Here is a 144,179-nt window from a genome sequence, read left to right on the forward strand (position 1 = left end):
GGGGAGAACCCGCCAACCACTCCCCTGGACTGGTGACTCAGAGACGTTTGCCAGCAACGTTAAGCTAACGTCGGGCGTTCAGGGGAGCTGACGGTGGGCCTGTTCCTCTGTGGCAGCTCTGGTGGGTCAGGTACATGATGTTCTATCCCCACACGTCACAATCATTCATCAATATTAATCAGATCTGCCTGCATCGGTCCGGATGACTCCGGCAGCGAGCTGACGCCGGGGTGATGCGGTGTCCAGGCGCCTGCCGGTGAATCAGAGGGAAGTGGATTCGAGGGCTTGATGGTTGGCTGGAAGGTCACAGCTTTAGAATCCTCTACAGCACAGATGATGTCACTGCAGTGGAGCATCCTACGCACCACTAGGGAGGCGGAGGAGGACCGGCGCTTGGCATCTAGCGTTGCTACGGCGACGCATCTGGCATGCAGCGTCTCTTAAGAGCCATTGAGCGGCCCAGGATGACTGACAGACACTCTCTCGAATGGGAGGGGGACGTCATCTTCGATGTAAACAAAACAACACCCAAAAAAGGCAGTGTGAGAAGGACCTGAAAGGAAACAGGAGTAAGAGGTGGTGGAGGAGGAACCGTTCTGTCGCTCGGAGTGCTCGAGCGCATTCATAAATGATGGCGTGGGGATAAAACCTGCTGACTTGCGTGATGCTCCATCTTATTATATAAGAGATAAGAGGTTCTGCAGAGACAGAGGGGGTTCTGAGGTTCTGTAAAAAGGAACAACCCGGGCAGATCTTTCACACGAAAGTTAACTCTTCATTGTTTAACAGGCTGCCAGGCTGGCAAGTGTAAGGTTTTGTCTTTTTTTGTACAACAGGGCTGCGCAGCTGCTGAATGGACCAGGAATCTCGTCCACATGAAGCAAATATCAATAGAGTAACATATAAAAATAGTTTTTTTTAATTAGCTATTTTACAATTGATTATTTATTCATAATGAATTTGAAAGGGATAATGCATTTGATTTATGTCATGTTAAGACCTCGGTGTTGCATTGTGACATTGTGAAAGAAAGTGACACTGCAGCACAGCACATGGTGACACAGCGAAATGTGTCCGCTGCTTTTAACCATCACCCTTGGTGAGCAGTGGGCAGCCATGACAGGGAGCAGTGTGTGGGGACGGTGCTTTGTTCAGTGGTACCTTGGTGACATTTTGGGTGAGTGAGTGTTCTTCTTGCAAGAACAAAACCACCAGCCAATCAAGAAAAAACAAGAGACATTTTATTAACATCCAGACAATACTGCTGAACAGGATCATTTACCTCTTCCACAGCATCTCCAGCCGTCCTCCAGACATTTATCCATCTATCCCCATTCCGCCATCCACCGATCCTTCTTTCTGTGTCTGTCTTCTGCTCCATTACTCACTGCTGCTTCTGTCAATGACATCAGTCCCTGGTTGACTCTCTCGCTAATTTCCTTCTCCTTTTCTTTGCCGTCCCATTAATCGTTCAGTTAGTTTATCGGGGGCCGCATGACAGAATCTGCCTAACATAATTTCTGTTTGGTTACTATGGTAGCAGCTCTTATGACAGTTTCCAAAATCCATGTTCCTTCTTAACTCCTGAAAATGCTGAATAAACTCTCTAAACGTACGGTTAAGCCCGTCCTAACTTTCACTGAGAGGATGTGAAGGAACCTAATGTTGAAGTGAAAGTGAAGTGATTGTCAGTGTGATACACTGCAGCACAGCACACGTTGACAACGAAATGTGTCCTCTGCTTTTAACCATCGCCCTTGGTGAGCAGGGGGCAGCCATGACAGGGGAGCTTTGCTCAGTGGCCAACTTGTACACTTTTCCTGTCTGTAATGAAGACATAAGATGTTACTGTAACGTGGCACCCTTTTATTCCCACCCTTCTTTCCTCTGTATTTATTCAGTCTATAGATAGATTATAGATTTGAATACCCCTCTGCCCCTTCTCTTTTTATCTTTTAGCTCCCACCCTGTTGGTCTCTGTCTCTCTCTCTTTCTCTCACTCACACACACACACACCTCCTCTGTGTAAGCATACAATTGGGTCGTCAAATCAATGCAAGCTTGGAGCAGAGTCAAATAAAAAAAAAAAAAAAAAAAACACCACTAATGCTTCGAGAGTCCAGCTGTCACGCCCGACACAAAAAGAGAGTGAGATGGAGAAAACAGGACAGGATACATCCCAGGCACACAAACACACACATATATATCCTGTATCATGTGCGTATATATATACACACACACACACACACACACACGTGACTTGCAGATGTCAATGAACCAGCATACAAATGCTCACTGTGTCCTCCGCAGTGAGACCTGCACTGCATTACACATCCATTAAAGAGCGCCCGCCTCAAGGGCCAACGATCATGCTATATTTAGCCAGGGTGTTTATTTCAGGAACAGTATGCAAGCTCACCCTCTCTCTATCACTTATACACACACACACACACACACACACACACACCCTGACAGAATTAAACAAATGTTTGCAGTATTCCCAGGTCCCAACAAAAAAATAAAAAAAACAAAAACCCACATTCCTTGCACACCCTCGATCACTGAGGCTGGAAGTGTGTGGCGAGGCTCTGAGCTCAAGATGCACGTATAGATTTTGGAAAGGAGCCCTGGCAGCTCCCCAGGGGCAGCTGGTCCCACCTCCTACTTCTCCACCCTTTCTCCTTCCCCCACTGCTGCAGTACTGTGGGACTCCGAGGCTCTCAAGGTGCTCCGCTCTAACTCTCCAGGATATAGTGACACCTTGCCAAATGTCTTACCTGGTTTTTAAATGTATCACATGGTTGAAGAGTGCCACTTCAGTAACACTACAGGTTTTGGGAGACGGGAGCCAAAAGACTTCCTAAAGTTGGGAAAGGAGCCTCACATATTAGGTTAAGTCAACTGCACGTCAGAACCTTTCTGATGTAACTCCAGTGCAATTACAGCAGACGAGCCATCAGAAACAACACAGTCTCAGCTGTGGGCTGGAAACGTGGACACACACACACACACACACACACACACACAATCCCTAATTTTAAAATTAAGCTGTATAAAATTTCCTGTATACATTTCCTCTGTATATTAAAGCTGTATAAAAATGAGGTTTTCCAAACTCATGTGAGGACAGGTTAGAACTTTGTAGAACAAGTGTGTCTCCATAGCTTCTTTTGGGTTAACTGGGTTAACATTTTTTGCAAATGTCAGTCTTTGGGGACAAAAATAAATAATTAGACACGGGAAGACATTTTAGAAAAGTTCATCACATGACCAGTTAGTCCTACTCAGATCCCATCCTGGGACATCCTGGGTGTGGCACCAGTCTATATAAAATTTTCAAGTTCAAGTTGCGTTACCCTGCGGTAACAGGTTCAAGACTTTGGCCCATGTTTTCCTGGGGTGAAATAAGACATGAGGTGTGTTCACTAACGCTGTCTAACCCAGGAGATACTTAAACATCTTAAATACGACCCTATGGGACTGTCAATATGACAGATTAGGTGAAAAGTAGCTTCAAATCATTCCAGTTTCTGAAGTGACTGTGCTGGCTAGTTGACTACGACTTGATTAATGAAATGAATAATGATTAAAACAACATTTATTGTGACTGTTCATAATATCTGAACACAACCAACTGATCATTACACTTGTTTAAATGGTGAAGTAGGGTGTGTAAGAGCTGTCATTCATTCATACAGATCTGAGTTAAGCTTCTGGGCAGGCAGTACTGTTTTTGTCCCTATCTGAAGACAGACTGATGTCTGATGCTGTCTGATGTCCAACCTCACTTCCCCTCTCATCCTCATCCTCCTCATGGTCATCTTATCATCTGACCACCATGGACACAGACCAACCTGACGGCAAGCGAACACCGACCATCCCAGCCAGCCACCGACTTATCCGAGCGAGGCATGAGTGGAGATGAAGGTCTGTCTCTCTCCCTACAATGTGGACTTTCTAATCTTGTTCTGCTGGAAGAAGAGTGGCCAGACACCGTCCTGGGGGCACGACTCCTGAGTTATGGAGGGATTATCACACACACACACACACACACACACACACACACACACACGGGCGACAAGCTTCAGCTGGAAATAAATGGCCCACTGTTCATTTGGTGATAAGAGTTTTCATTTCTCGCACTGGGGTCCTGAGCGCATGTCACTGGAAGGCCAGCTATGCTAAATACAGGTCCCTGGGTAAGAGGGGGCTGAGTGTCATTCTACAAAAGCCTCGACACACACACACACGCACCACAGCGTCTCACACAGCAGTCGCCGCCTGAGGCTTTATCCCGGCTGGTACATGAAAAGGCCCGGCTGCATTAGACATTCTGTCTGTCTCTTTCTGTCCAGCTGTGAGGGACGAATCCATTCTGTCTGAGCAAATTTAATGGACTGCAAATGCAAAGCCGTAATAGCAACACGGGATGAATAAAAGTGGGGAGCTCTATAGTCACACAAGCCTAAAACATGCACTCACTCACTCTCTCACACACACACACACACACACACACACACACACACACACACACACACAGACTTTCTAGGCTCTGGGTGAGTGTACCAGGTGCGGGTCTGACAGTGGTCAGTGCTGGTGACAGGCTGGAACGTTCTCCTGCGTCAGCACCAAAGCCGCTCCATTGTCACCTGAGCTGTCAGCAATTTGGACATCGGCCCGCCTGCCACCGGGCCCTGAATCAGCCGGACGAGGGGCGCGGCGATTTGAACACAGGCGCCGCTCTGCCAGGTGAATATCCAGTTCATCTTACAGCTCATTCACGCCAGTTCACATAACACTGCGCCCCACCCCCAAATCTATAATTAATACAAGTATTGGACCATAGACGGTCCAATCAGCAGCAGGACGGGACCTCAAATCAACGGGCCACCTACTGCAGGTACGGAAAGTCTGTAAACGGCGGTATTTGAAACACGCTTTTGCATCAATATCATTGTGAGGACCTAGATCAACATCAATTCCTGGAAAAACATTTCTTTTATAACCTTCATAAAAATATCTTTCTTCTCTGCATATTATTATTTACCAGAAGGGACATGTGAGAATAAATAAATATTATTACATTTACAGCATTTACCAGAGGCCCTTATCCAGATGGACTTACAGTCAGTAGTTACAGGGACAGTCCCCCCCTGGAGATACTCAGGGTTAAGTGTCTTGCTCAGGGACACAATGGCAGTAAGTGGGGTTTGAACCTGGGACATTGTGGTGAGTCGCTCTTGCTAAGGGCGTCTGATAAATGCCATAATGGTTCATAGGCAGGTGTGTTACACGCTAGGCCACTACCACCTAAAGAGTCCAGAAGATTCTGGATCAATGTGATGTTATATTCAGGACATTTCTAAACAACCCTGAACTGTTGAATGCTAGAACACACACTCACACACAAAATCACACCAACAAAGCAGCTCTCACGTTTGTGAGCAGCGGCGTGACGTAACAGGGAGGGTGGCAACTTGTCAGATGGGGCTGGCTGGGTGCAGTTCTATATATTTTTTTCTTGTTTGTTAATGACGCTGTCAGGAAACAGGAGAGCAGGATCAGGGATCATATGTGTTACATAACAGCCTGATCCTCTCCTGTGAGCACGTGATGCATCGCTCTCATGCACACAGGTACACACTCCTGCTGGCCCAACCCAACACTGCACTGCAGCTGAAAAAAAAAAAAAAAAAAAAAAAAAAAAAAAAACACTCTTCGTCATGGGACAGGTTGGATCTGATAACACTTTATTGGTCACAATCTGAATTTATCATTAAAAATGTCAACTGTATTGTCCAGTGAGCTCATTGTTAATTGTTTAGTGTGTTCAACCGCTGCTGTCATGGAAAAGAATCTCAGGATGTTACAGCAGGACTGAAAATATCAATTTTGGGACCTCGTCGAGGGGGCGCTGAAACCTTCTACACAGAAATCTGAAAACCACTCAAAATATCATGAAGATTATTAAAATAGTGCTACTTTACTGTTTTATTTTAACCTCAGAGACACATACTTCCATTTTCAATCATATGGTGTGGGTCAGTCAGCTCTTAACTACAATGTATAGTCAATAAAGCAGGATATGGTCACGGTATCAGCTCTACTGATTCTCAGCAAATCATATTAAAGGGATGGAATCATCTGAGTACATAGTGTTTAGACGTGACTTACTGGGTTACTTGCATTAACACAATGCAAATGTGATTCATTCTTGCCGGTCAGAGGCAGGGCCGGTCTGAGGCAGGTAGTGCTGGGGCAGTGGTGGCCTAGTGGTTAAGGAAGCGGCCCGGTTCGAATCCCGATCCGCCAAGGTGCCACTGAGGAAAGCACCGCACCCACACACTGCTCCTTGGACGCCTGCTCACTCAGGGTGATGGGTTAAATGCAGAGGACAAATTTCACTGTGTGCTGTGTATCACATGTGACAATCCCTTCACTTTCAGTGTAGTAATACTCGACCCTACCAACCACAAGTTACTGCTCTGAGATAACAGCTTCCGTATGAGGCCATTACCTTGTTGGCCTGTTGAAGAAAAATACACCAAGGTGGAAACCAGCACCCACACAAACCCCCCCCCCCCCCCCCCCCCAAAAAAAAACAAAAGAGGCATGAGCTTGCAGCTCAGTAACAAAAGTGTGAAGGACATAAGAGAAATAAGAAAAAGATCCAAGTGAAGAGGCATCAGATGTGGACCCAGATGGGGCAGAGAATAGTGAACCGGCTCCAAGGCTGCATTTCTGCTGCTCAGTGCAGCCATTGCATGGCAAGCGTGTTTTCCATACTTTAAAACCGGTACTGCGAACAGCAGTCCTCAAGGCAATATATTGAAATCCATTAAACAGGAGAGACTAATCCTTAGTGAAGTGATTGTCATTGTGAAAAACTGCAGCACAGCACACGGTGACACAACGAAATGTGTCCTCTGCTTTTAACAGTCACCCTTGGTGAGTAGTGGGAAGCAGGACAGGCGCCCGGGGAGCAGTGTGTGGGGACGGTACTTTGCCCGGTGGCACCTCAGTGGCACCTTGGCGGATCAGAATTCGAACCGGCAACCTTCTGATTACGGGGTAGCTTCCTTTCCATTAAAAGTCCCCACTGCTTTTAATGATGTTTGTGTGTGTTTGGCGTATTGACTGATTTATTAAAATAAATCCAGAATGAGGAATTGGGAGGAACCACATTAAAAAAAGTGGCAGTTAGGAGACAGAGATGATGATGATGATGATTCTTTCCTGTTTATGTATGTAATGGAGGACGCCTTACCTGGTGAACAAGCCTCACGCTATTTGTTTTTCCATTAAAAAAAAAAAAATACTCAGGTGTGAAAGTGAAAATTTATTACAACAAAAATGACAATAGACTGCAGATGAACGATGGTAATTTTTTGTTTTTACAAAACAAGATATATGTGACTTTAAAAATCAATGATTTACAAAAATAAAAGTGAAGGTAGCGAGGACACCAGAGAGAGTAAACAGCACTCAATACAAACGTGAAACTAGAGATGGAAATCAAACCAAATGCTGTCTCCATCCCCTCCACCTTCCCTGGTCCTGTGGGTCACTCGAGGTCGGAAAAGGACAGTTTTGAAGACAGGGAGATAATGACGTTGCCCTGGAACTGGTTTTACCAGGAGCTGAAGTCCCCGAACCCGGTTCTGCCTTTGGGCTTCTTGACAGCGGCTTCGCTGGTGGAGGGTTTGCTATCGTCATTCGCTGCAGAGCGCTTCCTGAAGGGGGAAACCGTTTTGACCGTAAACCAAGTGGACTAAGCGTAATGAGAACACGAGAGAGGCCAGGGAGAACAAACAGATGCAACTGGACAGAAGGTGAGAACATATACACTCCTTCACTGCCACAAGGAATGCAAAAACAAAAAAAACGATTTTATTAACATTTCTTTTTGCTTGTTCTTCTGTTCAGATAAATGTATAAGCGGTTTTATTATTATTTAGCTTTTTTTTATTATTACAAATGATAGCAGACAGAACACAAAAAAATAAGATTTTTTTTTTTTTAGGGACCAAAAAGGGACTTTTGAAAGTGCACACACACACACACACACACACACACACACACACACACACACACAAAGCTTCATACCCAGACACAACAAAATCGGTCACAAACATAGACACGCTCACACAGACAAGTCTCATTCTGAGGCAGCAGGTACGGTGTGGGAGCAGCTGTCAATACCGGTGCTCAATGGGGTCTCCTCAGCACTAATTAAGATGCCCCTGCCAGGCTCCTCAGGAGCCCCCACACTCTCCTGCCTCCAGGGCACTGTGTGAGGCTCTGCCCTAACCACAGCAGCCTATCTGCTTCACTTCTAAACCCATGATGCAAACTGGTCCTGCACTACTGTCTCACCTATATCTTGTCATGGTTGAGTCCGTTGGTCAGAAATAGTTCAGTTCTGAATGCCATAGTGTGTAATGTGGACTAAAGAGATCAAAGTTAAGACATTAACAGGTGCAGTGTGTAAAAAAAATCTCCACCTAAAGGATTCAGTATTTCAGAAAAACCCAATCGTGCAGTCTGTTCAGATCAGGTACAGAGTGCCAACCAGCTAGCCAGAGCTCAGCCTGTAATACCACTCTGTACCTCACAAGGCGATAGTGCTTAGCAACAGAATAACACGGTTCTGAGCTCAGACGTTTACGTAAAAGTAAACCCTGTCAGTACCGGATCTGCGCAAATTGCCCAACTAGGTATTGCTGAAATACTGTTAAAATGGCTGAAATAAGTTAAAATCCTCAAGGTTTTACACACGGCACCATTAAAATGTATCTATACAGTAAGGATTATTACTTTATTGAAGAACCTTACACTATTTTGTTTTCTAAATGCTTAATGGGAAGATCGTTTGTCAGAATCACTGCTGCAATTATTCAGAAGGTTGACAGAGCAAAAAGCAGCAACGCAAACAGTAACATCCTTACAAAAAACACAAGGAACTAAAATGACCAAACCGCATTGCGAAGGACTACGGTTGGGGAATTTTGTTCTGTGGCCTCTGCTCTGTTGCTCTGGCAGTATTTTTTTTTCTTTACAGTGTGAAGCAGAATCTTCATGCAGCCTATTTTATCCACGCAGTTCCATTCTGACCATACCCGCTCTCTCTGTTCTGCTCCATAAGAGAAATTGAGTTCCGAGAGTGGTTCAGCCAGTTGCCTTTTTTTAATTTCTGACTGATATAGTTTATTTGCATCATCATCCTTTTTTTTTAACATAGCTCCTGTTTAGCTCCTGTTTTTGAGCAACTCTGTAACAGTGTGGCTCTATTTGAAAATAATATATACCTGCAAGCAAAAGATGAATCATTAAAGTATACAAAGTGCATACACACACACACACACACACACACACACACACACACACACATATATATATATATATATATAAATTAAAAACTTTACCATGCTAACTTGACACTATATATAAATTACTGTGATCAGGAACAATCCTCCACATGGAAGAAACATCTCATAGTCACACAAGGTATTGTCCACTGTGTTTCTGGCAGACATTTCTCATACATCACAAGCAAGCGCTCGTAATTTTGCTCCAAGTGTTTCCAGGAGTAAATCTGGGAAATTTGGGAATTTCCCATTGAACTCAGGATGTAATGTGGCAGCAAAGTAATCAGTTTTAAGGTGTGGACCCTCTATTCATCTGTTCCAGTTCACCTCACACCTTCACCTATGACTCACTCACTTTTCCTTCCCAACACCATGGCTTTCCCTAGTCTAAACCCCAGATGGCCCACACAGCCAAGGTGAGGATGGTACGGAGAGGGAAAGGGAGTATGTAGGAGTGAACGAGGAAAGATGACTTACGTGGCGGCCATGTTGATATATTTGCCCACACCAGGTCTGAAGGTCTTGGGCTGTTGCTCAGCTTTTGGCTTCGTAACAGGGGCAAACAGAGCTTTCTCCTCCTCAAGCCTGCGGGTCTCCTTCTCCCTCTCTACTGCAATCTAAAGCACAAAGCACACACGATTCCATGCATTAAATCATTGTGGTAAATATACACTCATTGAAATAATATAAAAACTTTTAACCCTAGGTTTAGGGTTAAACCCAGTGGTCAAAAGTAAATAGCTTGTTTATTTTAACCACCACAAAAAACAGGAAAGTGCAAGAAAATGTGAACAATGTCACACACACACTCTTATATATTTTCCATATTCATGATATTAACTATTAAAATGCTAATTCTGAAACTTCATTTTAATAAATGTTTTTTTTCCTGACTGCAGCGTAGTGCACATATCCTCACGTTACTGAAACATCATGAATTCCTGTCTATATGAGAAGATCCCCCACCTAAACAAAGAATAAAAGACCCACTCTGCACAGAACAGGGCACTTTGACATCTTATATGATAAACATATATGTCAACATGACCAAAAAGTGTAAACAATAACTATGCCCAACAATGGTATCAGAGGCAGGATCGTCACGGCAACAGAGCTTTAGACTTACAAGGACAGCACTGCCATGTCTGTATGTGTCAGGAGAACTGCACAATAACGTATTTATAGTCCAGTCAAAACAAACCAGCGTAGCCTTATCTGTGCTAAACATCTGCACCAGCACACAGTTCACAGAGTGTGACCAGACCAGACTCGCACACACACGCACCAAATATGACCATGAAATGGAAAAATGTGTAACTACCTAAATGTAAAACTACTTGGGTTCATCACAGTGTCTTCTTAATAATAATAATTCATTACTTATCTTTCATTAAGCATTTTCCCTAGTGAGGATGAGTAAAACATCCACCCACACACACACTGACTGACCTGTGCATCGGCCTCTTCATACGGATCCACGAACACGCTGGCGGTGAGCAGCTTAATCTCGCTCTGGGATTGGATCAGAAAAGATGGGAGGACCAAGTAATCAGCGGCAGATTAAAACCACAGCCTTTGAGGAAATCATTATCTCTACCGAACAGAAAATTGCTGTTGATCGACTTCATTCATGCAATTTCTGCTGCTCCCTCTCCACTGCAGTAAAAGTATTTACAGCAAAACATGTACAAACTCCTCCCACCACAGCACTGATCCTCAGATGTATGCACGCTTACACCAGGTGAGGATTAAGGTATTCCCAATAATAAATTTTTTTTTTAAAAAATCATATTTATTGCCCCGAGTATATTATAGGTTCTATGGCCAAATAAATTTATGTTTCTTGTATATTCATTTTTCTCGGTTGTGTTTTGTCCATCGCAACCGTGATTTTATGAAACTGATTCAACAAAAAAGGAAAAGCTATTATTTTGTAATGTATGAGTTATTCATATATACCAATCTAAATCTGAGGGAATTAAAATATTTTCCTTTTGGCTACTGCAGCATTCCTTCTCAGTGGGTCAACATTCCTTCCCCAACCAGTCTAGCTTGTGACCAACCTGCCTGTGTTTGCATCTTTGGTGGAGGTGCAGTGTAAATTGAATGCAAAGCACCACTGTACATACTTCTCATTGTTAATTTGACTGGTCAGTGAGGGCACCCTGTACACGCCCACAAATAGTTGGTGGAATGTACACAACGAGGGGCGTGGCTCTGACGACCTAATACCTGTTCGGCCGGCAGTTTAAAAATACCTGTGAGGTGTAATAATATCACACGTCTGATGGGAATATTTGCAAACTGTGACAAACAAAGAGTGGCTGCAGATTTAACGCCATGGTACAGAGGAGCACCTTGGGACGGTCTGTTTTAGTATCACTCTCCACGTTCTCCATGGCTGTGAGAGCCTCAAATCCTCCAACCACTCTGTGAGGGAATTAAAAAAAAAAAAAAGAAGAAGAGAAGATGGGGAAAGAATTGTGACTAAAATTGGCATCAATTTCTCCAAACACACACACACACACACACACACACACACACCACCTTATTAAACGAGTAAAAGGTGTCACAATCTGAGGGAAGGAGAAACGCGCTCGCAGGATTCTCCGACAGCCTCCCCCTGAAGCCCGTCTGACTGTCCGATCCTACACACATTTTGCCACTTTTCTAGGCCAGCACACGGACATTAGCAGAAAGTCATGACAGCAGACAAGTGGCCAAATAAAACACACTTAGACACCCGAGAGGTAAAAATAACCCATCTGAACACAAAAACCCAGCTGCAGTTACACTGGCACAGGTTCATCTGAGCGGGGCTCTGAGAAATCAGATCACTGACAAAACGTCACTTTGTGAGATTATTTAACATTAATACGAGTTCATTCTGCTTCGCCGTTCACAGAGTGGCAGCTCAGACAGTCGGATCTGGAATTTGTCCCCTTATGTAGTCATAAAGGGATTAATTTTTTTCCTCGACAAACACAGACACAACTTCCTGTTTGCGCCAAACATTGTGGTTTGTGAATGGTGTTGATGACATAATTGCCGCGAAGCCCTGCTCAACTTCTATTGGCTCGTCATGCCTCGTCATGATATAAAATGATTAAATGATTTCCACAAGCAAGTCAGTAAAAATATGAAACCATATTTTAAATGTAATATATAATATAAATTTAAATATAAACTTAATTAATATTCCCTGTGTATGCAAGGTTGGAAACGCCTGTAAAATAATGAATTCACATATTCTCGGTTGAGATATTGTGTGACTAGTTTATTTTATATATAAATCATATATATTTTTCCCATTTAGAAGATAGCAACAACAAACCTACAGCAAAAAAAAAAAAAAAAAAAAAAAAAAAAAAAAAAAAAGAAGTTTTACCTTCCAAACACAGTGTGTTTCCGGTCCAGGTAGGTGCAGGAACGGAAGGTGATGAAGCTGAAAAAATGGGAGACGACAGTTTCTCTATATAACATTACAATGCACGGCATTAAAATTTCCTAATAAATCCAGTTCTTCTTGAAAACTATATTCTAGCGGTACCTGGTACCGTTAGTCATCATCGCTTAGTACCTAGCTTACTACCATGCAGCATTTAAATCTATCTGTGTGCCTGATAAAGGTAAAGTAAAGTAAAGTAAATCCAGTGGCCATCCCCCTGACACTTGACATGCCTGAATTCTACAGCCAATCAGTGTCAGTGTCAAAAACAACAAATCAATGAGTTGACATTAAACGCAGCTATCTGGGGTGTCCTAGTTTCCCGTGCGGCTGCAGCGGGTGTGGCAGACGCAGGGTGAGGCTCCCGTGTCCTCCTGACCCCGGCAGACCGACTCACCGCGTCTATGCTCATTCATGCGGAGGCAACAGAAAGTGGCTCCTTTCGCTCCGCTCCAAAAGACACAGGCGGAGGGAGACGAAGGCACTTACAGAAAATACATGGAAAAACATCTGGATGCAAAGAAAAAAGCAGGAGAGGAGAGGCACTGACAAAATGCTGCGATTGGTGGAGGACTCACAACTGGGACTTGTTGGTGTTGGGACCAGAGTTGGCCATGCTGAGGATCCCACGGCCCGTGTGGGACAGGTTTGGCCGGAACTCGTCTCTAAATGGTTTCCCCCAGAATGATTCCCCTCCTGGAAAAAAAAAAAAAAAGAGAGAACAATACACTTTATGCTGCATCTTGGATAGTCTCATGTCTCTTAAATACCGATGGGAAAAAGATAGTAACAGTGTCTTTAATATTTCTAATTTAATACGCACTTCCATTTCATAAACAACGCAGAAATGAAAGCACTTTTGTTGTAAAATGACAACAGTGACAATGAAGGAGGTCCTGATTTAATAAAGACATCCTTATTTTGGAGAATTGGAACTAATTCACCCAGACAATTGTGTTTGAGAGTAATTCACAGTTACAGCATTTACCAGGCACCCTTATCCAGAGAAACTTACAGCCCATAGTTATAGGGCCAGTCCCCCTGGAGACACTTCCAAAGGGTCAACGGTGAAGGGACTTGAACCCTTAGTCTGATCCAATGACTATCCATCCAAATTTTTTCTGACAAGCAGTGACTGACAGCTCATGCAGTCATGCCCCTACTTCCTGTAGTATATCAATACATGTGCCATAAACAAGTGGTATTTCATGGTACTCCAACAACAGAACTTTAGCAGAACTTTTACTCAAGAATTCTGATGAGTAAAATCTTACATTCATAAAAGCCCCTTATATAGCGCCATGAAGTTCAGAGAAACCCAGGCAAAGTCATTTAAAAGCATCTTTGCTGCCTCATTAAGCTGTTTCTACACCCTGAACAGAGTTTTAGCGCCACTCCCCGTAGAAGCCCCATCCCCGTAGAAGCCCCATCCCCGCTGGGCCGCTTTTACAACCCACCGCTCCTCCTGTTAAAAGTGGCACGTGGCAATAAACACCCTGAGGTGTGCCATTTCTGCATTATTTATGACCTTTGTGACATTTACGCTGTACAACTGCCTTGATTAAGGGGAAGGGGATGATTTTCTGCATGCTGAGCTAACAAACGACAAATCTCCATAAGAACAAACTGTAACATGACACTGGTCTGACAATCCAAAAAAAACACTTAAATAAAATATATACAAAAATAGTAAAAAAGGAAATGTTAGATAAAGATAAGTATTGTTATTATTATATTATTATATACCAGACCCAAAATGTTCCTAAAGTAACCATTTTGCAAGAGAAATTATTAAACCCTTTTCAAATGAGCAGGGACAGATCGGAGCCAAGAAACGACATCACAACTGATGATCCAGTTCACGTTCGGGTGGGAACTGGAAGGTTTTCCACGGAATATTGCAGCCCACGATCAGCAGTTCTGGTTATCTCCAAAGAACCATCAGTAGAACCAGGTTTCTGTTCTCAAAGCACAAAAGCCCCTGAGGATTAGACAAAAGACTTAAAGGCAGTAATAACTGGGTTGGGCCAGACGCTCCGATGAGCGCATGGTAAGTGCGGCGAGATCTTTACATGTAGAGCGCAGACGACCATCCAAATGAGCCGTAATTACAGAGCCGGCATTCCCCACGTCAAACAAACCGAGGTTAAAGCTGTGCGGTGGGCTGCCACTTCCAACAGGAGGCAATTACGCTCTCAGGCAGGGTTAATACACACACGCATCCTCTGAATGAACCCGAGAAAAGGTTCAGAATGCACTTTCACCAAGGCTTCACAGGACATTTCACTGGCCGCCAGGAAAAGCAGAGGCATCAGTAGTGATGTCAGCAGGGCTCTGTGGGACCACCCCCTGCATCATCATCGTGATCAACAGCAGCATCAAGGTGACCCGCACCAGCTGCCTGAGGAGGGGGCTACCTGCACAGGACCGTGACGCTCAAAGGCCGCACGTTCCCACGGACGCAGTGTCTCTGGTGAGAGGGGCGGGACGTTATCATGTTACAGCGCGACTCCAGCACTGAGAAGTGTGAAAATAGGAACGCCATAAGCGAGGCTTGTGTTTGGGAGTTAGGGGAATTTGAACGGGGAGTCATTTACATTGTGAATGATGTGGAAATGGACAGTGTATTAAAATATATATAATAGTTAAACACTTTTGCACGCTTTGTTGTGTAACAGCACAATGCTGTCAAGAGGTTTTCGAAATAAATTATGAATTCAGAACCATGGAGTCCATGGAAATTTCATTCATGACCAGTAAACCATATTTATTTATTCATTTGTCTGTTCCAAGCCGTATATACATGGTGTTATACAATAGAAAGCAGACTTGGTGGGTAGTTCGCTCATCCTCTCCTAGATTTAGATATTACTACAGATCTATACGTGCATACAACAAATGTGAGAAACTGTAGGACAATGGATGAAATAGACAAAAACATACAATCATTGCTACCTTTCTTTCACATATTCAAACACGTTTTTTCAAATCCTGCCCCATTCTTTGTGTGTTGGGCTCAAAACAGTCTTTACATTTCCTACAGTTTCCTTCATTTCTCAAGTGAGATTAACGGAACAGACGTTAAGACCAGGGACTCAATCCCATTAACTGCTGACCATCCAGCCGAGCACACAGACCTCCCTATTCACATTTACACTAGCACGGCTTATAGTTCTAATCTTTACGTTACGCAACCATCGGACAGTAGTCCTGTAGTTAAAAAGCATCTCATTAAACTCCTTACCTGTTCCTGTACCAGTGGGATCTCCCCCTTGGATCTGGAAAGAAGAGACAGCAGGATGCTGCGTTATACAGACTACAAACAGCAAAATTATACAGATTTCTAGTCATTTCTGCAGGCTGTTTGTTCATGGACATTTATTTCATGCTGTATGCATGACTGATGGGTTCTGTTAGAATCCACTGGATAAAATCTGGTCTGCACCCATTTAAAATAAATAAATATGCAAATTCCACACTTTCGTCAGACTTTTCAGACCTGTGCACGAGCCCTTCATATTCAAACACAAGTCTTATAACAGATACTGGAGCAGATAAAGTGCAGATTCCTTGCACACAGATGGGCACATAGGAGTTATAGGTGCTGCCCACAGGAGTGATGGGTAAAGGTTCTGGGTCCACAGAGTCAGACAACACCATAACTCAATTATTGATTTCTTCTTCTTTTTTTTAAATCCCCTGTTTGCACCTTGTAAAACTGAACACACTTGATTAAACTTGCTGTTTTTTCAGCCATAGCTAATGGCCATTATGTCTGTCCAATCCCATTTCATTAAACACACCTAACACCATGTGTTTCTGCAGAAACTAAAGCCCAGCTGTTGCCTTGAACAGTTATCTTAACACTTCAGCTATGGGTGGGGGGAGATAGTATGATAATGATATTGCAGTACAGATTGTATATTAAAGGATTTTTTGCAATAAAAAAAAAAAAAAAAAAAAAAAAGTCACTATAATTTCTGAATAAAAGCAAAAAAGATGCACTGTATAAAAGTGTTCACATCTCCATCAATACATAATATTGATAAAAAAAAAAAGAAAAAAAAAGTAAATTCTCATGGAAGAAACCTTTCTGTCCCATTCTGACCCAGTCCACCACCAAGAACGGTCCACCCTCTTAACATCTGGGCAAAAATCAAATAGATATGTGGCTAGAGAGCACAGCTGCAACATTAAATCATATTTCGCAAATACAGTTCCTATCAGCACCCTACAGATATCGCAGGGTAATGCAAGTGGGCTTTGAATCTGCAACTTTGTCAAATTAGTGTTTGTCAAAACTAATGTTTTAAACGCAGCAGTGTTTCTTTTCACATCCTATGAAGATCTGACCTGATAGGAATGACACAGACACCAAATTCATCCCAGCCAGAGATTATCCCTACATAAAGATTGAGAAGGACATCTGTCAGTCCCTGTCTGAGCCTCTGGTCTGAATATGCATTATAGCAAGTAGAGCTGTAAATTCTGGGCCCATGTTTATGAGCCCATTTTATTCAGGCTCAGCTCGGGTCCAGCTCACGCAGTAACCGAGCACTCAGCAAACATGAACTTCAGGTCTATTCTTTCCGTATAATTTGCTGCTTGTAAATTTCTTTCGTGGTTTACAAAAGTTTCTCATATGTTGTGAAATTAGTTTTACTAAATTTTTTAAATGAAATGTTTTTCATTTGATTTGCAATTCTCGACCACCATCGATTTCTTTTAATAATAAGAATCAGAATATCTTCATTGTCATTGTAACAAGTACAATGAAATTAGGTGCAGTCCCTGTGTAACAGAGATATCTACAAAATATATCTAATATATTTGAAAAATATACAAATAAGGAAGTATATAGTAATACCTATAATTTTATATTGGACGTTAAAAAGAAAAAAGTGCCCTAGTGGCAACAGGAACAGGTCAGCAGTTGGAACAGGTCATGAGTAGGGCGTGAAGGATCTTTTAAGATGTTTTCCGCTCTCCAGGCAGTGATAGCTGTGCAGTTTGTCCAGAGAAAGACATGCGAAAATGGATGCGGAAGAGGTGAAACGGAGTATAGCGCTCGTAGTGCGCACCAAGAAAGCAAGGCTTTTAAAAAGCTGTACTTGTCGGACTAATAGCAAGTTGACAAATATAAATGTTGACAAAAATCTGGACTGTCCCTTTAAGCCGGTGAAGCTCCTCTCACATTAGCGGAGTGAGACACCAGTCATATGCTTGGCTGCCCTGCACTCATATGGACAGTAATAACAATATCGTCGGCGGCAAAAAATGATCTACCACCACGGCATTTTACTTCCCGCTTCTGCAGGAACAGAAGCACCTGGTATAAATAAACGCTCACACCCACCTCGTGCCATTCTCATTACTGATCAGATCCCATAATTACACCTGCTCACGTGGGCCGGCCCGGTGGCATCTCTTCATGCACGGGCTGTGCCGGCGGTGCGGCAAGGTTGAGGACCGCACTGGCTGTAGTCTTTATAACACACTGGCTTGACATTTCATGGTTACACAATAGCGCACATGCACAAGTGTGAGGTAAGAATGTCCCCGTGGTCAGCGCTGGCTGGGTTTTTTAACCCTTCTGACAATTCCTTATCCAATGTTGAATATGAACACTGCTGCAAAAGGACGTGTAGTTCTCAAACCCGGACAAAAATGTACTGGCTTACCATGAAGTTCCGGATGGATCGATGGAAAATGGTCCCATCGTAATAACCCTTTTTGCAGAGCTTAAGAAAATTCTCTCCAGCCTTGGGGACCTGAGATGGAAAAAAAAAAAAAAAAACACATCAGAAGATGGGATAAAATAAACAAAATATTTGATTTTCATTTTTCATAAATTACAGACAGGGAAATGTTTGGCCTTGTATTCCTTAAATTTAGAACAATGATGAGGCCAGTTTAGGTGCTGTGATGTCAAACTGACTCAAAAATGCTGTCACCAGGCTTACCAAATCATTACTGAAAAAAAGAAAACTACAAGACTGGTGAAAGCACAATGCTTTGTGGTGATTTTGAGGTACACTTCAACAAAATGACACAGGATATATTTTTATTATGAGGTATTTCATACATTCAAGGCATTAACAATGGTTGCATGTATAGTCATGGCAATTTGCATATACTCCAGAATGTTATGAAGAGTGATCAGATGAATTTCAAAGTCCCTCTTGTTCATGAAAATGAACATAATACCCCATTTCCACTGCATTTCATACCTGCAGCAAAAGGACCTGCTGAGATCATTTCAGTGTTTCTCTCGTTAACACAAGGAGCACAAGGCTGAAAAATCATTCTGTCACGTTGATTGAGGTAGAAGGATATTGCTGATACTAAAAATGCACCTAAAACCAACCATTTATCAGATCATAAATGCAAAGAGAGATGTTCAAGTGTTGTGAAGAAGGCTTCAGAGCACCCAAGAAAGTACAGCAAGCGCCAGGACAGTCTCCTAAAGAGGATTCAGCTGCTGTATCGGGGTGCCACCAGTGCAGAGCTTGCTCGGGAATGGCAGCAGGCAGGTGTGCGGGCATCTGCATGCAGTGAGGAGAAGACTTTGGGAGGATGGCCTGGTGTCAAGAAGGGCAGCAAAGAAGCCTCTTCTCTCCAAGAAGGACAGACTGATCCTCTGCAAAAAGTACAGGGATTGGACTGCTGAGTCATTTTGCCTGATGAAGGCCCTTTCTGATTGTTTGGGGCATCTGGAAAAATGATCCAGAGAAAATGTCCAGAGAAGAAAACATGAATGCTACCATCAGTCCTGTCTTGTGCCAACAGTAAAGCATCCTGAGACCATTCATGTGTGAGGCTGCTTTTCATGCAAGGGAGTGGGCTCACCGAATTTTGCCAAAGAATACAGCCATGAAAAAAGAACGGTACCAAAACATCCTCCAACAGCAACTTCTCCCAACCATCAAAGAACAATTTGGTGAAGAACAATGCCTTTTGCAGCCTGATTGAGCAACGTGCCATAAGGCCCAAGTGATAACTTAGTGGCTCGGGGAACAACACATTGAAATTTTAATCCAAATGAGAACTTGTGGTCAATCCTCGAGAGGCGGGTGAACATACAAAAACTCACAAATTCTGACAAACTCCAAGCACTGATTATAAAGGAATGGGTTGCCATCAGTCAGGAGTCGGCCCAGAAGTTGATTGACAGCATGTCAGGGCGAATTGCAATATAAGCCCTTGAAACGTATAAAATGCTTCTACTTATAATTCAACACACCACAGAAACAACTAACACTGAAGCAGCAAACTCTCAAGGGTGCACTCAGCATCAAAATGCTGGCAAGGAGGAAAGAAGGTGGATCTGCCAATAATCTGTAATCAGTGAAGATACCTATATTGTATTATTTCAATTTAATTATGGAACGGATTGTAAATACACAATTTCTATAAAGAGCAACAAGTTCTTTGCCTGTGTATAAATATGTTTGAGAACGGGTACTGCTGAGATGTCATTTTCACAGGAATTAGATTGAAGTCAGCAAGAGGCAGTCAGAGTTAGAGAAGAGTTTACAGCTCTGGAACAGACCTATTGTACTTAATCTATTGGCCTTCGCACTGTCTGTACAGGACTGGTGACAAAACAGCGGTAAAAGGGTTGCTTTTAAACCAAATAGTTTAAAAAGTGTTCTTCAAGGAAGAGAAAGAGACAGACTTGCTTCCATAGGATCAATAGAACACTTTTGTGTTTGTGAACTTTGACAGAAAGGTCAGGTCAGATTTGGGATTTTGCTTTCAGTCCATACAAATTCGATAATAACTGTACAAAATGAATACAAAATGGGTGGTAGGAGTGACCGCTCCTTTGCGGCCTTAAAGGCTTCACTGTTTTCCAAAACACTGTCTGGCTTCAAAACACACTCCACACTGTGAACACAAAGCGCTTATGAAACTTGAGCACACAAGGACACACATTTGGGTGATCATGTTTAATGTGAGGCCAAGATAAGCAGGAAAAAAAAAGGGTGGAAAAAAAGGATTAACGGGAGAGGTGTTAAAAGAATTAAAAAATATTAAATACAAAATTATTAAATATTTACCAATATTATTATGCTTATTATTATGCTTCATTTTTTTTTTTTTTAAATAAAGCCCCATATCATGAAAATGGCACTTTATGAGATTATATAACATTCCCTAGCCTGTCCATGTCTTGCAGTGGCTACAAATGCCGATATGTATAAAGAGTGCCTTGGCCATTCAGCTTCACCAATCAGAGAGCAGCAGCTCAGATGGTCTGATCTGGAATTTGTCCCCTTGTAAGGGACATAAGGGGATTTATATTTTTTCTGGAAAAACACGGATGCGACATCCTGTCTATGACTAACATTGTGGTTGGTGAATGGTGTGGATGACGTCATTTCAGCAAATGCCCTCTCAACTTCTATAGGCCGCTCTCCTCCTCATCCCACCTCTCTCCTCATTAGCATGTACCACAGAATGTACAGACAGGTCTAGTCAAGCATTTTTTTTCCAAAATAGAAAAACAAAAAAAATGTCTAGCGTAGGTTGCAGTACAATTTTTATCACTGCAACACAAGTATTTTTTCTTCCAAAAATGTGTAGGACTGTTATTGTATATTCTGTTAAAAGGCATGGTTACACCTAAAATAAATGTATTTTCTATCAAACACAAAGCCACAATTTCCTCCCAGTGACAGCCAATGATTTGTCAAACATAGTTGAGAAATAAACTTCAGCTTATTTCTTCAACTTCAGCTTATGTGAAGTAGATGAGTTCCATCCTGCTAATGCTCTTTGTATCATCAGTCAGTCAGGGTGGTAGAAGACTAGTGGGTGACATTTGCCATTGAACCCAAATGACCACAAAGATCCATGTATGATCCAGTCATACTACCATACCATATTGTACCCTGAGACAATCTAGTCAAACTGACAAGATGGATGTGGGAGATAATTGTGGCATTATATTAAATCTCAACAAATGAATAACAAAATGTTGCAGCTAATGGTTAATTTATTTAATTTACATCACTGATAAGAACAATGATAAGATAACATGGTCACATTCAACTCAAACATTTAATACTAATTTTCGAATTCCCTGCACTCACAGTGACGTCAAATATGTTCAAGTGGAATTGCTCATTCAAGTGAAGCGGGATTTTGCCTCTCTATTAGCCCTGTGAAACATCTACCAGAACCCCGTGAGATCCATCACCAAGCCCCCACAAATCTCTGCTGCCCTCTGTGCGAAACACTAACAGAAACTGCGCCTCGTTCATTTTCACTTTCACTACATGCTGCTGGAACGCGCTGGGTTCCGTGCAACTGCGAAATAACAAATCATGAATTTGTAAACAGTGGGCCACGAATAGAAGTGTGCCGCTGAGAGAAGGGGGGGACGGGGGGCAATTTTCTTATCGCCGTGACTTCTTTATCCTGATTTGACAGACAGGCAGCCAATGGAAAGATGAAAACAGCACTCGGCTTCAGGGGCTGGCCATGGAGAACGCTGTCTCCAAGACTGAGGGGCAGCCTTTACATCACAACACACACACACACACACACACACACACACACACACACACACACACACACACACACATCTCCAGCATGGCCAAAGCATCATGAGGTTCTGTTTGCTTTTCTAAATCACAGAAGCAACTCGAAGCAGGGCAAGATGGAGGAACGTGCGAAAGAATGAGGGTGGAAAAGCAGACCTTGTTTTGACAGGAAGCAAGAGAACGGACCTTCTAATAGGCTATGGGTGAGATGGCCATAGCTCGCCTCCTCCAGACAGACAGACAGACCCCTGGCTGTCCCCTCCTCCACAAAAAAAAAAAAAAAAAAAAAAAGTTGCCATGGTCTACATGGTCATAAAAAGCTAGTGTTAGTGTCAAATGTGTCTGAAAGGGAGTCAAATTTAAATAACTTAAATTATCCAAAAAAAAATATATATATATATATATATATAAATATGCATGTTGTTCACGAAACTGTGCATTTTGTGAGACTCATTATGCTGCAGGACAGTTCTCTACTGTATGATCATGATGTGTACAACTGAAGTCCCCTAAAAGGCCCCTAAAGTATGATTTCTAGAAGTTCAAGCAAAATATTTCATAAAACAGTGTATTTTGTTCTTTAAAACACACTGTTCTGATTAAGTCTTTTAACAAATCACTGCTCTTGGATGAAACTGCTTTCACCTATAATAGTTTCACAGAATTAATTTAAGGCATATTGATAAAGTATCACAATTTATTGCCATATGGATTTCTGTCCCACCCCAAACAACCTGCTTAACATTCGAGAATGATGGTGCCTTTCCGAAAGACTATTTACCTGTTTGCACAGAATGTGTGTCCTTCTGAGCTCTTTAAAAAAAAAAAAAAAAGGTGTGAAGTTCCTACGAGGAATGCGAACGTTCATTTATTTTAGTACCAGTCTCGGGTAACAGGACGACAGCAACATCATAGGACTAAAATGAACATATTTATAACAATGTCAGCCGAAACCATGACATTCTGTGATTACAATAGCTGGATATCATGACACAGTTTGCCCAGAAGTTATTTAATACTCTCAAGGGGGATCACTTAGCCTGATATCATCTCTCCCTATATTTTCTGCCAGAGGTACAGTGATGATTGAGTCAGCATCGTAACTAAGGGGCGTGCAAAGAATAAGTAACTGTCCAGGGACCACATGAGTGGATGGCTACGCTAAATTAGAGCGTGGGCAGACTTACAAAGCGAGCCAGGGAGTGGCTGGGAAAAGGCAGCGGTGACCTGTGCAGTCAGGAGACACACCACCCCACTCCCAACAGTGAAATCACTTTCAAATGCTCCAAATCCTGTCTCCCAGGACACCTCACCATATTCCTTCTAGTCAAAAGAGGACAAAGAAGCCAACAACACAAAGACCACAGGGATACATTACAAGACACCCGGGTTCAGTGTTTGTGTGAAGGTGGGAACGAAGAGAAGGATGGAATAGATGAGAAGAGATATGGAGACAGGGTCCACCTAAATAGGTCAGCAACTCAAACCTGCGTACGTGCTGCAGAGAGAGGAGCTGGGATGAATTAAACATTGAGAGAGGAGAGCTTCTGACATCCCAAGGAGAACTCTAAAACAGCATTACGCCGTAACAACTTTCACCAAGAACATTTCTAATAAAAAATCTACGCTCAAAACATATGGAAGCTAGATCCTTGTTTAAATCTCCCTTTACATACTTTAAAATGGTTTATCACTTGCTCAGTCCAATGATGTTGATCCTGCTGACCCAAGACTGCGCAGCGCTGCACAGCTCCAACCACATCAAGTTCGCCAATGACATGACCGTGGAGGGTCTCATCAGAACGATGAGAAAGCGTACAGAGAGGATATAGGATGCCTTATTTTTGTGTTTTGAGCAGTGTATTCTAGCAGCATTTGCACATTTATTACTTGGCACCTTCATTATTCATTTTACTGGTGTTTAGTGCTGTCTGTCTTCTTTCTTGTCTACATGTTTCTGTTTGATTTAAATTATCTTTGCACGTTCTGTCCCGTGTTTGCACCGTATGTAGCCCAGTTTGTCTTTGTTGCACGTTTGGGGTAAGAGCGTCTGATAAATGCCATAAATGTAAATGTAAACAAGGTAATTTTGTGGTATTTTGTACCAAGCAGTCAGTAATACATCCTATAGATTGTGCCTCCACGGTCTGTACAGCTAAACTGGATTGAGTTCTGGAAAATTTGATTGAAACCCTCAATCTCATTTTTTCTCAAAAGCATTCTTGAACTGTTTTTACAGTGTGTCAGGGTGCCTTATCCTGCTGAAAGAGAGCAGGTGACAAACATGAGCCCAGCCATCCACATGGTTCATCAGACCAGGACACCTTGTAGCTGCCTAACATCTCCCACCCTCTCTCAGATGATAATCACTGTTATTCCCTGGTTAGAAATTACTTAAAGAAAAAAAATGCCTGCATATTCCAAACGTGAGCTAGCCTTGGGCTACCACAGAGGACAGAATTATGCGGGCTGTCAGGCCTGAGTTAGCACAGTGTGACCTGGGACACTGCAGAGGACACACACATGCACACACGCACGTACACACAGGCGCAAGTGCAAACATGCATGTATGCCGCTGCAACATAACACTCCGACTACATGTTCTCCCACAAAAATGTCCATAAAAATCTCACGAGGAACATTGCCAATAATAATTAGTATTTTCATAATTTATTTTTTTAAATGGACTGTAAAGCAGAAATGAATTATCAAATTGAGAACTGCCCCATAAAATATATTATTGATTCTCTAGAAATGTAATTGACATATCAGGACTTATACACGACATAGAGCTCGAGAGATGAGAACCAGGTGAACATAAAGAACATTTCTTCTTAATGTTGAAACTAAATGAGATCTGATTCATACACACATACTCATGAACACAAAAGTTCATACAAAATATGGCAGCAGTGTTCCATAACATGTAACAACAATACCATGGAATTTAATCCAAAATGACATCCCATAGTTCTGACAACTTGGTTTGGAGCATATTTGGCTTAACATTGTGTTTGTGTGTATATAATATAAAAACAGCAGCCTCAAACTGACGAGCCGGCAGTGGCCTTGATCGGTGCTCCGACGTAATAAATGGTGCCTGGTTGACAAAGGGTGTCGTATATTCAAAAAGACCCGTTTAAAGCTGAGCGGGAGCTCGATAAAACCCGCTGACTTTTACAGGCCTTGAGGTGACAACGTGGATGCGCCTGCAGAGGGACGATGGTGTAGGGAGAGGCCTTTAAATCATGTCCGGAGCCGATCTCAGCTCTACACTCCCAATGACGGGCTGGTTTATTAAAATGGCTGTAACCTCTGGGAGAGGAGAAAAATTAAAATGTTGAAATGAAAGGGTTGAACGGGGGGCTGTTCTGCACTTCCTGTACGCCATGTCCTAAATGTGTTTATTCTGTCAGAAACCTTCCTTCACAGTGTAGCAGGACAGAAAGCAGACTGCCAAGGCTTATTGCAAGAGAGACAGAAAAATATATATCTAAATTCCCTTTCTCAATCATTTATATTAAAACTTAAACAGAATTCAAGAATTAAGAGAGATATAAAAAGATTAGCCAATGAGAAAAAACAGACTGCATCTTGCAGAACAAACCCAAAATCTTAGTCCAGAATGATCTAATGTCATCAAATAAGGAAAAAAAAAAGAAAAAAAAAAGTGTATGTATTATTTTGGCAAGAAACAGTTTTAAGCAGTTTAATCCACTATGAGGTGTACATTTAAGGATTTTTAGCTCCATGGGTGGTTCCGCTAGTCCATTAACACACATGTCCTGTCATATATGTAAAGGGTTAAAGGTTACACAGGTCACTGTTTATTAGGGAAAGCAGTTATTGGCTAAAACAGTGCTGTACGGGGTTGACAGACGTAAAGCATATGCAAAGCAGAAGCTGCACGGGGTCGATTACAGGTGAAGGAAAGACCCCGGCACATGAAGGCTGATTTACAGGGCGTGTCAGCAGAACAGCTGACCGAGGATTTTATATCTGATTACATTAGTGACAGAGGCTCGGCCGTAGGGATTCTGGGTTGGGGTGGGGAAGCTATTGGGGAGATGAAGTGAAAAACAATAAAGATTATTAGCAAGAATGTGACCCATCTCCCTGCCAGACACTCACAAATGCAGTTACGTCATGATCAGAAACAGCATCATAATGTTATGCAAGAACATTTCTGTCCCGGACTGTGATCACAGTGATGATCACAGAGCACCACTCGGTTTACAATGATTATTTTCACTGTGTAATGATTCGCATATCTACTTTTGGGTATTAATTGATACAGCAATCATGGCTGGAATCACTCAAATCAAAAACTTATAAAAATCTACGAAACTGCCCTGCCATAAATGCTGGTCATGTGACGTTAACTATAGCACAATATATGATATATTATATTGTTGAACAACGAGACTGAATATGGCTTACAAGAATAATAAACTGTAATTTGAGAGGACACCAGAGTGTACGGCTGCCTGTGTGAGGCTGGATGGAATACCTTATCACAGTGCAGCTCCAAGTTCAGATCGCCTTTGTTGGTGTGCAGGCGCACATAGCCCTTCTTTTTCACGTACTGGTAGCGGACCGTGTCGTCAGCAATGGCATCTGCCCACCAAAAAAATAAAAAATAAATTGCTATTGGCAAAAGCATTTCAAAACAAAAACCAAAGTTGTGTGATGATTGTGTCTTGCTCAGGGACACAATGGTAGTAAGTGGGATTTGAACCTGGGTCTTCTGGTTCATAGGCAAGTGTGTTACTCACTAGGCTACTACCACCATCATCTTTCAAAATTTCTGCGGTACATGTGCATCATGTTGTAGATTGGTTTGAATTCCACTTGTTTGGGCAGGAGTGAAGGGAACTGCTCTTACCAGCTTCGTGTGTTGTGGCAGGAGCCATGGCTGTAGACGTGAAGGAGGCAGACACTCTGCCAGTAGAGTAATGAGCCTGAAAGAGAGAGAGAGATAAAGAACTATGAAGGTAATATCATAACAGTAACTTGGGCAACAATTATGATTTCATAAATATAGACAAACTCAAAGCTGAGAAATTCACTGAATTTATGAGTATTCCACAACTTCATCCATAATGACACCAGAGATATTGAAAACGAGCCTTGTTTATGGGGTTACTGAATTCCCGTATGCAGCACAGTGATGTTTATGCCAAACACCCTGAAGTGGTGGAACATTTTAATCAGAATGCTGGCCGCAGTTGACTGCAGATCTGGTACCCAGCAGTACCCTGGGTTCGAGTCCAGGTGCAGTGACTTTGCAACACTCACTGGCTGCCGGAGCCCATCCCAGGAGCCTGGGTACAAAAAATCTGTTCAGATACCACATACCAAAACTAGAACAACCTCTTTCCATAAAAAGGTACAATATTCCAACTATTATGGAAGGGCAGGACCCATATTTGTAGGAATATGAGGGATTTCTGGGAGGTGATTCAGAACATTCTAATTGGATTTATTTCCATTCCAAAGTGCAATTTTGGTGGAAAATACTGGTTAATTTAAAAAAAAAAAAAAAAAAAACAACAACAAAAACACACGTGTGTGTGTGTGTGTGTGTGAAAGAGGTAGGAAGGAAAGATTGTCTGTGGTCTTTGCTTGAACTTTTGGGGTTGAGGGGTTTCCTCCCTCCGTGCGTCTGCCCCCTGCATTTTTGGTCTTAACAGGCCTAAGGCCTCTTATCTGTGAACGTGTTGGCTCAGTCTGCACCCGCCCAACCAACACAGACCTGCGCCAGTACACACACACACACACACACACACACACACACTGCTCTGTTCCCACTGTGGTGGAATGCTTGCTTTCCCTTTCAGGCATGCTCTTTCAGTCCTTGCTATCACTTTACAGCGGTGCTGCCAGCCGGTCCCAGTCTTTCCTCCCTGCTCCATTGTTAATTGTCTTGCGTGGCCTCGGTGACCGTAGTGCTGCTGAAAGCCACTGTATGCGCAGATGGTGCGAGGTGGGCAGGAAGTGTGAATAGCGGGGAGTGGTGGCCGGGAACGAGAGAACAAGTGCTGCCGTGGGCTGAGGGCCGCTTTTACACTCCGGCCCCTGGAGAAGCCCTCAGTTCGCAGTTTACAGACTTACCATAGGTCTCCTCTCTCCCCATAGGTCTTACCATAGGATGGTAGTAACACAATCGCCTATGAACCAGAAGACCCAGGTTCAAAATCCACTTACTACAATTGTGTCCCTGAGCAAGACACTTAACCCTACGTTGCTCCAGGGGGGGGACTGTCCCTGTAATTACTGATTTTAAGTCTCTCTGGATAAGGGTGTCTGATAAATGCTGTAATTGTAAAAAAATGTTAGAACACCGCATGTTTGAATCCTTCTGGCCAAAACACACCAACTGGAAGAACCCCTTTCATCATTAGTCTATTAATCACGATTAGATCAACGATCAAACCAAGGCCTTGCATTCAATGAAAAGGATCTCTTTTCCCAATTATTACAGACTGTAATAAAACACAAGCAAATAAGAGAATTGTCCCTGAAATGTTCATCTCTATTACCCTGTTTACTGATATGCCAAGAAGAGCTGTGGTGCAATGAGAAGAACACACAACTAAAATATGACTCTAAAATGAGTGACGTGCCTGGGTTTGACTATTGGCTGTGAGTTTTGACTCTCAAATGTCAATAGCAATGGGGTTGGGGGAGGAAATGTAAAAATACCTTTTCACTGTACAAAGAAAAAACAAACACCATTCTGACACCACAGAAGTCTAGCACCCCTGATGGTTGGCTGCAGAACCCAGTGTGATTTCCCATGGCATAAAAAAATTTTAAAAATGACATTTCCATCCAGAGCATCAAACCATACTAAACCAATTCAGCAAAACTGAACAAGAAACAAGCAACAGCAGCTCCCGGAGCAAATTGCAACAAGTCAAGCCCACCACCCAGAAAAATCAACGGCTGCCGACTTCCCTGCTTTGACACCCTTTGTGAATCAGGTGCACAAACACGTGTGGGGAAAATAGCTGCTGATGTTCCAATTCACTCTACTTCACAATCTGGAAAATGCTACCAGCACACTGGAATACCGATAAAATTATCTGTTGTGTGCTCGAGTGATAGTGTTACATACATGTTCATCTATATACTGTATGCATGCATACAGACAGATGGAATATATATACCTGGGTCAGACCCACACAATCTATTCCTTGTACATTCCTTGCTGTTGGAGATAACAGCTGAGTCTGACTAATTATGAAAAATATGTGGGAGTTTGATGGAAAAAAGCACAGGAAGATAAAGGAAAGAGAGTAAAGAGGGGTGAAACAGTGTGGGTACTGATGGGGGTAATGACACAGGAATTAAACTGTATTGCACGGCAAACCTAGGCTTGAATGGAGAGCAGCGAGAAGAAAGTGGCGAAAATGAGACACTTGACACAAGGTGGAGAGATGTGGAGGCAGAGAGCTAAGAAACGAATGCAGACAGAAAACGATTGCGCTAGGAGAGGAGAAGTACGACTGGAAGACCCACAGCGTTGAGCTTGTCTGTTTTTTTGGCTTCTGGCTCCTTCATGGTGGAGGCGAGCAGCTCATCTCCTTTGTACTCTTTATAAAGCTCAGCCAGGGTCTCACGTGTCTCCAGATTTGTGGTCTTCAGGTGGTACCCTGGGTCCAGCTTGGCCTTCTCCTCATCTGCAAGAGCACAAGACATCATATAAAAACGAACCCATGTTTAACTGGTTCACTCAGCACACTGTTATAATCAAGTTTAATTTGATTCATCAGGTAAGTAGGTGCAGTGCTTATCCTGCCCAGTCCAATCACTGTACATAGTGCATCTAAAGCCCCCAACCAATGTAAGGACAGAAAAGACTCTAGGGTATGTATGCATGCATCTACTGTTTGTGTACGGTGAAATATTTTGATTGAATCTCTGCCCACTGCCAACTCCAACTCCGCATTAGGCGGGCAGGGTACGTCTGCATTTCTGCGGTTTGCAGAAACATCTGGCCACCAAATGAAAGCAGAGCAGGAACACACCTGGATCCAGGACTTTCAAATTGTTCTTCACGTGGAAGAAGTTGGACACATTAAACTTGTCCAGATGGGTAGGATCCTTAAAAAAGAGAGAGAAAGAAATAAAAATTAAATATTTGAAACTTAACAATCCAGTGGGTAATGGAACAATGCCACCGCTTGCTCTCTCTCTCACACACACACACACACACACACACACACAAATGTGGAGTATCACACAGAGTCGAGTACAGACAAGGGGTTGGGGGGGGGGGGGGGGGGGGGGGGGGGGGGGGATGGGGGATGGGGGGGCTTGGGCACGACTTCAACTCATCCCTCAGTCCTTGTGACCTGTGAAAGAAAGGAAGGCAGAACCTGATCCAAATGGGTCAGGCTCAGTAATGAGATCACAGGACCATCGGTCCCAACTCTCCCACCCCTGGCCCCAGCTCAACACTCTCCTCCCCAGCGTCTGGTCAAGAGTGACTCATGCACAGTCATTACGGTCATACGGCTAACATCTAGGGCTAGATGTGATAAGTGGCAGCAAAATGACATCACAACCAGACTAATTATGCACAAATTTGCAGAAAAATTGACTTTCTGTACAAATGCATTAGGTTATAGCAAGATATAATTTTCTTCATTTACAGTCTATTTAACATATATGTACATTTATCAACACATCTGTATGCAGGGTTCTGATGTCACTTTAACCTTCTGTACCTAATTTCTATGACCTTCTATGACACTCAAATTACTCAATTTTCATGACCATATGTTCTCTAAAATTTCTGTGCAAATGTGAGGGAAAAAAAAAAAAAAACTCTACAAAAGGTCACATTCACCAGAAAATTGTTAAACTAAACTTAGGACAACCCTGAAAAGCTTAACTTAAATGACAGTGTTTCTTCCTCCAAGTTCACAAAAGGCCAAACCTGAATAAAATGGACCCAACCTCATATGGACATAGATCCTCAACTGTAAAAAAAGTAAACCCACGGCTGCAGAGGTGCTGGAATATGGAAGTGACTCACGCAGGACCATTTGATGTGGTTCACTACGTAAAGCTAGCAAAGATACTATAGACCTGTGCCAATTGTAAATGTAGGAAAATGCTTCTCACAGTCTTATGGGAAGAGTCTTTACTTCATGTTATACATTCAATCAGATTTCAGTGACTTTTCCATGACTATTTATTTCGTGTTCTAAAACTTTTGAAGGCCAGGAAAAATCTCGGCAAATTCCATTACAGGTTTTTAATGACCATAGGAGCCCTAAGTAAGGCAGCTATTTAGGCAACTATTCAGTTTCTTACAATGATGTTTTGAGTTGAGAGGCCTTTTTATGAAATTTGACTTATGTCATTTTCCTAGCTGAGTATCAGACCTCTCAGCAAATATTACAGAACCAAGATATATTTATATTGCCCCCCTGTGGTCTCCAGTAGCCATTAATCCATACTGCAATTAAACAGATAGCCAACTTAACAGAGAAATGTAAATTTGACATTTTTATTATCTATCATCCCTAGATAAAAAGTAGAAATGCTTTAAAAACCATAGTAAGCATTAGAAATTATTATTGTTTGCTATTGTTGCAGCAGCTGGTAAATAGAAACAGCCCATAGATAGGCGTATAAGACTACTGAAGATTTTTGTGGGGAATGTTATTATATATTTGTTAATGAACACAAACAAAAATGCACCTTAAGTTCCAAAAAGAAGTATGTGCGCTGTCATTCAAGCACGTTGTACATTTTATCCTGTAAATGGTTTCCCAGAGGAAATGCACTATCAATCTTCCATGACATACCCTCATTCACCTCTTCCTCGCTCACACTCACACACAGACACACACCTGTAGAATGATGATGTCCTGACGGGTAAAGGGCTCATCAGTCAGCAGGTCATTGAAACTTTTGGTCTTGATGTTAAGCTGCTCCACCGCCTGAACAAAGTGGGTGCTCATTAGAACATAAGGCCTGTGTTTACATGGGATTATATAATCCTGCTTATAGGCACTTCAGCTTTCTCTGTAGTGGTTAAAAGGGCCATATAAAGCCCCTGTAATTCCACTGTTCTATGGTTTAGTCTCAGATCTAGGCCTTACCTCATAGGAAAATACATTTCCTGTGATCTTATTGGCCACAATGTGGGAGTTGTTGGTGAAGACAGTGTAAAGAACGGGACAGTGATATTTGCCTGTAAGAATAGGGATGCAGATTAGACTCATTGGTTCTACATACAGAATTTTACACAATTTTTCTTCCAGTATGAACACTGGAAATGCATGACAATACAAATCACGGTTACCTTCACTGTTTTTGCTGAAGTTCAGCTTGATGAGAGATTTTGCATCAAGTTTCTGAAAAAAAAAAAAAAAAAAAAAAAAAAATAATAATAATAATAATTAAGCAAACATCAAGCAAATCACCAGTGTGCTGCTAAATCAAACAGTCTTTTCACAAAGGGAGCTGAAATTTCTAAAGCCTCTTACTAAGCTCAGTCCCTCAGCTGCCCAAAGAGTTGGGCCAATGGCTCATTCATGAGGGCTGTTCTTACCAGCGCCAAAATTCCACAGAGGGTTTTACTCAATGTGACCAAAACCAACGGCCTGGAGATAAAAGCCAGATTACACTGCTGTACAGCGATCATTAATAGGTTCCTTTACACTGCAGCTTAACTGCTCCGGCCGAGCAACCAATGACTGCTTTTCCTTAAAGAGAACACACTCGCACACCTTTTCTCTCTCTCACTCACACGCGTATGCCTCTTATACTCTTTGTGTAATTACTTGCTTTGGATGCCCAGGATCTTATGTGGCCTTTCTCCACTGCATGGTAGTAGATGAAGCTTTTAGCACCAGGCACTTAAAAAAAATTTGAAAATATTTGAAGCCAAGCTTGGCAAATTGAGCCTGAAGCTTCATCCAGTAGAGAAAGGCAGGTGGTGAATGGGGATAAGCTTCATCAGCAATGCACAGTGTCTCGATCAAAAGCTACTAAACAGGGCTGGGTGATGCGCTCTATAAACGATCCTGTTATTTCTAGCCGTATTAATCACCATATCAGACACATTTCATTGGCTTTGTTATGCATATGATGAGTGAGACGACAATCGTTTTTAAACACTGTAAGATTTTCACTACATATTTATATTACATATTGAAGTGGAGCAATACCATACTTCTCAGTTTACTCAGTTATAACTGAAAGAGTCGTAAAGAGCTAAATAAATCAATGAAATCGCACTTCTCACCAGTCATGTTTATGTGGTTGCTAACATTGTCAGGACAGTGAAATGTTCCAGAGTAGCCACGTCCTGCACCATTAGCTGTTTAATGTTCCACTACAACGTTAACCAGAAAACACCTTGTAGAACCAGGAACAATTACGGCCTTTATTTCATTTACAGGCCAGACAGCTGCTGCGCGCTGGCGGACTCCACCTGTCCAATTCTTTAAAATGGACTTCGGGCTGCTAAAACCTGAGCTGCTGCAGAGTTAAAAACTCTGTGTGCGTGTGAGAGAGAACCGAGGTAAGCTGATCGGATGAAGAGACCCCCCGAACACAAGAAAAGCCAGGGCTAAAAGCTAACTTGCAACGGGACTGGCACAGCGAGGGACTTTCACGCTGTGCTAAGTGGTACCACACATACAACGAGCACAGAACACTTCACAGACACCACTGACCGGCATTTTGGTGTGTGTGTGTGTGTATACACACACACACACACACACACACTGTGGCAGTCAGGGCTCATGAAAACACACATACCCCATTTATCAGTAGCGCTGGACAAGCCCAGGCAAGATTCCTCTCTCTGTGCGTGTGTGTGTGGCCAGGGAAAATCAATCATGTATGTTTCAGACAAAAGCACACACACGTGGACCAGAGACTACAGAGCAAAACAAACTAGACACCTTCACAAACACCACCATGAAAGACAAAGTCTAGAAACGTTTGCCTTTAAATAAGAAACACACACACACTTACTCTCCAAATTCTTCCTCCAGGTTATTTTGTGTGGTATGTAATACGTAACCACATTGAACCAAGACTCTTCTGTTTTCGTGAGGACATCTGGTCCAGACATAGGTACACAAACACACCGTCTCACTCACACACATCCCACCTTGCACCAGAGATAAATAAAAAATGCTTTTAAAAAGCAGTGTTATCTGTGCTGTGTGGTGACTTTGCGGCGTTTTTTAGCAGCGGTGCTGAGCGTTCTCCAAGGATTCATCAAGCATGCCTGTGTGTGTTGATAAAAATATTCCTGAGAATCTCAATGTATTATACAGAATTCAATAAATTGCCATTATTTTTATGAAGCAAAACCTTGGTATAATATTGATTATAAGTTACTTGTCATAATATTATTAAATTTGACAGTAAATAATGTGGTAACAAAATTTTCCCCTCCCAAATATATGTATTCTGAAAAATAGGATTTAATATATGTTCACATCATAATATTTGCTCCCCTATAGCCACACACTACTACATTCATGGAAGTGGTTCACAAGAAAAAAAGAAACCTAGTACACAGGTGAATAGCTGCGGCCTGTAACTTACACCAGATGGTGTATTAGGTTCAATAAAAAAAACAAAAAAACAACTGTTCCAGCAGAGCAGTGGGAGTCGCAATTCAAATTTTAATTCAGCTTGTGGAATGGCAACAGAAAGGTACAGACTGACTGTTCTTTATTTAAATCGTGTGGATCACGGCATCCCACTACTGTATCGGGACTACCTGTTGGAAGCTATTTTAAACATGAGACACACAGAGATGTGTAGGTCTGAATGAATCAACCATGAATGTTTTGCATGGTTATATAATCCGCTGCCTAAATCCCGAGTGTTTTCAAAGATCCTCTGATTTAAAATGTGGTATACATCTCCCTCTGGTGGCCTGCCTTTTCAGAAAACGGCTCAAGATTAAATTTAATCAGGTTAATCTAGCTCAAACAGTTTCCATTTGAAAGGTCTTACTTTCTTACTGTCAGAAATTGGCCAACAAAGGGCCAGACAGTAGTTATTAGAAATCTCTAATGTCATTGTTTCTATACACATAATTACATAACACATAACACATAAACATAATTACCTCTCCAGAAATGGGATTTGTTCCAAACTTTTTAATCCATGGCACTATGCTCCTAAGGAAAGAACATAGCATCATTTTAAAGGAAAAGTCACAAATTAAGTCTGAGAATGCAAAATGAAGAATAGTCTGACAGTATATAGTGAAACTGAAATGGTCATCATTGTGATACACTGCAGCACAGCACACTGTGACACAATGAAATGTGTCCTCTGCATTTAACCATCACTCTTGTTGAGTCGTGAAAGGAGCCCTGGGAGGAGTGTGTGGGGACGGTACATTGCTCAGTGGTGATTACGGGTCCATTTCCTTACCCGCTAGGCCACCACTGCCACCATATAGAACAGATGAAGATCTGTTAGTGTAAAATTTGCAAAAAGTTGGTCAAACTGACACTCACATTAGATCAAAGACGATGCCTTCAGAAGTGCACATAGGATATTCGAACGGCTGAAGGGACAAACTGGTAAAGATACAGACACACAAGAATTAAGAAATACACTTCTTACACAAGATCTAACCATTTCCCTTAAATAATGCATTAGCAAGAATGCATTATGTTGCAACAAACCTGCAGTGATCAAATGGCAGCCGTCTGAAGTTTGCTTGGGGAATTTCTGTAAAAGCAAAACAATTCAGATAAAGCAGAAAAGTAACTGGAAAAAGAAACATTTTGTAAAGGGGTCAAGTTGACTAAGTGATTTTTGGGGAAAATTCTTTGATGTACAAGGATTTTATGGCTCATTTTTTTTACACGTGTACATTTTTGTACATGAAGCATGTGACAGGGTGCAAAAAGATTAACCCTTGTGCCCTCTCTTGTACATTTAAAAAGTAATAATAATTTGGTGATCATTCTGGATGTGCTAGAGCTTGTGGCATGAATTTCTCTAGGAAATCTTATTTTTAGCTAAATCTTTGATTTTTTTTTTTTTTTTTTAACTCTTAGATGTCATCCATACTCTGGGCATCCGTTATGTTATATAGAGTTGATTAAGTGCGACATATATATATATATATATATATATATATATATATATATATATATATATATATATATATATATATATATATATATACACATACACACACACACACACACACAGGGAGTGCAGAATTATTAGGAAAGTTGTATTTTTGAGGAATCATTTTATTATTGAACAGCAACCATGTTCTCAATGAACCCAAAAAACTCATTAATAGCAAAGCTGAATGTTTTTGGAAGTAGTTTTTAGTTTGTTTTTTAATTTTTAGCTATTTTAGGGGGATATCTGTGTGTGCAGGTGACTATTACTGTGCATAATTATTAGGCAACTTAACAAAAAACATATATACCCATTTCCATTATTTATTTTTACCAGTGAAAACAATATAACATCTCCACATTCACAAATATACATTTCTGACATTCAAAAACAAAACAAAAACAAATCAGCAACCAATATAGCCACCTTTCTTTGCAAGGACACTCAAAAGCCTGCCATCCATGGACTCTGTCAGTGTTTTGATCTGTTCACCATCAACATTGCGTGCAGCTTTCGAGCTTATACAGCTTGGAGTAAGACAACATGCACGAAAAGGATGATGTGGACAAAATACTCATTTGCCTAATAATTCTGCACTCCCTGTATATATTATTATCCCGCTATCCAGGGATTGCAGAATTATTAGGCAAATGAGTATTTTGTCCACATCATTCTCTTCATGCATGTTGTCTTACTCCAAGCTATATAGGCTTGAAAGCCTACTACCAATTAAGCATATTAGGTGATCTCTGTAATGAGAAGGGGTGTGGTCTAATGACATCAACACCCTATATCAGGTGTGCATAATTATTAGGCAACTTCCTTTCCTTTGGCAAAATGGGTCAAAAGAAGGACTTGACAGGCTCAGAAAAGTAAAAAATAGTGAGATATCTTGCAGAGGGATGCAGCACTCTTAAAATTGCGAAGCTTCTGCAAAGCATGATCATCGAACAATCAAGCGTTTCATTCAAAATAGTCAACAGGGTCGCAAGAAGCGTGTGGAAAAACCAAGGCGCAAAATAACTGCCCATGAACTGAGAAAAGTCAAGCGTGCAGCTGCCAAGATGCCACTTGCCACCAGATTGGCCATATTTCTGAGCTGCAACATCACTGGAGTGCCCAAAAGCACAAGGTGTGCAATACTCAGAGACATGGCCAAGGTAAGAAAGGCTGAAAGACGACCACCACTGAACAAGACACAAGCTGAAATGTCAAGACTGGGCCAAGAAATCTCAAGACTGATTTTTCTAAGGTTTTATGGACTGATGAAATGATGCGTGGTTCTGTAAAAATACGCACCTGCTCTTTTCCCGCCGTAGAAGTGTGTGTACTCCGAGCAGGTGATGTACCTACAAAGCATGAAGTTCGATAACATTTACCGCACATTTACCTCAATAACATTTACCGCACATTTACTTGCCGAACACAACTTTCATTGTTACGAACAGCTGCAACTACGTGAAACGGGGCGAAGATTTAAAGTTTATTTGCCTGTGTTTATAAATTACTTTATTCATATTTGGAACTATTCAGTAATAAGTCGCCCAGTCAGTTGTAACTAGCTCACCTGCTACAAACAGTAGGCTAGCTAGCACGGGATACAGACACAAAGAGCAGAAGAATAAACAAATTCGGACTTACATTTTATCTTTCTGGTGCTGTCGTTTCCCCATGTTTGTTTTCGGTCGCAGTTAACAAATTCAGAGGTAATTTAGCGTTGCAAACGCCTGAAGAGAAGCGCTTTTCAGACTACTTCCGGTTTTTATGCGCGTCCAAAAAATGGCCCGTCTAGAAGCGCAAACCATTCGTTCATAGTTCCGTAAAAATAGAAACAAATAACCTGTATATATTTACAGGTGCTGGTCATATAATTGGAATATCTTGAAAAAGTTGACTTGTTTCACAAATTCCATTCAAGAAGTGAAACGTGTATAATGTATACATTCATTCCAGATAGACTGATGTATTTCAAGTGTTGTTTTTTCATTTTGTTGATTATAACTCAGAAAATTTGAATATATTTCTTGGCCAACTAAAAAGTAGGGAAGTGAAAAGTATGAGCATGTACTGCACTCAATACTTTCGCCTGTATTACTGCAGCAATGCGGCAGGGCATGGAGTCGTGGCACTGCTCAGGTGTTTTAAGAACCCAGGTTGCTCTGATAGTGGCCTTCAGCTCCTCTGCATAGTTGTCTCTGGCATATCGCATCTATAGGGTTATAGTTTGCTGGTCAATTAAGAACAGGATCACCATGGTACTTAAACCAGGCACTGGTAGCTTTGGCACTGTGTGCAGGTGCCAAAAGTCCTGTTGGAAAATGTAATCTGCATCTCCATAAAGCCGGTCAGCAAGAGGAAGCATGAAGTGCTCTAAAACCTCCTGGTATACAGCGGTGTTGAGCTTGGACCTCAGAAAACGCAGTGGACCAACACCAGCAGATGACATGGCACCTCAAACCATCACTGGCTGTGAAAACCTTACACTGGACCCCAAGCAACGTGGATTCTGGGCCTCTCTTCTGTTCCTCCAGACTCTGGGACCCTGATTTCTAAAGGAAATGCAAAATGTACTTTCATCAGAGAACATAACATGTTTAAGAGTGGCTTGACACAAGGAATTCGACAGCTGAAACCCATGTCTTGCGTACGTCTGCGCGTAGTACTTCTTGAAGCACTGAGAAGCCTCTCTATTGGACACAGAGTTCTGTGTACAGCCGGCCTCTTTTGCAATGACCTTTTGTGTCTTCCCCTCCTTGTGCAAGGTGTCAATGGTCATCTTTTGGACAATTGTCAAATCAGTGGTTGTCCCTACAGAACTTGACTGAGAGACCAAAGGCTGTTGCAGGTTTTTGTGGCACCAGGTGTCTTCAATACTGGACACATTTCGTTGTGTCACTGTGTGCTGTGCTGCAGTGTTTCACAATGACAATCATTTCACTTTCACAACAACATACAGTTTATGTCAAACATAAATCACAAAAATACACTGGAGTCGTGCGAATAGAACTGCGAATGTAACGACTGGTATTCAGACTGTGAATATAATGACGAAACGTCAACAACACGCAGTTCTCCCCGCGGCCGCCAGGTGGCGGCGTCTCGGGAATAAGGCGCTGGCTCCGTCGGCAGCGAAGCCGTGTCTTCCGGTGGCGGCAGCGGCAGGATTTTACAACGTGCACATCTCAGCTTCTTTTTTTGGAAAAAAAAAAAAATCTCAAAACAAGAAGTCGCACATCGCAGCTTTTTTCCCTCCCTGTCGGCTGTAAACAGGATTTGTCGGTGTAGCCATGCGTGCTGGACGGGCGCTGCTGGCCGCGCTGGTGCTGTGCGCGGCGCTGCTGGGCGCCGAGTGTGGCCGGAGCAGGAAGGACTCCAGCAGCCAGAACAGCTTCAGGAGGGCGGCGAGCGGCTTCTACCAAGCCCTCAGCAGCGTCTTCGGAGAAGACAACATCCGGGCATTATATAAAGTGAGTAGGGCATTTTTTTTGTCGTTGTGGTCGCCTGTGTCCTGTAGGCCACTGCTGAAACCGAAGCCCCTTATCTGACCCGGAACTGTCGCTGTGAATCGTGTCGACGGAATGTTGTTTTTTTTTTTTCTGCAACAGGGACGTTAAATGACTTAATTGTCATTTGGTCTGTCAGTCACGTTCACGTTCCATCATCACAAGCCCGGCTGTCACCTTTGTGTCACCGTTCAACACCGCACTCATAACCCATAATGCACCTGGGCGTCCGTGCCGCCTCCTGAGCGAGCAGAAGTCTCAGAGCCCCTCAAAATTCTATTGACACTGTTCTTATGCGTCCTCTGCGCTTTTAAAAAAAAATCTCTCTCTGTCTTGTAGTTTTTCTCCAAGACTACGGAGCGCTTTGTGCATGGAGTCGACTCGCTCCTGGACACCGTCTGGAAGGTGTGGACCGATTTGCTGGACGTTTTGGGAATCGACGGTAAGCGGTTCAGGCTCGCAATGATTAGCACGTCATCCAGCATGTAATCCGCGTTCTCCTCACATTCCAGCGTCGAACCTGAGCCACTACTTCAGCCCCACGTCCCTGTCCAACTCTCCGGCCCGAGCGCTGCTTCTGGTGGCTGCTGTGCTGGTGGCTTACTGGTTCCTGTCCCTTTTCCTGGGCGGATTCTTCTACCTGCTGCACCTCATCTTCGGCAGGTTCTTCTGGCTGGCGCGGGTGGCGCTCTTCGCCCTCTCCTGCCTCTACATCCTGCAGAAGTTCGAGGGAGACCCGGAGCGCGCGGTGCTGCCGCTCTGCTTCGTCATGGCTGTGTACTTTATGACTGGGCCGGTTGGGGCGTACTGGCGCAGGGGTGGGAGCCCGAGCACCCTGGAGGAGAAGATCGACCACTTGGACACCCAGATCCGGCTACTGAACATCCGCCTCAGCAGGGTCATCGACAGCCTTGACCGATCCAGCGAGCAGTAGGGCGGTCTTGGCGTTGGGTGGGAGGTCTGTAGGGTTTTATGAGGCGGGGGGTTCTGGGTAATTTCAGTTTCAACACCAGGTGTATGCCCTTTTCTTAAACCGCCACTGCACACCTAGCCTGATGCATAATTTGTAGGCAGACCTTTCTATTTGGTCTTTGTATTTAAAAAAAAAAAAAAAAAAATGTTGAAGCCACGCCCGCTTGCATTATAAACCTTGAACACACCCATCTCTGTGTAGTCCAGGTATTGATGACAGGGATTAATAGCATGGGTGGATATTTTACTTTGTTGCAGTCTGACTCACCGGTCGAAACCAGGACCTACTTGTCTGCCATGGGCCAGTGTGAATGTGGTTTCCGTGTCCTCGTGTGAGTAAGGGCAGCAGTAGAAGATGCTCTTTGACATACTGGTTGGAATTTTATGGCTAATTTTACAGTAGTTGAAATGGTAATTTGTTGTCCGTGTGGTGGAAAAAATGTGTTGCTGCTTGTGGCGTACGTGTATGTGTGAGGTAGAATAGGGCATGAAGTAGTTCTGGGGACAATGAAACCTCAGGGATGGAACCCCGCTCTAGACGTTCACCCACTGAACATCACATTGGTTTATAGTGATTGTGATCAGAACTTTACGATATATCATGCAATATCTAAAATATTACGTGTATCTTTTGTTCATCATTTCTGCATTTGATTATTTTTTTTTGAATGTGTATTTGTGTATGCTAAGCAAATGTTCCAATACTCATTTATATTGAAAGCTCCTTTTTCTTCAAATTATATTATGGCAGGGAGCATTTATCTATCTCTGAAATAATAAATAGACAATATAATAGATAATACACTATTGAAGTATATGTGTTACAGTACACACGTTATAAAATGCCACATTTCACACATTTTAACAAAACCTAATCTTTTATTCAGGTTAGTGGTATGATATGCTGAACTAAATAGATTCTTTTGACTTTATAAAGATCGTTTTAATCTCTAGTATTAGTGTTGGGTAAAACAAGTTATCGATGGCGTGTTGGAAGCCTGTGCCGTGGTGTAGAAGCAAAAAATCTAAACACCATTTTAAGAATTTTGGACATTAATTAAGTTTAATTTTATTAACAGTATTGCAACCATCTACTTGTATTTTGTAAAATTGTATGTTGTATTTTTACAATGTGCAATTTTTATTATTATTATTATTATAATTTTTTTTGGTGCCGTTATTGAAATTTGTACCCAGCAGTATTTTAGTATTACACACTAAACGCAGCTCTATCAACTCGGCACCATTATTTGTTCGTAAATGGCTTTTAATATGATCAGCCTTAATGTTATTTTCAGTCACGATCTTCTTTCTTCCTGAATTGTGCTTTTTGTCGATGACTATGTTATTTTATTTAATTTTTTTTTTTTTTTTTTTTTATAGACGTTCACATTGTTTGCTTGTGCTACATACAAGAGTAGACATTTGTGTTTTGCCTTATTAGCTACATAAATGGCACATTCCTGAAGGTTTTAACACTGAATAGCGAGTGAAGTACTGTACCTTTTTCTAGGATTAAAACTGTTTCAACCTGCAAGTACCGTTAGTTGCTGGTTACGTTTGCTTGTAGTTTGTAGATGGTTTCGTTGCCAGTCATGTGAAGTGTGACTGAAAGGTTGAATTGTCTCAGAACGGTCCTTTCGTAGTTCATGCCTGATGCATTCATGCAAGCGCCAACCTTTATTAATTTAGCTAAGATAGTTATGCTTTGTGTAGTTATGCTTTGTGTAGTTAAACATTGTGTTTATGTAACATATGGCCATGACTTACTGTTTTCCTCTGGTGTGTGCAAAACCTTTTCAAGTGAAGGAATTGTCTGCATCCACTGAGAGATTTTGCCAAATCTGGCTTTCTATTCCATATTCCTACTATTAATACCTGCATTGAATTTACTTTTAATTTTTATTTATATATATATATATATATCTCAACATTGAGATTATATAATATAGCATGATCTGGATTTTAGTGCATTGGTAGAAATGTACGTACATAGGCAACTAAAGTATGTACTTGTGTAGCGACGTGCCATCCTGCTAGTTGGCTGTGTGTTTATTTCATGTATCATCTACTTATATAAATGTCTATGGAGTGTAGTAATGTATTGGAGAGCTTTTTGAGTAATATGGTAATATGGTGTCCCATAAATACACTAGGATAGATGGGAAATATTTATATATAGCGTTACCTGTAAAGGATCTATGACTACCAAGAGTGAAATCAGAAATCACCCTGAACAGAGTGAGAAGAGATATATGCCTGTCGGTGATTTCGCTGCATTTAGTGTTGGCCTGCGCGAACGAAGTGAAAAAATCAGGATTTTGTCACATGCAAATGTCGTTCATATTCCTAAATTCTGTCATGCAAATTTAGGACTGTGTGATTTAGAGCTTAATTAAGATAGCTGTACTGTATAGTGAATATAGACCTTTTTACATCAGCAGTCCCTGTTTGAAGCAGAATGGTAAATAATTCTAATTAAAAGTGTGTTGTATTTTAAAATGACAGGTCCATGCCGTCCATTCTTCTCCAGAACCCTTCACTGAATAGTGAGATTGCCAGTAATTCCTCTTTTTGTTTTATTTAAATGTTCACCCTGAACAGAATTTATCTTTTTTTTTAAAGAAATTATGGAAGTGTTTAATATTTGTTCACATGTTCACTTTTTTTCTCCCATTTTATGTGTTTGGGGGTATGTCTGAGGCCCCCCCAAATTATTATAATAAATGTACTTGTTTTTATGCTGGTGTTTTATGGAATGTTTTTGATTAAATTCTTTGTATACTCTGAAAGTGGCATTTTAAGGTTTGTTCCACGTCTTGCATAAGTATTGCATGAAGTGCGGGTGCGACATGATGCAACGCTTTTCGGACTGCGAGTGCTGTACGATGTGGCCCGATGTGGCCACAGTTATCAGCCATACAGACGATGACCTTGAGCGCTGCTGGATCGTTCGGGTTGGTCCTCCCTGACCACATCTTCTGTCCACTGATATTGGTGTGTGAGTTTTGGCACAATTGACGACGAAAGGGGGGGGAGGTTTCACGCCACCGAGTCACAGTGAACCAGGAGCTGTGCCAGGTTCTGCACTCCAAGGTCCTTATTTATGTTGTGACATTTCAAATTATAATAAGAATTATTTGTTTGTAGCTTCTATTCACCCTGTAAAATATTGAAAACGTAATAAAAATAAGTGTCCACCGCTGTAACATCACTGTCTTTTTAACAACAGCGGTTAGTTCTTTTTCAATTTGTATGATTCTAGCATAAGTTGAACAGATGGTCAATGTAAGTGCGTCACTCGAATAGACAGAGACAAATCGGAATGGAAGCAAAATATATCATTTGAAAAAATATATTTTGGTTACGGCTCTGGCAACGTTTTACGACAAAACGACAATTCGTCAGCACGGTCTGCCCTGTAAGTAAATACGAAGTGATTTTTCCAGAGGGACTTTCTGCTGATTTGACCCAATGTGCTCCTTCATGTAACCCGGTCTCTTGCATCACTGGTTGGAAAGCAGACGTCATGGAGAAAGTTCCATGAACATCCACCGTTCTGACACTGCAATTAATCACACAAGGTCAACATTTCAATTAAGTGAGTCTGAAAGACTGTACCAGGTCAGGACTAATGGGTTGGTAGTAGCCTAGTAGGTTAGATGCTTGAAAAGTCAAAGGTTCAAACTCCATTTACTACCATTGCGTCCCCGAGCAAGACATTTAACCCCGAGTGTCTCCAGTGGGGCTTTCCCTGTAACTACTGATTGTAAGTCGCTCTGGATAAGGTGACTGATAAATAAGACAAGATGAGTTGCCAACAGGTTTATTTGAATTTCTAAGAATAAATGGAACTGTGTGCATTTAAGAACGGAAGACTGTGAGCACAAAGTGTATTGATATTAGAACACCAGGAAAAAACCCCGCCGAAATCTGATTGGTCACACCCCTCGCACCTACGCCCGCCCCTCTTCTCCTATTGGGTAAGCCCCTCATCTCTCCTGCGAATGCACAACAGCGCTGTCAGTCCATGTGCTGCGGCCTGGGCGACTTCTCAGCCGATGTGAGACCAGCTCCGCGGCAGCCAATCAGATCTCAGCGGGAGGGGCGGCTGCGTGTCGCGTGGCCGCGTCGTTTAAAAAGGGGACGGTGAACTCTTTCACCTTCACAACGTCCCCAAAGCTTCACTTCATAAACAAGGTGTTTAAACTACCAGTCACTTGCTGCAGTTGAAAGGGAAATTCTTCAAATGGGACTTTATTGTATTTCCTACAATGTGTGACGTTCTGGATGCCAATAATACATTTTATTATGTCAAAAGTAGAACACTATGGCAACGTTGGTATAGATAAAGATGTGGAAAAAAAACATTTGAAAGTTGTTTGCGTAAAAAAAAAAAAAAACAACATAAAACCCGATCGCCTCTGCGGTCTATTTTGCCGAGCGGAAGTGCACGCCTACTGGCCGTGTTCATCGGCCAGGAGGGGAGGGGCGTGGCGAGCCGGGGTGGGCGGGGCCTTTCGTCAGACCGCCTCATTAGGTCCCCCCCTCAGAAGTAAGGAAGTATGACAGTGTCCATGCTGTCCTAGACCGACGTATCCTGCGGTAGACGCGCTCCCTCAGCCTGAGCAGAACTGTCCGCTATGTCCAAAGACACGGAAGGGAAGAGCGAGGAGATCATGGAGTCCAAGGTACTGTGGTACCCGGACTCGAAGAGGAACACCCAGATGGACCGGTTCAGGGCTCAGGTGAACCGAGATTTCGGACTTAATCTGGGTGAGTCGCTGATGCGCCTCCTGCTACGGGACACAATGGGTGTCATTCACTCACGTGCGCCGGTCCACGTAGACACCCGAACTCCCACGAGCGCAAAGCATGCTGATCGGTTATAATGACGTCACGAAAAGTGCGCGCTTTGTGGGAAATAGACCTTTACACAGTAATGCATATTTTCAATACTGCTTGCATAACCTAAATAACCAGCATGGTTGGTAAATGATAACTGCACGGTTTCTAATAGAAACAGAAATAAGTCTGTGATGAGGGGATATATATTTGATCTCATTGTCCTTGTGATTTTTACATATACGGCATTAATCAGACACCCCTTATCCAGAGCGACTTACAATCAGTAGTGACAGGGACAGTCCCCCCCTGGAGACACTCAGGGTTAAGTGTCTTGCTCAGGGACACAATGGTAGTAAGTGGGGTTTGAACCTGTGTCTTCTGGTTCATAGGCGAGTATGTTACCCACTATGCTACTACCACCCAGCAACAGCCGGTGATGTTGTCCATTATGTATGTCTGTATTTTAATTGCAGCCGACTACGACGACCTGTATCAGTGGTCCGTTGGGCGTTACTCCGACTTCTGGGCGCAGGTCTGGCAGTTCTGTGGGATTGCCGGCTCCAGGATGTACGAGGAGGTGAGTGACTTTTTATTGCTTTTTATTGCACACCCTTAACAGGAACAGGGATGTTTGCAGGAATGGGGCCATTTTTTTATGTTTCAAAAATGAACAGAAGCATCATAGCAACGTCAGATTTCGGAACGTGCCGAGAAAAAAGTGGGCCGTTTGTTTGTGTCTTCAGGTAAAATAGTAGAAGTGTGTGTAGGGGGCTTCTGTTAGATTCTCCTGGTAGGATTTATCTTTTCTTTAGCGCAAGTTACTGCCAATGCGTATGTCCCAATTTGGGTGGCAGATCCTTCAGGGGACGCCCCTTCGCGGACAAGCCTTATTAAAACAGATTGTCTGGCCAAGGCTTGCAGCATGTCGCTCCACCATCACAATATCGAGATATCTAGTCCAGTGCTGAAAACAAAAACCACAATTTGGAGATTATGTGAACTAAATTTATCTTCATTTCTATTTTTAAGCATTTGCATAGTGAGATAATCGAATGATCCTAGTGTTGAATATGCCTTCACCTGGCAAAGGCTGCGCCATATTCTGTAAAAATCCGAATTATGGGATAGGTGACTGATCCATTGGATGAGTTGTAACAGGACCCAGCTTGGTGGACCATGTGTGTTTCGAATCAGTCTTCCAAAGGATCTGATACCTCATTACCTCATCTACTCTACTACTTTTTTTTTTTTTCCTTCTTTTGCCAATGTGCCTATATTTGCGGTTTATAAGGTTTTACGATGACACACCTTCTAAACTGTGGCTAATGCATCGGTGCAGTGCCATTGTTCAAAAATAAAATAATCAATGAATCTCAGTCTTGCTCAGGGACACAATGGTAGTAAGTGGGGCTTGGACCTGTGACACGGTGATCTTCTGGTTTATAGGTGATTGTCTAACCCACTAGGCTACTACCACCCATTAAAACTCAGACCAGTGCATGTAATCTTGCGTGCTCTGTTCTTTGTGTTCCTGCAGGTGGTGGACACCACGAAGAAGATATCAGACGTGCCGGAGTGGTTTAAAGGAAGCCGTCTGAATTATGCAGAGAACCTTCTCAATCATAAGGACCAGGACAAAATCGCTCTTTATTCAGCAAGTATGTTGAACTGATCTTCATAGAAAGTTGAGATGTGCGTGTTAATCCATTCCTCCTTCAGCATTAGCCTCGACAGTGTATTTGCTGCTGATCAGTATATCAACACACACACACACACACATATATATATATATATGTAAGTGCACATTTCTAGGATTACAATTATTTCAGTGAGAACTATATTGTCAGTATCATATTGCACTATACTTATATATAAATAGATGCGCAGTTAACTTTTTGCAATTTCTGACCATTTCTATCCTGCGTTATCAAAATGAAATATTCATATAGAAATTCAGGCTTCCTGGATGGAAAAGTGAAATGAAATAACAGATTTGCTGTTAAGAGAACATTGCAGTCCAATAAATGGTTACTGAGTCGACCTTGTAGACGTCACCAACGCGCGCTCAGAAATAGCAGCGCTGGCCAGAGTACCATTTTTCCTGGAGGTGGAACCTGTCCTCTTTAGCGGAAAGGTAAATCAATTTTGCGGGGCTCTAATTTGATTTGCCGGCGCAGTGTTTGGACAGCCGCGCTCTGCGGGTTCTCATATCTTAATGGAAGGGAGAGGGAAGTGTTCTCTTCTCTCCCCCTCTCCCCGCTCTGTTCTCTTAATTAGGAGAGTGCCATTGATCATGGCGCAGATGGCCATCGGGCTGGGACCGAGTGAGATGTTTGCGCTGATCGTCCCTGAAACGCAGGCACTCAGGAGTGGAGGTCTGCGGAACTTGAGGAAAAAGACAAATACGCCATCCACTGCACAAATACGCCATCCACTGCACAAATACGCCATCCGCTGCACAAATACGCCATCCGCTGCACAAATACGCCATCCACTGCACAAATACGCCATCCGCTGCTTGTGAATGCGAGCTGTTCTGTTCCTGTTTCATCTGTTTCCTGTGCCCTCCTTTGAACCATTTGATTGGTTGCGCCCCATACACCTCTACATGTCTAGTACAAGTTCTATTTTATGTTGCTTACACAGTATTAAAAAAAAAAAAAAAAAATCAGTCTTAAGCAGTGTATACATATTTCCAAACTGTTTCTAAGTGCAGAATAAGGTCAAAGGTGTCCTCAGGATATACATAAACAGACAAAACTGTTATCTGGGAGGCGTCTCTATCTTGAAGAAGAGAAACTATCTACCGTTTTTATAAACCAAGGTTAAGATGGGAGCAGTCTGATGATTGACAGCTCAGAAAAAAATACTGTCATTCTGGATTATTTAAACCCAATACTTTACACGAGTCACATTGACATTAAACTATCGATCAAGCCACATGTGTAGTGCTGTGCTTTGTTTCATACTGAACATTTCATGGTATTTCGTAATGTTTCCTGATGAAATCCATCTATGCTGTTAACTAACCTTCTACACATTATACACATTCTCTCTATCTCTCTCTCTCACTCAGTGGAGGGTAAGGAGGAGATCACTAAAGTGTCATTTGGAGAGCTGCGCAGGGACGTCGCTCAGTTTGCAGCTGCGATGAGGAAGATGGGCGTGAAGACGGGAGACAGGGTGGTCGGTGAGTGATTGACAGTTCCAAGCCTTCAATCTCCCATGAGTCAGAGGGGCAGAAGCTGAGGGATGTGAGTGTGTGCAAGACTCTCCACTCACTTCCAGATTGTCATGGACGGAAAAGACACGTATCCAGCACTTATCTGAAATAAGAGTATGAATGCAAGGCTTTGTTGGAAGTGTTTGATCCCGACTAAAAGCAGTCACATGTTGTGTGTATGTAATTAATGTCATTTAGGAGGAACGTTTTAAATTGTACAAAACGAGTTAGGTGTCTTTAAATTTTTTTAAACAGCTATCTGTGCCCAGCCATGCCTTATTTAAAAAATAATAAAAATAGACTCTAGAATTAGCTGCTTTTAATTTTTGCTAATAAAGTTGAATCACTTTGTTCTATAAAAGTGTTTTTTCATGGGAAGGACGGTCCTGGCTTGTCTTGGGCTTCAGCGGAATAGAAGGTTGGGAACCACTGCCATAGAGGAACCAACTGTAGTCTTTTATCGAGGTCTGCAGGGTCTGAGTGACTTTCTGGTTTTCCCTGTTTTTTGCTGCTGTGTAGAGATGGTCACGATACTGATTCCACATCCTGTCTTGCCTAAGAAAAGGCACACATGCGTACGTCCGTGCGTAGTTCTCCGTTTCTCTTAGTGATGAGGATCCAGGTATTGGCCGCCATGAACCATGGGCCACTTTCGAGGGTTATACATTAATCGAGGCGGACCATTTCCATTTGGCATGACTCACAGCGAGCTGGAATGGTCCCTTTTATTGGGGCCGTGTCCCTGCATGAGACACCGAGGTTCGGCTCAGTGGCGGCTCCGGCTGCACCGCCTTTTCAGTCACCGCATTTTCAGTCTTTCAGACAGGAAAGGACCTATTAATTTCAAGCAAAAATGAAGCAGCATAACCCTGACTACGGAGGAACATGGCCGTAGAATATTATGATAATGCAATTAGCAGAAAACCACCGTAACAACCTTTCCGTTTAGTGCTTCTGCAACAACATTAAGACCAGCGCCGGACGAAGTGGATTATCACGCATCCAACAAGGTCTGGCTCCATTAGGCAGCGAATGAATGTACTAGAAATGGTGAACCAGTGACAGGCTGACGGCTGTGGGACACGTCGGTCAGATTCCACAGACGGGCTACTGTAGCGCGCTGCATGTAGGGCCACAGACAATTCAGGAATGACCTCCAGCTTTCCCAGATCGGCCGATCTACAGGACATCAGACAGGATCTCCAGCTGATCTTTTAGTGGTTCTTATTAAGCCATTGAAACAAAATCACCAAATTTTTAAAACCTCTGTGTGTGTGTGTGTGTGTGTGTGTGTGTGTGTGTGTGTGTATATATATATATATATATATATATATACACACACACACAATTTGAAATGAATATTGTTTTTAAATAATTTTGCAGTAAAAATATATTTGTGATGTCTCCCCAAATGTATAAGTGATTACAAAATCAGCACAATATTTCTATTTTCCTGCATTAATGATTAGTGGAAAATGTCTCGTTTTTGGTATAAAAAGACCACGAGACCCGCCAATCAGTTGATTTATGATATGAACTATAGATTGGTGTGTGTGTGTTAGTGAAATGAGATTGTCGGGGATTGTCTGATGGAGAGAATAAATAAGTGGAATTGGGATGTATTGGAGATGAGAGCCGCCCCGTGGCCTCGTCTCCACGCTTGATTAAATGCACGCCGTCACCGTAAAGTAGTTGAGAATTTACGGCCATGTTAAAATATCAGGCCGGTCTGGCTTTACAGCCGACGGCGAGCTGCTGTGTTGCCGCTATGTTCCTGGCAGCAGATTGGATTTTCTTTGCCTTTCTAATACAGATTTCTACAGTAATGCCGGGGCTAATTTCTTGCAGATCTCTCCTGGCCTGTGGGCTTTTCAAACTGTCAAATTCGCACAAAGTACAAAAGAAAGGAGACGTAATAATGACCTGGTTTTCAGCCAATCTCATTATTTTACTTATGCATATTCTTTTAATAATCTATCATAGTAACATTTACCTGAATGTAAAGCATTTTTACTGTCGTCATTGACAAAATATGCTTTTCAAGCAAAGTGAAATTATAAATAGGCAGTCAGTTGTGTGCGCACTTGCCGAAGGGTGTGTGTGTGTGTGTGTGTGTGTTTAGGACTGTTTGATTAGGAACAGTGTTGATCAGGAACTGCAGCACAAACAGACAAACCTCTACACCCAGCAGGAGGAGGTGGGTAGAACGTCAGGTCCTTGAAGGTGTGTGTCCCACTTTCTAGACACTGACCCCTCCCCCTTTCGTGGCTTTGTGTCCTGAACCGGTTATGAGATTACCAGATCACCAGGCCACACTGCTGAGTCGTGGCTGAGAATGCACATGTGTGTGTGTGTGTGTGTGTGTGTGGGGTGGGAAGGGGGTTCACGCATGCTCATCTGCCTTTGTCATGCACAATGTTTTGAGCTCACACAGCCAGAAATGCACGAATACGTACAACGTACACACACATGCACAGGCGCACACCCCGTACACACTCACCCCCCTTCCCAGTGTGTGTCTGAGAAGGCCGTGTGACTCCTGCTGTTGCTATTGATTGTTGGTTTGGAAGATGAAAGCAGCAAACAGTGAAGGCGACACGTCTTTGTCTGCTTTTACAACATGGAGGATTTGTTTAAAGTGCCTCTAAAGTCTCACACACAGGCACCAAAAATCCATTTTAGTAAACCCCCCGCTTTCTTTTTGCAGGGTACCTGCCCAACGGGATCCACGCGGTGGAGGCCATGCTAGCAGCAGCCAGCATCGGCGCCATCTGGAGCTCCACGTCCCCCGACTTCGGAGTAAACGTAAGGACGTTTCTGCCGAGCGCGCTCCTGTTCATAAACCCGCGCAGACGAAGCTGGATGCTTCACTTCCCTTCTGCACAAATGAATGACTGCGGTCACAAAAGCGTGCCCTCGGGCGGCCGGTGCTGCATCCAAAAATAGGCCAACCGACCTTTCTTAACTGGATCTGGACCAGCCAGCCATTACTCCACCCACTCAGGTGTATTACTGCCACCTACTGGCGGACTGCAGCTTGTCAACGGCGCTTATTACGGTTACTGTGACAGCACAGTACGGATTTATGAGAATATTTGGAATATTATTGTGATCAATGGGGTGGGGGGGTTGTGTGTATTTAATGGGTGGAGGTGCAGCATTAACGCATACCGCCTGGTAACAGGGTGTCCCTCACCAACACAACATTTACATTTACATTTACAGCATTTTATCAGACGCCCTTATCCAGAGCGACTTACAATCAGTAGTTACAGGGACAGCCCCCCCCCTGGAGCAACTTAGGGATAAGTGTCTTGCTCAGGGACACAATGGTAGTAAGTGGGATTTGAACCTGGGTCTTCCGGTTCATAGGCGAGTGTGTTACCCACTAGGCTACTACCACTACCACACAACATTGAATCATTGATTTTTTTTTTTAAGTTAAAGATTTAATTTAGCATTTTGCAAAATACCACTGAGCGCAGCCTATTTTGTTCATTTTTATTTTAGTGATAACTCTTTATTTTCATTACGTTTTTTTTTTTCTTTCTTCAGGGAGTTCTGGACCGCTTCTCTCAAATCCAGCCCAAACTCATCTTCTCTGTGGCTGCGGTGGTTTACAACGGCAAGCAGCATGACCACATGGAGAAACTTCAGAATGTGGTTAAAGGTCAGACCCGTCGGCGTTCGCTCCACTCCCTGAATCCAGCTTCCAGGGCGGCCGTCCGCCCATCACACACCAGTTCACTCACACCTCTGGCCAGTTTACAGCCACTGACCCATCTAGCAGCAAGAGAACCTGGGGAAGCCGTTCCAGCCAGATTTAAACTCACAATCTTGAAGGTGTGAGTCCTTGGTGTTGTCTGCCATGCCACCATGTGGCCCTATGTGTCATCTGCACCGATTAATTAACCGATTTAAAAGTGCTCACACACACACACACACACACACACACACACACACACACACACACTAGAACCACAAAGAAGCTCCCAAGGCAGCAGCACATTACTCAACTACTAATAAATCTTCTCTTTGTGCTGTCTGTAACCGTCAGGGCTCCCAGACCTGCAGAAGGTGGTCATCATCCCGTATGTTCTTCCCAAAGAAGAGACAGACCTGACTAGAATACCACACAGGTTGGTTATGATCAACACACTTAATTATGTTTCTTTTGAATGATATGAGCATGAAATTGATGTAGAATTCAAAGCATGTGTATCCAGAGCGCTCAGTAGTGATTGGGAGAGTCCCCCTGGAGAAATTCAGGGTTAAGTGTCTTGCTTAGGGTAGATATGGTAGTAAGTGGGGTTTGAACCTGGGACTTTGTGGCCGTCTGGTTCATAGGCGCATGTCTAACCCACTAGGCTGCTACTAACCCCAGTAGATTAAACAGTTTTTCCTCTTTCTCTCTGTCCCTGTCAGTGTTTTTCTCGAAGACTTCTTGGCCACAGGGAAGGAGGGTGGACAGGACCCACAGTTGGAGTTTGAGCAGCTGCCCTTCTGCCACCCGCTCTTCATCATGTACTCCTCAGGCACCACCGGCGCCCCCAAGTGTATGGTGCACTCTGCAGGGGTAAGCCTGCAGCCTCGGAGCATGGCCAAATGAGGCGGTCCAACCTACCGATTATTAGAGCACCTCCTACCTTGATTATTAGAGCACCGGTGCAGTGAATCATGGGATAGGCTGGGATTGAATGACCTCTTTGCAGCCTCAGAATAATAGGATGCGCATGTGGATCCTTTCTGAATTAGGGGCAGCCTTGTTCTGCTGTATTTGCTCTTAGATTTGCAGCCTCAGAAGGAAGCGGTCCACAATAAGTTGAGGCATACCCAGCGTGGCACGATGTACTGCTCCCCATTACAGCATATGGGATTCCCAAAACTGTTTAGTTCTTCTGTCAGAGACATGATTTTTCACCGAATTGTCTCTACGCATTCCAGCACTCACTACAAGCACCGATTTAGATTTAAAAAGCGGTGTAACATCTGGTGCAGACTCTGATCCCAAAAGAATTCAGCAGCAGTCCAAAACTCCCTTTGGAGTAGACCTGGCCCCGCCCCATACAACCTGTTGCTCCCCTTCTTCCCTTCAGGCCTGATGCAGTCATTGTCACGCCATGTGACATCGGAGTGATGGGCCCGGAGTGTTTTTAAGAAAAAACTGACGCCGTGAAGGGCATCAGTTTCCTTCCCCATCCTCACGGGGGGATGAAGCTGCGCTTCCCTCTCCGTCCACCAGATGGCATTATATATTTACATTTAGGGCCTTTATCAGACACCCTTTTCCAAAGTAACAGTAGTGACAGGGACAGTCCCCCTGCAGACACTCAGGGTTACGTGTCTTGCTCAGGGACACATTGATAGTAAGTGTGTGTGTGTGTGTATATATATTTGCACAATATATATTTGCACAAAACCACTTTGCACAAAATGACTCTACGCTTTTTACCTTACTTTTTTTTTTTTTTTTTTCTTTTATGGCTCTTTTTCTCTTTTCTTTAAACATTGTAAAAAAAAAAACAAAAAAAAAACTAACTCATTTGCACACCTTCACCCTACCAGTTACACATATTTTATGTTAAAGACGTAAAAGTGTAATATTTGGTTATGTTTGCAATATTTGCATATTGGTTCATTGTTTACTTGCAACATTTGCAATACTGGGGTCTGTAGCAGTCGCAAAAAACATTTCACTGCACATCATACCGTGTATGACTGTGTATGTGACAAATAAAATTTGAATGAATTTGAATTTGATATATAATATATATGGTGGTAGTAGCCTAGTGGGTAACATATTAATAATAAAAAGCTGTCCCGTCCAGACGGTGCTTTTTTTTTTTTTTTGCTGCAGTCCAGTTGTTTTTGTAAAGATGCCGGCTGATGAGTTGTTCCGTGCTGCAGCTCAGAAAGACGTTGTCCCCTGGTCACATGACTGCTGCAATGTAGTAGTGTCTCTGTGATGCTGCGCAGGGTCTTGGTGTGACTGTGTGTTGTTTTGGGGGAGGGCTTGTTGTATATGTTTTATATATGTGTGTGTGTGTATATTAATGTACAGATTTTCTTGTCAGCTTTCGAGCTGGAGGTCCTGATGATGCTGTCTCCTCAGGGATAATTAGGTGGTTCTGCTCGCCGGCTTGGAGCTGGTCAACTTCGGTAATTAAAGCCTCGTGTTCGCCACCTCGTTAGACTCGTGGTGGAGTGAGGAAACGGATACAAGGATATAACGGATATTTTTCCCTCCGCCCCCTTCTTCTTCTTCTTCTTTTTTTATTTAAACTGAAGGAGGCAGCTGACTTCCTCTCCTGTCCTCCATCTTGTAATTACCTCTCCGCAGAGGGGCCGGCGTATCCGCGCATCTCCACCGAATAAACACTCGCTGCTGAATAAGCGTCCCGCGCCGTCATTAGTGACATTAGCCGGAGTCCCCGCGAGCGGCGGTCTTCGGGAACACGCTCAGAGCGGAGAAGGAAGGATCTGAGGGGGTCAGGTGCAGCTTCGCGGTCCTCCGGCCCGACTCCTCGCGCTGGATGCCGGCGTGAAGGGTCTAATTAGTGCAGCACTCACTCACCTGTCTTCTTCTAACGAGCCCTCTGTCTGTCTCCCTGTCCCTCTCGGCGCTGCAGGGGACACTTATTCAGCACCTGAAGGAACATGTGCTCCATGGCAACATGTGCAGCGGTGATGTCATCATCTACTACACCACGGTACGCCGCCCTTTTTGCAGCTCTGTCGCTTCTTCTCCCCGCTTGTCTAAATCGTATTAAAATGAGTAAAGGTGGGACCCCTGTGCTCCTCAGACGGGCTGGATGATGTGGAACTGGCTGGTGTCGTCTCTGGCGGTCGGGGCGTCCGTGGTGCTGTACGACGGCTCGCCCCTCATCCCCACCCCCAACGTCCTCTGGGACCTGGTCGACCGGCTGGGGTAAGACATCACTGGACACGGTCCCCTTCAGCCTGACGGGGTTGTGTGTGGAGGTCACCCGGAGGTGACCTGTTCCGGCCCATTAGTGTGGCATTTGCAGTGTGAGGGTGACACATGCTATCGGTGGCATCGGCGGTGACATTTGCGCGAGTGACACCGAGTTGACGTGTAAACGAGATGCCTTGATTACCTGTAGCCATGGTGACCTGGGGTCTCCATTTGCATACTATAGATCCAAAAAGACACATATGAAAAAAGGAGCTACTACAGAGGTAGTTTTGCAAGAGACATACCGTGTGTGTGTGTGTGTGTGTGTGTGTGTGTGTGTGTGTGTTCCCCAGCAAGAAGAGGCAGCGTTCGTCACTCCACATTGTGTCCTCAGCGCAGCCTCTTTTTAAAAGCGGATGAAATAGAGAGACGCTGTTCTAGCCGATGGAGGCCGAGCACAAAGACGCTCATTTTTCAAGACGCCCCCCACCTCCGCCGCAGCCCCACCAGGTCCTCTAAAGGCTCAACATTTCTACCCATCGTCCCTTGTCCGCGCTAGTACCATCATCTTTGTTCACGGAGAGCGTTTCCATTCGCGATTGGTGCACTTTCCTGCTTACCCGTGCTTTACCATTTCCAGACAGGAATGTCAAAGAGAAGGGCGTTGCCATGGCTACATCAGTCAGCCATCAGAGGGAGTGGCGGGCGGTTGTTCGGGGTGTAACAAGACGTGTTTTGATGCCGCTTTGGCAGATGCCCTAGTGCGGTGACTGATGGGCCGACCACTTTTTGCTCGCCACCAAGCCACCGCCGCCGCGTTATTCTCGCTGCATTAATATGTAACGTAATATGTTTGCGAACCATTGTTGGTCGGGGAAAAAGTTGTGGCATGAATAAACCATGCACGTGGCCGCGGTTTCGGAATGTTTAATCCCAGTCCAGAGGCTTTTTATTTTTTATTTTTGCCGCTTGTGTCTCCGTTGTCTCAGGCCAACGTGATGAATTCGTGTTGCGTTTTAAAAATGGGATCGATACGCAATTGTGCTCCACTTGTAGTCAACATGCAGATAGGGAATTGGGGATTCGGGGAAGAGTTCGAAACCACAAAGGCGCTCTGCGGCCATCTGTCATGCTCCATCACGTCCCCATTGTTTCACCGCGGGATGAATTTTCTCAGGCCCCTCCTGGTTCTCGTGTTCTGGAAGATGAACCAGTTTTTGGGCCCAAGCTGTAGTGACGAGAGCTTCCACTTGTTTTCAGTGGCTGAAGTCGACAACTTCAACAGGTAAAGCCAACAAAGCCTGGGTCAGAGTGATCAGCCTGCTGTTATCTGGCATTTCCACATCTGCTCATGAGATTTGATTAAATCTCCTCAGTGGGCCCTCGAACTTTGCTGTTAATGAAGTAATAAAAAAAAAAGAATATCACTTTGATATTGTAATCATGGCCTTCTTATATTCATGTTTTATATCTACTAATTTACTTTAATTCATTCTCTGTAAAAGCCATTTTCAAAGGGAGATGAAACATCTATTACATATAATACAACACATAACACAAGTAGATTCTTTCTTCTACATTCAGTTAGTCACCTGTTCTGTTGCATATTTAGAGACAAGTAGACAATGACTTCAACTAGAGAACAAAAAGATGTATATATGTCATGAAAATTACAGATAACATAATTTCTGGACTAAAGTAAGGTAAAATATGACATTCATTAAATCTGAAATGTAAAAGTACAAAAGTATTTAATTTCAAATGTACTTCAAAAGCATCAAAAGTAAAATTATGGTTAAATTTTTAGGTTAAAAGATTATAATATTACTTTTTGGCATGTCAGTAGCAGAATGGCATTGTTTAGCCTGACACTGATTTTACTTTTTATATTATAGCCTGTTTGAAGAACTGTAAATTCATGCATATTGTGACGGGTGAAGGGCCCACACTCCCCTGTTGAGCTTTTATTCTGTTTCTGTTCCGTTTGCACACTGTTTAGGTTCAGACGTTGTGCTGCTTGTTTTTCTTTCGTGCCATATTTGAGTTAATGTTGTGCGCATGTGTCTACCTCCTCCTTCATGTGGCGTAACACATATTTATATGCTTCATTAATGTATTAGAGTCTAATGACTTATGTATGTTATGTAAAAAGAAATGACAGTTTTGGTGTAATTGTCATTTCAACTTAAAGTTGACTAGATTTATTAAGTTAAAAATCAAAACTGACAAATCTATCAGAATATCTAAATATTCTCTATATTTAGAGAATGTAATGGACAAGGCTAGAAAAAGTTATTAACTTACCTAATGGAAGCCATAGTAATGAAACATTGTTTAAATTATTATATTGGCAAGAATTATGAGTCAATGTACCTGTATGTGTGAGGGTACAATTTTTATATTCCGCCGTGGCTCATGCTAATACGTCTTGGGCTTATTTTTAATGCACATCTCCCATTATAAATCACCAAGGGAAGACAGTGATTTTTCCCCTTTTAATGTTCATTACCGATGATAAAATATTTATTATACGGAGGAGGGGACCGTTTATTTAACGTGCTTTAATTAGCTGAACTCTGCTTATCGAGGAAGAGTATTTCTAGGTTTCATGACAAGACAGACCAATATTTGCCTGAAATTTGTCCTGAAATTGCTCTTCTCTCCCTTCTCACCCCAGAGTTCCAGATGGTTCACATTGTGACACGTCCACATCAGCAGGATTATTGGGTTCACGTCACACGTAATTTTTTCCTTCCGTCTCACGTGGAACGCAGGTGTCAGTTTCTAATTGGGCTGGAAATACGTTTAATGCTCCGCTGCTGCCATCTCTGCGAGTCTGTGGTTGAACTCACTTGCTGTGCAGTTTTAGTGCATCTTAACACCCGACTTGACATATCATTCCTGGTGGAAAGGGTAAGATTTGGATTCATTTAGAATCTAAATGTTTTTTTTAATATATATTTTTCCTCCAGGAAGCATGACATTTTCATGGAGTGAAGTGAATTCACTTTGAATCTCTGGACTCCTAAGCTAGGAGTCTTCATGTGGGCTGTTGTGGAACAGCTTCAGTTATATTTCCTTGATTTGCTCACCTGTCTTCATGATCAGATGAGGAAAATATTCTTCCACGAGAAAGCGGTTTCGCTAGGAAACAGAAAATACTTTATTAATTAACATTTAAAGTGAAGTGATTGTCATTGTGAAACACTGCAGCACAGCACACGTTGCCACAACAAAATGTGTCCTCTGTATTTAACCATCACCTTACTGAGCAGTGGGCAGCCATGACAGGCGCCCAGAGAGCAGTGTGTGGGGACGGTACTTTGATCAAGTGGACCTCAGTGGCACCTTGGTGGTTCAGCATTCGAACCGGAAACCTTCCTGTTACATGTCCGCGTCCCCGGTATAGCTCTTCTCCAGTGTTCTGTTGCTGAGTAGAAGACCTACAGAAGACTGTTTTGAGCAAAGCCCAAATTAAATCCTTTTGTGCTGTCAAAGGGACGTTTTTGATGCTGGCACAGAACCGAGTACCTGCCCAACACCCGTCCCACATCCTAAAAAAGCCAGTTACCGTGCAAACCCGGGCCATCTGGCGTCCACCATGTTGTCATGGCAGCGGAAAGGCACCGGTGGGTGACGTGCTGTGTTGCGTGCTGCATGTGTACCTGTCCTAGGGACCACGTGGAGTGACTTTAACAGCTGGTTGTTGCTCACAACTATGAGCAATTCCTTACACAACAATTTACATTTTATATTTACCGCATTTATCCAGAGTGACTCGGTCAGTAGTTACAGTGTCTTGCTCACACTGTTACGCACTAGGCCGCTACCACCCTTGCCATTCACCGTTGACACTGACATGAGTGACATTCGTCCCATGCGCAGGGTTGTCTGCAGGGTTGTCTCACCGCGTCTTCCGTGCAGCCTAGGCAAGTTGGAATTCTGTTTAGCATGTTAATCTTGTTGTCCTCCTATTTAAACATGTCTAGCTCTGACCCTCTATGGACATACTCTTCCTGTCAGGGCAAAAGTGTTAAATTCCGACTCGTTGCCACAGGTGGGTAAAATTCGAACGCTTCTACCGATATTCCACAGTCGCTGTAAGTGGTCTTATTATGTAATCATGACCTTTCGAAACAACAGGCAAGACCCTACACAGAAACAAATGGGATGTCATAAAAGTGTCTGTAGGTTTGATGGCCAGGTGTCCTAATGCTTTTGTCCTTTAGATTTTGACAACATTACTGGTAAAACATCAAGGTTTCTGTATTTCCCCTCGATTTGTTGGTGATTTATTTAATTCGTACATCCCATTCGGCATAAAAGCCTTTTCACCTCCTCCTCCAGAGACTTGTCCTCATCTGAGCAAGGGCAACAGGAAACGTGTCCGTCCCCACAGTGTCGGCAGATGTTGTTTTGATGATAACCCTCAGGCCCTGGACTATTTATTCTCTAAGAGTTCTTTCCTCAAACGGCTGTTGATTTTAAAACCCGCGAGGTCAAATATGACATCTAGATTTTGGGGTGGTGGGAGCCTAGTGGTCAACAAACTCAGCTGTCGACCAGCCAGCTAGAAGTCGGACCCCACTGCGACAGCCATCATGCCTCTGAGCAAGAAACCTTAGTCCTGTCTCGTTCCAAGGAGACAGAGCCTCTAATTAGAGAACATTATTTACTCTGGATTTAAACATAAGCTTTATGAATAAATAAAAAACAAGTATGTGTGTGTGTGTGTGTGTGTAATATATATATATTATACACACACACATACTGCTCAAAAAGTAAATGGAACACAACAAAGACATCCTAAATGTGAATTAATTAAATATTCTATTTAAATATTTTGTTCTTTATATATTTGAATGTGCTGAAAATTTTATCAATGGAAATCAAATGTATCAACCCGTGGAGGTCTGGTTTAGGAGTTAGGAGTTTAGGAGTTGTTTCTCACAAACTTAAGGGTGTTTGGCGTCTCTTCAAGATTCAGATAACTACCTAACTGTTCTTTCTTATTTTATGTGTTTTAAAGTTGGTCCCCTAATACCGTATCTGAAGTCTCTTTCCGAAATTCAACCTTGGTGCAGAATCACAGCCACTTTCATCCAGTCCCACAATGAGATTTCCCAGGACGAGCCATTTCGGTGTCTGTACCTTTAAATGCTAATGAGGAGGAGAGAGGCGGGACGAGGAGGTGAACGGCCAATAGAAGTTGAGGGGGCATTTGCTGAAATGACGTCATCAACACCGTTCACCAACGACAATGTTTGACGACATGAGACAAATTCCAGATCCGGCCATCAGAGCTGCTGCTCTCTGAACAGTGAATGGCCAAAGCACTTAACATTAAATATGCAATTTTCATATTTTAAGCAAATCTTGAGGATGCCAATGGATGCAACATCCATTGTAGCGCTTTGAATATAGGGCTGGGTTATCTGTGTTTTGTTTTATGATTCTGATGTCAAATAGATGAGCCCCAAGACAAGGTTTGGACAGGAAAGATCTATTATATCTATAATCATTTTAATGTTGTTATTTTGTATTATCCGTCCCCAGAATCACAATTTTTGGGACCGGCGCGAAGTGGCTGGCTGTCCTGGAGGAACGGAACTTGAAGCCAGGTGAGCGCCGACGCCCTCACTGCTTAATTCTCCGCCCGCAGTAGTCAGCTGGCCGCCGTGTCTCCGCTCCTGTCCAGCCACTCTCCCCTCATTCATTAGAGCAATGAGCGTGGAGGAGACGCCTCAGATCTCCAGCGCGGAAGTACGTGATGAACTCCCTCAGCGCCGGAGCACGCCGGTTAGCCATTAAAGGCCTGCGTTTATTTCAACGCGCTCTTCGCTGAGCTCCCTGTGGAACTGCAGCCATTTGACTTGCTAAATGGCGAGCACACGGATGACGGACAGAGGACGCGAGAGGAGGGAGGGACGAAAAGCCTAATGGGGTTGGCTTTTTCTCCTCTGTACGTGGCAACGATCGAAAGGATGAGTTTTTATGGCTGGATTCAGTAGGGTTGATTCTAGTGTCTCTACTCAGCATTTGCTGTAAGAGGTGTTGTAGAAGGGCACCAGCCGACGCTGCATGCTTACTGCCACCAAAGGAGAAATCGCTATCAAAAATGTAATCGGCAGCAGCTTCCAATTTTGTCCCCTAGAAGCTGGGACAAAATTGGACCCTGGATCTCGCAGGTTTGCTCTGACCACCCCTTGGTTCGCTCTCAGTAGTGGCTTATTAACCTGAGCAGATCTGTAATAAACACTGCTGGGAGTAAAACACAAACCTTGTGCAAAATTGTTATTAAATTGTTTTTTTTTTTTGTTTTTTTTTTAAATATGGCCGACCGTACAGGTGCATCTAGGCTCTGAACAAGACTACAGGAAAAATATTCACAAAAGCAGCACACTTCCCTTGCGTTTCTGCCATTTGTGAGTTGCAGGGATTATTCTGTCTGAGAACCATGTCATTTGTATAATTCCACTGGGTTTTAGCTTCATGGGCTTCTGTGGGACATCGCCGAAGGGTGTCTGGGCATCACGAGCATGCCTTAACCGAAGCAAAAAATTGTGCCCTCAATGAAAATGTGACCTTATTGAAGTGGAAGTGATTTTTTTCCGGAAGGAAGGAACGGCTGGAAGAGTAGAAGAGAACCAGCGCTGGTTAAGGGGTGCCTTTCTGGCATATGCTCCATGTGGGGGGTTTGGACATTTAGGAGGGGGTGCTTCCCGCACCTCCGGAGGGGCTTCTGCGGGGCTTTTTGGAGAGACACCTGCTCGCTCTGTGGGGTGGGCCGGGTCCCGCGTCGCAGGGCACGTCCCCGGCAGGCAGGCAGGCTGGGTCCCTGCCTCAGAGTGCGCTAATGCTCTAATATTCCCTTCTGGTTGTTTAACTCCGGTTTTGTGCTTTTTTTTTTTTTTTTTTTTTTTTTTGGGTCACGCTGACACAGCCAACACCCACAACCTGCAGACTCTGCACACCATCCTGTCCACGGGCTCGCCGCTGAAGCCGCAGAGCTACGACTACGTCTACCGCTGCATCAAGAGCAACGTGCTGCTGGGGTCCATCTCAGGTGAGCGAGGTTCACGCGGGGCCCCATCCGTCACCCCGCCGCGGCCAATAAATCTATCGACGAGGCCTTCCCGGGTCAGCCCTTCCACCGCAATCCCAGAGCGCACTGCGGCAGCTCTTCACCCGCCTCCCGCGTACGAGCGCGAGGCCCGGCCACGCCCGCCGCCTGTCGGGTCAGAGCGACCTCTGCGGAGAGGCACATAAATACGGAAATAGATAAAAAGCGCAGCCGTAGCATCTCATTTGCAACTTTCAGCTTTCCAGGGTTCTTTACCTCAGCGGGTGTCGTGCTGCCCCGTTCTAAAAGTGATGCAGAGAAAAAAATAATAAAATAAAAACCTTCAGCTGTGGTTAAGGAAGCTTTTTTATTTTTATTTTTTTTTTAGCTCTAGTTCCTCAGCCCTGTAGCCTCCAGTAAATTGTGGTTTTTGGTGGCTGGCGCACTGGAGACGGTGTTTACCGAGGGCTCTGACACGGTAATGGTGTTTGACCGACAGGTCTTGGCACTGGGAGCGTTTGAAATGTTAGGTTGAGGAACGGACAGGAGACCTTCATTGAAGAGCAGGAAAAACTCTCTCTAATAGAATGTCATTCTGAGGTGCCCACCACGTTTGGCGCAGGATCTTCCACAAATCTGCCCGGTCGACAGGTAGCTACGTGCCATGGGGCGGCGACAGCTTTGACCTTGACCTAGAAGTCAGACCCGGCATATGCAGCCATGGCCGTTCCTGCCAGACGGACCCCCGGTCCCCTCTCCGTACCAGCGGGACACCTTAGCACGTTCACTGCAGACTCTCTCCTCCTAATATACCCCCACCTGACCACCATCTGTCCCCCTGCTCTCCTACACCTCCATCCTGCCAGGTCTCACCTGAAGACCATGCTTCTTGGGTGGGTTCTTAGTCCATTGTCTTCCACTTGGTTCTTTCTTTCTTCATTTTGGTTTTATTTGATCCTTTTTTAAATGTCAGAAAACTAAATAAGACTGACTGATTACTTTATTTTCCCCTGGACATTTATTAAAACGGTTACCAGGGAATCAAGTTCGTTTTTAAACTGGTCCGGCTAAGCTGCCTATTTGGAAGGGCAGCAGGTTGGAGGAGGCGGGGAAGAGTCTGGACAAGGTCATTATGTTTAAGGCTTTGCTGGAATCCAGAATTGAAGTAGAAACTATGCCCAGCCACACCAGTTAATGTGAGCCTGTTTACACACACACACACACACACACACAAACACAGGGTGTAGACAGGGACCAACGGCACATAGACCCTCGTATCATATGTATGTAGTATGTGGGATCATTTTAATGGTGTGGGATCATTTTATTTGGGCCAAAATAAAGGTGGCTTCAATGTAAACGTAACATTTTTATTCATTTGCTCTCTGGTGTAGGCAATACGGAAGACCGGAATATAAGATGATGATGTGCAGTTGAAACAGTTTATTTGCAATGTTTTAACAGTAAAACTCCTTTCTTTCTCTCTTTCTTTTCTTTCTTGTCACTCCATGTAAACCTGGTCATCTCTCAAACAATACTGTGTCTTTCTTTCTTCTCTTCCCCACTCGTCTTCATCGCTCCCTGGCTGCTGCTGTTTCTGTGGATTTGTTCGTCTGTGCAGGCAGGTTTTTTAGTCTGTGTTTGTGTATGTGCCGCGCCGCCTGTGATGTCTCTCAGAGGGTTTATTTTTGGAACTCCATCCTTCTCTACATCTTAAAAGGTTGGGGGTGGGTGGCTGTTCAAAGATTTTCTCCCCGTGCGAAGCGGAATATTCATTAGAATGGGAGGTAACAGAAAAAGGGTGTCAGGAATGTCAACAACTGAACAACATCTAAGCGTGACGGTGGCGGGGGGGAATCTACCAAAACAAATGCTGACTGGCAGGCGGCCCCTGTGCCACTTCAGAACCGTGGGCTGACTAAACGCCGAGAAAAGTTCTCCCGCTCCCCATGGACCCAATTAATTCCTACAAAAGAGCCATAGAGGAATTGAAATATTTGGGAAACGTGGAGGAATGGATGGGGGGGCTTTGATGGATGGATGAAATAATTGATAGATAAGGTGGGTGAAACGGGGCAATTGAAACCCCGAGTATCATTTTTAAATAGAAACGATGGCTGGCTGGATGTCTTAATTGGCATAAGTTTACAGTGAAGTGGATCGAAATGATGTACAGTTTATGCTGTCGCCTCGCTGTGTGTTTACACTTTCTTAAGCCAGATACTGCTGAGCATGTACATTGCGATTACTTATGGCCATGGTCATTTTGTGCCTTTTACATATAGAAATACGGGAAAAAAATAGTATTTGATTAGTTACTGCATTGGTTTTTATATTTTTTCAGGTGGCAACATGATATTTAGCTTAAGATCAATCCAAAAGGGAATCTTTGTCAACCTCTTTATTAAAACATGGAATGATATTGGAGAACCATCCTCTCAGCAGAATGAAAATGTGGTCAGAAAACAGAGATTTGTTAGGCATAGTCGAAATGTCAAGTGTGCAATGAGACTAAACATTTGTACGGACAAGATGAAGTTAATATCAATAAATGTTTATCAATACATTTATATACATACACACACTGACACACATATTTCCTCCCTGATGGCTTGGGCGAATTTGCGAGGACAATGTGAGGATTCACTAGCGTTTTAAGAAGAAGAAGAATGGTTCAGGGGACATGAGGCATCATTTTCACACATAGATTGGCCATCACAGAGTCCCAACATTACCATTATTCAAGATAATTTGTATTTACATATATGGCATTTATAAGACAGCCTTGTCCAGAGCGATTTACAATCAGTAGTTACAGGGACAGTCCCCCTGGAGTCACTCAGGGTTAAGTGTCTCACTCAGGGACACAACGGTAGTAAGTGGGGTTTGAACATGTGAGCCTGTTGTCTGCTGGACGAGTGTTACTATAGGCTACTATCATTAGGAGGTTGTGGAAAAAGACTCGCTGTCCTCTACTCTGAATCTGAAAAAAGCTCTGGAATAAAATAAATGTTGTGACCAATGCCAGGACAAATGCAGCAGCTAGAAATCCAGCAAAATTGCAGTCTGTCCCTTCATGTTTGTGTAATACATTTGCAGATGTCGGTTTGATGGTAATCTGACAAAGAAATTTTTTTTTTTATAATGATCATCCTCTTATAGTGATCCCTGACTGTATATATGGAAATTGTATTGTGCCAGCAGTCATCTGTAACCATAACACCCCAGCAGGATCCTCTCGTGATTTGGAAAGAAAAAGATTGGGTGCTATATCCATAGATGCGACTGTCCTGCTTTATCCTGATTTGACAAGCCCCTCGTAGTGCGAGCACGCTTCCAGACGATATGTGAGCCGTGAAACCCTGACGGCCGCCGGCTGATTTAGGCTTCTCTTAATTCGCAGGTGGGACCGACATAGTCTCCTGTTTCATGGGTCAGAACGTGACCATACCGGTCCACCGAGGAGAGATCCAGGCACGTAACCTGGGCATGGCCGTGGAGGCCTGGAGCACGGAAGGTGAGACCCCGTTTCTGCTGCACCATTTCATATTCTTTCCCACTGCCAGCGGCACCTTGTGCCAAGGACTGATCTGGGCACGGCTTAATTGTGATTGAACATCTGAACCTGATTGGAAAGGCTTGGTGTCCAGATATGGTAATGCCTGCTGATTGTTGATTCAGGGATGGCTAGATGGGAGCTGGGTGGGAATCGTACGAGCCTCAGGTTTTTGGCAGGGGGAGCATGTGGAGAATTTGTTCACGGTCTAGTCATTTTGTGTCTATATTTGTACATCTGTGAAAAAATAAACCGGATGAAAGCTCAACCCGATCAAAAACCGCATTTAAAAAGCCTTTTTCTAAAGCCAATGCTGAAAAACACACGCTTTATGAAGGGTCAAATGTGTTGGTGTGTCAAATGCATAGGGGTGGGCAAAATAAATAAATAAATGAATGAATGAATGAACACACCCATCATGTTAGCCAAGAGCACCATCACTTAATCTGCCTTCAGTCTGTGATAACTCGTGTCTGTATATTGTGTACACACCCCTGCTACTGTGATGTAAAAAAAAGAGAGCCACATTTAAATAAAAAAAAAAAAAAGAAAAGAAAACTAATTTGTTAGGGTACAAATTACAGTACATAAAAAAAGTACAATTAGTATGTTGCCTAAGTGTGCACACGCTTTTTTATTTAATTACAGCATTCAGTCTTCTTTGCTTCACAGTGCTATTAATTAAAGGGTCTGTGATTAGCCCCAAATAAAGTTCAGCAGTCCTATACGTTTTCTACTGACATTTACTCTGTTGCTGCTACAGAGCACGTTCAATGAGAGCACCCAGCGGTGTGGCCTAGCGGTTAAGGAAGCGACCCCGTAATCAGAAGGTTGCCGGTTCGAATCCCGATCCACCAAGGTGCCACTGAGCAAAGCACCGCCCCCGCACGCTGCTCCCCCACTGCTCACCAAGGGTGATTTGTTAAAAGCAGAGGACACATTTCGTTGTGTCACCGTGTCTGTGCTGCAGTGTTTCACAATGACAATTCTTTCTTTCTTTTTTTTTCGTGGAACACAGTGAAGACGGTCATCACAAAGTAGAGAAAATATGATGTTACCAGGAAATTGACAACACTGAAGGAGGAGCTGCTGAACGTGTACTACATGCGACACCAATCTGCAAATCCGTTCTCTGTATATCCGTACTATGGCGTAGGCTTGCAGGACGGTAGCCTTTTCTTACTAAGAAAAGCACTCAGGCCCAGCTAAAAGTTGGTTTAGTTAATTATGTAACCAATTTAGTTGGTTTACAATAGAGTTGTACAGGTTATAGGAAATGTTTCTAATGATTTATTGCGGACCGCAAAAACCTGGTATTTTAACAGGGGCGTGTAAAGATTTTATATTCACTGTAAAATGGACACATGACTGAGCGAGACATCTGACCGGTGTTACAACTTCCATGTTTACTGGCGACGCGTGCAGATATTTTGATTTGCAGATTCATATTCCTGTGTGTAGTGAAAGGCCAACCAAAACCGGTGCTATAAAATGTTTGCACCTTTCTTTTCTCTTCCCTTGTCAACTGGCTGTGGGGAGGACATAATGAACGGAGAGATATTGGATGTATGTTTCATTATGTAATATTTACAACACTTGGATTTCAAAGTGGCTTCTTGCTGAGGAAGTATAGGGGACATTCAACAGAGATGTGACTGAAATGAGAACTGTCGGAGAGAAGATGATGCTGGGCACATTCATCCAGTTTTTCTGTAATAAAACTTCATTGTAAATGTGCGGTTCTGTGTGTGTGTCCCTTTCAGGAAGGCCAGTCTGGGGAGAGAGTGGGGAGTTGGTGTGTCTGAAACCCATTCCCTGCCAGCCCACTCACTTCTGGAATGACGAAAATGGCAGCAAGTACCACAAAGCCTACTTCTCCACATTCCCAGGTAAACCCCTCCGGCCTTACGACCAAATCACTGAGACTAGCGTTTGCTTTTTTTTCTTAATTGAGGAAGTGTTCGGTGGACATGCCTTTGGGCTAAAGAGCTCTGGGGAGACGGCGGTCTGTGCAAACTCAAGTCGACCATGTGCACAAAGCTGTACATAATAACGCGTGCGCGTTTATGTGTGCATCCGCTCTGTTTGTTCAGGTGTTTGGGCTCATGGTGATTACTGCAAGATCAACCCAAAGACAGGAGGGATAGTCATGCTTGGGAGAAGGTATTTTTCCCCTCTGTCTGTCTGTGTTGTGTGTGTGTGTGTGTGTGTGTGTGTATACAATGTCTGCTTTGCTGTTCTGTTGGTATGCCTCACATGGTTTAGGTCTCTTTTTTTAATGCTGTTTTACCATTTTTACTTTTCAGCGATGGCACTTTAAATCCCAATGGCGTTCGATTTGGGAGTTCAGAGATATATAATATTGGTACTATTCCCTTCCTTTGCTACCAGTTTTGACTAGTATACTACCTGCAGGTTACATTGTCTCTAAATTTGAGGCTTTTCTGCGTCCGTTCCGCAGTGGAGGCATTTGAAGACGTGTCCGACAGCCTGTGTGTTCCCCAGTACAACAGTGATGGAGAGGAGAGGGTGATTTTGTTCCTCAAGATGGCCCCAAACCACAACTTCAGCCCTGAGCTGGTGCAAAGAATCCGCGGCGCCATCAGAGTGGCTCTGTCTGCCCGGCACGTCCCGGCCTTGCTGCTGGAGACTAAAGAAATCCCGGTGAGTCTCCTCCATTCACTCCTTCATCATTTCACCCGCCCATCCACCCACCATTTTTGAAGTGCTCCATTGTTCTGAATATTCATAACTTCAATTGGTCACAAAGTATCTACACATACATACCTTTATTTTAAATTTTTTACATGTTCCACTGACTGCTACTCTAATGTATATGTGATCTCGCACATTGACCTTTTAATAAAATGGCACAAAATGAAAAATCACATCACAGAAAAGTCATCACAGAAGCTTCTTGGTTGATGACCAGCCTTTTCCCCCTGAAATATCAAATTGAAAACCTCCTGTTGCCAATGTTATATTTTCTAATAAAGCATCTTCATAGAAACACCCCAGCAACACAGCAAAACCCCAAACAGGCAATTTGTTTTTTTCAGAACTGGGCTGCTTCGACTTTGACTTCATTTTGATGATGTTGCTTGCAGGAGAAAGTAAAAAAAATATATATATATTTTCCAGCGTGGTGCAAGCACCTGCCCATCAAATCCGTTTCCACGTGAACGCTCTGGCCAGTCGCTCGCATGAATGCAAATGAACAAGCACTGATGCCAGCCAATCAGTCAGAGTTTGGCCAAGTTAAGTTGGCTGTGCGGTCACGATTGGTTGCCACTCTGTGCGATAGACACACCCACCATGAAGCACTGGCATGACGCGGCATTGTGAAGCTCTTATTGCAGTGAATGAGCGGGTTGCTAACGTAACTGATGTTACTTGATGATGACATTAATGTTAAACATTTAGTTCTACATGACATGGCAAGCAGACTCGCAGGTCTCTTGCACCCCATTAATTAACCAGATTCATCCACCGCCCATTCACCTTCACCGCAATGAACCCATTTGATCACCAAACCCCTGTTGTTCTTTAACCCCCGTCCTTCTGACTCCCTGCAGTACACCATCAGCGGGAAGAAGGTGGAGGTGGCGGTGAAGCAGGTGATTGCTGGTAAAGAGGTGACCCAGCGTGGTGCCTTCTCAAACCCGGACTCCCTGGACCTCTACAAAAACCTGCCTGAGCTCCTGAACTTCTAGGTGTCTGACAACAACCAAGACAATCATTGAGACTGTGAATAGGAAAGTGTGTTTGTGTGTGTGTGTGTGTGGAATGATTTTTTTTTTTTTAAAACATTAATAATTTCATGATGCCCCCCCACCAAAAAAAAAAAAAAAAAATCCCACTGGCTGCTTGTCTCCAGGGACGTTTTAGCTGCTAAATCCCAGCAGCCTGCTGGTTCCTCCCCATGGGACCTTCTGGTGTCATTATTCCTTCAAACCGAAATGTAATTTTACAGTGCCCCCCTTATTTTCCATGATGTCTTATTTTATTGAAGTCTATTTTTACCCATGTTTTTCTTTTCACAGTCGCCTCTGATAGACCCTGGTACTATGTGGGGTCTGCGTTTTGACAGATTCGGATGGATATTTATTTGTCAGCACAGAACAATGAGAGGACGCAATATTGGCTTCTGTGGGCTCGAGAACAGGAAGCGAGTTGCCGTCTGCCGCACAGCATTATCATCAGCAGCTCTGTTGGGGACCGAAATTGGACCTCATGCTCCCTTTGGCCTCCTGCATCATTTAACTGGATGGGTGGTTAAGGTTTTATGGATGTTAAAATGAAAAATGTAACATTTTTCGAGACCATTGTTCAATACAAACAACAGCCTGTGCGACATGCTGGATGTTTGGAGGTTCCAGGGTGTCTCGGTCTATCAGGTCAGTTTAATGAGTTAGGCCACTTTTATAAGAACACCTTCGGTTAATTGTTTCCTGTGAGCCTTTCAGATGGGTTCTTTAACCGTGGGCAAGTCACGAGTGGAACAATGGAGTTACAAATTAAGAAACCCATTGGGCGTATTTGTCAGCGGAGACGTAGTTAACAGGTTTGAAGTGTATAGTAAACCGATTTGTGCAACATAATATCTGTAGCCTTGAGCAGCAAATCCCATCTTTCCTATTCCCAAGTACCGTAACTCCTTCTGAACCAGGTATTCTAAATGATATCATATTGATGCAATTTATGGCCATAACATTCATCGCATAAATCAGCCACTTCTGTCTGTCTGTTGCCTTCACAGGAAGTTCCCTTTGGGACCTGATGGGGGAAAACCGGAATATAATTAAACGGGTCCTTGTGTCTGAGGTGAACAGTTTTAACAGTTGTGTATCTGGACCGGCCGACACGTGCGTCAGGGGCGCCCGGTTCCGATCTCTCGCTACCTCTGCAGCCTCAGCGATCGCTCTGCTAAGCGGGCCCGCTGTTGGCGACGCCAGCACCGTACGATCCACGTTTCTATGGCGCAAACATGGCAGCCCACTGGTTGCATTTCGGTAGATTTTGTTACAACTGATTAGAACTTTTTTTTTTTTTTTGCAGCTTCACTGGTTTGTAGTTATTGACCGAGGATTGTAGTTTTAATGGCGCTAATGAGGCATTAGCATATAGCATATCTTCCACGTTACCTGAAACGAGTGAAAACGGGACTGTTGTGGCTTTCCTAGTCGTTCCCTAGAAGAGGAATGTTCCGAAAATTGGCTAAATGTTGTCAGCGGAAGGGAAACACGAACCATAATGTTTCCTAAATGCCCGCTGGGTCTTACAGAACATTCCTTCCATTTTATTGTTATTTTATACGGCGTCACATACCAAACGAGGGTTTGTCTGTGTTGTGCGAAAGAGACTCAAGCTAAAAGATGAAAGATTTCAATAGGGACGTCCTTAACTACGACATTCCTGACAATTTTCCATTTTAATGCTTTTTTTTTTTTTTTTTTTCTTTAGTTTTTTTTTTCCAAAAAAATGTACTAAAATAGCATTTAAATGTTTATCTTCAGCTCCTCTGCTATCTAAAAGTAGCGTGGGCTTTTTTAACCTTCGTGCGTGCGTGTTGGCTTATATTTTCACCCATTTTCTTTGCACTCTGAGGAATGTGGGAGACCCTTTAAAAGATGTATTTCTCTTTGTGTGGACCATGTCCAAAATTCCCTGTATTAAACGTATACCGTATATGTACATGTGCGTTCTGTTCGAATGAAATAAAGAACTTAATAAAGTTGTCATGTTTTGTCACGGATCTGAACTGATTTTTCCGGGTCATTTTCTGCCACGGTGAGCCTTGGTGGGCGCAGGTACGTCGTCAGGCGGCTCCGTCCTTATCGCACGACTGATGCTTTTGCCGTTGCACCAACTGGTTTGCTGATGGCGGAGAACGATCATTCAACGTGGCGGGGACGCCGTATTTATGTTCTTCAATATGATGATGTTGCAAGCGCAGTCTCTCGAAGGTGATTAGGCGTCGGCCCATTGCAGTGCTTGATGCATGGACGCTGTTGCCAAGTTATGCATGTAAGCACATGGGCTGTGACAAATTAACTCACAAATTGAACAAGGTCTGAGAAAAGTGACTTTTTTTTTTTTAGTTAAAACAATAATTGGGAAATAAGTGTGTGTTTTTTTTCCCCTCTGCTGAATAGGTCATTGTCTTGTCAAAAGTTATAAAGAAATAAGACAGAATGACAAATTGTTCGCTGAAAACCTCTGCTGTTCCACTTTTTTTTTTTTTTTTGAAAGTTACAAATTTCAAAGGTGATTCCTCTGTCTTTTTTTTTTCTTTTTCTTTTTTTTGACATTTATGATCAAAACAGCCTCATCTCACCAGACAGGATGAACATGTGCTGTGGCTTCAAAGATGCGGGAATGCCATTTCCATACGAATGCAGTCATTTGTGTGTTTGCGAGAGGCAAGCGAGCGCAGGCCGGCTCGATTTTTTGCCTTCACAGGCACACGACCGGCGCCTGTGGGCTGGGCCGGTGCGGACGAGCGAAGTGTTATCCCTGCAGCGTGCTCTGGCTTGATTGAAAAGTGGAGACGTGCCTCCCTGTAAATTGCCTTTGCTCAACATGTAATCTCTGTTCGGCGTGCGCCCGCCACGCTCGTTTGACACAAACACGGAAAGCATTACTTGTGAAAATGAACGGTTTGGACAGGCCGGGACAGGAGAAGAAGGGGAACAGAAATACACTCGCAGTTGAGGGGGTGCCATGCATACGGCCACTTATCAGACATTACCCTAACAAATTTCCCTTCTCGCTCAACTGGCGAGGGCTCCCTTCGCCGCCGGTTTTGATGCATTACACTTTCATGAGCCGAACGCGTTGCTGCTTAGTCAATGAACAAAGTCAATTAAAAGAATCCAGCAGCATTTTCATGCGACATCCAAAATCCATCATCACAATCTCAACCTGACTTGAGGCTACATCCTGTGCCACAAACTGAATTGTACAATAAGAATATCACTTTTGTGAACTAACATGTGGTGCACAGAAAGAAAGACATTTGTGCACCAAATTGACATTCAGACAGAAGGCTGAAATTATCTGTATTGTATGAAGGACATACAAAATAGTTTCTCTGAAGAAAAAAAAAATCTTTCATTGTATATAAATTGCAGCAAGAGTTAAGATTCAATTTGCTACACAGAAAAAAGCTCTTGGCCCTGTGTGCCATAAAACCATTTGGCCTGGCTCCGGACCGGACTTTTGTGTTGTCAACGTTGTCGTCCCGATCACCCTAAGCGTACGCACCTGTTTGTATGTGTATGAATGCGGCCAAGTGTCAAGGTTTATATATTTATCATGGGCATTTGCTTATTCTAATGTATGTGGTCAGCATAGATATCAATGGGCTTTGAATATGTTGTGTGTGTGTGTGTGTGTGTGTGTGTGTGTGTGTGTGTGAGGGAGGTCGGTCGCACTGTCTTCATTTTAGAAAAGAAATCAGAGGAGTTTATTTTACGGCCCATTAGATCTCTGACACAAAAGCCCTTAACAATCCCCAAGCCCCACATTCCTCATCCCCATAAGCAGGTGAATAAAACGCTTGGGGTGGGTCCATCACTCATCCCCTAACCACCCCGGCCTACTATCCTGCTCTGAATGGGCAAGATGCGTAACCCAGCCCCACTAAGATGAGGCCAAACGTGAAGAGCAGCTCCGCCCCGCCCTGCCTTCATGGATGCTTGTTTATACGGTTCCCTCTGCTACTATCTGATTATCAGTCTGTAAAGAGTCAGTATGGTTGCGTTGGTAAGGTCATGGTACATCAGAATGTGTCCCTGCAGTGTCCTTGGCCTGTGCTGCCTTGTTACATGTGTTCCCTTTATAAACATGTACAGTAAATCATTGTCCTGGAAGAATGGATGTTTATCCTGACCATAGAGAATTCAAATAGCATTTTCTGGAGAAAATGTGTAAATGAGACGTTTGCACAAATCTGGACAATAAGATGAATTATTATAAGACTGCAGTGCCACCACAAAGATCAGAATCTGTATAAGACAAGTTTAAAGTGTCGGTGCAGTGTGACTGGGGCAGGAATGGATTAGCCATGTTAAATGGTATAGAAACAGTAGAACGGCAGCATCAATATTAATCCATATTCGTGCCTCTGATGTGAGGTGGAGAATTGTTCAGCAGTATAAACTCTTGCAGCGTCTGGCAGTGTTGTTGGATCTGAGCCTTTTGCAGACAGTCCATGGGCAAGGTGGGTGGCTCTGCAACAATGCAGGTTGCATGGCAGACACAGCGTTGCGACAGCAGCGGTTGCTCAAATTATTATTATTATTCATAATATGCTTATAATGCATTTCCATAAAATTATTTGTTTATTTTTATTTGGTGCACGACGTGTACTAGTTAATTTAGTTGATGTTCTAGTTCAATTTGATGTAGTCTGAAATATCAGATTGAAGAGAACAGCATGAAGTGACACAAGCCTATAGGCCAAATTATCTTTATCACTTGACAACTAATTTCCATGTTCAGAAAACCTTGTATACTCTACATCAAAATGTCTATTAGAAAATGCTGATAAGTATTGATAAAGGCATTGATCCCAAGCCCAACAGAAGAACTGAATTGACTCAAATTGCTAGAAGGTCATCAAGCTCCTTTACATTAATGTTAACAGAAACTGTACCGTTGAAAGTATTTAATGATAATTTGAAACCATTTCTGATTGATTTGGCCTGCTGGTGAATGGGGTAAGGTTGAAAATGTCAGTACTATTTTCATCCATGATATTGCAAAAAAGAAGTGATTTGAAAAGGCCAAATTTTATCTTTCATTTATTGAGTTAATTCCACTGAGGATGTTACTGTTAGTTCAGATTCCCAGGATTTCGTATTTCTGTTGATTGAGAATGTGCACTTGGCCTGCCTGCTTTTGCCTCATCTCTGGGATTAGACAGAATGCAAAATAATTAATGCCCTCTTGTTGGAGCTTTCTCTGCCATAATTACTGTTTGTGATGGGGATGACATAAGGAGAACACTCCGTGCAGGGTGTTCAAAGAAATTTTCGGTCTACAGTTAATGGCTTCTTGTAAAATTTCAAGAAAGGACTATCAGTATCCAAAAACCAAGCCCTAAAATCTTCTATACAAATCCAACCCGTTTTTTTTTTTTTTTTTTTTATTCAAATCAAAGATTTCTCTCTCTGTATTTGATTTGCCATTTCTTCATTTAATTTTTAACGGAAGAAAACATTAGCACACCCCTTAACCAGGACTTGGGGAATGATTCACAAATCCTCTTTGCATTTGTTATATGGGCTCCCGGCTATGGTTGCCTTTAATCCTCACAGATAAACCTAGGTGTTCCAGCCAGCAGCGGAGATTGGGCCGCTCACTGGTTTGGAAAGGATGGACCAAGCAAGGTCAGAATTTACTTTTTTTTTTTTTTATATCTCTTTTAGAAAGTAAATCCAGGGAAAAGTCAGGCAGAGGGTTTCGAGTTTACGTGGGGTAGCGATAGACAGAAAAATGCAGAAATAACATGCAGTAAGCACAATCTGTAAAGAGCTGAATAAAAATTAAATATAAATATAAAATATGATGGCATGCTTCATGACAGAATTTTATTGTATTGAAATAGGTGTATAATCAGTTTGTACAGCAATTGAACAAATCCCCCTTTTGCCACCAAAGCAGCCCTGATCTGTTGAGGCATTGACTCCACTAGACCTCTGAAGATATGCCAAGCCATCATGGTCATCTTTCATTGGATTGAGATCTGGAGAATATTGTGGAAGTCTTAAACTTCTGAGCTCCTCTGTTACGTCCCCGGTCTAGGGTCAGGGACATAACAAATGGGACATATGGAGGATAAACTCCAAAACGACGCAACAACACTTCATGCTAATACTTTATTACCAACAAAGACATTTAAACAACCAAACAAACACAAAACAGGTCTGGGCAGTCTAAGTCTTATCTTCTGGTCCAAATACTTCACTTCAACAACATACTTCTCCCTCCTCTCTTCACCAAACATCCCTTCTCTTCCCCAACATCCTAGCTTTACCAACAACGTCCTCTTTTCTTCCTCACACCACACTCTCCTTTTCACCAACACCTCCTCTCTTCACCAAAGCAGCCGCCATTTTGAATCCTCTTCCTGATTACAGCCCACCAATCACGGCAGGAAGTGGGAGGAGTCCAATCATGGGCTGATGAGGAGCCACCCAGCAACATTACAGAGCCAGAAAGAGATAGACACACACACACAAACACAACAGAAAACACCCATAGTCTGCCACGGGACGTCACATCCTCAAATCGTTCTTGACCCATTTCTGCAGTCTGCTAAAAGATGGACTGTAATCAGGGAATACTGTTTCCATGGCTTGATCAGCAAGTCAACGTAACATTCAGATACATTTTTCATCAGATCATTGTCTAAGGCATCACACTTCAGCTAGATTGCTATCTTCCCATTGTGTAGATTCAAGCATACACACACACACACACACACACACACACACACACACACAAATTCACACATGGGCATTCACATTATGTAAAGAGAAAATGTGATTCATCTGACCAGGTCACCTTATTCCATTGCTCCATAGTCCAGTTTTGATTCTGACCCTTGACCCTGATGCAGTTTCTGTCAGAACCAGTATGAACGTTTTCAGCAATTTGAGCTGCAGTTGGTCGTCTATTGGATCGAACAATACAGGTCATCCTGGTCATATGGGAGCCTCGGACAACCACAACCCTTATAACGATTCACTGGCTTTCCTTCCTTGGGCCACTTTTGATATCTCCTGACAACCACAGACCGGGAACATTCCACAAGAGCTGCAGTTTTGAAGATCCAGTGGCCCAGCAGTCTAAAATCCTTACACTAACGCTGGCAACTCATCAGCTTCGGGGACAAAATGTTCACAAATCCCACCCACTGCCAGGTGCCACTTAAACTGATGCCATAATCACTGATATTCACAACACTCATAGGTTCTACCACACGAACTAGTCAGGCTTCCCACCTCGAAATATTAACTGCTTGTGTATCGGCTGATTCCAATGTGTGTTCAGAGAAAAACACAGTGTTCACATCAGAGTACATGTACTTTTGTCATTACCATCCATTTGCATATGTATTTAAAGGAGCTCTTTGTGGTTCTATTTCAGTGTCGTTTATCACTTGTGTCCTTGTGTCCTCAGCAGCGCACAATTCTCAGTGAAACAGGATCAAGCGGGAAATGTTCATGTTTTCTTCGATGATGCCAGCTAAGAGGATGACAGAGCCGGTGAATCCGGCACACTCTTCGCTCGTATTCACATGTGTATGCGGGAGCGCTGGGGTCTCTTTGTTTTCGGACCAAGAAGACATTGGCAAGGAGACGCAAGGAAGTCAGCATCTGAGAGAAACTCCCTCCTGTGATTTGAATATTGCTGTCCATCTCAGCCGTGCTCCCACAATGCTGGATTAATGCTTATTGCTATTCATATGGCAAATTATCATTTCAACTGGCCATGTGTGTCATGAAGTCAGGCGTGAAAGCATGAGGGAAGTGGAAATGTAGACAAATGAGATTTTCATTTCATCCCAACAATACACCGAATGCACCTGGAAGCGATGCAGGAGGAGTTGAAGGGAGGTATGCCGAGAGTCGCCAGCAATTAAGATGGGACAGGCTCAGTGTTTGTTTAAAAAAAAAAAAAAAAAGAAACTCTGCATCAAGAACGTGATTTCTTCACCTTCCAGCCTGTGGGAAAATCAATAAAAGAGCACTAATGAAGACTCCAAAGAGATTTTCTTTCCGCACCACTCCTAATGAGCTAAAGCCCTCTACACCATTTATACTAATTTTGAGAAAATAATAACAATTTGTAACCCCTTCGAAACTCTGACGTGTCTATTAGTGCTGCTCCAGAGATTATTGCGAAGGCCACAAGTGAAAACGTGGATTGAAGTTGGAAAGTTTTTAATTGGTCCTAAAATAACTACCTCTGTGGGGTTTTTTTGTGGGAAGTCGGGGTGAATAGATGCTTGTTTAGTTCCTAGCTGTGAAATGTCTATGAAATATCCTGTTTCTGACACACTGCACCGGCAAATTGCCACTTCTGCAAACATGGCATCTTCACACTTGCAGAAAAAAGTAACATGAAACGCCAACACATTTCCGCAGGTTGGTCTTTGATAGGCCTGGCAGAGGAGGAAGCTCTGTTATAAAACAAATGTGCACGTGGATGATGGAGTGTTTGTGGGTGGGTAGGTGAGACAAAGCTATAAAAGCTATTGTGTGTTTTAGTATTTTTGGTTTTGAATATGGTCCCTTTTTACAGCCCGGTATACAGACCACAAGTTAAAGCCAAGCCCATCTGCTCACCTTTTTGCCCACCAAGAGGATACAATCGTGGGCTTTAACCCTTGTGTCCCGTTCCTCAGGACTACCCTCTCGCCCTCTTTGTGTACACACAAAAAATTGCCACAAAATCCTCATACATCAATATTTTTGCAATATCAATATTCAATCATGTTAACCCTTTAAATACCACTCTACCATATGCCATATACCATAGGTAATGGTCATAATTTGAGTCTTGGTCATATCGAAGATCATCAAAAATAGTTTTGATAGCATTAGTATTTTTATGTTCTGCCATATTTCATCTTTTTGCACCCTCTCCTACTCTTACTCTTTGTGTGTACTATTTTTTTTGTCGTGAGGCATTATTTGACACTACACAAGAAATACAAATGCAATCAATTCTTTTTTGTTGTTGTTGATTGTATTGGTGCATGAGGATGACATAAGGGATGTTTTGTAAATTCTAATTGCAAATGCCTTGATAGGCCAAGAATGATATATTTTTACTTTATACTACAATGTCCTATTCTTATGCCAGTCATGTCTCATTAATATCTGATAATACATTGATATGATATGATAGACTGGCTTATGCAGTCTTTTTCTGTTAAATGTCATTATTGGACACAACATGGAGTCAGACTTATGAATAAATAATGTAATTTAGAACTAGTTATATTAACAATAATAATGAAATAATAACACTCATCATCAGCGCAAAGTTATGGTTGCCAAGCAACACATCAGCAGACATAACGTGAAAAGCAGCAGTTGGCATAAAATTTATAATCAAGAGTGAGGTTATCCCAAGTTTAAGAATATGCCTCAACCAAATCAAATTTTATAACCAAGACATACTACAATCTCACCATGGCAACACATACATCATAACCATACAGGAATGCTGTTAATATGAAGATTTCCTTCACGAGTGCTGCTTGCCCTTTCACGGGCGTAACAGATTTGACAGGCAGGTCGTGTCCCGCAGGACAGGCCCGCAGTTTTTCCTGCCGGCGCTCAAGTTTAGAGTTGTAATCCGACAGTTCATTCAATGGACGGTCAGAAATGGCCCTCTCCACAGAGCCAGATTATGCAGTTAGGTGTCTGCCTCAGCAAACAAAGCTGACACTCTGTGCTGAATATTCATGAAAAGCTGTCGCACCCCTGGTGAGTGTCCAAAAATTAACAGGCATTAAAAAAAACGCATTTGGGGAGTGTTTGCGGAGTGGCTTGTGGGGTGCCGCTGTGGGCTCGGTTGTATTAAGGACTGGATTTTCTGTGGGGAGACTTGCGCTCCAAATGGTGAGGGAGCACTTGGTGGAAAGAATGTAGCTTACGTCCTTCAGACATGGTAGTTTAGTGGCTATTACCTGGATTAGCAGAGCAATCTGCGGCAGGGACGGCACTTGTGCATTCGAGGGGTGTGTGCCTGCTGCCTGCAAACGGCAGATTTGATTACGGACGCGTCCAGAATAAACAACGCCTTTTCTCAAGGAGTCCCATCCGTTCCGCACTCCGAGTCTTAAATGCACTTCAGATCAACATTTTTTTTCTTGGTTGCAGTTAATTATCATGGTTCTGACTGCATTTCATACCTGCGATAAAGCACACTTAACAGTGAAGCAATGCTGGTAAAGCACTTTATTATAGTCATGAAAAAACACCTCTAGGATTCATCAGTGGATCCTTAGTTGCTGCATTTTTTAAAGAGGTGTCATTTATTGTGTTGGAGAGACTTCTTATCTTGTGAATGCATTAAATAAATGATGTATTAATGTGGAAAAATTTGATAAAAAAATATTTTGTTACCTTGTTAATTACATTCTTTTGGGTTTTAGCTATTATTATCTCCACCTGAAAATACTTCATGCATATGCCTCACAATACCCTTCAAATGTTTTTTTACCCAACACGTTTAAGCCTTTTGGATGTTTGTTTCAATAGCTGCTCTCCAGTGATCTCATGTTAATTATGAATTCTTCATAAAACAACCACCAAGAAATGATTTTATACATTGGCAGATGTGGTCAGTGCCAGATCCGGCCCCTGGGCACATGCCACTAACAAGGCCTTACCATATCAGAATCAGTCACTGAACACTGTTCAGCGAAATGCATTCAAAATAAAAAAGATTAAATGATTAAAGAGCATAGAGACAGCCTAAACATATATTAATATACTGATGGCTTTACAGGTGGATATCCATGCACTCCAAATAGAATAGTTCTGAATTCAGCTCACACTTCAGTTGTTTTATTACTTCCAAGACCTCCAAGATCCCTGTTCTTTAAATGAAACATGGCACCTCCTCACACCTGTTTGTATATTACTTTGCCTAGGTTTGCCTACTTTTGCCACATACACACATGTAATATTGCATCATAATACTCAAATAAATGATGAAATATAACATTATTATCTGATCCTCTTCATCTACATGTAGGATAAATAGGACCCATAATGATGATGAAGGCATGATTGACAGCTCTCACACACCCTACTTAATCATTCTTGACGACTCAAACCCCCTCGTCTCAATACACATGTATAGCAAGCAGTGTATTTTTTCCCCAAAATATAAAGTTCAAAACCCCCACATCTGGCAACACTGATTGCAGGTTTCTTGTCTGCTTCATTTTATCTGCTTGTAACATGACATAAATGGTCCTCATCGACTAGCAAGTCAAACATGCAAATAGCACTTTTCTTATTTTGAGTTTTGAACCATTGACTGCCATGTATGTCAAAGTCACTACAACACTATGTCGCACAACAAAAACGGCACTTTATGTTTTTGGTCAATCTGCGTTTATTAATCATGTTCATGTGCAGTGGCAAATCACTGACTGGCCTGGTGGCGCTCAACTTATCACGCCCTTGGGCTCTAATGCTTCTTCTGTACAGCACAAGTCATTGGGTCTCAGGTGGTCAACCGGCCCAGTGCTCCATCGTCCAGTTGTGGACATGTTGCTAGGCAGTGTTGTCAAGGTTCATGTTTCAATAGCATAAACGGAGTTGACATATTATTTGGACGCACAAAAGCATACAGTTCAAAGGGTGAAAAGGCCGGTTATCTGTCCATCAGCCGTAATGCAGGATGTGATTGATCTTGGCCTGCCGTGAGGACTCACCGCCCATCGGTCGTAAGCTCAGCGCAGGTTCTATCTGGCCGCCGGCACCCACCATCCAGGGCACGACACCAGATGCACCGGCAGCTGACGCGGCACGGCGTTGCTAAACACACACCGCGAAGAACCCCTCCCCTTGGCACGCTCCTCGCTCGCCCCCTCGTCTAACGAGAGGGCTCGGCGCACCGAACATCTGGAGGGTGACGTCTCTCCAGCCCGCCGCGGTGTGCCTAAACGGCCCGGCGACAGAGCGCCGCTCGTTACAATTAATTAATGGCGTTCTGGCGGAGCGCTTCGCCTGGGCCCGACACGCGGAGCTCTCTTGGGGCGGGGGCTTTGGCAAACGAAGAAGCCGTCGTCTTGTGACGGGGTGTGTGTTTGTGTTGTCAGGGCGGTTCACCTGCCTCCGGGAGGAAAGTGAGAGAGACACGGCCGGAGCGGGGCGCCTGTACTCTCCATCGGGCTTTTTAAACACGTTTGCCTCGCCGAGCCTCCCGCCCGTGTGTGTGTGTGTGTGTGTGTGTGTTTTCGCCCTCTCTGTTACGCACTGCAGGCCCAGCTGTCTGCTTCCGTCTCCCCTTCACCTCCCCGACGCGCCGCTGCTTTCTCCGGCCCTGCCAAAACAACTGCGGGGCAGCTAGAGGAGAGCAAACCAATAATTCAGTAGGAACCCCGGCTGTCGGGAGTGACTACACAAGCCCAAAGTTCTCATATCAACCAGGCTTTCAAATGACAAATGGCGAAAATATATATTCTGTTTCCACGGAGAGGAGGTGACATTTATTTCCACCCTCAGGTTGGTAGAAAACCGGGGTGCTGTTTGTCTGGAATGCGCCCGACAAGTCAGATAATGTTGTATATATGCATGAGGAGCCTCATAAATATCAGATGAGAGGCAAATTCAACATTTCGACAAAGTTTTTTTTTCACCCCCCCAGACTTGCACTTGTGCAGGGAAAATATGCCGCTTCCATTTGACGGAGAAAGTTCTCTGATGAGGCTCAGAATGCGAACAAAAAAAGATGCAACTGAGGAGGGGGGGCCGGAAAAATGAAGCAACGTGTGTGTGTGTGTGTGTGTGTTGGGAGCAGCATGTGAAGCCTGGGTCTTTCCACGCTGCCGTGGCAAATGCAAGGATGTGTTTTGTTCTTAATTTTTGGGGAATTTTTTGCATTCATTCGGCCAATATTTAGCAGACAGCAGAGCCATCTGTCTGAGCAGTTGGACATTTTTATTATTCCCCAAGTCTTTTTTGTGTTATTTTCTCTCGGTTTGAGGTAATACTTTGCTCTTCAATGCATAATTGCAGATGAAACACTCCCGCAGTAGCAGCTTCGTACACGATTTCTCCTGTCCCCAGATGCAAGATTAAAAGCCCTGTAATTGATAACGCGGAAGGCACGTCAAGCATGCCGCGTGAAAGCGCGTTATATTTACAGGTAATAATAATAAATGTATTGCGCGGGAAATCCCTGTTCTGAAGCGGAATATCTGTCACAATCCGTTTCATTAGAGCAGGCAGATGTTCTCTGGAAACGTCGCTGCATAATGAGAGCGCGTAATCGCAATTATCCGCAACTTTGCGTTGATCGGACGCTCGGCCTGGGCTGGAGCTCGTGGAAGTGACGGGGTCAGGCCGGCCGCTTGGTTAAACCGACTGTGGACAGCCGGCAAGGACAGCGCTTTAAAAGGCCGGCTTTCTGTGCGTGGGACACAAGAACTAGACCAAGAGAGGGGAAGAGGGAAATGAGTGTGTTTAAAACACTCGCCAGAGGCTAGCCGCCGTTTCACCTCCTCAACATCCATTTTCGCATGGCTCTCACGATAATTAAATCACCGGTCCCTCATTAAGATTTCTTTAGTGCATTAGTGCAGCTAAAACTGGGATCAACTTTCAAACAATTTTCCATTTCCTCCTATTAGCATTTTAGCACTGATAAAAATTGGTTTAGAGTTTTAGGCAACATTAACGGAAAGAATAGGTACTATAGACCAGACACGGTTGGTCTCGGATTTACAGCCCCACTCTGCCCCCCAGCCCCGCCTGCACACGTTGTACCGCTTTGTAAATGCTTCTATTGCGTTCAACACGGCCATTGCTTGCATGTCCCCACGTTTCAGTTTGAAGTGGCTCTATGTGGTGTTTTTTTCATGTATAATGTTCCTGGGGAGGTTAAGTTGGAGAAAAGCACCCTGTCAAGACCATCGCGGAGCAAACGTGTAATCATAGCTCCGGCTTGGAGCTCCACGCGGCCCGGCCTTTCATCTCCAAGAGCCGTGCAGCTCATCTGGGAGAAGATACACTTCTGTTGGTGGCGGAGGCTGCACTTGGCGTCGATCGCTCCGTGTTATTTTCTCTAACCTCAGCGATTGTATTCAGAGTCAGGGAGGAGGCAGGTGGGTCATCAGAGCAGGATCTGTCGCATGGATGTAATCATACGGCCGAGCCGGCAAGATAACAGTGGTAGCCAGAGGGAGGAAATTCGTCAAGGTTACAAGAATCGAACAAGACAAAAAAAAACAAAAAACGGATAGTGCTGCGTCACCACAGCGATGAGTCTGGCATTGTGGGAAGAAAGATCGTAAGAAAGAAAAAATAACCTCGAGGGCCCGGTCCCTAAGGACACAATTATATGCAAATAACTATAATTAAGTTCTTTCCCAATACAACAGGACGAGTTCAAAATGCATATTTACGCTCGTCCTAATAAGCCCCCCCTCGCCCCCTTGCAGGTGGGGGAAGGCTGCCGGAGCCTCCGGGGTAATATGGCAGCAAATTGAATGTTTGTTTGAGTCGTGCTTGGCCGAGATTGCACCTACACAATGATGTATTACTATTCAAGCTATGCTTGTTCATCACGGTCATTAATGTTACGGCATTATTGGTGTTATTATTGCTGGCAGATTGTTATTTGTCCGCCGAGAGAGAAGCTTTTGGTCAGAGACCCGGGTCCCTGAACAAATTCAATTCTCAATTTAGTTACACCGAGGCAATCGTACTTTGAGTTGTCACAATCTCAGAAGGTCTATATTTTCCAAAGGCGTTACAAAATAGCAATTTGCCGGCCAAATCTGATGTGAAGCGGAACACGACAGCAGGAAATAGGGCTATTACGACTGAAGTCGGAACATTTTCGGGCAAAACTGCATTAATGTAATATTTGAAAACCTGCCCGGGACTCGCTGCTTAGCTTAGCCTTGATGTGTGGAGGAAAAGTTTGTTTTGTTGTGTGACGGCCATTTTTATGGTTTTCATTTTATAACTCATGGGTGCTTGACCCACCATCATCCAAAGTCTATGGGCGTTCGGCTTCTAGACGTTCTGAGACGTGGTTTGTCATCCCCAATCTGGAGATGAATGAGGAGAACTCATGGCTATTTTTTGGGAGTTGGTGGTGAAATGTGGGACCCAGCTGACACAGACACATACTCTGCCCAGCAGAAGTGCTTTAGAGCTGAGAGGAGAGTGGTCGAGCCTTCTACTGGCTAAGCAAGCAAAATGTAAGCATCAGACTGCCAATGGCGAAGCCGAGAACATTCACGCTTTGTGAATTTCTGGTAGGGCAATCGAGGTCATAGCGAGGGCATCAATCATCTTGGATAAAAAAGTGAAGTAGCTATTGATTTTGTGCGTTAGGTTGTTGGAAAAGTCCTCAAAGCTTTCCGATCATCATTGACTGGTTGGATGAGTAGGATCAGGATCAGGACCAGGGACTTTGGACATCCTGACTGCACATAGAAAACACAGCTCGCTCATAAACTGAGGTTCATAAAATACACCAAGATGCATTTGCCAATTTCAGACTGTCTTTATAAAAGCTAAACACTATACATTTTGCTCTAAAATCATTATTGTGGTCATGGTCATCAAGGCCTTCTCATGTTCTACATTTTTGGAAGTTAATGCAAAAAAAAAGGAAGCAAGTGTAATCTGAGTTAGTCAAATGAAGCCTTTTGTAGGGTGGTAGTAGCCTAGTGGGTAACACACTCGCCAAAGAACCAGAAGACACGGGCTCAAATCCCACTTACTACCATTGTGTCCCTGAGCAAGACACTTAACCCTGAGTGTCTCCAGGGGGGGACTGTCCCTGTAACTACTGATTATAAGTCGCTCTGGATAAGGGCGACTGGTAAATGCTGTAAATATGAATGTATTCTGATACAAAAAAAATTGTAGATGACAGGATTCATATGATGTTTTGCACCTCGTCCCAGGATTAAGATTTCTTTAGCGCAGCTAAAACCGGGATCAACTTTCAAACAATTTTCCATTTCGTCCTATAAAACCTTTTTGGCATTGATAAAAAATTTGGTTTAGAGTTTTTTGATTTGCCATTAACTGCTAGTTAGCAAAAGAGCTAACGGCGCTTTGGTGGGGTTTTAGTTGCAGAAGCCTTTAACCTAAAGGGAAGGCTGTGAAATTGATGGCGCTCGGGCCTATTATTTCATTTAAAGGGCCCAGTAAACAAAGTGTGGCGGACAGGCGCAGTATGGAAATCTCATCACGCTATTGAGGGGAGCAGGAATTATGAGCGCTCGGCTCTGCGATTCTGTTCCGCGTAATATACTCCTAACAGATTCAGTCATTAGGAGGGGCCGGGGTCAAGGCCAAATTGACACCAAATGGTTTAAATTAGCCCCACTTGTCCCCATTGATTTATGTTCAGTGGCAAATTGCATCTCTTGAGGAGAGACGTTTTTAAACTACCCCATCTTTATTACGGCAAAAGGGGGCGGCGGGTCCTGGCCAGAGGAATTCTCCGAGTTCGAGGATTAGTGTGAAAGAGCTACATAAATATTTGACAACGAGCCCGTGCGGCCGATTCCCGCCGCAGCATTTCCATTTCTGTTGCAGATTCTGTGTGTTTTTCGAGCGTTATTCGAGGCAGCGGCCCTCTGTAGAGTCAGGCCCCTCTCAGGCTGCAGATGATTTGTTGACCTGACGCCGCTCTGCATGGGCATTAATGAATCGTGTTGCGCGAGGAACGCTCTTCGGGCTTTGGCTCGTCCGCCCCGCAGCTGCACCTGCGAGTGCGCTGGCCGAGCGCTTCGCTACTCTCCAGTTAATTGGATTCTAATGTATTCTGTGCGGTTCAGTGCTCATGAAACCTGATTTCAGCCGCGTTGTGTTGGCCTGTGTTCACGTGAGCTCAGCAGCGGAGAGAAAGAGGAGGCTAAGGCAACCCGTCTTTTCTGCCAGATACCTTCAGGTGCCACTCAGACACATGAAACCTAATCAGACCAAACAGAAATAGAATCAGGTGTTACTATGGATCACGTGTCAATACTAGTCCAATACTAATCAGGTGTCAATGATGTGTGCATAACAGGTTCAATTGAACTTCATAACCGACTGTTTACTGCTGGGCCCAGGATTAATCCACATGGCTGATGACTTGGAATAATGAAACTGTAACATTGCAAGATTAGTGACGTGGAAAATTTGTCAGTAAAATGTGCAATTCGGCTATTCCGGACCCCAGTTTTTATTGCAGAAAGACTGTGGTTAGAACATTTTAGTGAAGCCAAATTACCATTGTTCATGCTACTATTTTCTTGAGCAGTCATTAGCAGTCGTGGCCAATGGAATTATTAGATTGGCAGGAAATAAATATATTAAAAGACATCATATGATGGAAGTGGCTTGGGAGACAAACAAACAACAACAAAAACAAAACTCCCAAGGGCAACAGCGTGGGATATATATAAAAATTATATAATGTGTGCAACACTGAGAGAATTACTGCTGGCCTAGAACAGGATCAGCCAAATAACAATCCTCTTGCATCTGGAACTACTGTAACAACAACCCATAGTCTGGTAGAAATGAATAGTTAGCCAGTATTTGGTCAAACTATAGGTGCATTTTAAATGCTTTGGATTGTGCACCTTAGTGTATGCCTTTTGATTCACAATGCGCTCTTCATGCATATAATAGAAAAATCTATTTGTGTTCTATACGTGTTTTAAAAGTTGTTCTGGCAGTAAATGGTATGTAATAATGTATAGCGAATGCTTGTGAAAGAATGTGAAGGCATGTTTGATGCCTTTATTATTCGCTAGGGGTCGCTATCACTCCTCTATTGACACACAGCGGACTACGGAGACGTCCCCTCGCACTAAATATCCATTCTTGCCGTTTAAAAGCAAGTGCGGCTTTTTCATTGATCATAAATACCCATGCGAACATTATATAATTCTATAAATACAGGCTGTTTAGTGTGCATTGTATGGTCAATTAGCATAAACACACACTTCCTGGCATCCACAGATGATCAGTTTTAAGAAAACAGAAAAACGTTTAAACTATATTTTTTTCCACCAAAAAAAAAACTACAAAAAAGAACAACAGCTGATGCGTATTTTCTGCAGACACTGTTCGCAGGCGGGATGGCCATAAGAAGTCGAGGCATCATGAAGCCAATTCTCCACTCGAGCCCGACTCGTGTTGCCAGATATGCATCTAATATCGCGAAACCGTGGTGGCGTCCCATAAAGAGGGGATTCTTTATTGTCTGAGCTGTGGGAAAGTTGAAATTCTGGCGATACAACAGCAAGAAATTCGTTTTGTGGAGCTGATACCACTTTTTTTTTTTAACTTGAAAAGTATCTAATGTCCCCGTGTTTCGCTTTAGCATCAATGAAGCATATATCTGTCTCTGAGTACGAGCGCTTATGAAGCAATAAATGTTTCTAGTCTTCAGTTCGTGAACCCCCCCTCCCAAAAAAAAAAAAAAAAAAAAAAGCAACCCGACCACCGGTTTTTAACGACAGATATTATGAACAGTGAAGCGCAATTCTCGCGTAAAAAAACTACAACGTGGCAACACAACTTCGAGCTTCTGTTTGTTTGAGCATTTTCCCCTCCTGCCGATTGGCCGTCGGCTGACTTTGATCCTTTGTTCACCTGTTCGCACGCCGGACGCCCATTGGTCCCCGAGCCCGTCCGTCACCGCCGGACCGCGGCCCCGCCCCCCGCGCCCTGTAGAAGCGTGAGCCCGGACGTTCGCCCCCCTCCCAGCCTCCGGTGAAGTGCGTGGCGGAGTTGCGCCGCAGATCCCCGGGATAAAAAAGCAGGCATGCGAGCCGCAGCCGAGGCTGGGAGACGTGACGGGCCAGTTCCTGCTCCGGTACCGCCGCCGCCGCCGCCGCAGCAGCCCGCCTGCCCGCTCGGGTCGCGCCGAGGGACGGACTGACGCGACGCGCATCTTCAACAGCCCCCCCGCGCTGAGTAGTGGCGCGGACCGGCCGCAAACTTTTACCACCCCCCCCCCCCCCTCCAAAAAATAAACCGAGAAGGAAACGGAGCCACTTCCACGGGATACAGAACAGACAGCTTTCCAGCTTTCCACGCACGCCTGGGATTTAGTTGTTACCAACAGGGGGAAATCACATAAAAATCATTTTGGATGAGGAGGAGGGATTCTGGACAAGTAGCGTTTACTTGGCAAGTGGACAAACGAAGACGTTTCGAAGAAGAATAATCATCATCATCATCATCATCATCGGCAGCCACTGAACAATATACATAAATATTTATATTTTATTCCCTGCAAAATGCCAAAGACGAGGACAGTACGGACTGCGCTGCTCGGGACGACTGTACAGATCTCCCTCCTGGTCGGTCTCTGGCGAGGTAAGCGGATCCGTCCCGACTTGTTGCGAACTTGCCGGCGAGTTTTTACTGCCGACACTGAAATGCCGGTTTTAACGCAGGTTAATATTGCTCGGATTGCTCGAACGAATAAGATATGTCTGATGATCAGATGTACGTGTGTACAGCGGGTTCCATATTTATTTAGGTTTCCTATTTTCATTTAAGTTCATCATCGCGCAATCTGTGGTCCCCATCTGTCCCCCCCTGTCCCGGTCTTTACTAAACAACTTTTAAAATGGTATTTAAATGAGCCTATTGGATCGCGCGGACCTGGCGACGTTGCGCGGACGTTACGCGGACGTTGCGCGGACGTTACGCGGACGTTGCGCGGACGTTACGCGGACGTTGCGCGGGCAGAGTTACGGCGGGAGTTTTGGCACGACGTCAACAAGCCGTCGGCGCAGTTAATTCATTACTTTTAATTAGCGTGTGAGAAGACTGTCCGGGTCGCGTTTCCAGGCGTGGATCCCTGCGCGTTGCTGCCTTCATCTTTTTAAACGTCCCGACCCTCCCCAGAAAACGGAGCCACGACGGAGATCCCGAGTAATCCGAGTTTCGTCTTTCCACGCGATCGCGGCATTTCGATCGCGATTAAACGCCGCTGCGGAGACGAGGGAAGGTTTATAATCACCTGGCACGGTGTAGAAACGGAGGAAACACTTTAAATCGCGGCGTCACGTGTACTGATCCACGTATACGCCCCTCTTCAGGGGTTCTGGGCCATTTGGAAACGTCAAACATTACAAAAATTAAAAATGGACCAAGTTTGAAATAATGTTGTAGTCAAACCCACAATGTACTATAGTGTGAATTTGGCCGGTTTGGTTGAAGCTTTAAAAAAAAGAACCGCAGCATCCACTGGATCTCAGGCTGATGCTGATAAAGTTCCTCTGTACGTGCATCATTTCCGGGCATTCCCGGCCACAGCAGTCATATTACAACATGAACAGTTCCTGGACCTGTCTGATGGCTTTTTAATGCACCGCAACCCTTTCTAAATGGCCCTAAACCTGTCAGCACTCGTGTATCAGGCAGGTGTCCTGACCACATTGTACAGATGTACACAGACACAGACTTGTGCATCGATCCCTTCGCACCCGTCACAGCAGACACAGCAGCGGCGCCACGAACGAAGTGGATCCTGTACGGCACCTCTGTGGCGGCCACACAAGCAGGTGGTTACACGGTTTAGCACGATCTCGTTTTAGTGCAGATCGGTTGTGGGAGGTGCAGATCGGTTTCTTTTTTTTCTTTTTTTTTTTAATATCAAGGCTTCGCCCGGATTTCTGTGCCCACACAGCTTTCATTCATCAGGTGCAATGTGGCGGTTTTCAACCTTCATGCTTTCATTCTTTATTTTAGGTCTGTAATTACATAAACGCGTTTCGTAAGAAGGTTTCGTTGGGTAAGGCTTGAAGAAAACCGCTGCAGGGGCCTCATCCACGGTAAATTTTATACCGAGGTTTTACACCGCAGCCCTCCAACAAAACGACCCGTCCTGTTTACCGCATACGCTACACTCGTTTCACACAGGTACACGTTTTACAGCGTTGTGTTAAAATGACTTGGGGGGGGTCACTGGAGAGGCCATTCCGGTTCTCCCAGGAGCTGGACGTGGGCCTGAACCCGGTCCACCTGCCGGTCGTGGTGATTCGAACCGCCGGCCGGGAGGAAGAGTTGATCGCGTTGCTGAGAGCGCACGCCGCGTGATTCCGGTGGTCCTGAATTCAGCCGAGGGGGAAGCCGCCGGGACGGAATGAATCAAGCGCAGAATCCGGAGTCTTGGCTTAGCCGAGTGCAGGATGCTGGGATACGCCATGTTGGTGGACATATGGGCATATGGACCACGGATGGATGCTGCCATTCTGTTGCCCCAGACAACCGTGAGTGAGGTGCGATTACATAAAAAAATTTGCACCATCAAGCTCGATCGGACACACACACACACACACACACACACACACACACACACACACACACACACACACACACACACACACACACACACACACACACACACGGATGCTTGGTGATGATACGAGCCTCGTCTGTGACAGAGAGGGGGACCCATATGTGAGAGCTCACAGACACGGAGGCCACATTTAGATCTCTAAAGAAGTTATGCAGCTCCCCTGCTCCCCTCGCCTGGTTTTAAGACATTTATGATCCATTTAATTAGTGCAACGTTTTTTTTTGATGAATTATTCTCTATCAATTTCTGTCTCTTTTTGTATTTATGTCTGTCAGGTTTTGAAAGATAAAACGGAATGACAATGCCGGCAGGTTGGAGAGGAGGATTTATATTCACTGGAAATGGTCTCATTGTGTGTGTGCGAGTGTGTTTGTGTGTGTGTGTGTGTGCGCGCATGTGTTTAATAATGCAACATTTAATCATTTAAGGTGACAGTAATCAAGACGATATTTCCCTTCAGATTACCATCCCCAGAAATGGAGAGGGTAATGAATGATCATTATCATCCGTGTTTTAATTGAGATAATGACCCAAAGGAGAAGAGTAAGCACTCCTCCAGGGTACTGAGCCACAATCTTCTATTTTTATAGCTGTTATTCCTTCACCTTCCTAATTTTGCATTTCATGGCATTAACAAACCCCAAACGTATGTTTCTTTTGGAATTCATAGGAATTAAAAAGGACACTCATGATGGGATTTTAATAAATTACAGTACTCTGGACAAAATGTCAAAAGCAACAAAATAAAGTATTTTCCAGCATGCCTATGAATTGTAATAATGTTTTGGGGAACAAATAAACATAGTTTTTTTTTTTTTTGTGTAAAGTGCAACAAATAGATTGTCACAGGCTCATTTTCAGCTGCCATTATTTCTGAAAGACGTGTGTATGACTTTCTTGCACCACTGCAGCAGTGCCATTTAATAACATTCATTCATGTACGGAGTCGGCGCAGATTGATTCGAGAATAAATCTGAGCACTCATATCACTAGGCCGAGCCCGCGCTCCAAATCACAAATCAATCCTGACGCCTAAATCCCTGTTTTAGCGAGTGAGTCAGCCAATGGCTGGCAGCTATGAGCGTGGGACCCTGCTGGGGCTCCTGATGGGTTCTCGACCGCGTCGCGCCCACCGCGTTTCATGGAATTCTTTTTCCTGTTGGTCTGTTATCTTTTAATGAACTCATCAGAAAGTGAAGATAGACGTGCAGGGACATCCTTATATGATAAATCCAATCGTGATCTAATAATACAGTAACATTTTTTCCTACGCATCAGAAGGCGAACATTGGGGGGAAAAAAAAAAAAAAAAGTAACAAGTTATGCAACCTCTTCGTTGCATGTTGCAGTGTGTTCTGGACTGTTCTGCTCTGGTACACAATGACATTAGTTCCAGGCGGCCAGAACAAATGGTGATGCATTTCGGTTTTGGGGCACATGTGGCTAGCAACCAAACCTACTTCGGGCCCCAGAGCGGGCCAGTCTGTTCAGTGCGTGGGAGATGCACAACGGTGAGGAAGGAATGAACAGAGCGGACTCCGGGGAAGGAACGCATCCATATACAATTTGAACATGATTGCTGCGGCATTCCAAACCTCCTGGCTGAGGGAGGCGGGTTGGAATGTTCATTGACTTTTTATTTGAAAGTGAGTTGTGTTTTGCTGTAGAGCGAGCAATTAGCACCCATAACAAGGGTTAAGAGTTGCTTTGGGGTGGAACTCTCTGCAAGAATAATTAGTCGAGTCACCCTCATTATGCAAACGAGGGAAAAGTGTAATTCTGCATATATTTACCTGCGCCACAGTCCGTTGTGGGATTTGGAGGGGTGGGGAGGTCCGTGGCTGGGTTGTGCGTACAGGGTGGTACTGTGTGTTGTTTTTTTTTTTGGGAGCCTTTTCGCTGACATAGATTGATTTTTGCTGAGAGATTAGGATATTATAATATTATGAATAGGAGTCAAGTCTTAAATATGACATTGTTCAACATGTTTTTGAATTGACATGACGTAGAAAGTAACATGGTATATGATTAAATGTAATGTTTAAAGTTACGTTTCTGTTGGGAAAAGTGTCCTCTGGGACGAGGGCTCGTGACTCAGTCCAGGTGCTGAGCGGTTGGGTTTCCGGTAAAGACTGACTTCGGGAATTCTCGGCGGTGTGCGTCTGGCAGGGTTCCCAGGGGCTGATCTGATGACCTCTGTGTGGGCCGCAGGGCTTCCATGATGGATCAGGCCGGGTGGGACGCTGCGCTCATTACCAGCGGAGCTCGACGGTGATTATTCCTCAACGTGGCGCCCATCCCGCCGAGTCTTGGCTGCCCGAGCCGACCTGCAGACGGCCCTGTGTCAGCGTCTCCCCGCAGCGCCGAACTTCTGACTGCCATGCTGTGCTCCATGACCTTGGATGAGAGTTGGGTGGGTCAGCGAGAGTGTGTAAGGAGCAGAAGTTGGCTGAAGATCACTCACCCAGCGGGCTTGGCTGCTTTCTGGTGGCGCGTCGTGATAATCAACTTTTACTCACATTAATGACTTAATGAGCGTTAATTGTATGTTACTTCATTGCAGACGCTTTACATGATCAATAATTGAGAATTTTATATAATTTCTATATAAAATTCTATAATTAATTATATATATATATATATATATATATATATATATATATATATATATAAAACAAAACATTGTGTGTGTATGGAAGGTAAGGTGCAGGGGTATGGTTTGTTTTTTTTAAGAGAATGTACGGGCTTGTGTTTGTGTGTGTGTGTGTTCTCCACTGTGTTTTATCTTGGGGTCTTCAAATCTGGACATCAGTTCAATCTAATTATTCCTGGACACTTGTAGACCATACGCAGTCAGGAGAACCTTGGATTCACTGTAGTATGGTTTGACTGGCAGAACTACAGCTACAGATTAAGAAAATTACTTCCTGGGAAGAAAACTATAATTAGGCTTTAATTAAACTGTTAATGTAGATATTCTGGGACAAACTATTAATTATACTGTGTTAATATACTTAGACAATATTTTTGTATAACAAATGTATATATATTTTTTACATAATATGAATGCAAACATTTAATAAATGTAATAAATGTTTTAATTAATCAATGAAACTGACTTATTTGTATCATTCTGACAACACTGCTGGCCGGATCACTTAAAACACATCCACTGATATTCCTTCTTTATCCTAGACTCTGAATGAAAGCCGGTATTAGACATATTTAGACAGGAAAAAAAAACCCTGTCACATTTGGCCAATAGGTTCATTAAAGTAGACGTGAGGTAATTAGTGCTGGAGTGTAATTGCGTTTTGGAGAGAAGCTAGGCCCTCACCCTCACTATTTAAACTACAGCCTGAGCACCAGTGACTTGTGCGGCTGGGCAGGAGTACTGGTCAGCCCCAGGATGCCACATCTCTCTCGTCACCTCGTCACCTCCCCCCGGGCGATCCAGGCAGGCTCCGCTGTCGCTCACCCGGCTGCACGCGCCACTCGGAGAAGTTAACAGCGCTTTCTCTCCGCCTCGGGGGCAGCGAGATAGCGGAGTCTGCCTCCCCTAGATAAGCCGCCCTTTACACACGGTGCCCCCCCCGCATGCATGTACACACACACACACACACACACACACACATATAGTACATATTCTGCTGAATGTGGGAAAGAGAATTAGCATAATCTCACCACAAATTTTCGGGGAGCTTCGAATGAGAATCCTAATCTCGATCTCTTAGAATGTAACCTTTTGTTGTCTTCGATAGAAATCCAAAGTTGCGTGTGTCGGGGGTTCGAAGGCTGGGTACGGTTGGCGGGCTTCTCCCGTTTTAAAGGCTGCTCATTACAACGTCATTAAACAATATGCCGCATGCACCACAATAATGTTCCCCTCCAAGACAACATTTACTGGGTGTCGCCTGAGGTGACGGGCCTGGAGGACCATTTGTGTGGTTGTGTGTGTGTGTGTGTGGTGTGTTTTAGTTTTAGTGCCTCTATCCACATGTCGACGATTGTCTTCGCTTCGGTTATGGATTCAAGTTAAATATGGGAACACATAGGGAAGTATTTTCCAATTTGCAGCACAACACCGTAAGAACTGGACTAGGTCGCCAGTACAAGGTGAAGAAACACCCGTCCTTAAATCTGCACAGATGTTCCTCCTCCACGACAACCGCCACCTTTATTTGACGCTCTGACGTCATTTTAATGTGCGAACTTGACTCAAAGCTTTTTATTCCGTCCTGGTAACGTGGTGGCGCGTGGTAGAAGCATCGCGGTAAATCATGACAAGCACGGGTGCCCACCCGTCCTCCACACCTATACCGCGCCCGCCCTGCCGGCAAGCTCGGCTCCTCTCCCAGCTGCCTGTTTAAGTGCTGTTTACCCGTTTGATTCTCCTCTGAGAGGTAATTAAGGCTGGAAGCGAGGGAGTGATGATTTTATTATCACTCTCCCGGACTAGCAGTCGGCATCGGCTCTTCCCCCCTCCCACTTGCTTCCCGAGCCACTTCCCCCATCTTTCCTCTCTCATCTCTTCCATTGTCTGAGCAACGTCTGTATCCGTATTGACCCGTCCGCTGACCCGTCCGGCGGTGGGAGCGGCTGGGAAGGGGAATCAATCCGGGGCTCGTTGCGTCTGGTGCCGGAAGGATCTTTCTAGATTAAAGGGTCTGGCGTTTAGAGCCTGGCTGAGCTGCCAAGAGCAAGCAGCCCGGCGTGCCTGAGCATTAAAGCTCCCCGAGGGGGGGGCAGGAGGCTCCTGAAGGCCGAGCAGCACGCCTCAGCCGTCGGCTCTGCCGAGATTCCTCCTCTGTGGGGAAGTAATGATGTTTGCACGCTTTCTGCCCGCGTGAAAACGTGCTCCCGACACGGCGCGGCCCTCGCCCCACCGGCTTGATTTGCCGCAGCCGGGACGGGTCCGGCGGCGGAGCGAACCGCCGGGAGGGTGTCGAGTAATTGTGTAAATTCATCAGAGGAGCGCCTTCGTCTGCCGATCAGACGAGACCTAATTGCTGGATAAGAGACGGCCCTCGGCTGATTTATTTTATCGCTCGGCGTTTGCCGACAGCTCCCGCCACGTCCTTGTCAGCTGAGGGTTTGAGCGTTCAAGGGAAAGATGTAAACCGCCGGAGAACGGACTACACGGGGCACAGCCATACGGAAATCCCAGGGTTCCTTTTACGAGGTGAGGTAGGTGGTAGTAGCCTAGTGGATAACACACTCGCCCATGAACCAGGAGACCCAGGTTCAAATCCCACTTACTACCATTGTGTCCCTGAGCAAGACACTTAACCCTAAGTTGCTCCAGAGGGACTGTCCCCTGTAACTACTGATTGTAAGTCGCTCTGGATAAGGGCGTCTGATAAATGCCATAAATGTAAATGTAAATGTAAATGTAAGGTAACAAATGGGGCTGAGCAATTACTCTGATCAAAAAAGAGCCCACTGACTGTACACATGTAATCCTGGAATGCTTTGCTGCCTCAATGAAGGATTCGTGCTCCCCGTTACCAAATGCTGAGACATAGTGAGTTCTAGCTCAGTCATGTCATTGCGGTTCCTCTTGTCTTTACGGTGGTTCCTGTTGCCCAGGGGTCAGTTTTAGATTGTGATCAATCCTGAAGACTTTCACAAATCGTAGAGATCATGATTGTTAAAAAGATCCCCGGTTTAACAGCGACAAAATGCAAAACGTTCAATAGTTTAATAGCTACAAAATGTCCTATAACCGTGAGGGCCGGACTAGTGTTTTAAAGAATAAAACAACAGTACAGAGTGCAGTCAGTTATCTCAGGATCAAATATCACATCAACATAAATCATTTTTTTCCCCCATAAACAGTTGTATTTTGTTAGTTTTGCATGTCACAGTATGTGAAGACTGATTTGGACCACAGAATATATATGTATTTTTCCTTTTAGATAGAATGTATTATCTCTTGAGTTATTGGAATATTGTTCAAAGCTCATAATACAGCCAGTCGCACGGCCCACAAATGTTTCTATTATGTCACTATGAGGGGAGAGCATGCAAAATCTACACACACAGCCCGAGTCGAGATTCAAACCTGTGACCCTGGACGTTTTAGGTCACAGGGCTACCCACAGTGCCACTTTATCTGGCTAAATATACAGTGCCCTTGAAATTTTTCACAGTGCATCACTTTTCCCACATTTTGTTATGTTACAGCCCTATTTCAAAATGGATTAAATTCATTTCCTCAGAATTCTACACTCAACACTTGAAGTTTTGGCACATTTATTAATGTTCAGTCATTATTGTGGTGCATAAAAAGGGCTTCACAGGCCAGGATATTGCTGCTACTAAGATTACACATACGTTAACCATTTATCGGACCATCAAGAACTACATGCAGAGAGGTTCAAGTGTTGTGAAGAAGGCTTCAGAGCACCCAGGAAAGTCCAGCAAGCCCCAGGACCGCCTCCTAAAGAGGTTTCAGCTGCTGTATCGGGGTGCCACCAGTGCAGAGCTTGCTCAGGAATGGCAGCAGGCACGTGTGAGAGCATCTGCATTCACAGAGGATGGCCTGGTGTCCCTGGACACTGCAAATATTGACTCTTTGCATAAACTTGATGTAATTGTCAATACATCTTTATTGTGTGTAATATGTTGTCTCTATTGTAACAAGTGTTATGCCACTGTGCCTTCTAAATTACCCCTCGGGGACAAATAAAGTTCTTTCATTGAATTGAATGGATAAAAGCCTTTGAAACTTAGGAAATGCTTCAACACACCACAGAAACAACTGACAAAAAGATCTGAAGCAGCACATTTTGTGAAAACCAGTATTTGTGTCATTCTCAAAACCTTTGGCCATGACTGTAGACAAATATGGGGAAGGATACAGAAAAAAAAATCTGCTTTGAGACTCTTCCTAGAGCTGGCCGGCCACCTAAAGTGAATGAGAAGGAGGTGACCCTGACCAAGAACCTGATGGTTCACTCTTGTCAGAGCTCCAGAGGTCCTCTGTGGACAGAAAAAACTTTCTAGAAGGACAACCACATCTGAATCAATCTGCCAATCAGGCCTGTATGGTAGTGCGGCCAGACAGAAGCCACTCCTTCGTAAAAGGCACAAAAAAAGCACCCGAAGGACTTTCAGGCCATGAGTAACAAAATCCTCTGGTCTGATTAAACTCTTTGGTGTGAATGCCAGGAATCACATTTGGAGGGAACCAGGCACCGCTTATCACCTGGCCAATACCATCCCTACCATGAAGCATGGTGGTGGCAGCATCATGCGTTGGGGATGTTTTTCACCTGTAGGAACTGGGAGACTAGACAGGATAGAGGCAAAGATGACTGCAGCAATGTACAGAGACGTCCTGGATGAAAACCTGCTCCATAGCTCTCTTGACCTTGACAACCAAGATATCAAATGAGTGGCTTCAGGACAACTCTGTGACAGTCCTTGAACCCGCCAGGGCCCCGACTTGAATCTCATTGAACATCTCCGGAGAGATCTTAACATGGCTGTGCACCGATGCTTCCCATCCAACCTGATGGAGCTTGAGAGGTGCTGCAAAGAGGAATGGATGAACCTGGCCAAGGATAGGTGTGGCAAGCTTGTGGCATCATATTCAAAAAGATTTGAGGCTGTAATTCCTGCCAAAGGTGCATCAACAAAGTATTGAGCAAAGTATAATAAAGTTTATGAGTATAAGTCTGTGCTTTATAACTTAAGTGTGTGTGTATATATTTGAAATATTTAATGTATTTAGCATGATTCATGGCTCATGGCTGTTCCTATTTCTGAATGGATTGAGACATGGGCTGAGAGTTGGTTTTGAATTACCAATCATTTCCTTCAAGTGGATCTGGTATATTACCAGTATACATTTTTCATATTTCATACATTTGTTGCAACAATTGTCGGAAGAGTTTCATACACATCTAACTTAATGTTGTGGCTAAGGCTAATGTGACTTTGTCTGTCTTTGGTGCACTGGATAATACTGTTGAGGAGTAAATGACCCATTTAACACAGTGATCACTGTTTCCAGTTCAGGACAAGTCTCCTTTCCTGCCTAATTACCTGTACTCTTCACATTTTGATTGAAATTCCATCTGGGCCCTCAGTTACATTCTGAGATAAGAGTGCCGCAGTGTAACTTCATGTAGGGAAGTAATGTGGGTGCAGATGGTCACTGGGTGTAACGCTGGCACTGTGGGGCGGGGTCAGGCAGCCCATTTGTCTGATTGAAGTGCCCACTGGGATGCCATAATACCCATGGTTTGGAGCAAATGATCAATGCTGGAAAGCCAAGTCCCAATGTACTTTAGAAAGTGACTGATTTGGTTGATTTAAAGAACATTGTACACTGAGGGTGTTTTTGTGCCAGGGAGAGTGAGGTCAGCATTAACTCACTCCTAGAATAATAATTATTGGAACTAAATCTGTACACTCCCTGACCACTCAAAGGGATTTAATGTATGTTAATACAAGTTATTCAATTAAATATGGTTGTTACTGGAGGCATCATGTCATTAGCATTTTATGACATTACCATCAATGTTTATTGCAATTTTATTAACCAAGTGCCAGTTTACCTAAGGGCAAAGGGAAATATTTGTACATTTTACATTGTTCTGTAAAATGTGGAGGTGTGAGTCCCCAGGAACCTCAGTGTATATAAGCTGCTACATAAGGGCTCATAATATGACATCAGAACAGACTTTGTGACATGCATCCAATCAGAACATGTCAGGTTGGCATCAAAACATTTTATATAAAGCTTTTCCATGTCTTCACAAAGCAAAAATCAGAAGGTTGCTGGTTCGAATTCTGGTCTGCCAAGGTGCCACCGAGGCGCCACTGAGCAAAGCACCGCCCCCACACACTGCTCCCCGGGCGCCTGTCATGGCTGCCCACTGCTCACCAAGGGTGATGGTTAAAAGCAGAGGTCACATTTTGTTGTGTCAATGTGTGCTGTGCTGCAGTGTATCACAATGACAATCACTTTTACTTTCATCACTTTCCATCACTTTTGTCATGGTCTGCAAGACCCAACCTGTCACCTTCGTCTGCTTAATCAACTTGAACTGGAATGAACTGGAAAACCCATGTCACTGTCTATAGACAAATATTACATCACCATGGACTGAAAAGAAATAAGCACCTGCTCCAAAGCTGATGCCTTCAAGTTCGACTGGAATTTGCAGCTGCCCAGATGGTTGAGCCAAAAGACTTTATAGTCATTTATGGTCACTTGACATTGAGTTGTGTGACTAGAGGTATGTTTCGAGGGGTGAGGTTAAGGCTTCTAAACCCAAGCACACTGTACCAACTGTTAAACGTGATGGTAGCAGCATGATCTGGACTGCAAGTGGTACTGGAACATTGCACAAAATAGATAGGGAAGAAGGTGGTCTAAATCCGAATCGCCTCAAATCATCAGCTAGATGGATGAAACTTGGGAAAAATTGGGTGTGTCAACAGGACCATGATCTTTCAGACACTCAGGCTTGGTTTTGGTTTGGATAAAGCAGGCCAATATTAAACCTTCGGAATGACCTTTGCATAGTTCCAGCTTCAAACCTAATGAACATTTGTGACATTTATCAGTCATCCTTATCCAGAGCGCCTTACGGTCAGTAGTGACAGGGACAGGGTCCCCCTGGAGACACTCGGTGTTACGTGTCTTGCCCAGGGACACGATGGGAATAAGTGGGGTTTGAACCTGTGACTCTGTGATCTTCTGATTCATAGGAGAGTTTGTTACCAACTAGGCCACTACCATCCTGTGGACTATCCTCAAAAGCCACGTCCAAGTTCGAATCACGCCAGGAAGCTGGTTGATGGTTACCAACAGTGTTGACTGCATATGTAATGTATAATGCAAACATGTAAACCTTGTTTCAAATTATTCATCGTTCAACCGCTGAAATAGCACGGCTCACAGAGATCAACGACTGCCCAAAATGTCCATGAGATTCAAGGACCATGGGATGATGGGAGCCTGTGTGCGTGTCATGGCGCGTGTCCATCTCAATAGCTACATAATTGTCAAAAAGTGGCTTCGGCCTCCAAAATCCCCGGTAGATAATTACAGGGATTACGTGGCATCCGGCCCATCAGCGTATGGGCTGAGCGGGCGGTCCACTTGCCACCTCGGAGGGGGCTTTGCCTCCCGTTTTAGCCCATGCACGCGTGTGTTCTTTAACGCCACCATCACCGTCTCTCCTCTCCCCTTCCTTCCTCGCCTCTTTTGTACCTGACCGCTTAATTCAGCCGGAGGCTCGTGTGTCTTTAATTTGCCTCCATGCGAATCTCGGTAACCGCGGTGAGGGATAATCTGCGCTGGCAGCCGGCCTGCCGACGCCCCCCCTCCATCTTCCCTCGCTCTCCTCTCCCTCCTTCTGTCTCCGCTTGGCCTGTTTGGCCGCTTCCTTCCCGGAGCGGGGTATTTTTAACCGGCGCGGAGGGGACGCTCACCGCGTACCGTAAAGGCGGATTTTTAAATTCCCGGCTCGTCTTTGTCACGGCGAATGAAGGGATGCTAATCAGACCCCTATTTGTGCGGTTGCGAGGAAGAGTTCACCGCGGCGGCCTTCCGCACGTTGAATTCTGTTATTAGGCGAAACCCGCGGTATAATACACGGCAGCTTATGCTTTTTTGCATATTGCATGTGGTTCTCGGAATGTTCTGCTGCCATTATGCGTTTTGTGTGGCATTTTTCGAGACTCCATCGGTAGCTGGTCCTCCTCCACGCGGCAGAATTCCGGCTGGTCGGTCCGGAGGAAGAGAGGAGTTCCTGGGAGAACGGCGAGAACGTGAGAGCGGAGGGGAACGCGAGTGATAATGAGGCAGGTGTTATCGGGGCCGGGCTGCTCAGCGTGAGGCCTGCACAGGGGGATTGTGGGTATTGAGAGTGATGAAAGGGCCGGGGAATTCCCCGTGGGGTTTTAGAGGTGACCTGCGTGTGACGGGGCTGTGATTTAAAGCGAGGGAACAGACAGGATTGCAACACAGACTGTCAAAAGAGTTCTCGCAGAGACTCTTTTCTCAAGTTCTGATGGTTTAAAACAAATAATGACTTTGCAGCAGTAATTTGGTTTGGTCTTAGGTGGCAACGACATGAAAAATAATTAATATTATCATTAGGAATATCTTAATAATACATTTTTAAAAAAGGAAATTATAAAACTGTGTTCCCGGTGTAAACGATACACAGCAAGCACAGCACACGGTGACTCAACGAAACGTGTCCTCTGTATTTAACCATCACCCTTGGTGAGCAGTGGGCAGCCATGACAGGCGCCCGGGTTAATATCTGTACGTGTTTTTCTGCATTTACTTGATGGGGCTAGACTCTCCTGCGCATGTCTGTTTTGTCTCTTTGTCCTGATATTTGTAAAAGTTACATATGACATCTCTGTCTCCTTTTCAAGGTGTCCCTTCATGCCAATAAATGGTCACAATGGAGTTTAGAAACATGAACCAATAACTTCAATTCAATGTTCCCATAAAACAGAAACACCAAAAAAGAACAACACAGAATATTTTCGATGTCTGGATGCTCAATGGTGATCCCAAGGGAAAGTAAACACACACACACACACACACACACACACACACACACAAACGCACACACTCATCTAGCCCTGCTGGAATCTTACTGATTTTTATAAGTGGTTCGGGTTCACTTGGTCCACCAAAATAGTTTGGGGGAAATCATTGCTGAGCTCACAAATCCCAGTAGGGAGAGCGTTCATCCGGACACCCTGGAGACAGGAGGGAATGGGAACGCTGAAGCCCTGAGATTTGCACATTCTCCCCGCTGTGATTCGCCACCTGACTGTGCAGATCTCTGCCTTCACCGAAAGGTGGGGGATAAAAACGACACCCAATTTCTCCTTCCTTCTTGCGCTCTTTTAAACGTGTACTTTGTCCAAAACAAGGCGGAGCTGGATTGAAGGAATGACCGTCTCTGGCCAGGAATCCATGCTGATCATTTGTCTGTCCACCCGGCGGGTGGTGGGGGGTCTTCCTCAGCCCGCAGAGCACTTTCTCACCTCGGCCTCTTCACCTTCTCCTCCTCCAGAGTGCAGTTATGGTTGGCCGTGGTAGAGCACAGGAAGATCCCCCCCCTGGAAGCTCTCGCTCCTGCCTCAGCGTGGGAGTGCGGGGTTGAAAAGGAGGCTCACAATGTCGGATTAATTAGGAGGAAACGGGACGTTTAGGGAGGCCGCGAGTTTATTTAAATCCTCTGTCAGGGGTCTCGCTGTTGGCCAGTAATCAGCGTTGTACACCGGGCGAGATACGGGGGGGATGGCGGGGGACGCGTCTGGCTCTGCAGTCAAAACAGCGCCTCTGATCCCAATGGGACCAAAAAAGAAGGAATAAAATATTTGACACAAATGAAATAAATAAGTGGATAAAGAAAGCGGGCGGGGAGCGAAATGACGGCCATGATCAGAAACCGCTTGGATTACGCGGAGGGGGGGCACCGCCGCGATGGGCTTCAGACGGAGGTGATGGGCGCAGACCACACGGAAGCGTCGATGTGAGAGGCTCGCCGCCAACTCTCTTGGGGGACGGGGGTTGGCATAACTGGGGTAATCACGGCGGAGGGGGAGTAACTCACCTGAGATTCTGGGTTTTCGGGAAAAATCAGAGAATAATGGGAATTGTAGTGGTAGAAAGGCGTCTCAATAATTCATTGACGAGAAAAGAAACGGGGCAAGTGAGATAGAGGGATTTGCAACAAGGCTGTGGAAAAGTAGGCAGGAGAATAAATGGAAGGAGAATTGAGTATTTTTGGTAGAGGATCTTCCTAGAAACTCAACCGGTTCAAAGTCAGTATACTGTAATTTGGGTCGGGGTAATCCCAGTCTCACCACCACTCACCCATCTCAACGTGAGGTGGTCACGTAAGGACGTCTGATAAATGCTGTAAATGTAACTCCAGCGTCAGTTTAGGATAGTTTTTTCCTGGTCAAATCTACCACCCATTGGTCCATGTGGATCCTAGGGACACTTGAGATATAATAGAATGTGCAGCTTTGGTCCTTAACAGGGTCCTTTTCATGCCGCACCACCCCTGATTCGCCCGGGTGGTAGTAGGCAGAGAGTCTGAATCGGGAGTCTTTATTAGACTAGTAATAGGGACGGCAACCCTGGAGACACCCACTCTTTACTATGGACCGGGACCCCGAGCCTTTTGTAACAATTTTTCAATCTAATGCAAACAGCTGATCATTCTTAACTAACCAATGTTTAATGCATTTTTTTTTTTAATTTACAGTCACATAGTGTAATAATAATAAATAAGTGAATAAGTGAAGTGATTGTCACTTGTGATACACAGTAGCACAGCACATGGTGCACACAGGGAAATTTGTCCTCTGCATTTAACCCATCACCCTGAGTGAGCAGTGGGCAGCCATGACAGGCGCCCGGGGAGCAGTGTGGGGACGGTGCTTTGCTCAGTGGCACCTTGGCGGATCGGGATTCGAACCGGCAACCTTCTGATTATGGGGCCGCTTCCTTAACCGCTATGTAGGCCACTACGTTAGGTTACCATCTCAACCTGTCCGCACTGTGGATGTCTTACATGTTGTTGCTGACTTTACACAGGTTCTGTAAGAAGTAGACACGCTTTATTCTGTAAATAACCAGCCATTTCTCCTTCAACATTTGGGGAACTTGTGAGGTGATGATGCACGTGGATGGGTACTGGAATGAAAAATTAACCCAAACTTGACCAAGGTTCCTCAGGGTTGAACACTTTCTTTACCCAAAGTCAACTTTGACACCTGCTCAGCCTCTGCCGCCCCCTCCCTCCAAAGCCGAATTGTGGTGATGTGCAGATGCGTACGGAGCGATTCCATCACTACTGCCGTTCACTTTGCCGTATTGCAAGACACGGTCGCCTTGGGCTTCCCGAGGAGCCGAGCTGAGAAGAACGGTTTGTTTTTTGGAGATCTAAAGCAGAACCGCCTCACCAGGGAACCCTGCATTATTTCAGTATGTAGGCGAAGAAAATGAGTTCCAACTTTTAAGAAAGAGAAAAGAGTGGATGGGGAAAAAAAGCCTTTTGCATGTCGGCAGCCTCCTCCAAGGAATTTGCACGGAGCTTCGGGAAGCGGGGAGCGTCGTGTCCCCCCCAACGAGGATTTGTTTTGGTGTTACCTGTGCTCAGAGCACAGTGGGGGGCAGCGAGGATGTTAAAAGTGGGTGATTCAAGCGAGGAGTTGCTCTGATGGCGGCGAAGAGTCCCGCTTTTTACGGCACCCCCGGATAAGAGTCGGTTTTGGGGAAGTGATGAGGCGCTTCGCGGCGCACTTTTCCCCCCGATTTGTGTTCTTACAAAGCCGTGCGCAAGAATGCCGATCCATAATTTATAAGTGTAACTTTCACCAGCTTTATGCTTAGATGCTGGCTCCTGCAGACAGATGGTGGCAGTTTCTTCAAAAATCCATAAAAAAAAATCCACCTGGTGAAGTCCCAGGGCCGCTCTGCTTCCAGAGGATTCCGTGGCTTGCGGGAGGCACGTGCTCGCTATTAAGCGGGAAGCAGGGAGGAGGAGGAGACAGGCGAAGACGCGGCGAGAAGGTCGGGAGAATAATGAAAGGAAACGGGGGGAGAGGGAGCGGGGTGGGTGGGCTCTCTGAACCGTGTTCATTTTAATTAATCTCCTCTGTTACCGCCGTATTTTTAGCTGTACAGTGTGTTACAGTGAGCGGCGTGCATCTGGTCTCCTGGCCCCAGGGAGGCCTGGGTCAGCCTGAACCTCTCTGGCCGTCTGTGTGTGTATGTCTGCGCTTCTGTGTGTGTGCTTCCTCACACAGTCAATCTACAGTATGCATCTCATTGCTCCTCCCCTAAATTGTGTGTATGTTAATATATATGTGTGTGTGTGTGTGTGTGTGTGTGTGTAATATAATACGCTCACCGGCCACTTTATTAGGCAAACAACTGCTTGTTACCGCAAATTACTGATCAGCCATTCACATGGTGGCAACTCAATGCATTGAGGCATGTTGAGACGGTCAAGTTGAACCGGTGCAGTTCAAACCGAGCTTCAGAATGGGGAAGAAAGGTGATTTAAGTGACTTGTTGGTGCCAGACGGGCCGGTCTGAGTATTTCAGAAACTTCTGATCTTCTGGGATCGTCATGCACAACCACCTCTAAGGTTAACAGAGAATGGTCCGAAAAAGGGAAAACATGCAGTGAGCGACAGTTCTGTGGGCGGAAGTGCCTTGTTGATGCCACAGGTCAGAAGAGAATGGTCAGAGTGGTTTGAGCCGATAGAAAGGCAACAGTAACTCAAATAACCGTTCATTACAACCAAGGTATGCAGAAGAGCATCTCTGAACACACAACACGTCGAACCTTGAGGCAGATGGGCTACAGCAGCAGAAGACCACACCGGGTGCCACCCCTGTCAGCTACGGACAGGAAACTGAGGCTACAATTTGTGGACAATACTAGATTAGAAATATGTTTCCTGGTCTGATGAGTCTCGATTTCTGCTGCAACATTCGGATGGAATTTGGCGTCAACAACATGAAAGCATGGATCCATCCGGCCTTGAATCAACGGTTCAGGCTGGTGGTGTTATGGTGTGGGGGACATTTTCTTGGCACACTCTGGGCCCTTTAGTACAAATTGATCATCGTTGCAACGCCACAGCCTACCTGAGTATTGTTGCTGACCATGTCCATCCCTTTATGACCACAGCACCATGCACCATGTCATAAAGCTCGAATCATCTCAGACTGGTTTCTTGAACATGACAATGAGTCCACTGTACTCAGATGGCCTGCACAGTCACCAGATCTCAATCCAATAGAGCACCTTTGGGATGTGGTGCATCATTCGCATCATGGATGTGCAGCTGACGAATCTGCAGCGACTGCGTGATGCTATCATGTCAATATGGACCAATATCTCTGGGGAATGTTTCCAGCACCTTGTTGAATCTATGCCATGAAGGTTTAATGCAGTTCTGAAGAAAGGTGTGCCTAATTAAGTGGCCGGTGAGTGTCTAAATATCCCAGTCTGACCCGATAGTTTGAAAGTGTTAAATATCAGTTGTGTCAGTCCTCTTTGTGCTGTTTGTAGACATTGTGTGTGTTTGTGCATGTGTGTAAGGTTTGTGCGTGCCCTGTATGTTGCATATGGACTGTGTGTGGGTGTGTGTAGTGTTTGTATGTGCCATTTGTGCATCAGTCATCTAAATGTAGACTGCGTGTGTGTATGTGTAATGTTTGTATGTGTATGATGTGTGTAATGTTGACTGTAGACTGTGTGTGGGTGTGTGTCAGCACTCTCCGATTTTGAAGGCTAATTTATTCTTATTCCACAGCAGAGCTAACAGTGTTTCACTGGCCCTACTGACAGGCACTCCGAGTTGTGTGTGTGTATGTGTGTGTGTGTGTGTGTGTGTCGGGTGTTCTCTTACTTTTCTCTTATCTTTTCTACTCTTGCACCTCAGGTCTTCCCCAATTATACAGTAAAAGTGTCATGAATATTTCAGAGGACAGAAATGCGTAGCGTGGAAGGGAACTCAGATTAAAGTTCTGCTGCAGCCGTGTGCAAAAGTACAGGTGTTGTCAGAAAATGGCTCCGTTTGGACCTGGAGTTTGCTGTCCAAGTCTGGGTAGGAAAATTCAACACTCTGTTAAACCAACACACACACACACACTGAGTTGTCTTAGAATGACTGGCCTCGCAGGAGGTTTCTTGTCATGGATTAACAGTGGTGTGAAAAGCTCTTGTCCCAGTTTAGATGTTGTGCCTGAAAATGACCAGCCCTCCTGTACTTCCATCCTTCTAAATTTGCTGTGACCCTCTGAGGAACTTGAACTTGCTCAAGGAGAATCACAATTCTCATTCATTCAAATCTTTCACCTTTCAGAGAGAGGCAACTCAGATCTGGAATTTGTCTGTGCCAAACATTGTGGTTGGTGAATGGTGTTCAACTTCTATAGGCCGCTCTCCTCCTCGTCCCGACACCGAAACAGCGCGTCCTGGGAAATCTCATTGTGGGACTGGATAAAAGTGGCTGTAATTCTGCATCACGGCTGAATTTTGGAAAGAGACTCCAGATACATTATTAGGGAACCACTAAGACCGATATAAAAGCAAAAATAAAATTTCATGTTAGGGGACCTTTAAGAAATCATCTTAAGGTAATTTCTTCAGATCTGCCACTTTTTCATTTGGACTGAAAGATGAACCAATTTTGGTGGTCAGTGGTGCATCTCATTTTCATGAATAAGATATGTCAACAACACCATGAGCAGATTTCATAAAGTGTGGCACATGTATTCACATGTAAATTGGTGGTCAATGGTGACTGTGACCTCGCAGACCTCTCAGAGTCACCTCGAGGGGATCCATTCATAATTTGCACACTTTGGGCTGATCAATGAACTGATGTGGTGTGGTGGTCAAAGGTCATGCTCACTGATTCACTGCCTCGAATTAAGATCATAATTCTTGATCGCATTTGTCGAGAAAAAGATTCCACAATCAGATGCCTACTGATACTACTATCCTAATGTCTCCTTAAATGTCGACTATGTCTTGGAGGGCAACTCCTGATGATTAAGGAGGCTTTCTCTTCCTAAAAACAATTATTCAGTATTTTACTATTTCATGATTAATTTTGATGCCTTATAAGAAAACATAAGATTTGAGGAATTATGTCTTTTATGTGAATCCATCATCTTCATGCCAATTAATGAGAATTATTTTCTGGGGTCAGTGCATTTTACTAGGCAGATGTGAGTTCAGCCTCAATATAATAATTCTATGTATATTTTTCAAATATATCGAATTATGTCTAGAATTGAGACCTGTGATGTTCGAAAAACAATAGTGTATTATAATACATAGTGTGTGACCACGGTCTCCATCTACATGCCTGGGTTTGTCCTGTTTGGATCGGGGCTCTCAGATGAGAGCACCTTACCTCACTGCTCCATTCCTCCAGTCAGTTCTTCCTTCGACCAGACTCTCCCACAGCATATATCACGATCAGCCTTCTCACATCTCTCACAGCCCTCTCACCAACTCTGAGTGCATGTACCATCTCAGCTCACACAGTTACAAATGTCAGGAGAGGCCTGTGCCCACTGCGGCTCTCACTTGAAGGCATGGTTCAAACAACATTGAAAATATGCCATTTTCCAAGGTCGGCTTACGGATTTTTCTGGGTTCTCTAGTTTTCTTCCACTACCAAAGGCGAGCAATTGGTGGCTCTAAATCTGCCATGTATGTGTTTGCATGTGCACACCCTGCAGGGAACGGTCACCCCACCCTACTTGAGCATTGTTAATTAGTTTCAGTGATTGGTAAAAGTTTTCAATTTTTGGGAACTGTGTTTTGTATAAAATCTGATTTTTAAAGTTTGGACGTGTTATTGTGGCCGTTGCTTGATCCACCTTATCCACAGTCTGTGACCCCGACCACAAGGCTCTATGGGCAGAGCACATCATTTGCCGGCTATGTTACATAGTGAAATGTCTCACTCGCATCTGCCCAGAGGGTCCTACTTAGCTCCTGACCGATATCGAGTCAGATGTCTCAGGGGTCTCTGATATAAATAGACACGTTGATAGAGCCGCTGTCCCACGGGCCCTCTGTCGAAGGCTTCTGAATGGAAGGAGTTGCTTGTTGTTTGACTAAATTTTGCCGACAACTTTTCCGACTGTCCCACATCGTCCCCCTGTCATGTTGGCATCATGACTTGTGTTTCAGTCTTGGATTCAGGCATCTGAATTCAATATTTCCCCTGTTGTAACAGGCGCGCTTTAAACACCCCCTTGGTGGTGATAACTGAGTCCAATGACTCCGCTATTGATCTCCCCCACCGACTCACTCGTCCAGCATTTTACATCACTTGTCAATAGAACGCAGTGCCGTTAGACCTAAATCTGTCCCTCCTGGCTCTCCTTCTTGATTTTTCCACCCCGTCCCTGTTGTGTTTTATTATATGCTAACATTGTTCAGCCTGAAAAGACATAATGGTTTACAAATGGCATTATGTCCATGGTTGGTGGGCTGAGCTGTGCCTCATATGGTATTTTTGGACCACTCCTCGGGGACAGAGAGGAGTTATGTTGGGCACAAGGATGGAGGAGGCTTCTCTCCAATGGTTTGAGGGCTCATGTGGTTCTCTTTGGTTTGTTGTGAGGGTCTCTTGGTTTGAGGAGCCTCTGGCAGCACAGTATAATGGCCCGTGAGTCGAGAACCGAGGACTGTGTCTGTGTCTGAAGTCCAGGATCCGTCGTCCCAGAGATTGGAGGTGCAGATTGACGTTTTTTTTTTTTCTCTTCCTCAAAATCATTTTACTGACGTTCTTTGTCCTCTCCTGGAGTAATCAGTGCACGTGAGGTGGGTTTGATTCCCAGATATGGATGGTGCTGATGTGGCTGAGATAGGCGCTTTTCTTTGACTTTTATCTGCAGCCGCCCTCCATCTGGGGAGAGAAAAAAGCTCCATAGAAATCCATAGAAGCAGCTCTCCACATTTCTTACATTCTCCCCCTCCGTCACCCAGCCTATCTGCATTCTTATGGTTGTAGAGTGTGGGTGGTTGTCTACTGCACGCGTTTGTGCTCTCCACAAATCATATTTGTCAGTCTTCCAGGTATGTTTTCTTTTGCAAAAAAAATTATGATTTTTATTTTCAATAGAAAAAAAGAAAAGACTTCTTTGGATGAGATGGAGGAGATGCTCGGTGTTTTGATCGATATTAGATGCCAAGGCTTCTTTCACTCTGGAAATGTAATCAATGCGCTCGCACAGGCAAACTGGAACTGGCCCCGGGACCCTGACGTGCAGAGAGTTCACCAGAGGCCCCAGTTTGAAGTCTAACCTCTACAAATGGAAGCAGTTTTTACTGTTTGAAACGTTTATATACTGAATGAGAATGAGAACGTTTGTGATATTTAAGCTGTTGAAGTGTGTCTGGCAGGGAGCACCATGCTGGGCATCAGTTTTAGGGAAAGCTTTGACTTTTTTTATATATAGACGATCCAACTGTGTTTAAAAATGTCTTCACATAACCAAAATTGAACCATGTTCTGCAAAGTGACAATGTTCACCTTAAGATCTTCTATTTTTGCCATTACTTACACTAATGGCCCTGTTTACATGAAAGAGTCCTCATTATTACCAATTAGGAGAAATGAAGATCTCGTTGTCCTGATTAATTTGTCTGACACTGTGAGAGAGCGAAGCCTTTGGGCCACTGCATGTGTCTGAGAAGACGATAAGAGACAAGGGTGTCTGAAAATGAGCTTGGCACTGACCACGAGTGACCCTAAATCTCGTCAAGGATTTGTAAGTTCAGGTCCACCCTGATTAAAAGTTTTTTCCCCTTGTGTGACATGTGCTGCGTTTTTAAAAGAGACGGACTTGTTCTGGATCTCAGTGTTAAAGGTGGTGAAAATGGAGGCATGGTGAGCTGCACCATTCAAGATCTTTTCTGCTCTTCCAGACAGCCGTCTCTTCTGACCTGTATCATGGGGACACAGTGGTTAGCAGTGCTGTTTTACAATGCAGAGAGACCTGGGTTTGAAAGTTAGATAATGCAGACAATATTTAAAACATCATGGGCATATTAGTGTAGTGTGAGGTCAAAGGCATCATAAATAAATGGATAAAACAGTAATCTGTACCTTGCAAAAGAGAATCTGCTGTAATTTGTTCTGTCACCCACAATGTGATTTTAAATTCTGCTTTTATGAACAGAGTTTAAAATAGGAGGAGCCCGATGATTGACAGCTGTCACACATGCTACTTCCACATTCTGGATGCTTTAGACCCTTGCATGTCAACATGTTTTATCTATTTATTTATGTGTATCCTATTTCGACCAAGCTCCACACTTGAAAATGCCCCATATCTGCATAGTCAATGACATATGATGTTTCCATATTTATGAGCGCCATAAGATGCACATGCAGTGTTGTATAAACCTTGCAAACATGAGGCATTATTAAAAAAAAAATAAAACAGGAAGAAGCCTGGACCCTAAGCTAACATGAGGGTGGTTGGACAGAAATGCTTGGCATTGCAAAACTGGCAGGGAGGAGACCGTATCTGCTCCGCTCAGCCATCGCTCTTCCGTAACGGACAAGAGACAGAACATGGGCCAAAACCTTCAGCTAAGACACTGAGAATGCTTTTGAAAAGCTCTCTGTCGGGAAATCGTCTGTGGGTAGGTAAAGTCCAACCCCATGTCCACACAACAATAATACTTTAAACTATGTTTCATTGGCAGATTGAGACACTAAAATGTCTTAGCAAAGTGTGGAAAAAATCTTAAAACACTTTAGACAACGGATCTTCATTTTTTGCTAAGTATTATACAGCACGGTCTACTGAAATTAATGGTTTGAGCAAGGTCATGGTCCCAAACACAAAACCAGACCAGGTGATTTGTTCATGAACCAAATTCTCTCCGAATTCTCACCTCTGTCCAAATTCTGTCATTAGAACCACTAAACACAAAAGATCTGTTTTGAACCTCTAACTGAACAAATCATGATGATGTGAATGTTATATATATTCATATGTACGCTACTGCACTCGGAAAATGTCTGGAGGCAGAACGAGAATGGAGCGGAACTGTCCACGGACTCTCAACATGGCAGGTGGAGCCCATGAGTTGTCTGGGATTGCTGCTGCAAGGTGTTTTATTACATTTAGATCGTTCACCTGTTAATTGATCTATTAATTGTTGCTTTAATGCACAGCAACAACTAAAAAACTATGTATAAGGTTGATAGTAGCCTAGTGGGTAAGACACTCGTCTGTGAACCAGAAGTCCCAGGTTCAAATCCCACTTACTACCATTGTGTCCCTGAGCAAGACACTTAACCCTGAGTGTCTCCAGGGGGGGACTGTCCCTGTAACTACTGATTGTAAGTCGCTCTGGAGAAGGGTGTCTGATAAATGCTGTAAATGTAAATATTCCAATTTTGCAATATTTTTGGAGGGCACTGAACAGATTGTACTGAAAATGTCACCTGAAGTACATGTCTAATGACAGAGTGTTTTGAAATAAAACGTCAACTCGTGCCCCGGGCACGAGGCATGTCTACACGATACATGTCTGCACTATGACATTTCAGATGGTGATTTCTATCAAACGCCTCTCCAGACGCGGCTGCGGCAGCCACACGGTGTCACTTGAACTGCCTTTGAGTCCCGTCCCAAGATCAGCGAGGAACCACAGCCCTCGGTCATGTAGGTATTTGCCCGGCGGGATCTTATTATTAGAACCGGTGCTCCTTCAGGCAGTCTCAGTCTCTGGTGGCATCACACGTCCAAGGTGAGAAAACTCTTAGTCACCAGCGGCGACCTTATGTAAAAAAGACCCTCCCGGCCATCTGAGGGTCACCTTCAAGCTGCCTGACTGAGAGGATGGAAATGCAGCATTATTACAGTCTGGTGTGACTTTTCCTGCGCTCTGTTCGGTCCGCCTCGCGTCTTTTTTGTCCCGCAGCTTTACGTGTGCTCGGTCCGGGGGTGTCCAGTAGGGCTTTTTTCACCGTGATTGTCATTGAAATAGCATCCCGCACCGCTGCCGCGCCACCGACATCCACTGCTTATTGTGTTTGGGCAACTTTGGCACTCTGTTTCATTTAAGAATATCCAAAGAAAGATTTTAGCATTTTAAATGTAATAGTTGATAACACAGAGCCCAAGTAAACAAACGAGACAACGCAAATGAATGAGACGACCCCACTGCTCACGTCGTGCATTTACAATACAACTCAGGGTTAAGTGTCTTGCTAAGGGACACGGTGGAAGAAAGTGGACGCTACAGATGGACAGACCAGTGGTCTCCTGCGGTGTGTGCTGCCTCTTTAAGCCTCTCCTCAGACCATAACGACTAATGCACTGGAATATGAAAGTGATTAGGCCATAAATCTGCATTAGGCCGCGCCGCTAAGAGCCACTGTAGCAAACCTGTCGGCAGACAGTTGTAAAATGTGACTAACTACCCAGAAGCCCACTGCGAGCCCCGCTCCCCGCCGCGCCGAGCGGAACAGCAGCCATAAACAAAAAGACACGAAGGCGCGGCGGGACAGGCTGGGCCGCTGCCACGTTTCTCCCTTCGGGCCCGCCTCCTGTTGGGCAGGCGCGGTTTACCGCGGTGCCGCCGCGGGTCATGGGCAAGCTAATCTGCTCAGGCTCTGTCGTGGGGGGCCTGGAGAAACGGCAAAAGAAAAAGATTTCAGCCCATTTCGTCTCTGCGCATATTAGACTTTTGGGGGATGGAGTGGCAGCGGTGTGGGGCGGGGCTTAGAACAGCTAAAGGTTTTTGTGTGTAAGCAGGCTTGTATAGGGACAGATAAAAATAGGAACACTTATGCGATGATATTAGAGGACATTAGATGCGAGTCGAGGGGACGGCTCTTGTCCCAATCGTGCTCCTTTCATTGGGGGGAGGGGCGGGCGGGCTTTTAAAAACCAAGTGGCTGCTTTCATACGCGGAGACGCGGGCACCCTCGGCCCTTCCTGTGCCGCCTGATGATGGAGGCCCGCACACACACCCTCGTGTGAGCACAGGCCAGCACACACACTCCGCCGAGCTCAGGGACGCGTCACAGACCGACAACACGTGTAGAAATACCCGAGACGGCCATCAGATGGACATCATTAACACGGCAGCGCAATGCAACGTATCTGTGGTGGAGTCGGCGTGAACAGGGGCGGTGCAGTAACGCCGGCGTTTAGGCTTCTGCGGTGCAGCGGGGACTTCCGGAAACGTTAACGCCTCTCACGGGCCTCTGAAATCGGGTACATTTGTGTGCCGTGCGGTTTTCCCATCCAGCTTGAATTGTACGAGTAAATCGCATGCAAAGAATCCAGACGAGAATCCGGAGAAAGTATATTCCTTGTGGTCAGGGTGAAGTAGTCACCGTAGTCGCTCGTGTACTGTTTAACTAGGGTTATAGATTCCCAATTACACTCAGATCCAGCTACACTACGCGTGTCCATTTCTTTATTTAGTCCAAAGTTGAGATCATCCCCAAGGACAAATGCACAATCTAGGTGTTCATAGAGTGCGTCAAAAAAGCACTAAAAAGAATGAGGGGTCATTTGGACCATATATAGTGACAATACATAACTTTTTGTTTAATAATGATTAGAAATCTACCATCTTGATCTATAACCTTGTTGTGTACTGTGAAATTAACATTTTTATGTATTAAAATGGTTACTCCCCTTTGCCTAGAGTTGTAGCAGGCTGAATACACATTAGGAAACTCAGTGTTTTTAGGTCATCTGTCGCTGTGTCGGGTCTATGAGTTTCTTGCCTGTAGTTTTTTTAAGTTGGCTAAATATAATATAACCTCTTCTCTCTGGAGCCAGCCCCATGCACATTCCATGTGACAAACCTTAGTGTGCCCATAGATCTGTGTTGTACGCTGAATGAGATATGGGCGAGTGTGCACGTGCTTGTGTGTGTCCTATATGTCTGTGCGTGCTGTGCAGATGTGTAAAAATCCAGAGTGAGTGGAAAAGCAGGTGATTGGTGCAATAGGAAAAGAGAAAAGGGAAGAAAGCATAGAAAGGGGTGATTGGGATGTGGGAGAAAGCAGGAAAGACTGGAGAACATTCCTGTGAGTCCTGATGCGCTACGGAGCCTGATGTTACAGTATCTGTTATGACATCATTTTAAATGGGATAGATGAAAAATAGGAGAGAATAAAAAGGAGTTCTTATCTGGAGTGGCTTTAATATAACCAGGGAGTGGTATCGGGGTCACGGTGGAGATGACAACCTTGCATTGACATTCGCTCATCGATTGAGTCCAGGATGTCTTCACCAGTTGCCGATGTTGATCCGGGGAATTCTGCTGGGTGGAGTCTTGTTTTTGGCTGCTGAAGCTGCACTTTGGCTTTTCTTCATGACTACACCATCAAAACAGCAGTCAATGTATTTTTGAAGAGATTCTAAATTCTCCTCGCTGTCTTCACTCTTCATTCAAAAATTCCGGACTCCTCCTCCTGGTGTACATGGACAAATAGTACGCGCATGCATCTACAAGAATGCTCTCAATGGTCCCTCTATAGAAGGTGGTGAGGAAGGGTGGTGGGAGATGGGTAGAAGAGATGCTACTGGGCTTTCTTGGCTCTTGAGCTGATGTTGAGAGTCCAAGAGAAGTTCTGCTCTAGGTGAACACAGGAACTTTTTTTTAGGGAACACTTCGCACTGAACATCGACAGATCTTGTGTGGAGATATTCTCAGACCCTCCGATTGGTCGATTGGTAGGGTACAGTGTACGCCTGGCTAAAATGACTTAATCTCTCCTCATTCGTCGAATGTTGTTTGATGATGCAGGGTTGGGACATGGACCATCAGAAGTACCCTATTCTCATTGTCCACCCAGTTGGACGTTTTTGACCTCCCAAGTTTGTGTCACTCACCTGTCATCCACTCTGTCTCACCAACTACAGTCACACTTCTCCCTAAAACTGTATTCACTCCTACTCACCATCACACGGTCGCTGTACGAGTTATCTGGCAGTGCTACTCGTTCTGAAATGTACCGCCTGATAAGACAGCAGTGCCAGACCGACCAGGTAAAAATTGTTTTAAAATGGTCAAATTCTGCAAAAGAAGGAATCAAGTTGATCGCATGTCAAGGCGGTCAAGGTCACGGCAAACTTTGTCACCAATGACAGATGAGACCCCTGCGGAGGGGCAGTGAGAAATGGTACGGAGGAATTATTCATGAGCTCGGAATCTGGTGGGAATCAAACGGCCCGTTTATTTTTTTTCTTTGTTCTTTACTTTTCTAAATCATTGTCTTCATAACCGGAGCTTTGACAAACAAACAGATTCTTCTGATCTTCTTTAGAATCGGCGAGACCCAGAGGCCACGTCCCTTTTCAGTTGTCACAGGACATATCCCTCAGTGTCACACGTCCCACCGCCGGCTCTGCAGTGTGTCTGTTTCACTCCGTCGGTGTTTTTGCGTGTCCTGTCAGGTGTAGGAGGCTTCGGGAATTGCGGCGTCTGTGTGTGTCTGCAAGCAGAACGGGAAATAAACGGAGAATGCAGCACAACTCTACATTTCAGTGGCCTAAATGCAGTTGCCCCAGGCTAACACACACCTGCGCACACACACACACACACACACGCACACACAGACCATCACAGTAACTGGGGGGGCTGAGTTTAACAGGCCCACCCCTGCCAAGAGGGGGAAGACTTGTGTCTAGATATATAAATATATTTCATTTCATTTCACTGCTAATAAAGTAGGTACCACATCATCTGCCAAAATGCATTTTCCCCCCATCGTAGCTCTCATCTTGTGCAGTGAAATGCCCACATTGAGCCTAATTGTCATTCTGCTTATGTGCCGCTGACAAAAAATGCAGTAATTTGCTTATTCTGTGGATCAGGAGAATAATTGTCAGCCATCAGTCCATCCATCCTTTTGTTCAGAGACCAGAGATGGCATCTTCAGCAGAAGGACAGACGGCCACGTGGGAATTATTCAGTATGGATGGGATTTATGGGACATTTTTAAGGATCAAGTGATAGTATGGTCAGGGTCCAAGTTATTCTCTTCAGAAGTGACAGTTGTCCATGTCCACTACCAAACAAAACACGCAAATGGATTATCCAGCGTTCCGATGGGGGATATAGTGGACGTCCCATCTGCTTCAGACTGGTTTCATGCGTCACTGTGCATATGCAAAGCACAGCTCACTATAATACAGAAGCAGTGGGAGCCCTGGGCTTTCCAGAGGCTAACACACCGGGACATTGGGCATCAAAACTTTGACCGAAGTGTGAGACAGAGGGATACATTTTTTTGGACGTGTCCCATGGTTCTATAGCCCCCACACCCCAACATTGTTGTTGTGTTTTGTGACTCATTTTTAAGTGTTGTGTAGCTGCAGTGTAATAATTTGAGAAGAGTTTTGGACGAGCTGTGTGGTTTCCGTGAACCACCTGGGCACCTGGGCACCAAGTTTCTCTGCCACGTCAGACACGCCCGGGGTCTTTTGATGTGCAGTGTGACCTCCATAGTCCCATCGCCTGCGCCCCTTCTGTGATCTCGGCCACTGTTGTCACTGGCCGCGAAAGCGGATGGCAGCAGAGTCCCCTCCACAAACCGGCCCGGCCTGGAGAGGCAGTGGGACCGTGTTTGGACAGATCCCCGCTGTTAGGATTAGAGTAGAGGACAGCCAAGAAAGAGAGAGAAGAACAACAAAAAGGAAAGAAAGACCGGACGACCACACCGCACCAGCCTGTTGGATCTGCATTGGGCTGCGTTTCGTGCAGCGGCCCATTTGGCCTCGTCGCCTGGAAGCCTTTCTTGGTGTAACGCGGGGCTGACAGGCTGTTGACCCCACCGGCGGGGTGGGAGGCGTCTGTGGTGCTCGCTGCTCGCCGCCACTGAGCCTCTGACATGCAGATCCCAATTTAAAGTCATTCTTTCCTCCGTTTTTTTTTCTCGTTTCACCAGTGAATGCAGGCCTGTACCCGCTTGGCCCCCGTCTTAATTACGGGAAAATATCTGGAGCGGCCGGGCGACTCGAACCAGGGCTCCTGCTGCCGCTGCATGCAGGGAAGGAGAGAAAGCTGCTGGCCGGTGCCCAAGTTGCTGTCTTGTCTTACCGCCACTCTTCTGGCCCTTTTCCTTTCTCTGTTACAATCGCTCTTCTGTGTCTTTTGGGGGCAGCCCCGTGGAGGGAGGGGGACGGAGAGGCGTAGGCCATTGTGGGTACAAAGAGGGCTCCTGTCATTCCAGGGCCTTGCTGGGCTCTTCTGACAGCTTAACATTCCCAAACCTCCTCTCTGCCTGAGATGGGGGTCCTGTTTGTCTTTTTTAAGGAGGCATCAACATTGATGGGAACGCCGTGAACTTGGTTGGTACAGTTCCCTTGGTCAAATCTCCCTTCTCCTGTTTCGCCTCGTCTTCTTGTTCCAGTACAATTGTGATATTGTTCACAATTAATGTAAGTTCTAATGTAAAAAAAAAAAAAGACAACATGGATAAGATTTTGTCAGTTTGCATCTTTTTTTTTATTAATTTTCACGAAATATTTCATCATCAATGCAAGTATTAGTTATACTGGACACAGAACTAATTAAAAAGGCAAAAATGGTTTATTGTTAACCCATATTACCAAATTTATTACCAAAAAAATGTGGTGACAGTATGTAAAAGGCAGCAGTATGTAAAAGTTAAACGTTATGTTAAAGCTAAACTGGACATGCTCATCAAACAACAACCGCCGGTCAACAGATAGGTCAGAAGATCCAGAACCTCCTGCCGTCCTGGAGATGTCCTGCTACAATCCTCATTGTCAGGATCCACACTCAAATTTACCGAAGACCTAAGATTAACAAATATTCCTGGACCGTTTAAAACCTCCTGGGTTAGCCCACTATTTTACTACATAATTTAACATAAAACTGAAGAACACTTATGACTTCTGTCCTGAAATTCTTCTGTAACGAGATAATTAGTCAATATAGACCAGTCAGAACACAGATATACACTAACTAGATGAGTCACGTAATTGTACCGTATTAATCAAGGTTGTATTGTTTATTGGTCCTTGGTGATTTCAACTGTGCATCAGCCCCATCCAGATTTCTTCTCACTTTGACAGGGTGCAAGGTAGGATTTCTATAATCCCCTCCAAATGACAAAAAGGCTGACCACAAAACAAGTTTTATGGTTGTCAGGTCTGAAAACGTCTTAACTTGCTGTGTAGCCGTTTTTTTCTGAATGATACCATCAGTCCAGTCCAGTGATTTATGGGGAGCATTCTGGGACAATCTGAGAGAGAAATTGAAGAGGAAAAAAAAAAAAAATTCAGCTTCCCCGAGGCTAAAATTGCCTCTGTATAATAGCGCTCGGAGATGGATGCAGTTGGATGTGGTTTTATTGAATCACCGCGGCATAAATGAAAATAATGCCGGTGTAAATCTCGGGAGGGCTAATGTTTTGATGGACGTGCACGGCTGGTGTTTGTTGACCCCAGGCGGCTCTCGTAAATAGGGGTCATTAAGTATTTAGAAACGCGGAGTGATACATGGTGAAGACCTCAACGGTCCAGGTTGCCGTGTCCGGGCCCTGGCCTCCCTCCGTTTTCTCACCCCGCCCACCATGGCCCGAGCGGCGCTGGGATGTGGTGGAGCTTTCGCTTTCCGTCCGGAGTCACGACCCATGCCAGGTCCGGCTAATACCCGGTGCAAAGCTGCCAGCTTGAAAGAAAGGAAATCCTCCAGGGCTGAAACTGGAAACTTGTCCTGCCATCCGTTAATTAAGATAATGAGTGAGCGCTGACGGCTGCTGGAGGGGAGCGATTGGACGGTGTTGTTTCCAGATTGTGGTTTTCGGGGAGACGCTTCCTACGCTCTCATTAAAACAAAAAAGCCTGCCGAAACGCGACGGTAACCGCAAAACAGACTGCGGTGCCGGAGGACTCAATTGTTTGTGCCATTAAAGCTCGTTTTTCATTTATTTAATTAAAGAAATGCCCGACGTCCTGGCCACAAAGCCACAGAAAGCCCTCGTGTCGGTAGCAGTTGATGCGGTAATTCAGGGCCAGGACCAATTTTTTTTAAAAAAATTTCCACTGATTGCTTGACAATGAGGTAATTATTGGGCTTTTTTTATTGTGTGGAATTGACCGTATCCGTGACCCTCCTCGATTCATTATGTAGTCAAATTACATGACATTTACCAAAACCCAAAAACTGCTGCTGTTAATAAATAAAAAAAAACATTTTTTTTGCTCATGTCCCTTCTGGGCCCATTTCAGACATTGCGCGGCTGTGAAATGAACTGGACCATTTCCGCCACGTAATTACGATGGTGTCAGTCACCGTCTTTGTGATTCATTTCAGTCGCCGGCTCAGCCGCTCCCTTTGTCCAGTCGTTAGCGCGCTCTATTGGAAAAGGGTTTGCCCGGCCGATATTTATCAGCCATTAGTGTCCGTATCAGTGGCAGTCCCGTCATGGCTGGAGGTGCTGGTGATGCCAGCGAGGCGTCTAAAGAGGGTCAGCGGCTTGGGGCGCAGTCGGGGAATTTTAACACGGCGAGTCGGGGTCACGGAGGAGATCGCGTGGCGTACAAGAAAAGGCCATTAGGCCGAGGCTGCAGAGTGGAAGGAAAGGTCTGATTCACTCGAGTCTGCTGGTGCTCGCCTATCTTTACCTTGTTACTCGTGCTTAATAAGACTTCCCATCACATCTTCTTTCTGGGATTCTCTTGGCCATTGGGTGGGCGACAAGGAGGCATCAGCCCATCCAGCCCCTTCTTCTCTTGCTTGCTTTCATTTTTCATTTCGCACGAACACGCAAAGTCTTACTTGGCGGCGTTAAAAATAAGGACCTATTTATTCACTAAGGAAGAAAGAACACGGTCAGCTTTCTTGAACTATATGCCGTGTGGCAGATTGTGGCAGTAAGGCAGTAAATGCTGTTAGGACTGATTCATGTGAGGTCTCTTTTGCACCTTTACTCTCTTCATTTTTTGTTGAGAAATTTTGTTTCATTTTGACTAACAAGACCATGGCAAGGTGGGGAGGTCCTGGAGAAAATGCTGGTGGTGCCATGCTGGTTCTGTAGGGGAAGGGGATCCTTTGTGAAAAATCAGCGTAATGCTTGTAATTGGCTTAGGAGATATGACCAGCACCAAAAACAAAGCTGATAGCATTTAAATAGGATTAATTAGATTAGATGTCTTTATTTCCACTATACAAGTAGAACTAGATAATATTTGAGTCAAACCAGCAGTTGCACGTTATAACTTGGTCTGCCAAAGATAAATAAAATATAAGTAATATTAAATATAGATATACGTAAATCTAGAATATTTGCAATATGAAGAATGCAGTGAGCACTTGAAAGTCCAACAGTGTGAAAACATACCATAAGCTGGTCAAAATATCTTGTCTGTCGGCTTTACCAGCTTACCAACCTGCTTTTGAATTTTTAAAAAATTGGTATTCATATTTTCGATTTACATAAGCTGGGGCCACGTGTTAAGTGTCCAGTGCACATAATGTGCCCTGCAACCCTCCTGCCATCCTTAGCCACAATAAAATAAAATATATATTGGAAGGGTTGAGGACGACTGTAATTCTTCTGTCTTTCTTTCTTGACTTTTTTTTTTTTTTATCTCTTCCAAATCTTGGTCTTGAATTGGACTGGAATGCACTGGTACTCCTAACCCTGTTGCTAGTTTCATTTCATTTACAGCATTTATCAGACGCCCTTATCCAGAGCGATTTACAATCACTAGTTACAGGGACAGTCCCCCCCCCTAGAGACACTTAGTAAGTGGACACAATGGTAGTAAGTGGGGTTTGAACCTGGGTCTTCTGGCTACTAGGTTAAAGCAGGTCTTGGCTGGTATGACCAGTTAGAAAGATCTTCCTTAAGATGTTCAAACTAGCTGGTCCTCTATCTTACGGTACTTGTTCTAGATTTCTACTTGTGCACCAGTTGATCACCAGGGCTGGTCATTAATATTTTAATAAGAATTCCATATGTCAGATTAAGATTGTTGAGATGAGTTTATTTCCGATCCTATTTCGAACATTTAGTTGCACAAGAAAAAGTGGTTGTTGCCCTTCTATGTATTCGTCTTTAGTCACTTGTCATTGGTTTATTAATTAATTAGCGGACTGGGATTGGCCGACCCTGTGCTATGGTGTGTTCCAGTACAGCAGACTGCATTCTTCAAGCGTGAAGTTTTACTCGTTACATTTTAGGAATTTGAGGTGGAAATGGTTTAGAGTTTTAGCGTATGTAAATGGAAGGTGTGTGTGTTGTGAGCTGTCCGTGTTTACACACACACACACACACACACACACACCAGAGGCTGCTGTCAAGTCCCACGCAGCCATCACACAGTGTAATGTACGAGTGAAAAGCTGACGGCCGCACTCCCCAGTGCCGCTGCAGTTTATAGACAAATACCGTTTTTTCCATTACAGAAAGGTTAATCTCATTTAACGGAGAGAAATGGAAAGGTGCTCTTCAGGACTCTGCCGTGACAGATTAGTGGGTTTAAGCTGAGCGCGCGTCTCTCATCATGGGCATGTGTCTTCCTCTGATATGTGTGTGTGTGTGTGTGTGTGTGTGCGCGCGGTGGGTAGGAAGGCTCGCCGGCGTGTGGACGATCCTGGACATTGGCATTGAATGGCCGAAGGCGTGATGGGTTTTCATATTTCTGTGACACGGTCCTCTCCAGCGGACATTAATCAGGACCTGTCACCTGTCAGCGCTCCAGATGGATGTTAAATCAATGCTCCGACCCGGTGCGCCGTACTTCAGGTCAGTGGAGGTAGGGTGGGGGGCCACCTCCTCGTAACATTAAAAATTCAGATGAGCAATAACCTTCAGATTACATTTTTTTTCTCTATTTGTATTTCCGTTGTATTGCCGTTAAGGTCAGATGTACTAAGGATGAGGCTTGTTCGCTAGTCTAAGGTCAAAGTAAGTATTTATATTAAAAAAATTAATCAAAAATGAAAACTGAAACAGAATGATGTTTGTGCATTTGACATATTGACATACCTGGGTTAAAAGCTTTCTTTTTCAAATTGCATTTTCATAGTTAAATATTGTGTTCTGGGTGGCATAAATAATTACACGGCAACAAAAATTGTAGTTACTTTCTCTTTTTTAAGATACAGATTGGTACCAAGCAGTTCTGTCTTGTTTCATGTATTTATGTAAATCCAGAGAATGCTTTTAACCTTACCTTACCAAACAAGACCCACACTTAGCGCATAGTGCCAGCGTGCCAGTTTGGACCGCAAAAGTGAGCTTTTTAATCGTATCATTAGAGCAGAAGCGGAATTCTGAGAAATTCTGTCTCTAATTTGAAAGAGTTCCCTTTGGAACCAAGTGTTAATATGCTGCTCTGTCATGCCTCGCTGGCTATCTTTGGGGATTTTCTTTATCTCTCAAATTTTTGTCTGTAATATCTCCCTTCTCGGAGGCTCAGCAAGTAAAGGCAGTCAAATTTCCTGAAAGTGACTCTTATACTTCAGATTAATTGAAATTGGTCTCCGCTAATATGTTCATTGCTTACTTACTGACTTTGTTAGAATGACAGAAGGGCAAAATTGAACTGACCGGGAAGGGAAGGACTTGCTAATAAACTTGTTCTTAGTGTCTGTGCATGATTAAAACATCCTGCTTTTGATTTGATTCTTTCTATGTGTTTGTATGTGTGTGTGTGTGTGTGTTGGTGTGAGAGAGGAATATATGCAGCAACTTGTCACCTTGCCCAGTGGCCTGGTGGTGCTGTCACCTCCTCTGTCACCTCCTTTGCCCCATGCTGTCACCTCCTGTTTGGGCGTTAGAGGCACAGCAGAGAGGCTGATGGCAACTTTTCATTCACCTGCTCAGCACTCTCTTCTCCTCTGAGGGCTGATGGGATGAGGAGATAACATAGGAGTAGAAATGCAAAGTACCTGGGTGGTACGTTGATGTAAAATTCAATGGCCGCTCGTGTTAACAATATAGTATTAAAAACTGACCCCTCTTTGTCCCCCCTAGTGTTGACATGACCATGGGCTTGAAAAAGTGAATAAAATTTGATTACATTTAATTAAACGTAACTTCTAGCTCAAAACAACGTGATGTACACTCCATTTTGCACATATAGTATACGTTTACTACAGTTTACACTTTTTTTTTTTTGTGAGTGATGAGGACCCAACACTCATGTGCCTGGGTGCCACCTGGGCAACACATAGCCCCACCCACAACGGCACAAAACTGGGATGCGGCAGGGCTGGCGGGGGCACACATGGGTCTCAGGCAGGACCCCTTTCTACATCTGAAATGGAGGCGGGCCCAGACCCTCAGGCAGCACACCTTTCTACATCTGGAATGGAGGCAGGCCCAAACCCTCAGGCGCAGCACCCCTTTCTACATCTGGAATGGAGTTGGGCCCAGACCCTCAGGCAGCACACCTTTCTACATCTGGAATGGAGGCGGGCCCAGACCCTCAGGCAGAACCCCTTTCTCCTATGGCTCACATAAGAGGCAGGTGTCCTCATCACATAGCAGCTTGCAGTGCCACTGTGCCATTTTCTCTCACAGGTAGACACCTGGTTTTCTCAGATAGAGATTGCCCACAACCAGACTGATATTGGGTGGAAAGGGTGAGATTAAATGAATGAGAAGAAACGGTGCAGTGGCAAAAACCAGACAGGTTTCAATTCAAAATACACACAGCACACATGCGGCGCCTGCGAGTGATTAGGACCCAACACTCATGTGAATGGGTGCCACATGGGCATCACATCTATTACTCTTCTAATTCCCTTAACTGAAACTATTGTAACATTTTGATGTTATTGGACAAGTTCATTGTTCAATAGTACAATATTATATATTAATATATATATTTGTGAACAAGGTTGTTTCATTGTTCTCCCTGTTTCCAAAGTGTGAAAGTGTTCCAGAGAAATGTAAATATCAGGTTACGCTATTATAGATATTTGCGTATTTGCGGTCATATTTATACGTAAAGTTATTGACTGTATGTTGACTGTGTAATATCACTATAAATAAGAGAAGTAATATTCATGTGATCCTGTTCCTGTTAATGCATTAGTGCAAGCCAGAGTATGGGCATAAATATAAATATCTGTGAAATGCCTCTCTTTATGAGTTAATATTCGAGGATGAACGCTCTGGTGAGTGTTCGATTGCTATCCGGAACCTGTCCTGATATTTCGTCCCTCAGCGGCTAAACAGGACCTTGGCTGGAAGCACGCCAGGCATGGCGTATTTGAAGCGTGCCGTTGCCAGGCGAGCTGTTATATTTGATGGCATGTTTGTCACGTGGCTTGAGTAAACACACGCAGGCGAGGGCACACCGTGCCCCATTTCGTATTCATGCACATATGGCCACGCGCTTTGTCTCCAGAAGGTGATGCTGAGGATCCTTTTTAACCACATCTGCGTCTCCAGTGCACCATAATTCGCTCGCTCGTCACCCTGTATACTGAAAGGCTTTCCCTCTGGTGTGTGTGTGTGTGTGTGTGTGTGTGTGTGAGAGAGAGAGAGAGAGAGAGATTGTGTTATTAGCAATGCAAAAGGGAAACTATGCCAGACTGAAAAACTTTCATCCCATTCCGGTATGTGATGAACACAGGATCACTGATGCCGGCGTTGGCTCTGAAACATCACAGTGGCAGCACGGTGATACAAAGAATGCCAATTACTGTCAGAACAATTACGGTCTTCTTAAATATTTTATTATTTGCACTGCGATGGCCCCTATGAATGTGTTTCAGAACATTTCTGCAAAACTTTACAATCAATTATTAATCCTGTTCATGACATTTATGTTTTAATTACACTGTGGAATTGATGCCTTTTTCATGTATCAATACAGAAAATGTTGCTGAAGATTATCAAAATATTTCAACTTTTTCAGAATAAACATGCATAAAAAAGCAATTATTAAATAATTCAATGTCATATAAGGTGCTGATGCTTACTTTGCTTATATTGTTGTGATATTAGAGTATGATTAGAGAAATAAAAAAAATCAGGCATAAGAAAATTATTTGTGCCCACTGAACTATATAGATTTATATAATGATCTTATTTATATATCTATATATATCTTTTTATAAATCTATATAAGATTTATATAGTATTGCTGTAAATCTTATCAACGTTGTGCAGTTAACATTAATATCATAAATTCATTAAAAACTGATTTTTAGCGGCAATAAGCCGCACCTGAAAATCCCTTAATTTTATCTTAAGGTTCTGTCAGGCTTCAACTGTGTCTGCATGATGCCACTATGTTGCAGTGTGAATCGCTCTCTTAAACACACGAAAAAAACCAACCATGCATTGTCCTCCTGCTGGCCTGAAGCAGCACTAACGCTTACTCCAGCCCGGAAGCCCCCCCAGCGGCCGCCCGAGACCAATAAAACATCCTGCCGCTTCCCTTTCCTTGTAGTAGCTGAATAATTAACGCCGCCGAATGTGTGCTTGTGCGCAAAGCGAGTCTTTTCAACCATGAACACACATGCCGCATTTCGTAGGGCAGTGTTTTCTCTGCCTTGTGGTCACGTGGATGAACTTGTTCTCGGATGAGTGACGCTGCTGAGGTTGACCGAGCCGGTGCGGCGTGGAGAAGCCTGAGAGCTTTTTATTTTAAGACGACTCTGTACAAGTCTATATCATCTGGACGATGAGGTGTGATATATCAACGCTTTATAAGGCTCAATTACCTTAACGTGCACGTTATCCATCGTCAGGGTCTGAGTGCTGAGCTTTCAGCTGTGGAACCGTTCATAGATGCCAGTGGAATATTAGTGTTGTGTTGGGAGGACTACGAATGAGACAGAAGACACACACATTTTTTTAAGGCACAATAACATTAGGAATGAAGAAGTCTATTCACGTGGATCGTGTGAATTCGTGGACATGGAAGATGAAATGAAGAATTGTCATTTTTATTGTATTTCTATATTAGCCTGAATATAAGATATTCAAATAATTGTTATGAAATAAGCATTTGAATTAGGGAACGTGGTTGGTCATTATATTAGAAGCAATCTAGAACCAATATGGCATTTTATGGTAACATTAGTGTGCGGAAAATGAAATACAACCTAGAAATTGAATTATGTGTAACAGACAGCAGTGGTTACATCACTGCAGCATTATTATTTAATTTTTCTACACACATAAGCACATGTTTCTAATAATACTGATTATATCGATAAAGTAGTCGTGCATGCTGGAAGAATGTGTTTTTTTTTGTGAGGGTGCTGGGCTGCATCGCCTTGACCTCCAGCACGGTAATGTGACAGACTGTCGGGTGGTCCGGTGTCACAGTGAATCCCCTGCCTGGTCCCCGTCCACAGAACTCTGCGCCAGCAGTCCGGCCCCTCGCTTAATTTGCTGTTGAGTCGTGCCGAGCGTGGCGTTGTACGGGGGCTGCAGGTGAGGCGTGGCGAAGGGTGAGAAGGAATCGGTCTGGGGGCCGGGACTGCAATGTTGGTGAAAATCTGCGAGTCTTTCAAACACGGTGTCCACTCGCCGGTCCTCGTGCTGCACTATAGAAGCCGCCGCTCTTCACGTTTGGTTCCAGACTGTTCCAAACCGCGCCTGCGATCCTGTTACAGAATTGCAAATGGAGCCCGAGTTGGAATTTCCTCTTCATATTCACTGCATACGGTGATAGTTTGGGTCTTGGTTTTATATCAGGCATGTTTGCTGACATGCAAGGTCATTTAACCGTAGCCTTCTGTCAGATGACAGATATCATTATTTCAGTGTTTTTTTCTTTCAGTTATTAAAATGCAAAACTTACTGATCAAGTACTGACTATGCGGTTTGTGATGCCATTTTTTCAGAGTACCCTGTTCATCAATACAAAGTTACTTGCAACTTTGCAAAAACTCCAAGCAAAGTGTTTAACAGATTGCGATTAGATATGCAGATGTAATATAATGAGAATGCAAAATAGGGATGTGATGCATATTTCATTTCAAAGGGTAGGTCATCCGCAAAATAGACCGTGATTTGTCCATTCAGTTCTGCTCTTGCAAATGCAAGTGGCCATGACGCCCAACTGTGGATGTTTTTAAGGTTTAAGTGCTCTTATAAATGGACCAAAATGTGGCATTCAATGCGGAAGAAAAAGAAGAAAAAAGCAATGAGCGCACCATGCAATGTATTGGAGGATGCGCTTTTGTTGATATATATATATATATATATATATATTTCCCGTTTCTAAAAGCAGCTCTCTGCCTCATTGTTTGGGGAAACAGGCAGTAACAGGATCCATCAGCATTTAGGGAGTAATTGAACTTGTCCTTTGAATAGCGGCGCTCTGCCTGGAGAGCCGTGGCCCCGCCTGGTGACTGATAGGCAGCGAATTACTGCGCCGCTCCAACAAGTGCGGCCCGTCTCTGTAAGGGGAGTCGGAGGCGAAGCGGCTCCCCGAGGGATCCTGGCCGAGGCGAGAGCTGCGTCCCTCCGCTAAAGAGCAGCATATGCCACTTTAATATGCTCCCGGCCCTCCGCCGCACCAGCGTCCGCAAGGTACGGCTGGCAGGGCAGGAAAGGAGCCCGGGGGGGGAAGGAACTCGTCTGCCGGCATCAGCCAGGGGTCTGGTTCTCCTGATCATGTTCCTGGCAGCTTGCGATCAGCGAGTGGGACAACATGACTTCTGATATCCACGACGAGACCCCGGGGTGGACGCAGCCGAATGACTCGAGTCTTGCCAAATGACTCGCTTTTTTTTTTTTTTTTTTTGGTCCTCCTGTCCTCCTTTGGAACTCCCACCACTGTTGAGGCTGTGTTCCAGGCATAGCAGGACAGCGGCCATTTTAAATTGCTTTTTCACACCCTCATATTCGGTGGGTGGGTGGACCCCCGTGTGTCTGGATGTTGCATGGGGACTGGCAGGGAGGAAGCCAGCCTGTTCTCGCACCCTCGTTTTCCCATTTTACCACATACATTCACCTCTAGACACACTTGTCGGGGGGGTGTGAACTTTAGTAATGTGCACACCATTCACATCGGTCATGTTTTGGTGTGTATTGTGGCCAAAGAAGACCTCATTATATTTTAACATGGATCCATGTTACAGGGTGGATTAAGTAAATGAAATGATCGTCACTGTGAAACACTGCAGCACAGCACACGGTGACACAACAAAATGTGTCCTCTGCATTTAACCCATCACCCTTGGTGAGCAGTGGGCAGCCATGACAGGCGCCCGGGGAGCAGTGTGTGGGGACGGTGCTTTGCTCAGTATGACCTCAGTCAGTGGCACCTTGACGGATCGGGATTCAACCCGGCAACCTTCTGATTCCAGTGCCACTTCCTGAACCGCCAGGTCACCACTGCCACCACTGCCCCAAATTTAGTTTCAGTTTCAATGTACTTGAGATTTCGTACAAGGCTTACAATGCTGTAGCTGGCACTGGTGTGGCAACATTATCAATGTTAGAAATGCACAGACAGCAAATCACAATCAGCACCCACCGGGATACAGGAAGATGCTTTCTTGGGTGTATTTTTCAAAACATATCCAGACATATCACTCCATGTATGAGAGCAATTATACCTTATGCATGGCTGTGTGCTGCAGTGTTTCTCAATGATATTCGGTTCACTTTCACTTAGCTGACAAGAGCTGAATGGATGGGGGGAACATTATTATATATATAACACCCTATTACAGATGTGCATTACATTATATTTGCTTTAATTTTGTTAAATGATCACCTGGTGCTGAGATTTGATTCTTATCTAAAAGCTTTCACAATTGGGCATAGCTATTTATATCGGTTTTGTCTCACCACAATTTGCAATTTGACTTTTCCTCTAGTATGGTTCCCCTTTAATAGAATTCAAGATATGGCAAAAAATCTCCAAACAAAATCACAATCAGCTTCCACTGGGATGCTCAAATGAAGTTCATTCAGAAAGAAGTTTTCTTGGGTGCAGTTTTTCAAAACACTTCCAGACATATATATGCAGTTGCTGTGATGCATTTGCATATGACAGAGGCGCCCACTGTTATTGGTGGAGGCCTGTAGTCTCTCTGAGTGCAGTAGAGAATTCTTTGGGGTAATGTGAATTTTGGAACAAACAAATAAAATGTATGTTTTATTTATTTAGTTATTTATTTGTTTGTTTGTTTATTTATTTCAACTTTATTTATTTAGAACATTTTTTGCTAATAGGTTTTTAGCTGTTACAGACAGCAGTGTTCTGAGAACTAAATTATTGCTCATATATTAGTTTAAATATTTCCATATCAATGTATAAATAGTTTATACTTTATTGAGTGTTGTTATATCATTAAATGCTACTTTCTAGCAATGATAGTGTAATTCTATTTTTTGTGTATCTTTTACAGATTTTTTTGTAATATGGTCAGATGTCTCTAACAACAAAAATGAACAATGAAATCATAATTAATTTTTTTACTTTTGTCTGGTGTCTTCAGATATTTTTAAGATGTCAGTGACAAAATGTTGGACGTGTACATCTTGTCAGGTCTCTACCTCGTAATTTGAAATTGCTGGATGCCTGTGGCTCTAATGATCACAACAGGCGTCGTCTCATTGTTTAATTAGTGCCAATTGACATTTGACGTTGATGATTGAGAAATTGCTATCTGTTAATTGTTTGAGGTGTGGCGCAGGGAAAGAAGTTGCCATTGACCCCATGCTGCCAAATGAATGAGGTGCAAGTGAGGAAATTTCCCATATAATGTCTCTGCACCACTTCTGTTTTTTTTGTGTTGTTGTTTTTTTAATGCTTTACATGCTTATTGCTCAGTTGTTAAGTTGCATTAATGATCAGTTTCAAAGTGGGGCAACTGGTTTTGTGGAATGTGGCACAAATCCATCAGAACACACAGTCTGAAGACTGGCAACCTGTGGTCCCCCTACTCATCTACACCAGAGCCCAGGGGCGCCATCCTCTTGGCTTGGCAGACTAATGATGCCGGTCACCTTTCCTGGTGGACGCTTTTTAAGTGCGTTGCCACAGCAGATTTGGAATAGATTTTTTAACTTTAGGGCTGTATGATTCTGCAGTAGCACTCCAGGTAACTCCAACCCATGGGGTCATAGCCTCTCTCCTACCTTCTTGCTTTCTTTCCTTGCGTTTTATATATATATATTTTTTTGGTTTGTTTGCTTTTTTCATGCTTTTCATGCTTTTAGACAAGCGTGGCAAACAGTAGAGAACCTCATGACTTGGCTTGGTTTGCACGGCCTACATCTGGTCCCCTCCATCCCACCCTCCCGACAGGACTTCGTGTCTGGCTGCCAGGGAACCTGTGCCAGGCCAGGCGGCCTGTGCCAGGTCGAGGACAGTCACATCGCGACGTAGTGCCAGGCTGCCAAGGTTGCTCCTTTGTAGCGCAGACAAAAATAAAAAGACTTACTAAAGGTCGACAAATCCAGCCAATAGCGCTGAGAACTTGTAACTGGCTGCCGCGACTGAAAGGCCGTTCCACTTGGGCTTCATTGGCCAATCATCAGTAGTCAGTCCATGCCTGTCTACCTTATTTCAAGAGAAATTACCAACATGAATGTTTCTATTGATTTTTTAAATGAAAATACAGCTTATGTCATAACATTTCAGAACTTAGATTGGGTTCTGTACAACCAACCATTACTGGAGAATGGCACAATTAAAGAAGGCATGTAACCACATTTAGAATAATTTTTACTACACCTCTCCTCACCAAATGCAGACCTGAATTTTATTATTCAAGCCTGATTATGATAAAGTTTTTTGTGTAATTTTTGCATGAGCTCTTGTTAACGACTAGACAGTTGTTTCCAGTAATTGTTGGCCTTGTATTATAAGAAGCAGGTTATTATTGGTACCATTAGCAGGACCATTACTGCTGCTACCACTGTGAGAAATGATCGTACTATGCAGCCTTATTTGTGGATCTATTTAAGGAGTTGGTGTTAGTGGACCAGAACAACACTGGTAAGATTTTTCAGAATTTCGTAGCTTGAATGTAAATGGATACAAATTGGATTTTCTTGAGCTGTCTCCCAGGAATAAGGGTGTCCCCCAGGGTTATTGGGACCTACTCTTAGTTTAAAAGTAATAGAATTAAGAAATGAAGCCTTAAAAAACAATGAAAGGGATTACGCGGAGTAGTAAAGTTTTAAACTCGGTGCCTCGGCTGCTCTGCCTCAACGCCTCTTCATCAGTGGCCCGCTGTGGACAGCCAGAAGTGGGACAGTCATTGCTTTTCAAGTCACAAGTAAGTCTCAAGTCTTTGCCCTCAAGTCCCAAGTCAAGTGCCAAGTCAAGACAGGCAAGTGTCAAGTCAAGTCCAAAGTCAAGACTGATAAGTCTCAAGTCAAGTCCTAAGTCCTGCAGTTTGAGTTTCGAGTCCTTTCAAGTCTTTTCAACCGCAGAATAAGAATATATTTTCACCGATCGTGTATGCTTTTAAAATCTATTGCTTTATTAAAACAAGTGCAATTGAAACTGCATAAATAAATAGTGCTGACATTGCACTATTAACTTCATTTTTAACATTTAACTCATATTTTTTAAGAATATTCTTCATTTTAAACCACTGCTTTACAGAATAAACGCATCTGAAAAAACAAGTGCAACTGTAATTATTTCCATGACATATTGCATTTCAATGAGTTCCACAGCAGTTTGTCCTGTCCTGTAACAAATACATGAACATAACAGACTTAACCACAGGAAGTGGAAAATAAGATGTACTTGTGTTTACCAACTGTTTATTCAGTTAAATAGCTGCATCCATGTTACCACGTCACGTTTGATGTGGTAATTTCACAGTTCGAAGACTCGTTCTCGCCCCCTACAGTGCAATTCGGCTAGGTATACATCCCCGCTAAAATATCAAGGTGAAAGTCATCATAGTGTAGTGGTTCTTCTTCTGCATTGTGTAACTTTTTTATTTTGTTTCTTGAACCACAAATGATGAGCTGGCACCCAAGAGATTTTCTGTGCAAAGTGTATTCTGTACAAAAAGCAAGGTCGCGTCAGAACATCGCGTCTTTCTGCACCTCTCTCTCTCACAACTAATGCCATGTGTCCAAGAGAACTGAACATTAACATAAAGCATTCACAATTCACAATACTGCATTCCTGTACAAAAAGCAAGGTCGCGTCAGAACATCGTGTCACACATCGCGTCTTTCTGCACCTCTCTCTACAATATACAGTATTAAAAGAACATAAAAAATATTCACAAAATAACACACATAAAAAATATTCCTAATATGTACATAAATTAAAATGAAAGAAATAACTTTTGCACACAAACCCGACGCACCTCTCACAGCTCACGCCACGTGTCCAAGAGAACCGGGTCTCAAAAACAAAATAAAAGTCTTAATAAAAGAAAATAAGAACATAAAATACACAAGAAAGAAGAAATATACTTATAAATCTAACCATTTAACTCCGGCACAATAGCTTGCGTAGTATAGACCCAGCTCCCAACCCAACTTTGTGAATAGATTAACGGCGATATTTTTTTTATCGCCCGATAAGAGTCTCACACAGCACGTTAACGGCCCACCACTAATATGTATGTATTGTACGTCTTTATTGGTGGCTAAAATACACGTTGCTGCTGACGCATGTTTTGCATACTGCTATCCGTTTTTTGTTGACCACCTCGTAGTTTTTATATCCGAACGAAACTATCTTTGGTATCATTTTGTCTAACTGGCGCGTTATTTGAGAGTTCCACTGCATTGGTTGTCCTGTAATTTGATTGGATGGATGCTGTTGGCTCAAAACAACGTGGACCATCGTTCGGTAATAACATACGTTTTAATCTTTGGGTTTTCTGGGAAACAGCAAGTCTTGTCAAGTCAAAAGGCTCAAGTCCAAGTGAAGTCACGAGTCAATGATGTTAAAGTCCAAGTCGAGTTGCAAGTCTCTTTACATTTTGTCAAGTCGAGTCTAAAGTCATCAAATTAATGACTCCAGTCCAAGTCATGTAACTCGAGTCCACACCTCTGTGGACAGCATCAGACCGTCTGCGGCCACGGCGACACCTCAGACACCCGCTTTAATAACCCCTTGTGTCTGAGTGATGTTCCGTAATGACAAGCTCATCAGGAGTGGCGCTGAAGTGAGTAAATAGGCTAATCGCTTTATGTCTGAGGGAGATGAATGAGGAAATCTGGTGCCTGTCGGCTGCAGGGGGAAACAGCCCCCCGTTTTGGTCCGGGCGTCAGGGATGGATATGCGTCCCCTAATTACATCACACGTTCACCGGGAAATAAGGTGCCGGGTTGCATTTAGAACCAGACCGCTTCCTGCCACAGAACGATATGATGTTCTCGCCACCAGGCGCGAGTCAGCCATTCAATTTCATCCGAAAGGTCACTCGCGTGAATTCATATTTTGCGAAAATATGACCGGGTGTTTGGTGAACCCGTCATTATTGTGATTAGGTCGATGTCCAATGAGTGGCCTGCTGCATGTAACCTAGGAGCCGTGGAAGCTTGTGGAGGCAAAACAGGTGTTTGGTGGTAAGAAGACGGGTCATTTTGACAGATTGCAGAGGGACAATGAGGGCTCCCTCTGTTAAACATGAGGTCGGAGGTCACCAGCAACACTTGCTCTGAAGAAATTGGACCATCCCTCAGTTGGGGGGCCAAGGGCAATTAACCTGGCGTGTCCATCTCTCAAATCCACTGACAGGCCAAGAGCGGTGGTCGTATGAAAATGCAGCTTCTGACCGGCACATTTTTAGTGTCCGCCTTGTATTTTTTTTTTTGTCACATTCATCACGGGTGGATGGATTTTGCCAGCACCTTTTGTGTGTGTTTATGGGGGCGGTGGATGTCGGGTTTGCTCGTTTATTTAGGAGCGCTGCCATTGTGTGCCTCTGCTTTATGTGGACGCTGCGTATGTAGCTGTTTATACAGCAAAAATCAATAAAAGTAGGGGCTCGACTCGAATAAATCAAGCAAAGTGATCTGCCAATGGGGTGAAAAATGAATTTAATGAGGGAAAAAAAGTCTTAAAACGTAGAGACAAATCCCTTTTGCTGGAGGTAATTTGAATGTGTTTTCATCTTTCTCACATCGAGGGTGACCAAAAAATGTTTTTTTTTTTACAATTGTCTGTGGTAGGTGTGTGTAGGTGTGTGTGTGTCTCCAGATGGAGTTTGTTAGGTGCATTGTGTGTGTGTGACAGAGACGGAGTGTAAAAGAGGGACGTACAGTGTGTCCTGCGGCTCTGCAGACACACAGAAGGCTGTTAATCATAACCTCGGGCCCCCGAGAGTGTTCTGGAGTCTGCACTGCAGCTTTGAACTTGCTGCAAGGTCAACGTTTTTTGGAAAAGGATTTAGACAGATGCTGAAGATCAGAAAGGCCAGAGGACAAAAGTCAGTGAATTAAGGGAACCGTTGGGAACAAGCAGTGCCAGAGCGATTCTCATTTGATGTTGCTTATGTCCAGGTTTTGGATGTTCTGGATTACATGGTGTGGCAATATGTACACATTTTACAAAAATAATGTATTTACATCCATTTTTTTATGAGACAGAATTTAGAATATAGTTAGTTTTTATTAAATCTAGATGACAGTCAGTTAACATACATGATATTGATATTCCAGTTGCCAGGAACTGTACCATCACATTTAATTGGTCATAAAAGCCACGCATGTGAAGGTGATGTGACCGCTTCCGAAGGGCATCTCATGTTGGGGCTTTATTCATGTTGATGTAAAAAGTAATTCACAAGTTTAGTATTATTACAAAAAATATAAGACTGATGAAACTAATTTTGATACAGCATTGCCGTTTACACATTTTACAAAAGCAATTTTGCAAAAATTCATGACATTTTATGCATTGTTAGTGAAAACATTTACATTTATGGAATTTTTCAGACACCCTTATCCAGAGCGCTTCACAACGAGTAGTTACAGGGACAGTCCCCCTGGGGCAACTCAGGGTTAAGTGTCTTGCTCAGGGACACAGTGGTAGTAAGTGGGGTTTGAACCTTTGTCTGGTTTGTAGGCGAGTGTCTTACCCACTAGGCTACTACCACCCCTACATTTATGGCAATATACTCAGTATTCAGTCATCAGTACAATTTTACAAACATCACGTGCAATACAGACCCTGCAAATAACCACTTTACAAAATGATATTTATAACCCATCCTGAATGGACAGCTGAACTGGCGTCCAATCCAAACCTCCCATCCACCACATCGTTCCATCTGTCCTTACTTCATAAACCGACCACCGATGAAGCGCTTCTGATCAACAGAGTGCTGTTGGAATGGAAGGCGTATTAGAAGAGAATTAGCCGCAGGGAGGTTACAAGGCGACATTGTAGATTTTATCTGAATGATTCATGGTCCTCTATGTGGGGGACGTTTTTTTTGGGGGGTAAAAGCGGGAGGTGAAGTGGGAGGTGACGCAGGCCCCGTGTTGGGCAGAAAACCTTGGGCCAGGCAGCAGAAACAAATCTGATGGGAGGTGTTTCTGCACAGAATTATGGGCCACTCGCTCGCCCTGAACACTCAATAAAGAATCCGCCTTTGTCACAGATTGATGTCCCCGTCGGCGCTGCTTTACCGCCCGCCGCCGTCGCTGTTTATTTTATTGTACATAACCTCAATATCACCATTCCCCAGGGGCAGGGCAAATGGCCCCACTTTTTATTTATTCTTCATTCCGTCTCCGGAGCCCGGCGCGTTGCGATTTTTACCGAAATTGTTTGTCGTGGCACAAGTGCTAATGGAAATGCGGCGGCCGATTCCTCCGATGCCACGCCCGTCCCTGTTTTCTCTGAGGTGGGAGGAGGATTCCGATCAGGTGCCACCGAAGGGATTTTTATGAATTTAAGCTCACACCAGGAGACGCGGCGCTGCCCCGAAACTTCATTATATTTTCACACGTCTGTTCCATCTGCAGCCCACTAGACAAGTCTCAAGAAGATCTGGAACGCCACGCTGCAGAAGTGAGAGAGACTTTTTTTTTTTCTGAGTTCATTTGTTTTTTTTTTCTTCCCGCAAACCATCAAACCATCAAACCATCAAAAAAAATCTCTGTCTCCAAACTAAATTAAAACCTGTATTGTTAGATTAACATGAAGTGGTTGGCCGTGGCTCGTGGAGCTGCATGCTGATCCATGTGCAGTTTTACTCTTTTTGAATCGTCATGAAAATCATCACAACATTTTATTCCAGTTCCTTTTCTGCGCCCCAGGATGGGCTCCGGCGTGAAGTGGCTGTGGTTGGTGAGTCTGTACTTCAAGGCATGTTGCATTAGGCTTTATTTCGCTGCTATTAGAACAGCGTACTGATAAAACGGTGATTTCCACCATTGTTTCCTCCCACAGTCCAAATATACGACAGTAAAAAAAACTACCGAAATGATAAAACTGGGCCTCAATCAGGCGTCCCCGACACTGACCTGGGGCAGTGGTGGTTAAGGAAGCGGTTAAGGAAGCGGCCCTGTAATCAGAAGGTTGCCGGTTCGAATACCGATCCACCAAGGTGCCACTGAGGTGCCACTGAGCAAAGCACCGTCCCCACACACAGCTCCCCGGGCGCCGGTCATGGCTGCCCACTGCTCACTCAGTGTGATGGGTTAAATGCAGAGGGCAAATTTCACTGTGTGCTGTGCTGCTGTGTATCACGTGACAATCACTTCACAATTTTTTATTTTTTTTAAGAATTAATGGCTGGCTGGATAAAATCATTTGCTTTGTGTTTGTCAGCCTGTAAACCCACACTTTCTGGTTACGCTGTAACGCGGTGGAGCGCGGTGGTCACGCGTGCGGGTCACGTGTCAGTGTCGTATCTGCACGTTGCTGTGTGTGTACCCGGCGTCAGCGTGTAGGACGATGTCTCCACGGCACCAGCATATTGAGCGCGGTGTGCCGTTTCGGTGTGCATCGCGACGGGGCGCAGTGTGTGTGTCCAGAGATCCTCCCCGTGGCCCCGTCCCGTCCAGATGGACGTGGTCCCATCAGTGGTCCCATCAGTGAGCGTTGGTCTGCTGGCGAGCGTTTGAAACGCTCGGTCTGTCCTGTTGACGTTACAACCGTCTGCTTGATCTGGCCCGCTCGGTGGCGTGAGGACTCTGCCCGGCCTTGTCACCAAGTTTGGAGAAACTCATGTCACCACATTTAGCTCAGTCTGGAGATGTTTGTATTAAATAACTAAATGGGAGCATCCCAAAGACGCGTGAGAATGATGCCTCGTGCTCCCTGGACCATTTCGAAATGTGCACCTGCTGTCATTGCATGGACTCGCTTCACCAACAGGCGACTCTCTTTCTTGTACGGGGTGTGTGGAAATGATCTTTACTTTCACCCCTAAACAGAGCATTCCATCTTCTACATCCAACACTCTGATCTCCAATCACTGCCATTCAGGATTGGTTTTCGGAACCGCGGTTTTTCTGCTGAGATGATGGTCCACTTCTCTCCTGTCAGGTTTTAATCATTTGTTGGAAAGTTCTCAGTCATGTCATAGTTGGTGCAGGCCAGTAATCTTCTCCACACTCAAAAAGAATCTTCTGACATTGTTGTTTAAAATGAATCACTGCAATAATGAACCAACCAAATTCTTTTTTTTTTTTTTTTGTGTGAAGACGCACAGCAGTCTTGTTGCGTGTTGCTCTGCTAATTGCCCTGTCTGTCCCTCTGCAGTGGTGGAATGTCGTGGAGGTGTGGAGGCGCAGCCCAAGTTCTCCTCCTTGCCAACGTACCTCCCCGTGTCCTGCCAGCTCCAGGGAGCCGAATCCTGGTTCTTCCTGAGGGAGGCTGGTCAGGAGGTGATGCGGAATGGCAGCCTGCAGACACGAAGTGAGACGCTCTTCGCACACCTACCTGAGGGCGGGGCTTCCTCCATGCTGTCAATCAACTGTAGCTATGGCAACCTGTCGGCAGAGGCGCCCGTGCCACCGGGGCTGTTCCACAGCCTGCCAGCGCGGCTGCTGAACTCCCCCGCCCAGCTCACCTCACCCTGGAAGATTCGGGCCCACGTGGTCGCCCGGAGGTTGGGGGTGGAGCGGCCACAGGCTCAGGTGCTCTTCTACCTGGCCGGGTGGCGCTGGGAGGAGGATCAGCCCGTGGTGGACCAGCCGCCCTGCGCTCGGCTCACGACCCAGCGGGACCCTGCAGAAGCCCCTATCATCACCCAGTGCAAACTGGAGGGGAGTCACGCGAGGTGCGTGGCTAAGCTGGATGTCCCTGTTGGCTGGTTCAACCCAGTGCAGACCCGGAGGAGGACCCAGGATGTTACACCCCCAAGCTTGGAGCTCTACTACTCCATTCATCCTTCAGAGGGCCCTGGAGGGCGGTGCCCTGCTCCCAGGGAGTGGAGGAGGGGACAGATGTTTGGATATACAGCTGGAATGAAAGAACCGGAAGTACAGAGCCTGGGGAAGGTGGCATTGGGAGGTGGGGACAGTAAGCTACAAGGGAGCCACCTCAGGTTGGACGACAATGTGGAGATTCTGGTGCCGCCCAGTCCGGTCAGACAGGGGCAGACTGTCGGTTTTCAGATCAACATGAGCACTGCTGCCACCGTGGAACACTTCACGATAAGGTGAGAGAATGTATAGAACCCCACACAGTCACAGATATACCCATACTTTGATTTAGTCAATTTACAAAATTCTGGACCAATTACCAAGCTACCATATAGGATCCTACAGGCTCTACATGGTTTGTGAGCCCCACACTACTTCTTTCATCAGTGGAGTGCTGCTGACCAACTGTGACCATTCTCAAGACAGTGGGATCTATTAAACGTCAAATTGTGCAAATTGAAATTGTGAATGCCTAATGGAAAGACATAAATACATAACAATATATACACACACACACACACACACACACACACACACACACACACACACACACACACACTAACCCACTTTGTGGCGGTTATGGAGACTATGATTTTGAAGAATCCAACAAAGAAACATGTTTAGTATTTGTTGTAAGAGGAGAAAGTGAAGTAGGTTTGATGAATCTGATTTTTCAGGGTCGCCTCTTTGTACCTTCATGGCTGCTTCAAAAGCTGCTTCATGAGGTGCTCATTAACATGAGTCACTGATAAGAAAGTGTTCCGTATAAACCTTCAGGATTTTTGGAAAACATCCCTGCTGTCTAACTTAATCTGTAGAGAAGGTAGAATGCCATAATTGTGCCGACCAGGCATCAACATACATATACAGGTGACTCAAAGCAAAAAACAATGGTAGGTGACCTCAGTATGACGAGGAGATCAGAAGGTGCATACTTAAACAGGTGCAACAGGTCGACACAACACAAAAAACCCCAGATGGCCACCATCCCTGGAATGTGACGTATGACAAAATAGCTTTTGGTAAGTTGGCTGGTAAGTTCAGGCTGGTATTCGAAAGGGGCATATTTTTCAATAACTCCAGTGAAAACAATATTTCATATGTACAGGTCTTGTGATAAAAACTTGTATTCCTTTGTCCAGTGATGAATGATATTCATTGAGAAATGCAATATTGATGCGAGGCTAAAAGAGAACGTAAAAGGCAGTGGCCCCCACGGCGGTCTTTGATCATTCCCGGATTTTTCCAATACCTAATCATCAGATAGCAGCGTTCAATGTCTCAACGGTCTTCATCAATCAGTTTCCTTGTGAAAGGTTTAAATATGGATTAAAAGGGGCCGAACCTCAGGATCTCCTTAATGACAGCCGAAACTCTCTGTAGAGGTTGTAATTAAAGCTCCCATTGCTCCTGAACCCAGTGGCTTGGTGGGTTTGCTCAGATCTACTTGACTGCGACTCGCTCCGCAAAGTATGTGCTACAGCTTACACGTATAATCTCCCTACTTTGGCTGCACTGCGTCGTTTCGCATGACTCCGGGGCGAATTGCACCAGATTTCCACACGTGCTGTGAATTTGCACAGTCTCGATGCCGAGTGGCGCCAATCCCACTAATCTCTCTTGAGATATTCAAGACTCTCTGGTGCTTCAAGTTCTCTTTTTATAAAATTCAGGAAATCTGGTGATAAGGCTGAGTATTCTAAGGACTGAGTATTGACTGAAAAGATTTTTTTGAAGCAGAACAGCTTTGTTAGTGAGTGAATAGAGAGATGAAGTCTATCATTACTATAGGCGGTTTTGCAGGCCTGTTCTCAAGCTGTTATTTTAGTTATTATTAGTCTTAGTCAAACAATACTCAATGTAGTCTAGTCAGGTTTCAGCTGACTAAAACTTTATTTTAGTCAGAATTATCCAGGAATATTTTAGTCAACAAAAACTGATGACATTTTAGTCAAATTTTTGTCTTTTCACATTTTCTTTAAATCTCTTTTTTATCTTTTAAAACCCATTACATGATTAAGACAAGGTTATTATTAGTCAGGGCTGGTGTCAACAGATCAACCTATCAGAATGGCACACCAATTGTACATTTAAAATAAATCAAATAAATGAACTTGAGCTTGTTGACACATCAGAAAAATGACCATCGCCATGAGTAGAAGGTATAGGCAAATTAGAAAGAGGCTCTCAAGTTTTGAAGACAGATAAGAGACATTCCACTAAACCCCACCACCACCAACTGCCGCCCCACGCTCCCTTTGACCGACTGACAATGGACGGGGTGGATGGGCCTAAGGAATGGGGGTGTTTCATTAATAATTTTATTTTTAGTGTTGTTGTTATTAATTGCTCAGTTATTGATTTGATATGTGTCACAGACAATTCAATAAAACTATTTAGCCTATTTGGAGAGATAGAGGATTTTGTGCAGGCTACGAGCACTAGACTTTCTTACCAATCACTGAAACAGATTATATGGAACAATTATATGGAAAGGATAGGTACTATAGAACAGTTTCCTGTTTGCTGACTGCTAATTTACTGTGCAAGCTCGAACCGACCCAACTCGAATTGAGCCCAAGCCAGAACCCGACTACAATGATAGGAATTGAGCGCAAACCCAACAGGCCAACATTTACGAATTATTGTGGTAAACCAACTAAAACAGACTTTAATACTTCAGGAAACGTGTTAGACTGAAATTGGACTAAATCTGACTTCTCAGGCAAATACACCATGATGCAATTGAAAGTTGCACAGGCCTGAGCCAATACAATATCGGATCAGTCTCGATAATGACATCATTACATCATCATCATTGAGACAGGCCGATCCACTTATAGTAGAAAGAAGAAAGAAGAATCTGTGAATAGAGATGTATTTAATAGACACATGTCTCCATAGCAACAAACAATAATATTAAAGCAAAAAAGCTCACTTGTCTTGGAATGGGTATCAGTATCTGCAGTAACGGATCGGGATCGGATCGGATTGGAATAAGACCGTTGGCCAACTGGGGTGTTGCAACTGGGCACGGTAACCCACAGTGTCTCCAGTTTATCCACAACTGAAAAGCCGATTCTACTAGTCAATCCCAAAAGTCTATCGGACGATTGTCCAAATTGTTCGGTTCTTTAAGGGGTAGAGGAGCCGCAGGAAAGGAGGGGATGATTAATGCTCTAACTGGATTTTCTCGACTTGAGGGGGGTGAGGAATATATTATCCACTGACAGTTTTTTGCTTCTCATTGATTGTAAAACAAAGCAGTTTTAGGAACCCTGAGAAGCCGACAGTGTTAACAGTCCTACCCAAGGAGGCTTTCTGCTGTTATGTTGTTCGCGTGGTTTGCTGATAAAGTGCACCATCTGGGCGTATTATACTTCTGCAGGAACACTTGGCTCAGGGGCTTTGGAAATGTTATACACTCGAAGGCCTCAAAGAATAGGGATCTCTGAACAATTTCCCAGGTAACGTGAAGCCAAAATGTGCTTTCATTTGAATTGAGCTCTGCGGGTAGACGGGGGCCGCGCCTTCAATAACTCAATGTGTTGGATGAAATGAAGTTTCGAGTGCATTTGCTTGATGAATTACCTGACACGGCCGATTAAAACTCTACACCAAGTAAAC

The 144,179-nt window shown here is 44.1% G+C and overlaps 4 protein-coding genes across 5 annotated transcripts in view; 3 read left to right on the forward strand and 1 right to left on the reverse strand.

Moving 5' to 3' along the window:
- Positions 1–7,326: 7,326 nt before the first annotated feature.
- On the reverse strand, positions 7,327–38,282 carry ppil2 (peptidylprolyl isomerase (cyclophilin)-like 2). The gene is made up of 20 exons (XM_028997106.1): positions 38,151–38,282; positions 37,809–37,858; positions 36,056–36,101; positions 35,885–35,947; positions 35,488–35,539; positions 32,692–32,743; positions 32,489–32,580; positions 32,237–32,326; positions 30,401–30,476; positions 29,892–30,052; positions 27,253–27,328; positions 26,878–26,984; positions 18,498–18,587; positions 16,061–16,094; positions 13,395–13,512; positions 12,757–12,813; positions 11,726–11,798; positions 10,818–10,880; positions 9,846–9,985; positions 7,327–7,733 (listed from the first exon to the last, which is right to left on the reverse strand). The coding sequence occupies exons 1-20, from the start codon at positions 38,180–38,182 to the stop codon at positions 7,631–7,633; spliced, it is 1,575 nt and encodes a 524-aa protein (XP_028852939.1). The 5' UTR covers positions 38,183–38,282; the 3' UTR covers positions 7,327–7,630.
- Positions 38,283–39,623: 1,341 nt separating this feature from the next.
- bri3bp (bri3 binding protein) lies at positions 39,624–43,776 on the forward strand. The gene is made up of 3 exons (XM_028996328.1): positions 39,624–39,976; positions 40,352–40,454; positions 40,525–43,776. The coding sequence occupies exons 1-3, from the start codon at positions 39,797–39,799 to the stop codon at positions 40,944–40,946; spliced, it is 705 nt and encodes a 234-aa protein (XP_028852161.1). The 5' UTR covers positions 39,624–39,796; the 3' UTR covers positions 40,947–43,776.
- Positions 43,777–45,534: 1,758 nt separating this feature from the next.
- On the forward strand, positions 45,535–71,979 carry aacs (acetoacetyl-CoA synthetase). Its single transcript, XM_028996119.1, has 18 exons — positions 45,535–45,760; positions 46,306–46,409; positions 47,370–47,490; positions 48,909–49,022; positions 51,763–51,860; positions 52,611–52,725; positions 53,113–53,194; positions 53,481–53,631; positions 55,685–55,765; positions 55,859–55,983; positions 61,528–61,592; positions 62,915–63,037; positions 66,438–66,551; positions 68,354–68,479; positions 68,684–68,753; positions 68,897–68,955; positions 69,052–69,254; positions 70,166–71,979. The coding sequence occupies exons 1-18, from the start codon at positions 45,628–45,630 to the stop codon at positions 70,301–70,303; spliced, it is 2,022 nt and encodes a 673-aa protein (XP_028851952.1). The 5' UTR covers positions 45,535–45,627; the 3' UTR covers positions 70,304–71,979.
- Positions 71,980–89,063: 17,084 nt separating this feature from the next.
- Positions 89,064–144,179, forward strand: part of LOC114799894 (transmembrane protein 132C) — a 169,702-nt gene continuing 114,586 nt past the window's right edge. Inside the window, exons 1-2 of one of the 2 annotated variants that reach the window (XM_028996817.1) lie at positions 89,064–89,695; positions 139,888–140,788. In XM_028996817.1, the coding sequence (XP_028852650.1) occupies positions 89,617–89,695; positions 139,888–140,788 (980 nt within the window). In that variant the 5' untranslated portion in view covers positions 89,064–89,616. Of the gene's footprint in view, positions 89,696–139,405; positions 139,523–139,887; positions 140,789–144,179 lie in introns of those variants that run through there. The other variant, XM_028996818.1, reaches the window with a different exon arrangement.

This window comes from Denticeps clupeoides, chromosome 11 (genome assembly GCF_900700375.1).
Source record: "Denticeps clupeoides chromosome 11, fDenClu1.1, whole genome shotgun sequence".
Taxonomy (NCBI): domain Eukaryota; kingdom Metazoa; phylum Chordata; class Actinopteri; order Clupeiformes; family Denticipitidae; genus Denticeps; species Denticeps clupeoides.

Bases quoted from the DNA above. Each gene is read 5' to 3' on its own strand.
- ppil2 (XM_028997106.1), bottom strand. From the start codon at position 38,182: ATGGGGAAACGACAGCACCAGAAAGATAAAAT. The intron at 35,948-36,055 runs GTTTGTTGCAAC...TATCTTTACCAG, and splicing joins CTGCCATTTGATCACTGCAG to TTTGTCCCTTCAGCCGTTCG. The intron at 32,581-32,691 runs GTAACCGTGATT...CTATTCTTACAG, and splicing joins CTTCAGCAAAAACAGTGAAG to GCAAATATCACTGTCCCGTT.
- bri3bp (XM_028996328.1), top strand. From the start codon at position 39,797: ATGCGTGCTGGACGGGCGCTGCTGGCCGCGCTGGTGCTGTGCGCGGCG. The intron at 39,977-40,351 runs GTGAGTAGGGCA...TCTGTCTTGTAG, and splicing joins ACATCCGGGCATTATATAAA to TTTTTCTCCAAGACTACGGA. The intron at 40,455-40,524 runs GTAAGCGGTTCA...CTCACATTCCAG, and splicing joins GGACGTTTTGGGAATCGACG to CGTCGAACCTGAGCCACTAC.
- aacs (XM_028996119.1), top strand. From the start codon at position 45,628: ATGTCCAAAGACACGGAAGGGAAGAGCGAGGAGATCATGGAGTCCAAG. The intron at 47,491-48,908 runs GTATGTTGAACT...TCTCTCACTCAG, and splicing joins AATCGCTCTTTATTCAGCAA to TGGAGGGTAAGGAGGAGATC. The intron at 53,632-55,684 runs GTAAGCCTGCAG...TCGGCGCTGCAG, and splicing joins GTATGGTGCACTCTGCAGGG to GGGACACTTATTCAGCACCT.